The sequence below is a fragment of the Anomaloglossus baeobatrachus genome, chromosome 9, assembly GCF_048569485.1.
Source record: "Anomaloglossus baeobatrachus isolate aAnoBae1 chromosome 9, aAnoBae1.hap1, whole genome shotgun sequence".
In the NCBI taxonomy this organism is placed as follows: Eukaryota; Metazoa; Chordata; class Amphibia; order Anura; family Aromobatidae; genus Anomaloglossus; species Anomaloglossus baeobatrachus.
In genome coordinates this window covers 44081051-44219834 of record NC_134361.1, presented here as the reverse complement: position 1 = coordinate 44219834, position 138784 = coordinate 44081051, and the positions used below count along the sequence as shown (strand labels likewise).

The 138784-nt window shown below is 47.1% G+C and overlaps 1 protein-coding gene across 1 annotated transcript; it reads right to left on the bottom strand.

Annotated features, from left to right (window-relative positions):
* Positions 1 to 22274: 22274 nt before the first annotated feature.
* Positions 22275 to 105964, bottom strand: PPP1R14A (protein phosphatase 1 regulatory inhibitor subunit 14A). Its single transcript, XM_075323663.1, has 4 exons — positions 105354 to 105964; positions 57403 to 57483; positions 43135 to 43167; positions 22275 to 29053 (listed from the first exon to the last, which is right to left on the bottom strand). The coding sequence occupies exons 1-4, from the start codon at positions 105543 to 105545 to the stop codon at positions 28937 to 28939; spliced, it is 423 nt and encodes a 140-aa protein (XP_075179778.1). The 5' UTR covers positions 105546 to 105964; the 3' UTR covers positions 22275 to 28936.
* Positions 105965 to 138784: the final 32820 nt, after the last annotated feature.

Genomic DNA, 138784 nt, shown 5'->3' with positions numbered 1-138784 from the left:
TATATATAAGAGCCTAGGCCGCTGTGTAGAACGTAAAAATCACTTTATAACATTCACCTAAGGGGTGGCTGTGGAGCAAACTGGTCGGATGGGTGTCTCCGTTCTCCGGTGCCGACGCCTCCTCTTTCGGCCATCTTTGTCCTCCTTCTTCTGAAGCCTGTGTGCATGACGTGTCCTACATCATACACATTCGCCGGTCCCGTGCAGGCGCACTACAATACTTTGATCTGCCCTGCTCAGGGCTCATTCTAACATGTTGTATATAGGAGCCCAGGCCGCCGTGTAGAACATAAAAATCACTTATAATACTAATCTAAACGGTCGCTGCGGTGGAGTTGGGTCATATGAGCGTCACCGTTCTCCGGTGCCGGCGCCTCTTCTTTCGGACATCTTTGTCATCCTTCTTCTGAAGCCTGGGTGCATGACGCATCCTACGTCATCCACACTCGCCGGCATTGAGGTCCTGCGCAGCATCATGGACATACAGTGTATAAGGCTGGTGAGTTCGGGTTGGGAGAGCATGTATTGTGGTCCTTTCTTGGATAAAGTTTCACAGATATCTGCATGAGCCCTATGACTGATGAGAGCAGTCAAACTAAGGCGGCAGTCACTAACTCCAAATGTATAATATAAAGGAATAAATCTGACTCGGGCTCGTAGTTCATAGGCAGGCTAGCAAGAGTTAATTTTTGCTGGGCTGCTTGTTAGTCTCTTTTCATCACATGCTGTGGGTGGAGGAGCCAGTCACATTTGCTCCCCTCCTATATATGCTGGCTGGACAATTCCATTAATGCCAGCTATAGCTGGTCTATACTGGTCTGGTGAGGTGTTATGATCCAGACTTACTGGCTAGTGTAGTGCTTTATTGCTGTGTGCGTGGTTGTGATGTTAACCCATGTTGTCATTTTTGTTGCTGCCTTACTTTTCTTGCTTTTCTCCTTAATCTTTTACTGTTTCTTCCTGTGAATTAGCAGAGTGTCTGAGTTTTGCTTTTCCCTGTCTGTCTTTATCTGTGTTGCCATCACACTCATGCCCCTTTCTGCAATAGGGTGGGGTGAACAGATTAGTTCTGATCAGGAGACTATCCAAGCATGGGACTCCGGCATCTCCACTATTAGGGGTAACTCTGAGGTTAGAGTAGCCTAGGGTCCCCTAGCATGAGGGACAGTATAGGAGCTCCCTGTCTCTTTTTATCCTACAGTCACCTCACACAACAAAGTAGAAGGTGCTTCCCTTACGCTGCCCATGTAACCACGCTGCCCAGGTGAACCACTTTCTACTTTGTTGTATTCCAGCTTGGTGTCTCTTCATCCGTGGATCTGCAGAAGCCTTTATGCCTACATAGTGGTGGTGTCTTACACAACCACCCCAGGTGAGGATTGAATTCATTCCCTTTACCCTTGTTTCATCAGGTATCACCCCATTGCACTTTTATGCTTTCACCTTTAGTTCTCTTCTACAGTCACATCATGTCACACTGCCCCCATTGGGGCTCACAATCCAAATATCACATCACTATGTCTTTGGAGTGTGGGGGGTAAATCGGAGGAAACCCACACAGATGTTGTAGTCCTTGGCGCTGCAAAACCATAGTGGTAACCGCTAAGCTCCCGTGCTGCTCACATTCACTCGCCTGGGCTTCTTCTTTTTGCGCATGCGCCATTTATATGCAAGGCTAGACCCGGCCTATGTACTTGTCATCACTAATGGAGGCGAAAATAGACTATGGTAGATATGGTAGATGATATTTCTTCTCTAACAGGGATAAAAGTGATCTGGTCTGCCAAATAATGCTGGTCCCAGTACTCGAGCCCCGCGATCAATACAGTTAGGTCCAGAAATATTTGGACAGTGACACAAGTTTTGTTATTTTAGCTGTTTACAAAAACATGTTCAGAAATACAATTATATATATAATATGGGCTGAAAGTGCACACTCCCAGCTGCAATATGAGAGTTTTCACATCCAAATCGGAGAAAGGGTTTAGGAATCATAGCTCTGTAATGCATAGTCTCCTCTTTTTAAAGGGACCAAAAGTAATTGGACAAGGGACTCTAAGGGCTGCAATTAACTCTGAAGGCGTCTCCCTCGTTAACCTGTAATCAATGAAGTAGTTAAAAGGTCTGGGGTTGATTACAGGTGTGTGGTTTTGCATTTGGAAGCTGTTGCTGTGACCAGACAACATGCGGTCTAAGGAACTCTCAATTGAGGTGAAGCAGAACATCCTGAGGCTGAAAAAAAAGAAAAAATCCATCAGAGAGATAGCAGACATGCTTGGAGTAGCAAAATCAACAGTCGGGTACATTCTGAGAAAAAAGGAATTGACTGGTGAGCTTGGGAACTCAAAAAGGCCTGGGCGTCCACGGATGACAACAGTGGTGGATGATCGCCGCATACTTTCTTTGGTGAAGAAGAACCCGTTCACAACATCAACTGAAGTCCAGAACACTCTCAGTGAAGTAGGTGTATCTGTCTCTAAGTCAACAGTAAAGAGAAGACTCCATGAAAGTAAATACAAAGGGTTCACATCTAGATGCAAACCATTCATCAATTCCAAAAATAGACAGGCCAGAGTTAAATTTGCTGAAAAACACCTCATGAAGCCAGCTCAGTTCTGGAAAAGTATTCTATGGACAGATGAGACAAGGATCAACCTGTACCAGAATGATGGGAAGAAAAAAGTTTGGAGAAGAAAGGGAACGGCACATGATCCAAGGCACACCACATCCTCTGTAAAACATGGTGGAGGCAAGGTGATGGCATGGGCATGCATGGCTTTCAATGGCACTGGGTCACTTGTGTTTATTGATGACATAACAGCAGACAAGAGTAGCCGGATGAATTCTGAAGTGTACTGGGATATACTTTCAGCCCAGATTCAGCCAAATGCCGCAAAGTTGATCGGACGGCGCTTCATAGTACAGATGGACAATGACCCCAAGCATACAGCCAAAGCTACCCAGGAGTTCATGAGTGCAAAAAAGTGGAACATTCTGCAATGGCCAAGTCAATCACCAGATCTTAACCCAATTGAGCATGCATTTCACTTGCTCAAATCCAGACTTAAGACGGAAAGACCCACAAACAAGCAAGACCTGAAGGCTGCGGCTGTAAAGGCCTGGCAAAGCATTAAGAAGGAGGAAACCCAGCGTTTGGTGATGTCCATGGATTCCAGACTTAAGGCAGTGATTGCCTCCAAAGGATTCGCAACAAAATATTGAAAATAAAAATATTTTGTTTGGCTTTGGTTTATTTGTCCAATTACTTTTGACCTCCTAAAATGTGGAGTGTTTGTAAAGAAATGTGACAATTCCTACAATTTCTATCAGATATTTTTGTTCAAACCTTCAAATTAAACGTTACAATCTGCACTTGAATTCTGTTGTAGAGATTTCATTTCAAATCCAATGTGGTGACATGCAGAGCCCAACTCACGAAAATTGTGTCACTGTCCAAATATTTCTGGACCTAACTGTAAGTGATCACCAATTATGTGCATAGGCGATCATTTATTTCACTATACCCTTTACGGACTAAGCAAGCCTTTGATACAATGTTATTTTTTGCAAAAAGAAAGAAATGAGTAGGAACACATGTTGGTATAAGTGCAATGTGTTCATTCACACTGTGGCCATTAACAAACATAACCTAAAATAAAAACAAAATGAGCAAATACCCTGCACTAAGTAAATAGCAATAATACATATAAATGACAGTATTTTCATCAAAAAAGTGTAAAAGTCATCCCACTGCGACAAGGTGCACCTGTCGCGGCCGTCTCTCTGTATTTTGAGACTAGTCACAGGATCAGGACTAGAGTCTCTTATTGTCATCTGAGACTCTACATATTACACGTTTTCTTTCTGTGGGTGTGGCAAGGGTTAATGTCAGTTTTCCTTGCCAGCAGCTTCTGACTCCTGGTCAGGTATTTCTGGTTTGGGATCACTCCCAGTCCCGTTACATACCTTCTGCTTCCAGCAGAGGGGGCCAGTTGTTGTCTTTGTCATTTGGATTCTGGGCCTGGAGGTGGAAGGAGCTCCTAGAGTTCTTGCTGTTGGTAGTGGAGTGAGCTGCAGTACTGGGCCTGACCACAGCCTAATTGTTGGAGTTACTCTGTTGTTGTTTTCCCCCCTGTGTGTCTTACCTTCCCTTGGTGTGTTGTTTTGGTGCAGTGGTGGGACTGGTGATCCTTACCTTCCCACTCACTAGCCAGGGCTTACTGCAGGGTCCCTCAGGGCTTTAGGTTCCTGTTTGGTGACAGGTGAGGAACCTGTATAGGGACTTTAATATTGTGTTCACATGATGATGCTGTAGATATACATACATGAACCATATCTTTTAGGGTCTGCATTTCATGTTTCTTTATTATATACAGCAGAGGTGGTCAACCAAGTATGCAAGTGGGTCCTCTTATCAAGCCCTTGATGCCCAGAAATTTCAGTATATTGTGCACTCTTCTGCAAGTGAAGTCATTGTCATCTGAGACTCTACATATTAAATGTGTTTTCTTTCTTTGGGTGTGGCAAGGGTTAATGTCAGTTTTCCTTGCCAACAGCTTCTGACTCTTGCTCACGTGTTTCCGGTTTGGGACCATTCCCAGTTCTGTTATATACCCTCTGCTTCCTCCAGAGGGTGCCGGTTATTCTCTTTGCCATTTGGATTCTGGGTCTGGAGGTGGAAGGAGCTGCTGGAGTCCTTGCTGTTGGGTGTGGTGTAGGCTGCAGTACTGGTGCCTGATTATAGCTTAGTTGTTGGAGTTGTTCTATTGTTGTCTTCCCCCCTTTCTGTCTTACCTTCCCTTGGTGTGTCGTTTTAGTTCAGCGGTGGGACTAGTGATCCTCACCTTCCCACTCACTAGCTAGAGCTTACTGCAGGGTCCTTCAGAGCTTTAGGTTCCTGCTCGGCGACAGGTGAGGAACTTGTATAGAGACTAGCTAGTAGTGCAGGGTACAACGGCAGGCAAGTGGAGGAGGTGTCCATCTTCCCTCTTATTAGCATCAGGGCCCACTGTTGTCAATGTGTCCTCGGTGTACCCCTTGTTTATCTTGGTAAAACTCGTCTGTTGTTTTACTTCACTCCGGATCTTCCCTAAGTCCGTTTCGTGACAGTACCCCAATCAGTATAGTCACTATTTCTAGTATTAGACGTCTCTTCTCTATGTGTGAGCACATATCTATCTAATTTTATATTTTGTTGTCCTATTAATTGTAAGTTGATTTAGGGGGGTCCAGTTCTTGAGACTTTCTATCCAGTCTGTACTCCGCTATATGTGCACAGTGAGATAGTAGTTGTGCTCTCCTGTTTCCTGAGCTGTGCACTTTACAGACGTTTTTTGAGCAATCGGTGGCATTATCAGGACTCAGACTCCCATAGATCTGTTTGCAATTAAGAGTACAAAAAATATATAAAAATTAAGGTTTGGTCACTCTTTAAACAATTATCTCTAGAATAAATCCTACAACTAACCATTTGTTTTCAAGGGCTCACAATAAAAAAGTCTAAATATCACCTTATCAATCAATCCAATAACTTTTGAGCTTAGTATGTAATCAACTATACCCCATCCTTCCTCATAAATGATATATAACTATATGTGCAAACTATCTATATAATAATAATAATATTTAGTCTCTTATTTAGCGCCATTAATTCCACAGCGCTTTACATACATCAAACTATCTTCATATTCTTCTTCTTTATTCTTCCACTCCCATTTCCTCAATACATTTCATATTTATATTTTTATTTCCTTTTTTTTATTGTATAAAAATAAATCTAAAAATAAATCTAAATAAAGAATGTACTACTTGAAAAAAAAAATCACTGAAAATCTGCGTATGCTTTTTTAGTTGCAATATCACAAATATCCACTAGAGGGCAGGGTTACACTATTTACATAATAGCAGAGATGGGTGGATGACCCTAGTAGTAAATAAATCAAATGTGGGGTATGGTGATCAGACATATTAACTACTTATCATATCCTAGGACAAGCATAATATTGAGCTAAATAAAAGGTTTACTACATGTAATGTCATATAGGGCTACTTGGTCCGACAGGGACCCCAAAAAAAGTTTGCTCCAGAATTGTTATTCTTGAGGGTAAAAACAAATATTCATTAAAACAAGTATTTCAGGAGTGGTGATACTGTAATTGTATGCCTATATAATGTATATAATATATATATATATATATATATATATATATATATATACACTGTATATATATATATATATATATAGATATATATATATATATATATATATATATATAGACACAGTGCCTACAAGTAGTATTCAACCCCCTGCAGATTAAGCAGGTTTGATAAGATGCAAATAAGTTAGAGCCTGCAAACTTCAAACAAGAGGAGGATTTATGAACAGATGCATAAATCTTACAAACCAACAAATTATGTTGCTCAGTTAAATTTTAATAAATTTTCAACATAAAAGTGTGGGTCAATTATTATTCAACCCCTAGGTTTAATATTTTGTGGAATAACCCTTGTTTGCAATTACAGCTAATAATCGTCTTTTATAAGACCTGATCAGGCCGGCACAGGTCTCTGGAGTTATCTTGGCCCACTCCTCCATGCAGATCTTCTCCAAGTTATCTAGGTTCATTGAGTGTCTCATGTGAACTTTAATCTTGAGCTCCTTCCACAAGTTTTCAATTGGGTTAAGGTCAGGAGACTGACTAGGCCACTGCAACACCTTGATTTTTTCCTTCTTGAACCAGGCCTTGGTTTTCTTGGCTGTGTGCTTTGGGTCGTTGTCTTGTTGGAAGATGAAATGACGACCCATCTTAAGATCCTTGATGGAGGAGCGGAGGTTCTTGGCCAAAATCTCCAGGTAGGCCGTGCTATCCATCTTCCCATGGATGCGGACCAAATGGCCAGGCCCCTTGGCTGAGAAACAGTCCCACAGCATGATGCTGCCACCACCATGCTTGACTGTAGGGATGGTATTCTTGGGGTCCTATGCAGTGCCATCCAGTCTACAAACGTCACGTGTGTGGTTGGCACCAAAGATCTCGATCTTGGTCTCATCAGACCAGAGAACCTTGAACCAGTCTGTCTCAGAGTCCTCCAAGTGATCATGAGCAAACTGTAGACGAGCCTTGACATGACGCTTTGAAAGTAAAGGTACCTTACGGGCTCGTCTGGAACGGAGACCATTGCGGTGGAGTACGTTACTTATGGTATTGACTGAAACCAATGTCCCCACTGCCATGAGATCTTTCCGGAGCTACTTCCTTGTTGTCCTTGGGTTAGCCTTGACTCTTCGGACAAGCCTGGCCTCGGCACGGGTGGAAACTTTCAAAGGCTGTCCAGGCCGTGGAAGGCTAACAGTAGTTCCATAAGCCTTCCACTTCTGGATGATGCTCCCATCAGTGGAGACAGGTAGGCCCAACTCCTTGGAAAGGGTTTTGTACCCCTTGCCAGCCTTGTGACCCTCCACGATCTTGTCTCTGATGGCCTTGGAATGCTCCTTTGTCTTTCCCATGTTGACTAAGTATGAGTGCTGTTCACAAGTTTGGGGAGGGTCTTAATTAGTCAGAAAAGGCTGGAAAAAGAGATAATTAATCCAAACATGTGAAGCTCATTGTTCTTTGTGCCTGAAATACTTCTTAATACTTTAGGGGAACCAAACAGAATTCTTGTGGTTTGAGGGGTTGAATAATAAATGACCCTCTGAATAAACTTTTCACAATTTAAAAAAAAAAATAAAAAAAGAAATAACATTCTTTTTTGCTGCAGTGCATTTCACACTTCCAGGCTGATCTACAGTCCAAATGTCACAATGCCAAGTTAATTCCGAATGTGTAAACCTGCTAAATCTGCAGGGGGTTGAATACTACTTGTAGGCACTGTATGTCGGCATATATATATCTATATATATAGATATATACTTTATATATATATATATATATATATATATATATATATATATATATATATATAAAAATATATGTATATTTATAAATATATAGAAATATATGTAGCCCAAATAATATAACCCTATACTGGCTAGAAATCATATACACAATCTAAATAATAAAACCCAGATAATACCGCCATCAGTGCATTACACGTAATAACACCAGCTTACAGTGCCCCAGAAAATACTGCTCATACCTGCAGATATTGTCCAAACAACATCAGAAGTATCTAAATAATAACACAATACACTGCTAAAATAATACCACCATGCAGTGATGGTTGGACCATTGCTGATTCCCATTATGTATGTGTTTATAGCTATGGCAAGTTTATTATTTCAATGAAATGTCGTACATTCTGTATCTGGCCCTTTTATTAGATATTTGAAACATTTTCTTACACATTATAGATGGGAAACAGTTAAACAGTCACCGGGTCACGTACCATAGTTTAATGGGCAAATTCCAGCAGAACCAGTGCTACCAGTAAGAATTCCTGTCATACCAACATCTGAATGTTGTTAGGTTTTCTATAAATAGACAGTATAGTACATGGGAGGCAAACTCTAAAAAGATGAGACCTTGGTTTAGCCTCAAAAAATAAATACAGTCTAAAGTCTAAATTTTAATGGTAGGTGCCTTTCACAATTTCCTACCTCAAATACATACACCAAAGCCTTAAACAATCGCCAAAAATATATGTCCTCCTCTTCCCTTTGTGAGGATATTAAAACGATATTCAACTGCACTACAGTTTAATACCATCCATAGGGGTATCACCCAGCTTCCTTACACTGCTCAATGATAAAGATGGTAGATTTACATATTCCCGTTGGTCATTTCACTTGTGACTTCACTGAAATCTCATTCAATTTACAATAAAAGCATAAAAAGTAAAAATGAGGAAATATTGCATATAGAATATGGCATGTGGATCTATACAGAACATATCCAGCCACCTGAATATTTATATAAAGGAAATGTATCTCTCTCTAAAGACCACAAAGATTGTATGTCCAATATGAGACTGTTTTTTATCTGACAGATCGAAACTAGTCATCCAATAATTGTAGAATAAATAAAAAGGGGACCGTAATGGGGACAATCTTGACCCCAGAACTGGAAAATCATACACTAATCTTAATTAATCTTAATTAATGTCTGTTGCAACCCAACAACTAGAAAATCCTTTATTATAGAGACAGTTTTCCTTACAGTAAACTTATTTTGGGGATCTGGACACTAAGCAGTCAGCTTTGAAGCCATAGATTTAACTAGTAAATCCATATTTTACCTACACCATTGTATTGTGATATTTCATGATGCCGCTATATAGAGGACCTGCCTGCGATATATGCAAATTTTTCTTTGCAGAGAACAGAACGATATGTGGTTTTATAGGGAAACAAGAACAGATTTCTGTTTTTGAGGTGTGTCAAATCGTAAGAACTGACCCATGACCCAGTGGAGAGTCCTTGTTTTAGCTGCCGTGGGCCAATATTCCTCAAAACAAAAAAAAAAACAACCTTGTTTTTCCTCTTTGCTTTGTTTGCACAATATATATTGAGTCATATTCAGCAATTTAAAGAAAAGCCCAGATTATTTCCTTGTTTTCTTTATACACAAATAAAAGCCCCCCCAATCCCTTTTATGGTAATAATTACATGTCAGGGTTACGGACTGATACAAGCATCTGGACAATTATATACAAGCTTCCAAGTCAGAGCAGACAAATAAATACAGAAAGTGAGAACATGTGCCAGACAAGTCAGGAGCGCTCAGAACTAACACTCAATTCCCCTCCTTTCTCCCAATAACGGCCGCCAGCAGGAATATTTGGCTCCTATGGTCAGGGTCCCTGAAATTGTAATATGTCAATCAATACCATCTTGTGTCTTATTGCAAACATTCTTGTGGGGACCTATTAAATAAAGGGGAATAATGATCTTACAGTAACAGAGAAAGAGGAATTAGACACTAATTGGGAACCAAGCAACTCATGTGGAATGAAGGGCACCATGTTGCCAACAATGTACTCCCCATGTACAATTGGTGTGTAGTCGGAGGGTGATGGACCACAGAAGTCCCAAAGCAGACCCTGACCCAAATCCTGCAATATAACACAGGAATAAACATTTGCGTGTCCCCGATATTCTGACTGGCGCCTTGTTTTTAGGATAATACAAAACGCTCTTCTCCATAGGCGGTATTTGGTATTACAGCTCTTCTTCATTTAAACAGATTGTATGAGATAGGGGATGCTTTCCTGATCACTGAGGATCTCATCACTAGATCCCCGCCGATCCTAAAGACCCCTGTGTGAATGGAGCAGTGGTTGATCTACTAGTGGACGCATACAGGAAAAGGCCCCTGTGCAAGAACAATATATGGGCCCTTAGCAGTCCAAGAGCTCATCAATATGCACAATTCCACTTTCTTTGGAGGGAGAAATGGGCCCCCTAACCTCTTGGGGCCCTGTGCGGCCACACATGTTGCACCAATAATATGTATGCCAACATGTTGCACCAATAATATGAACACTATGCTTTGCTATCTCTGGCGGGTCCTATAGAGAATGAAGGGAGTGGAGGTACCCATGATTGACCACTGCTCCATCATCAACACTAGGCTCTCCAGAGCCTCCATTCTCTGGATCAGTGGGGGTCCGAGTGGTTGAATCCCGAGCGATTTGGAATTTACCCCTATTCTATTGATAATGTATAACTTACAAACCTGGTACAACCCATTTAAGCAAAGCCAATAGTCAAGAGTTGCGCTGTATAAGAGAGTGGCATCAAAGGACTAAAATTCCTTGAACATATGGGATTAATTATAACTGGGGAGTGGAGAAAGTAATTATAGCTGAGGAACAAAAAGAAAGCTTAACACTACATCTCGCTCCTGTTCAGCAGGGACCTCCTGGTGTGGACAGGTAATTCAAATGGGTATCTGCTGGGAACTGCCACAAGGTCTAGGGTCTGTATATTCCGAGGGGGAGAAGTACACTTTTAAAATAAACAGCTTCCTCTGATAAAACAATCGTAGGCTGTTTGGGGCCAGTGATCAGTGATTAATATTTGGGTTTGTATCCATCCGATATTTGTGAGAGACACATTTTCAGCTTTGTGATCCCGAGGGGAAGAAAAATACATATTTTTATATAATTGTGTAATCAGTGCATCAGCCCCAAATTAATATTTTTTTTCAATGGATGATGCTATTGATGCCATGTTTCATCTCTATAGAAAGGTAAAATTGTGATAAGAAACATGACCATGATATGATACGCCTGGGACCTCCAAGGGCAAAAATATAATAATACTAGAAGGTGGCTTGATTCTAATGCATCGGGTATTCTAGAATTTATTGTGTAGTTAATGTATGATTTTTGTTATATATATAGATGTTGTTGTCTGTAGTTGCCAAGTGTTTGTGTAGGGGCTGTAAATGTTCTGGGTGTTGTCTGGGTGGGGGGGTGTGAGAGCGGTGTTGTTTGTGTGTTGCGTTGTTTGTGGAGCGCTGTGTGTCTGCAGCGTTGTGTGTGTGTGTGTGTGTGGTGCTGTGTGTGTTGCGCGGTTTGTGTGTTTTGGGGGGAGTTATGTTTTGTGCAGTGTGTGTGGTTGGAGGAGTAGTCCTGGGGAGAGAGGAGTATAATAGGAGGAGTAGTCTTGGGGGGAGAGGTGTATAATAGGAGGAGTAGTCCTGGGGAGAGAGGAGTATAATAGAAGGAGTAGTCCTGGGGGAGAGGAGGATAATAGAAGGAGTACTCCTGGGGGGAAAGGAGTCTAATAGGAGGAGTAGTCCTGGGGGGAGAGGAGTATAATAGGAGGAGTAGTCCTGGGAGGAGAGGAGTATAATAGAAGGAGTACTCCTGGGGGGAAAGGAGTCTAATAGGAGGAGTAGTCCTGGGGGGAGAGGAGTATAATAGGAGGAGTAGTCCTGGGGTGAGAGGAGTATAATAGAAGCAGTAGTCCTGGTGGGAGAGGAGGATAATAGGAGGAGTAGTCCTGGGGGGAGAGGAGGATAATAGGAGGAGTAGTCCTGGGGGGAGAGGAGGATAACAGGAGGAGTAGTCCTGTAGGTGAGGAGTATAATAGGAGGAGTAGTCCTGGGGGGAGAGGAGGATAATAGGAGGAGTAGTCCTGGGGAGAGAGGAGTATAATAGGTGGAGTAGTCCTGGGGGGACGTGTCTAATAGGTGGAGTAGTCCTGGGGGGAGGTGTCTAATAGGTGGAGTAGTCCTGGGGGAGGAGTCTAATAGGAAAAGTAGTCCTGGGGAGAGAGGAGTATAATAGGAGGAGTAGTCCTGGGGGGAGAGGAGTCTAATAGGAGGAGTAGTCCTGGGGGGAGAGGAGTATAATAGGAGGAGTAGTCCTGGGGGGAGGTGTCTAATAGGTGGAGTAGTCCTGGGGAGAGAGGTGTCTAATAAGAGGCGTAGTCCTGGGGGGAGGTGTCTAATAGGTGGAGTAGTCCTGGGGGGAGGTGTCTAATAGGTGGAGTAGTCCTGCGGGGAGGTGTATAGGTGCCCAATGTGTGCGGGGGGCGTAGCCGAGCGGGCAAAGTTCGTGGGGGCGTGGCCAAGCCGCCAATGCATGTGGGGGGCGTGGCCGGGCCGAGCCAAGCGGCCAATGTGTGTGGGGGTCAGGGCCGGGCCGGGCCGAGCGGCCAATGTGACGGTTGTCACTGTAATGACGTCATTTTGGAGCAAGACAGACAGACAGAATAAGGCAATTATATATATAGATAATAATATTTATTCACTTATCACTTACATAGTGCCATTAATTCCACAGCACTTTACATGCCTCAGAAACACCGTCCCCATTGGGGCCCACAATCTAAATTCCCTACCAGTATGTCTTTAGCGTGTGAGACGAAACCGGAGGAAACCCACACGAACATGGGAAGAACATACAAACTCCTTGCAGATGTTGTCCTTGGTGGGATTTGAATCCAGGACCCCAGCGCTGCAAGACTGCAGTGATAACCACTGAGCCACCATACAGTGCTAACCACTGTGCTGCCCTATGATAACCTAAAACATGGGGATCTCTTAATTTTCCAGAGTCTGAGGCTACATCCAATGACCAGCCCTGTTATGAGTCACCAGAGGGGAGATATGTAGGTGTACCTCATGTTAATAAAAGCAAATGCCAAATTATGACCCATGTTCAATGCCAGAAAGATACATTGCTGTGTAGGATTGTTTCACTTTTCATTGGAGTTCTTCCCTTCATAAATCTGAGCTATTTCTGTGACGCAAGTTTAGTACTTTTCTTTTGTTTATCCTTTTTGATGTTATATAATTGTATATACTACTTGTTGGATAAATATATTTAACCCATTCACGACCGGCCAATTTTGCGCTTTCCGTTTTTTTTCACCAGCCTTCTTCTGAGAGCCATAACTTTTTTATTTTTTTGTTAATATAGGCATATGAGGCCTCTTGTGTTGTGGAACGAGTTGTACTTTTAAATGAAATCGTGCATTTTGCTATATAGTGTACTGGAAAATGCAAACAAAATCAAAATTGAGATATTTTATTCAATGTGTTCACTATATAGTAAAACTGATGAGTTGGAGTGATGCCTCAGGTTGGTGCGAGTTCGTAGACACCAAACATATATAGGCTTACTTTTATCTAAGGGGTTAAAAAAAATCTGAAGTTTGTCCAAAAAAAGTGTCATATGTTTTGTGCTACTTCCGTGACCCATAGTGCTCTCCTTTTTTAGGATCTGGGGCTCACTGATGGCTTATTTTTTGCGGCTTGAGCTGACGTTTTTAATGGTACCCTTTTTGCGCAGATGCTATGTTTTATTTGCCTGTTATTGCATTTTGCGTAAAATTTGTGGCAACCAAAAAATGTAATTTTGGCATTTGGAATTTTTTTGCTGCTACGCCGTTTACCGATCAAATTAATTGATTGATTATATTTTGATAGATTGGGCATTTCTGAATGCGGCAATACCAAATATGTGTATATTTTTTTAATTTTTTAACCCTTTAATCTTCAATGGGGCAAAAGGGGGGGGGTGATTTGAACTTTTAGTTTTGTTTTTTTTTTTTAATTTTTCAAAACGTTTTCTTTACTTTTTTTTTTCTCTAGTAGTCCCCTTAGGGGGCTATAAGGATCAGCAGTCTGATCGCTTGTTCCTTTCTCACAATCAGAGCAGTACCGCTCAGACCGGAAGAAATGATCATCTCTTGTAACCTGCAGTACTCGGCTGCTGGTTACAGAACCTTAGCCATGTGAGCTACAGGAGTCATCACTGGACCCTGTGCTACAATGACAATCATGGGATCCATGTGATCACGTCACGTGACTTCCGGTGTCGGCCTGTAAGTAATATTTTAGCGCAACCGCGTTTGTCACATATTGACTGCGCCATTTAAGGGGTTAAAAGGCACGGGCAGAATGTGATTCCACTAATGCCTGGCGGGCACACATGTCAGCTGCACAAATCAGCTGACGTACGCTGATCGCCACAGGCTGCAAGCGGGATTAACACTATGACTGCTAGGACATAATATTACCGCGCGTGGTCATTAAGGGGTTAATAGCTTTGTTCCTCTTAGTGTATAAACTGTATCCCCGAAGCCATACATTACCTGCAACAGGTGTCTACCTGTATAAACAATGGGTGGTGGCAGCAAGTAGTTTTTCTTCAGTTATTGTGAAGCTTGGCAGTGACCGTACCGAGGTATTGGTATATATAAGTACTAAAGATCTCTTCTCCCCCTTATGAAGTAAAAATGTTGTGAGTACCCCCTTAGAGAATAGTAATGGTCTGAATGCTACTTATAATGAAATAATGCCCCTTCAGTTTCCCTTTAAAAAGTAGTAATGGCTAGTGATGAGCGAACCCGAACTGTAAAGTTCAACGTCCGTACCGAACAGCTGGTGTACCCTCCACTATAAGCATGCAGACAGCAACTGTGATTCCAGTCAATCACAGCCACTGTTAGAGAGGGTGGTGGTGTGGTCTACCAGCAACCAATCAGAGACGCCGGTGGGCGGGGAAAGCAGTGAATATGTATGAGGACTGATGAGCAGACCCGGAAGTAGTGTTACAGCTGTGTGGGAGGCTCGGTAAGTATATTCTCCTGCTTTAACCCTTTTATTTTACAGGTAACGTTCAGGTCCCCATAGACTTATATGGGATTTGGCGTCTGGGCAGATTTTCAGGTTCAAGTCTGGGCCCAAACCGGACTTTTTTATTAAATCCGGCCAGACCCACCGGACATCTGCGGGTTCACTCATCTCTAGTAATGGCCATTAACAGAAAACGTGTCTCCCAGCTGCCGTTTGTTTTATAAAAAAGAAAACAGATTGTGCTTTTCTCAGTCTCACCAGGCCAATATTGAGTTTCTGCCACTTCTCCCAGTGTCTGTTATATTCTGCAGCACGGAGGTCACTGTAACAGCGCTGCAGCCAATCAGTGAGCTTAGTTATTAGCTGCAGCACTGTTAATGTTACATCAGCAATGCAAGCAACAACAAACACCAGGAACAGAGGTAGAGACTCAGCATCGGACCCGTGGAGGGTGAGTAAAGCACAGCTTGTATATTTAAACAAAGTGCAGTAGCAAATTAAAGGTATCCCAAAACTGGAAGACTCCTTTAAGTGCCACCATAACAATTTTATTAAGGCTGTGAGTCATGTAATATTGGGCATTAGTGTGTATATATGAAGATGAGCTCTGTAGTCACACCGAGATCTGCATCCACCGCTGGCGCGTGATGTTTGCCTCAAACAAACCCAAGATGTTTATGTTTATAAAGGAATGTTTCTTGTAGCTGAATAAAAGCAGATTCGTCCTGAGGTTTTCTAGGGCCGGCACGGGCTGTCACTGATCGAGGCCACATGTCTATGGCTGGATACAGAACAATGACACATTGACAATGGGCTCCAGAGTGGGATTTGTACAATGGGAACCATCCCCAAGCGGTACAGGAGAAGGGAGGAATAGGAAACTGGCTTCTGATCTCAAGCTCACAATTTATTCCTGGTAATAGCTTCCTAATGTGATTACTTGCACAATACTCTGTGACTGCTAATTATGGTGAGAAATATCAGTACAATCCAGATTATTCCATCATATGGCTTTAATAAAACTCACAAAAACTGATGATAAAAGAATAAAATGTTTGCTGCAATTTCAGACAATTTAATCTTATTTGATAGCTAATGTGATAAAGAGACAATTTGTAAATCATATTATGTATTAATTATGTTGTCTTACCCTCAAAAGAATCACTCCAAAGTAAAGTGGGACATGAAGGAATGAAAGCTCCAGCTCCTATAGTGCTGACAGAATGCTGCTAAAGAGAAGCCACCCATTCAAAAAGAGGGATTGACTTGTTGAATGGTAAAATTTAGAAGAGTTAATAGACATTTTAAACTGGTATATTAAAGAGCATCAATCACCAGGATTTTCCTATATAAACTAAAGCCAGTGCTATACTGGCACTATCATGCTTATTCTATACATACCTTTAGTGGTCAGCTCGGATGTATAGGTTTTGAAACACAAGCAAGTAAAGTTTGTAAAATGAGAAGCTTTTTGAAAGGCAGCAGCTGCCGATCATGTGATAGCTGTCGTGGGTGTTCATAGTGATTCCTGCCCCCTGCCTGTCCATCCTCCTTGTCATTTATGCTAATTCTATTATAGAAGCGTTTTACTAAGTGACTAGAAGGACCTGTGCTGATGTCATTCCCATGTGACCAGAAGGGGTGGGGGCTCAACCAATATAGCTGATACCAGGAAGCAACATTATTTTTCTGTTGGCTGAGGCCCCGCCCCTTCTGGTCACATGGGTATGTCATCAGCACAGGTCCTTCTAGTCACTTAGTAAAACGCTTCTATAATAGAATCAGCATAAATAGGTGACTAGAAGGACTGTGCTGATGTCATACCCATGTGACCAGAAGGGGCGGGGCCTCAACCAATATAGCTGATACCAGGAAGCAATATTATTTTTCTGTTGGCTGAGGCCCCGTCCCTTCTGGTCACATGGGTATGACATCAGCACAGGTCCTTCTAGCCACTTTGTAAAACGATTCTATTATATAATTAGCATAAATAACAGATAGGGGGAACTCAGACAGGCAGGAGGCGGGAATCACTATGAACACCCACCCCAGCTATCAGCTGATCGGCAGCTGCTGTCACTCAAAAAGCTGCTCATTTTCCAAACTTTACTTGCTTGTGTTTCAAAACCTATACATCCGTGCTGACCACTAAAGGTATGTATAGAATCACCCTGATAGTGCCAGTATAGCACTGGCTTTAGGTTATATAGGAAAATCCTGGTGATTGGTGCACTTTAAATGTAAACAGATTTAACTTGTTAGGGTGAGGACAGCAAGTTTATGTTAGGCTACAGGTTTTATGTGAAAAGAATGATATGCTCTGAGCCATCAATGCTAGAATACTTTTATGCCACGAGGCAATAAGTCCCTTAGATATATCAAGGCAGTTTTCCTTTTCCTAGGATGACACTTTCTCGAGGGGCTCATTGTAACCCTTTGTTCTCAGTATTATTTAGCATTAATTACACCCCATCTATTATTCACACCATAATTATATTACACTAGCTTGTGCAGGGGCTTCCTGACATTGAGAACACATCTCTATAGCTGAGGGGCCTGTGGATAATGAGGCTGCACAGACCCCATAAATAGCTGCCTTAAGAAACTACTTGAGATTCACATTAAAGGAAATGTTTTATCAGAACATAACGCATCGTATAAATCAGGATTGTGTGCGAAATGTATTTATATATACAGTATACATAACCTTTGCGTTTTCTCACTTGTCGCTGGGCCCAATATTAGGCCTCCTATTTTTCACATGGACATTAGCAGCTATAGACTGACTCAGAGCCTATTTGTTTATATAGTAGTATAAGCTAGGCAAGCAATAAGCAAAGGTCATTGTGAAGGGAGGCAGTGCAGAGGGAGCTTTAAAGGGAACCTTTCACCAGATTTTGGTCTTCTAAACTAAAACTAGCACCTTAAGCAGCGCCTGCGCTGCATCCCATTAAGGTGCACGTTACCCCGAGCCCCCTGTAGACCCCACAAATACCTTTATAAAATCTCCTGCCCTGTATGTAAATTGTCCGGTTCGGTATGATGGGCGTCCTAATCTGCGCCTCCTGTCCCTCCTTTCGTCCTCCTCCAGTGACTCGGACGCCATCCACGTAGGTGGGCAAAATCTTGCGCCTGCACAGACACATTCCCGGCTCACCTAGGCACACTTCGCTTTGCATTATTGCGGATAGAACCGAAAATATAGATGCAATTTTACCAGGCGATGTGTAAGATGCGGGTGACGTCATCCACATCCCAGGGCAAAATGTCGTGCCTGCGCAAAGAACTTGCCAGTTTGCGCAGGCGCACCTATGTTTTTAGCTCTGTCCGCAATAGGGTAGAGTGAAGTGCGCCTGCGCAAGCTGGGAATATGTTAGCACAAGTGCCCGCCTACGTGGATGGCACTGGAGGCATCATTCACGTCAATCAGAACAGGAGGCGGGTGAAAGGAGGGACAGGCAGCACAGATTAGGACGCCTATCGGACCGGACAATTTACATACCGGGTGAGAGATTTTATAAAGGTATCCGTAGGGTCTACAGGGGGATCGGGGGGTAACATGCACCTTTATAGAATGCAGTACGGGCAGCGTCGGACTGGCTACCGGAGGAAACTCCAGTAATGCAAGGCCTGGATTCAGGTACCTGCACTGCACTCCGGAGCTCTCACCTGAGCTCCGGCGTGCAGCCTAGACTGTACCGCGAGCACCAAGTGATTGATTCCCCGGTGCTTGCGGTTCAGTTAATGACAGCTGCAGACAGACCGGGCTGAACTCCGGAGTTCAGGTGAGAGCACCGGAGATCAGCCCGGCCTGTCTGCAGCTGACATGAACTGAACCGCAAGCGTCAGGGAATCAATCACTCGGTGCTCGCGGTACAGTCTAGGCTGCACTCCGGAGCTCAGGTGAGAGCTCCGGAGTGCAGGGCAGGTACCTGAATCCAGGCCTGGCACTACTGAAGTTTCCTGCGGTAGCCAGTCCGATGCTGAGCATGGGCACTGCTTAAGGTGCTAGTTTTAGTTTAGAAGGCCAAAATCTGGAGACAGGTTCCCTTTAAGACAAGTATGAGTATATACGTAGTGGCTATTGTGAAAATTGCAGGAGTTAGTGATACATTTACATACATCCAAACATGTTTTTTTTAATACATTTAACATAAAAACCTGATTTAAACAATAAGTCATTTTCCCTTTAAGGATTGAGCACGGCTTTTTTGGCTTTTTTTTTTCCTATCACCTCCTAGAATTGAAGCCTCCTCTTTCCGCTTGCTTAGTTTGTCTAACACTTTGTGTAGGAAGCTCCTGCCCTGCTCTTCGTTAATGCTACATTCATGTCATGTCATTGCCAAATATGGCCACCGCCAACCTATATACACCATCATTAATTACAGACCAGTCCTCAGGGAAGATCACCACCATCAATCTCTGGCTCATCCGTCTGATCTGTTCTGGAAATAGAATATACCCCTAACCAGCAGGTTTGAATAAACTTATAAAAGTTATCCATAATTTTCTTTGTATATACCCAACTAATGACTACACTTAGGTGACAGGGTATATGTATAAGTAGTATAAATGTGATGACTGCCACAAGGTGGCGCTAGACACTACTTGCATGCACTAAATGGAGAGGCTGTAAGGCAGGCGAAGATCATAAACAAGGAGAGCACAACAGGGGGCAGACAGAGACGAGGTCAGGATAAAAGCCGAAGGTCAGTGTTCCAGGAGACTACGTACAAAATACAGGTAGCAGCAAGCGAGGGCATGGTCAGGATGAAGGCCGAGGTCAGAAGCCGGGAAGTCACAACACAAACAGGCGAGGACAGGCAGAGACGGGTAAACAGCAGTCCGGAGTTGAGAGACCAAGATCTAAACATTGAGCACCACGGGAGCCAACAGCACAACTGTAAACAGGAAGTATGACTGGAGGCGTCCTGAGCTAACACGCTCCCTAATGAAGCAGAGCAATCACTGGAACAAAAAGCACCTCTCAGGACCAGCGTGAAACCCAGTGCTGTGAAACAACCAGCAGACCATTCATTCTGCAAAACACTCTGCACCATAGGCAACATATACTGGCTCTGCAGGAGAGCATGGCAGAACAATACAGAATGTTCTGCACAAAGGAATCGTGACAATGAGGCCAATTCTTTAGCTCCCCCTAGTGGTGGTTAAAATCAATGAAGATTTTAACACTTAACTCTTATTGTAGACGCCCTTGGGTGCATTTTATTTTTGTATTTTCAGGTACGAATCATTTTTGCAATCGGCTTTCATTATAAATTTTGCACAATCTGTTGCTGACTGCTGGATGGGCTGACTGAGAATCTGTCAGTGAGCTCATTATGGCAGGAGAGCTTATAATACTATTTTCTTTTCTTTTCAGCTGATTTATCACCACAAAGTTCAGCTCAACTTTATGTGATTATAAATCATCTTAAAGGAGCTCAGAAGAAGGAAGATAAAAGTTACATACTCGGCATGAGAACAGATTCTCAGTTAAAGGCAACCAATCATCAGGATTTTCCTATATAACCTAAAGCCAGTGCTATACTGGCACTATCAGACTGAGTCTATACATACCTGTAGTGGTCAGCTCGGATGTTTAGGTTTTGAAATCCAAAAAAGTAAAGTTTATAAAATCATCAGCTTCTTGAGTGACAGCAGCTGAGGATCAGATAATATCTGGGGGGTATTCATAGTTATCCCCTCCCCCTGTTAGAATTAGCATACGTATTATACAATCAATTTCATTTTTGACTTGCACGACCTGTGTGAGGTCATACCCAGGTGACCGGAAGGGGCGGGGCCTCAGCCAACAAAGATGATACCCGGAAGCAACATTTTTCTTTTGGCTGAGGCCCCGCCCCTTCTTGTCACATGGGTATGACCTCAGCACAGGTCCTGCATGTCAAAAATGAATATTTAAGGGGTATTCTCAGGTTTGAAAGTTTTTCCCCTATCTGTGGAATAGGAAATAACTTCTTGATCTAACTGCTGGGGTCCCCATGTCATGGGGTGTAATGGGGTATGTTATGATGGGCCACGGATCCCTAGGCTGGACGTCAGACTAGAATCCCTGTGCTGTCCCTTATCTTGGAAGTAGGTTTGATGGTAGCCAGGTCCAAGCCCCCAGTGTGACCCTAACTCCTGTTCGAGTCGTGATCTTACTCCCCCTCTCCCACATCCTCAGGGCAGGCCAGAAAACACAAAGACAAAACCCCACAAAATGACACGAACAAGGGAGAATGGAAACTCGTACACACAGCACTCAAATTACACAGGAGAGACAGTATATATACAGGGAAACAACGGAAAAAGGGGGGGAAGTAACGCACAACAGGGGAATGCTCACACCACTCAGAAGCTCAACACGGATCACCATAAACAGGAGAAACATCAAGACTGGGAATCACTGGAGCTAAAGCTGAAGCTATCATCAGAACATACAGGAAGGAAGCCATGCTTTAAATAGGGAGGAGACAGCTGTACGAGGCAATTAGCAACCTGAGCTCTTAGGTCCCCTTTCTGCAAAGCTGAAGATCAGTGAACCTGAACCAGCCGACGCCTGGCTCAGGCTGAACAATACAGAAGCCTCAGGTTGCTTGTCAGGCTCTGTGGTGTGAACAGAGGCCGACAACACCGTGCTCGCAGGTGTGTGCAAAGTCGAACATTGCATGACACCCCACTAATTTGAAGAACTGGGGGCTCTTCAGAATGGTGGTAAACCATGCATACTGCAATTCCATTCATTCTTAATGGGACCACCGGAGATAGCTGACGTTGGCTGATCTTAGGCATTCCTATTAGAATGAATGGAGCGCCAGTGTGCATGATCAACCACCACTCGGGAGAGCCTCAGGATCGGTGTAGACCCCAGTGTTCGAACCCCCAGCGATTGGGAAGTTATCTCCTATAGCACAAATAGGTGATAACTTTTGAGAATATCGCTTCAAAAAAAAAATTGCTGATCACCGCCCTAAAGCTTTGCCAGAAATGGTTAGGTTGGTTGTATAAAAAGTTTTTTTTAGAAGTAAAAAAAAAATCTTAAAACTGTGCCAAGAACTCCCCCATTGAACATATTAAGTAACTACAATTTTTGTTTTAAGCCTTGGGAGAAAATGTAGAAACCTCGTGAGTCCAGCCATGCCGCGCTCGTGTACGGATAGATTATCATAGGACAATTTCCCCATAATCTTACTGTAAACATTTCAAGATTTCCATTACAACGAAACACGAACATAAAGTAAAACCTTTTATTAACATTGAATTAACAGCACGGCATCCAAGGAAATGCTTATATTAAAAAGGATAACAAACGTGTATAAATAGGCTTGTGTATGCTCCATTATTACATCAGGTAACTAGCCAGCAGTAGAAAATCATGTGAGCTGAAAAACGGGTCAAAGAGCTTAGAACCTGCCAGATACTGGAAAACTTACATTTACTGGGGTCTATTGTCTCTATAAGAAATATTTATTGAAAAAAATATGATGACTGGTCCTATATGTACTTAAAGGAGTGTAGAAAACCCAGGGTCCCCCTATTAAGAATCTCATCTATTAGAGTGGAAAGTGGCGATAAAGAGCCTTTGTCACTTGGACAAGTGTAATACCTAAGGGTACCGTCTCACTAAACGACGTACCAGCGATTCCGACCACGATATGACCTGGTCAGGATCGCTGGTGCATCGCGACATGGTCGCTGGTGAGCTGTCAATCAGGCAGATCTCACCAGCGACCAGTGACCAGCCCCCAGCGACTTGTGGAAACGATGCTGCGCTTGGTAACCAAGGTAAATATTGAGTAACTAAGCAAAATGCTTTGCTTGGTTACCCGATATTTACCATGGTTACCAGCGCACACCGCTTAGCGCTGTTTCCCAGCACTCGTAGCTAGGGTACACGTCGGATTACTAAGCAAAGCATAGTTACCTGATGTGTACTCTGGCTGCGTCTGCAGGGAGCCAGCACTGGCAGCCTGAGAGCGGCGTATGCTGGTAACCAAGGTAAATATCGGGTAACCAAGCAAAGCGCTTCGCTTGGTTACCCGATGTGTACTCTGGCTACAATTGTAGGGAGCCAGCACTGGCAGCCTGAGAGCGGCGTACGCTGGTAACCAAGGTAAATATCGGGTAACCAAGCAAAGCGCTTCACTTGGTTACCCGATGTGTACCTTGGTTACCAGCGTCCGCAGCTTCCAGACGCCGGCTCCCTGCTCCCTGCACATTCAGATCGTTGCTCTCTCGCTGTCAAACACAGTGATGTGTGCTTTACAGCGGGAGAGCAACGAGCAAAAAATGAACCAGCACTGTGTGTAACGAGCAGCGATCTCACAGCAGGGGCCGGGTCGCTGCTTAGTGTCACACACAGCGAGATCGCCGATGAGGTCACTGCTGCGTCACAAAACCTGTGATTCAGCAGCGATCTCGCTATGTGAGAAGTACCCCTTACAGTGGAGGAAATAATGATTTGATCCCTTGCTGATTTTGTAAGTTTGCCCACTGACAAAGACATGAGCAGTCATTCATTTTAAGGGTAGGTTAATTTTAACAGTGAGAGATAGAATATCCAAAATAAAATCCAGAAAATCACATTGTATAAATTATATAAATTTATTTGCATTTTGCAGAGAGTAATAAGTATTTGATCCCCTACCAACCATAAGAGTTCTTGCTCCTACAGGCACTTAGATGTTCCTAATCAACTGATTACCTGCAGTAAGACAGCTGCCTTAAATGGTCACCTGTATAAAAGACTTCTGTCCACAGACTCCATTAATCCATCAGTCTCTAACCTCTACAACATGGGCAAGACCAAAGAGCTTTCTAAGGACGCTAGGTACAAGATCATAGATCTGCACAAGGCTGGAATGGGCTACAAAATCATAAGTAAGACGCTGGGTGAGGAGGAGACAACTGTTGGTGCAAAAGTAAGAAAATGTAAGAAATACAAAATTAGGTTCAATCGGCATTGATCTGGGGATCCATGCAGAATCTCACCTTGTGGGGTCTCCAGGATCATGTGGAAGGTGAGAGCTCAGCCTAAAACTACACAGGGGGAACTTGTTAATGACCTCAAGACAGCTGGGACCACTGTCACCAAGAAAACCATTGGTAACACATTACGCCTTAATGGCTTAAAATCTTGCAGAGCCCTCAAAGTCCCACTGGTCAAGAAGGCCCATGTGCAGCCGGCCCGTCTGTAGAAGGCCCATGTGCAGCTGGCCCGTCTGAAGTTTGCCAATGAACACCTGGATGATTCTGAGAGTGATTGGAAGAAGGTGTTGGGGTCAGAGGAGACAAAATTGAGCTCTTTGGCTTAACTCAACTCGCCGTGTTTGGAGGAAGAGAACTGCTGCCTGTGACCCAAAGAACACCATCCCCACTGTCAAGCATGGAGGTGGAAAAATTATGTTTTGGGGGTGTTTCTCTGCTAAGGGCACAGGACTGCTTCATCGCATCAATGGGACAATGGATGGAGCCATGTACCGTAAAATCCTGAGTGACAACCTCCTTCCCTCCGCCAGGACATTAAAAATGGGTCTTGGCTGGGTCCTCCAGCATGACAATGACCCAAAACATACAGCCAAGGCAACAAAGGAGTGGCTCAAAAAGAAGCACATTAAGGTCATGGATTGGCCTAGCCAGTCTTCAGACCTTAAGCCCATAGAAAACGTATGGAGGAGCTGAAGTTCTGAGTTGCCAAGTTTGCCAATAAACACCTGGATGATTCTGAGAGTGATTGGAAGAAGGTGTTGGGGTCAGAGGAGACAAAATTGAGCTCTTTGGCTTAACTCAACTCGCCGTGTTTGGAGGAAGAGAACTGCTGCCTGTGACCCAAAGAACACCATCCCAACTGTCAAGCATGGAGGTGGAAAATTTATGTTTTGGGGGTGTTTCTCTGCTAAGGGAACAGGACTGCTTCATCGCATCAATGGGACAATGGATGGAGCCATGTACCGTAAAATCCTGAGTGACAACCTCCTTCCCTCCGCCAGGACATTAAAAATGGGTCTTGGCTGGGTGTTCCAGCACGACAATGACCCAAAACATACAGCCAAGGCAACAAAGGAGTGGCTCAAAAAGAAGCACATTAAGGTCATGGATTGGCCTAGCCAGTCTTCAGACCTTAAGCCCATAGAAAACGTATGGAGGAGCTGAAGTTCTGAGTTGCCAAGCGACAGCCTCAAAATATTCATGATTTAGAGATGATCTGCAAAGAGGAGTGGAGCAAAATTCCTCCTGACATGTGCGTAAACCTCATCATCAACTACAAAAAATGTCTGACAGCTGTGCTGCCAACAAGGGTTTGGCCACCAAGTATTAAGTCTTGTTTGCCAAACGGATCAAATACTTATTTATCTCTGCAAAATGCAAATACATTTATATAATTTGTACAATGTGATTTTCTGGATTTTATTTTTGATATTCTGTCTCTCAATGTTAAAATTAACCTGCCCTTAAACTTATAGACTGTTCATGTCTTTGTCAATGGGCAAACTTACAAAATCAGGAAGGGATCAAATACTTATTTCCTTCACTGTATTTTCCCTGTGAGGGTACTGTAGAGGAATGTAACACTTGCTCTGAGGTTCCCATGCATTTCATGGGGGATGTTCCTGGATGCTAGCATTGAGTCACGTTGCGACCACCTTAGAATTGGGATTCATTGTGCATACATGACCTTGGCTGGTAATCTCTGGTCGATTTTCAGGGTTGCTGGTACAATTTTTTTTATTATTATTTATAAAAACCTCTTTTTAGTGATTTTCTACAGAACTATTCTGTAAATTCACAGCAATGGGTTCCCTCTATTCAAAACAGCTATGAAGTGGGTTCACTCCAAACTCTTAAGACCCTTCTTCAAATATTTAAGAAAAAACGGTTAAACACGCACCAAAATTTAAATTTAAAAAAGCAAGCGTGTTAACTGCCGCTTATCAGTACACCTGATGGTTCCTCCTCCAATGACGCGAGGAAGGAAATGATGGCTTAAAGCCCCTATACATATTATATAACTGTGTGCCGAAGGATCGTTCATCCGTCAGCTATCTTCCCCATGCACCGGAACGCTGAACTTGGCCAAGCACTTTTGGGTTCTCGATGAGAGATCCCCTACCAGCCTCATCTGTCCTCCTTCTCATCAAGACTCTTCTGGCACCACATCATCTTCTGGAGAACAAAAAGGTTGGCCACTGGATGTCCAACAGGCCAGATCTTATTTCCCCCCACGTTACCTGTTGGGGGAAGAGTAAAGGCCCCAATACACGCTATGATTTATCTGACGATCTGTCGTCGGGGTCCCAGTTTTCGTGACGCACTTCCGTCATCGTTAGCGACGTCGTTGCATGTGACACCTACAAGCGACTCTGAACGATCGCAAATAGAATGAAAATCGTTGATCGTTGACAAGTCGTTCAGTTTCAAAATATTGTTCGTCGTTTGGAACGCAGCAGACATATTGGTACGTTTGACACCCTGCCAACGACGAACAACATCCACACGACCGCCTTGGTCAAACAATATATCGCTGATCGATGTAGCGTCATTTGTGAGATGTGTACGTGTGACCACTACTAAACGACCTATGAGCGATCTTGGCAAATCGTAACTACGATCTGTCACATCGTTTAAGAGATGGTCAGATAAATCGTAGCGTGTAACGGGGCCTTAAGACTCACATACACATTATATTGTTGGTCAATCCCACTGACATCGGAGGGCTCAGCCAACTTTACTTCTATGCTTATGGTGCGTTTTGGATTATGTTCACACTGTCGGCAGTGCATGTTCTAGTGTAAGTGCCAAGAAAACGTCCAACTTCTTTGTCAAATGTAGCCATAGGTCCCGATTTACCCAATGGAGGCTAAAAAAAGTGTCCTTTTGGGCTCCATCAAGACTGTATTTATCAGTATTCCTTTTTTTACTGTAGAAATGAGCACAGTTGAATGCACTTTTCCATACAGAAGTTTCCCACAAAAGGAAAAATAATACCATCTATTTTAAGATATTTTTTTTTAATACCTCTGTGGAAGGTTTAAGGTCCTGTGCACACTGAGTTTTTTGAGATATCTGCACCAAAAAATCTGCATGACTATACTGAAGTCAGCAAAGACTATGAGATTTCTGATGTGCTGTGCGCAAGTTGCTTTTTTTTTCCATGCAGATTTTGGTGCACAAAAAAATCTGCAACGTGTCTATTGTAGGGGCATTTTTTTACTGCGTTTTTCAGCCCTTCCAGCCACTGACTTCACTAAAAAAGCACAAGGAAAAAAGCGCACCATGCGTTTTTTTGGTGCGCTTTGCTGCCAGAAGTTGCAGATTTCATGTAGACAATTTTTGCACCAAATCTTCAGCGTGTGCACATATCCTAAAGAGCACCAGTCACTTTCTGAAAAAATTGAGTTAAATATTTTTGCTAAACTCACTAAACTCTCCTGATTCTGACCCTGTTTTCCGTTTTCTGCTGCGTCCCTCCATTGCAGAGATATTAACATTTGTTGCTTTTGAAGCACACTATGTGAAATCTCTGCTATTAGTTCAACTAGACGTTTCTTCAGAGCGTTCTCCGGGGTGGTGCGCTTTTATCCCTCCTTCCGTATTGCTGCCAATCACACCTCAGCACCATCTGAGACTGAAATGCTAGATAAGCTTCTGAATTGTAATTGGGAGCAATTGGGAAAAAGAGGTGAAAAAACACACCCCTAGGGAAGACTATGAAGAAACGCCCAGTTGAACTACAGCAAGAGATTTCACATACTGTGCACCAAAAAAACCAAATGTGAATATCTCTGCAATTGAGCGACGTAGCGCAAAATGGAAAAGAACGGCAGAATCAGAAGAGCTCAGGGATTTATAAAAGGTATTTGCCTCAATTTTTTGAGCAAGTAACAGGTTCTCTTTAACCATTTGTGTGAGTGGAGCTTCATGTACACACATGGGAATTGTTGACCAATCCATCAGTATCAGTAATAGTAGAAGTGACTTATGATCACATGTGTTCAAGCAAATTATTCTCCTTTCCCCGGTGAAATATGGATGATTATGGTGGAATCGGCATCAGCAGCTGTCTGCCGAATAAGAGTTTGGCTGGCAACTATCTCAAATCTACGGTTACCTTTCGAAATGACCATGACCGATAATGTGGAGAAGCATGCATTAGGGCCTCTATGACATGTCCCGGTAGCACCGCACAAAATCCATTAATCAGTTGCCTAAATTGTCAATTCCGGTGACAACAGGGCCACCCTACCGTAGGTAAAACAGCGTGTCCCGCTCAGCAGATGGGCCAAGATGCATCACCTGAGTGGTTCAAGAAAAGCATCTGTGAGCCACGCTCGGTCAGGTCGTGGGGTTGTACCCGCTGGCACAGCCCAAATTGGGGAATTAAAAACTATCCTAAAATATAGGGTCTGGTTCCCATGAGCCAGAACCTATGTCCAAAATAATGAAACACAACTTTATCTCTACGAATGTTTCTAAGAAAGGAAGCCACCATCTAGAAACATGAGTAATGTCCTCAGACGTCTCGTGAAGTCTTCTGCACAGTCTGTAAATAGAAGTAACACTTTATAATTGAGAATATCGTGAACACTTCACACAGTCCTTCATCAGAACCGGGGTTCTGAGGAGCAATGTTTAGTTGTAGGCATATTGTGCTTTCTGGGACAATGGCTAATGCAGAAGAAGTTGTCATTGTATCAGAGGCATCAGGTCTGTGACATGCTGCGTTTTTAGAATAATGAGTGGTGAAGATGTGTGACACCAAGGTGGTCCTATGACCCAATGTCTCCGGATCATCACTTTCATAGTAATTTTGTTTTTTCATCCATCCATCTTGAGCTCGTTGGGTTTTCTTGTGCTTGTTGACCTCCTCCCCTCTATAGGTTTGGAATATTTGCCCGTCACGCATGTTCCAGAATCTGCTCCGGCTCCTCATTGCTGATCTCCAGACCGTTCTTTCTTATGAGAGTTTGTTTCTGAAGTCCCTTTAACTTGAACAGCAGATCTCGAATAAATGCCTAGAAAACAGTAAAGATTTATGCTCATGATCAGCAAGTCAGTGGTAAATCTCATAGCAAACAATATCATTGAGGAATCGATTCATCTCCTTAGGCTACATCCGCTCGTTGCGTTTTTTTGTCGCGTTTTTGGTGCAGTTTTGTTGTCAGAACTTTCTGACATTTGACTTCCCAGCAAAGTCTATGAGAAATCAGATTTGCTATGCGCACCTTGCAGTTTATTTGTCAGCGTTTTCTTTGACAAAAAAGATGCAGCATGTTCATTCTTCTAGCGTTTTTGTCAACATTTGTCACAAAAAAAGCATAAAAAACGCACCAAAAATGCACCTACATTACAAGCGGGTTTTTCTTTACTTTTCCAGGCTCTCTCTGGCAAGGTGCAGTTTTGGTTGCAGTTTGGGTGCAGAAAAAACTGCAGCGTGCGCATGTAGCCTTAGGATGCAACTCTCTGGGTCTGTGTTACAGCCATAGCTATGTTTTGTTGGCAATATTTTATTGCACATATGAAAAACGTGTATTATTTTTTTTATTCGGGGAGAGGGTAAAATGAAAAAGAAACAAACAAAATAATTCTGAAAATCATTTGCTTCTTTTTTTTACAGTGTTCACATTGGAGTAAAAAGTGACTTATTAATAGTGATGAGCGGGCACTACCATGTTCGGGTGCTCAGTACTCGTAACTAGTGATGAGTGGGCACTAACATGCTCAGGTGCTCTGTACTCGTAACTAGTGATGAGCGAGCACTACCATATTCAGGTGCTCTGTACTCGTAACTAGTGATGAGCGGGCACTACCATGTTCAGGTGCTCTGTACTTGTAACTAGTGATGAGCGGGCACTACCATGCTCAGGTGCTCTGTACTCGTAACTAGTGATGAGCAGGCACTACCATGTTCAGGTGCTCTGTACTCGTAACTAGTGATGAGCGGGCACTACCATGCTCGGGTGCTCAGTACTCGTAACTAGTGATGAGTGGGCACTACCATGTTCAGGTGCTCTGTACTCGTAACTAGTGATGAGCGGGCACTACCATGCTCGGGTGCTCAGTACTGGTAACTAGTGATGAGCGAGAACTACCATGTTCAGGTGCTCTGTACTCGTAACTAGTGATGAGCGGGCACTACCATGTTCAGGTGCTCTGTACTCGTAACTAGTGATGAGCGGGCACTACCATGCTCGGGTGTTCAGTACTGGTAACTAGTGATGAGCGGGCACTACCATGCTCAGGTGCTCTGTACTCGTAACTAGTGATGAGTGGGCACTAACATGCTCAGGTGCTCTGTACTCGTAACTAGTGATGAACGGGCACTACCATGCTCGGGTGCTCTGTACTCGTAACTAGTGATGAGCGGGCACTACCATGCTCGGGTGCTCAGTACTGGTAACTAGTGATGAGCGGGCACTACCATGCTCAGGTGCTCTGTACTCGTAACTAGTGATGAGTGGGCACTAACATGCTCAGGTGCTCTGTACTCGTAACTAGTGATGAGCGGGCACTACCATGCTCAGGTGTTCTGTACTTGTAACTAGTGATGAGCGGGCACTACCATGCTCAGGTGCTCAGTACTTGTAACTAGTGATGAGTGGGCACTACCATGCTCAGGTGCTCTGTACTCGTAACTATTGATGAGTGGGCACTAACATGCTCAGGTGTTCTGTACTTGTAACTAGTGATGAGCGGGCACTACCATGCTCTGGTGCTCTTGCTCTGTACTCGTAACTAGTGATGAGCGGGCACTACCATGCTCAGGTGCTCTGTACTCGTAACTAGTGATGAGTGGGCACTACCATGCTCAGGTGTTCTGTACTAGTAACTAGTGATGAGCGGGCACTACCATGCTCGGGTGCTCAGTACTCGAAACTAGTGATGAGTGGGCACTACCATGCTCAGGTGCTCTGTACTCGTAACTAGTGATGAGTGGGCACTACCATGCTCAGGTGTTCTGTACTAGTAACTAGTGATGAGCGGGCACTACCATGCTCGGGTGCTCTGTACTCGTAACTAGTGATGAGTGGACACTACCATGCTCAGGTGCTCAGTACTCGTAACTAGTGATGAGTGGGCACTACCATGCTCGGGTGCTCTGTACTCGTAACTAGTGATGAGCGGGCACTACCATGCTCAGGTGCTCGGTACTGGTAACTAGTGATGAGCGGGCACTACCATGCTCAGGTGCTCAGTACTCGAAACAAGCAGGTTGAACGCTTGTTCGGGCAATCAACTACTCGATTCCAGTACTGAGCACCTGAGCATGGTAGTGCTCGCTCCGCACTACTTATTAACTTAATTCAGTTCAATTAAGGAAATAATATCTTTACCCACTTTTTTGTTTTTATACTTTTGTGCAATCTAATTAATTTTTTTATACAGTAATTTGTTTTCGTGTTGCCAAATTCTGAAATCTGTAGCTTTTTTTATTTCCTTTTTGCTGGATGAGTTGATACTTTCATTGGTGCAGTTTTTGGGGTTTATGTGATTTTTTCATCACTATGCATTCCATGCTTTGAGGGTATTTTCGTTTATTTTTGCATGGTATTTATTGTATGGGTTAAATAATGAAACATTTTTATAGTTTGTCATTAGTGGTGGGAGAATAGTAATTATTGGTGTTCGGATTATTCGTAACGAATCCCAAGGTTCTATTCCGGTATTTGTCACCAATAATGAACCTAATGAAAGATTACGGGGAACCCGAGCATTTTTCCTTTTCTCTTATGTGTATGGGCACCTAAAGACAAGAAAAATGTCCATAGGAAGCAAATGATAACTTCTGTCTCATAAATGTAACAACATGAGCTATTTTTGTTGTGTCAGTTTTGTGACAAGTTACACAATCAATTTGCAGTGAAATCTTAGCCAAAAGCCTTATTGGAATAGTATTTGGAAAATCCCTCCATATGTGTCATGAACAACAATGCCCAAATGACTCCTATGAAGTTGGAGGTATAGGGAGGTGCAGTGAAGGGTCTGGCACCTCTGGGGAAGCCCCATTACCATTCTCTACAAAACATGACTCTAAAGTGTCTCTTCATCTATAAGAGCAAAACGTATAAACGTCAGCGTCAGTCACGTTTCTTCTGCTAAAGAATGTGGCCTTTTAATGGGAAATCACCATCATTTATATTTACCAACTTCCTCAATGTGAGCAATGTACATATGATGCCAAGAATGTGTCTGCTCACACTAGTTATGGGGGCACCCTGCTGACACAATAGAGGACACTCTGCTGGCATTGCTTATGGGGGCACCCTACTGACACTATAGAGGACACTCTGCTGGCATTGTTTATGGGGGCACCCTGCTGACACTATATAGGAGACTCTGCTGGCATTGCTTATGGGGGCACCCTGCTGACACTATATAGGGCACTCTGCTGGCATTGTTTATGGGGGCACCCTGCTGACACTATATAGGAGACTCTGCTGGCATTGCTTATGTGGGCACCCTGCTGACACTATATAGGACACTCTGCTGGCATTGCTTATGGGGGCACTCTGCTGACACTATAGAGGACACTCTGCTGGCATTGCTTATGGGGGCACTCTGCTGACACTATAGAGGACACTCTGCTGGCATTGCTTATGGGGGCACTTTGCTGACACTATAGAGGACACTCTGCTGGCATTGTTTATGGGGGCACCCTGCTGACACTATATAGGACACTCTGCTGGCATTGCTTATGGGGGCACTTTGCTGACACTATAGAGGACACTCTGCTGGTATTGTTTATGGGGGCACCGTTTTGACACCCCCAGGAAAGACTATGGCAAAGAAGATTTTAATAAAGGCGCTTAAGGGGAGCAGACATAGAGCCCCGGTGCCTGTGGGGTCACAGAATTCTTTCTGCCACATAAAAAACACCAGTATCATTAGGCCATGACCTAGATTTAGATTATTTGGGGCACTTAGGTTACTCCTCTGACATTGTGGTATTATCGGATCTCTTCTGCTTCTAAAGGGAGATTCTGCTAAGAATATTTTAATAGAAAATCCCTGATATCGCACTTTCCTACATGACATTTAGGCCCGTGTCACATCAAACAATGCATGATCCCAGGACTCCTACATAGATGTTGTAACAGGAATAGATGTGATTTCCTTTGGTGGCCCAAATTCTGCTGACGGGGTCGGGTAGTGATGTTCTGCTCCTACAAACACACCCTTAACAGGAAAAGGTTTATGCTCGGGGTACAGGGAGTCAATTTATCAGTGCCAGGCCGGAGGAAACCGCCTAGACAAATAACACAGCGCAGACGCATTTCACAGGCGAATGTTAAACCATTACTGTGGAATCTGACGAGCTGGTAATAATCTGTGCTGAAACCCAGTCTGAACAAGGAACAGACTGTACATTGCCCCCATGTAAACACCGGCCCGACATTTCTCATAACCTACAGCTCCGTCTGTAATAAGGATTGTCACTAAAGACAAATGTGTAATGTAAGAGCACAAAATAGCAAGAATATCGCCATAACATAATTTATACCTGCTGACAATATTTATGAACCCTACAAAGAATCAGACATGTTGAAAGCCGATATGCCTAATCATTTTTTTTTCTCCAACATCTGACATTGGGAGAGTAAGGACACCTACATACCCTATAATGATTGGCCAGTTCCACCAAAATGATAAGATCCTCCCAATTTTTTTTGGGCACCTTGAGGTGAGTGGGTATACTGAAAAAAAACATTAAACCTAATCCTGAATAATAAGATATCTCGATATTTGTTAGTCTGTAGGATTTTCTGCATTCCTGATGATTGGCTAAATATTCAGTCTACCAAGGGATAGGGTTTAGTTAATGCGGAGGGGATTACAAATCTTTTTGTTCTACAGCAGACAATGGAAAGGGGGGAGGATCCTGCTGCAGTCAGTTGTTTAATAAGCAGACACAGGATAGTAAAGAGGAGGAGAATTGGTTTCTTTTATATTTCTGTTTGATATCTGTATTTCGAATACCTTTCCAGAAAAATGCAATTTATGTGAAAATGAATGGAAGCAAACTAAACAGAAGAACCCCACTGACTATAATGGGGAATTTCAGGGCCCCATATTGGCAAGATTTTTGGGCTTCCTTGAGACTCCGCCCAGGCTCCACCCCAGTTCTGCCTCCGCCCCTCAAACCTTTCACAGTCTGACCGCCACCCATGGAAAAACCTGTGTGTGTATATATATATATATATATATATATATACATATATGCCGGTGGATATATATATATATATATATATATATATATATATGCACACATAGTCATGGCCAAAAGTATTAGCACCCTTAAAGTTGTTCAAGAAGTATTTCCCTTAGAAAATTAATCATACACCCCCTACACTGCCCCTCTACACAATACATCCTCTACATCGCCCCTCTTCATAACATCTCTCGCACACTGCCCCTATGTATAATATCTCCCACACACAATGCCTCTCTGTATGATATCCCCACACACCACCCCTCTGTATAATACCCCCCCACAAACTGCTTCTCTATATAATATCTCACACACACACTGCTCCTCTATATAATATCCCCCACACACTGCCCCTCTGTATAATATCCCCCAACAATGCTCCTCTATATAATATCCCCACACACACTGCTCCTCTAGATAATATCCCACACACACTGCCTCTCTGTATCATATCCCCCACACACCAGTCCTCTGTATAATATCCCCCACACATTGCTCCTCTATATAATATCCCCCACACACTGCCCCTCTGTATAATATTCCCCAACACTGCTCCTCTATATAATATCCCCACATACACTATTCCTCTATATAATATCCCCCACACACTACCTCTCTGTATCAAATCCCCCACACACTGCTCCTCTGTGTAATATCCCCCCACACATTGCTCCTCTATATAATATTCCCCCACACACTGCCCCTTTGTATAATATCCTTGGTTTCACTTTGTTTAGCAGAACAAAAAAGTTCATAACATCTCATGAATATTGCTGTTTAAGCTGCACTAAATAAACCTTCCATCAGCCATAGGAAAAGGTAAAGTATGTCGGAGTAGCCACATTAAAGCCCCCCCGTGTGCATTATATTAGATTTTTACTTGAGACTGATCATCCCTTTAATGTTTTTCGACATTCTCAGAAAAATGGTTCAAATCAGAGAAAAAAAATAGAAAACTATAAAGCAACATTGTCACAAACCACCGGGGGGGTCACTCAGAAATCCCCCGCGCTGGCTACCAGTACGTCACAATCGGGGGGTAACAAGTGGGGGTCACCCCTCCTTTATACCTCCCGACCGACAGACAGAGCACGTGACGCGCTCTCTAGCGCCCCTCTTATAGTCAGGCCAATTATGGAATTGCCCGACAATAAGCAAGGAGGCCGCTATACTACTTATGCCGATTATTGAAGGGTCCCCGGTGAGAGTAAGGTATATATTCCCCCGACCTCCGCGGGCGGAATATATAAAATCTCCCCGAATCTCACTGGCCTCCCCACAATAATCCTTGGCACAATTCGCTGCCACCAACCGATTTACGGTAACTATTAGCCGAACACACAGACGTGGGATTCAAGATCGAGATAACAGAACAGCCCAAGATTAATTATATAATTTAATCAGCCTAAAGCACACTAGAACTACAATATATACAATAGGGAATCTACAGAATATACATATGTCAGAGTACAGTTACAATCAAAGCATGGGTTACAAACAGGTATACACAGTTCCAGCAGTTACCTTGTTGCGTCTGGCCACAGGGGGGCGCTGTAGACCAGGTTTCCAGGAACTCCCACAGATGTTTCCTACACGTGACCCCCAGCGAAAGAACGCTGGAAAATGGCCGAAGTAGGGTTATCAACCTGGGCAAATCCAGGTCTCCTCCTACCTTCGTGACCTCACAGGGAGCACTGCTCCACCCCTGGCTTGAGTTATGGACAATATCCCAACATGGAATATGGGCCATAACTTTGCCTGGGAGCGTCGTAGGCGGACGCCAACGCCCTCATTGTGACAGTTATGAATTTAGCTACGGAACGAGGGGACTCATGACCTGTCTGCCAGTTCCCCATTGGCTGATATCACGCCTGGGGCATTTCCCAATGTCCTGCTCCCATAAAAAGGGTGTGCCGGCATCGTCCGCATGCAGAGACACCATTTTTATGGTTGCCATATTTATCGGAAATATGGCTTGCGAGATATGAACCATTTTTTACTGGAGTCGTTCTGTCTGGCTATTTCCATAGCCTTGCTAACTAGCTAGCAGCTCCTACTACAGGGTGACGGCAGGGAGTCATCCTGTGTCCATTGTTCCCACACCACCTAATTTCCATATCACAGGACATGGCCATGGAGGTGTAAGTGGAACACTGAGAACAAGAAGGGAGGGGGCACTGCCAGGGAGTGATGAGGGATTATGACTGGAGTCATAATTCATCTTCATATCCCGGGATTTGCCTCACACCTCCCCCCTTTTGAGGGCGCTAGGGGGCAGCACACTCCGGTGTTCCCCCGTGCGCCCGTCTGCGACCTCTCCTTGTCGGGACAGCCCGTCTGCGTTACCGTGGTCACGGCCCCTTTTGTGGCGAATGGTGAAGTTGTATTGCTGGAGCGCAAGGCTCCATCGCAACAATCGCCCATTCGTCCCAGAGACGGTGTGCAACCAGCTGAGGGGATTGTGGTCCGTCTCCACGATGAAGTGGCGCCCGTATAGATAGGGTTGCAGACGCTGCAGGGCCCACACTATGGCCAGGCACTCCTTCTCCATCGTGGAATAGGCAACTTCCCTTGGTAACAGCTTCCTGCTCAGGTACAAGACTGGGTGCTCTTGGCTCGCAGAGTCCACCTGGCTGAGCACCGCACCGAGGCCGAAGTCACTGGCGTCGGTCTGTACTACAAACGGCCGCGTGAAGTCGGCTGCCTGTAGCACGGGCGGGCTGGACAGGGCGTCCTTTAGGGCCCGGAAGGCTGTCTCGCAGTCCATTGTCCAATCGACTGCAGAGGGCAGCTTCTTCTTGGTGAGGTCCGTCAAGGGCTTTGCCAGGCTACTATAGCATGGAACAAACCTCCTATAGTACCCAGCGGTCCCCAAGAAGGACATCACCTGCTTCTTGGTCCTGGGGGTGGGCCAGGATGCGATGGCTTCCACTTTCTCAGGCTCGGGCTTCAGTGTTCTCCCACCTACCCGGTGACCGAGGTACTGGACCTCGCTCATGGCCAGCTGACACTTTCCCGGCTTGATGGTCAAACCTGCCCGGTGGATCCGCCTGAGCACCTGTGCTAGATGCTCTAGGTGGTCTTCCCAGGTGGGACTGAAGACGGCAATGTCATCCAGGTACGCGGCCGCGTACCCTTCAAGTCCCTTGAGCAGGGTGTTGACCATCCGCTGGAAAGTGGCAGGGGCATTCCTCATCCCGAATGGCATCACCGTGGACTCGTACAGTCCAAATGGGGTAATAAAGGCAGAGCGTTCCCTGGCCTTGCGAGTCAGGGGGATCTGCCAATATCCCCGGCTCAGATCCATGATGGTCAGGTACTGAGCCCCGGCCAACTGATCGAGCAGGTCATCGATGCGTGGCATTGGGTACGCATCGGCGACCGTGACAGCATTGAGCCCCCTGTAGTCCACGCAGAACCGAGTGGTTCGGTCCTTCTTAGGGACGAGGACTACAGGCGAGGCCCAAGCGCTGTTGGATGCCTGGATCACCCCCAGCTTCAGCATCTCGTCAATCTCCTGGCGCATGTGTTGCTGCACCTCCAGGGAGACCCGATATGCTGAACGCCGGATCGGGGGATGATCCCCAGTGTCCACGTGATGGACAGCCAAGTCAGTCCTTCCGGGCTGGTTGGTAAACAACCCCCGGAAGGGGAGGAGGGTGGCCCACAGCTGGGATCGTTGGTCTTCCAAGAGCTGGTGGCCAACCTCCACATCCTCAATGGATCCGCCTGCCCTAACCTGGGCTAGCATATCCAAGAGGGTTTCCGCTTCTCCCTCCTCGGGCAGGTTGCACACGGGGAGCGCACATGCCTCCCGCTCATGATGTGCCTTCATCATGTTCACATGGAAGGGCTTCCGCCTTCCACGGGCAGGGTCCAGGGTGACCAGGTACGTTACAGGGTTGAGCTGCTGGTACACGAGGTATGGGCCTTCCCAGGCTGCCTGAAGCTTGTCCTGTGGTACGGGGACCAGTACCCACACCTTTTGACCCACTTGGTAGGTCCTCTCACAAGCGTTCTGGTCGTACCAACGCTTCTGATCGGCCTGGGCTTGAGCCATATTGTCGTGTACCAGTTGCGTCAAGGCCTGCATTTTGTCCCGGAAGCGCATGACATACTCGATAACCGACACTCCAGGGGTGGCCAAATCCCCTTCCCAAGCCTCTTTCACCAGAGCCAGGGGGCCCCGCACACGTCGCCCGTACAGGAGCTCAAACGGTGAGAATCCTGTTGAGGCCTGTGGAACCTCCCGGTAAGCAAATAACAGGTGTGGGAGATACCGCTCCCAGTCACGCCCATGGGAGTCGACCAACATCTTAAGCATCTGCTTTAAGGTGCCATTGAACCGCTCGCACAGGCCATTAGTCTGTGGATGGTACGGGCTGGCCACCAGATGTCGCACCTGGACTTGCTTACAGAGGGCCTCCATCAGCTGGGACATGAATTGGGTCCCCCGGTCAGTGAGCATTTCCTGGGGAAAACCCACTCGGGAGAAAATCTCCAGCAATGCGGTGGCCACCTTGTCAGCCCGAATGGACGACAAGGCCACTGCTTCTGGGTACCGGGTGGCATAGTCCACTACCGTCAGTAGGAAGCGTTTCCCGGAGCTGCTGGGGATGGCCAGCGGGCCGACCAGATCCACAGCCACCCTCCTGAAAGGCTCATCGATGATTGGCAGAGATACTAGTGGGGCTTTGGGGCGTGGCCCCGCCTTCCCCACTCTCTGACAGGTTTCACACGAACGGCAGTAGGCAGCCACATCGGCCCCCATTTTTGGCCAGTAGAAATGCTGGTTTAACCTGGCCTTGGTCTTAGCGATCCCTAGGTGTCTGGCCATCGGAATCTCATGTGCGATCCGCAACAACTCCGTCCGGAACGGATAGGGTACCACCAACTGTCGGTCCCTGGGCCACGCCTCCGGTGAACCCTGCTGGACCGTGGCCCGGTACAGCCGTCCTTGGTCCCAGACCACTCGCTCCGGGTCCGAGTCCGAGGGAGGCTGTGCCGCCTGCTCCTTAAGAGCTTTCAGGCTGTCGTCAGCTTCTAACGCTGCCTGAAACCCCTGACTAGATGTGGCCAGAATCGACGAGACTGTCACATCTTCAGTCAGTACCCCGGGACCTGTGTCCTGGCCTCCACCTGACTCGGCTGCCACTTGGTCAGAAGGGGAAGAGCTATCGGACCTCCGGGAGGCCCCTTGGCTTCCAGCACTCCCACTGCGGGTGACAGCGGCCACAGCCGCTGCGACCGTGGGTCGTGCCTGCTCCTCCTCCGTTCCTGACCAAGTCGCCGGTTCAGGCAGACCTACCTGGCTTCCTGACACCCCGGTTGTGGGGGAACCATGCACCGAGATCTTACCTGGGAGCACTTCCGCTCCTGGACCGGCCCCAATCTCACCTGCCTGTTCCCCTCCTGCAGCAACAGAACCCCGCTGTGAAATCTCTGGGGACCCCACATTTGCTGTGGTAGCCCCCACCCCACACACTGGTCCTCCCCCTGCAGCACCCTGCTCTCTGCTTATCCCTGCAGAGGGCAACAGATCCCAGCTCACAGGCTGGTTACTTGTAGAGGCATTGTCACACCTTTCTCTGACCCCCTCCCCTGTCACAGCTGCAGCTGAGTGTGTGTCTATGGTGTCTATGCAAGCAGAAATATCAGAGTTCACTCCCTCCTCCCTTACATCATTCATAGATAACACATTAACATTGTCCGGAGGCATGTCAGTACTGGCTGAAGGTTCAGCCCTTGGTTGGGGCCCAAACTGGGAGGTTATCTGCCCCAAATCTGTCCCAAGTAGCACGTTTGCAGGGATCCGATCAGTTACCCCCACCTCCCTCACCCCTCGCCCTGCGCCCCAGTCCACATAAATGTCAGCAACAGGCAGCGCCGGGTCAGTGCCTCCAATCCCGGAGACAGCGAGGGTTTTTCCAGGGATCAAGTCTTGGGGGGACACCATCTCAGGCCGCACCAGAGTCACCTCCGAGGCGCTGTCTCGCAGTCCTATGGTCACAGACCGGCCGACGGTGACAGGTTGGAAGCTGTCCAGGGACCTACCACCACCCCCACCCACACAATACACCTTGGGCGGCCATTGGGACGGGGACGGAGCCGGGGCCTTGGGACGCTGAGGGCACATGGCCTTGAAGTGTCCAGGTAGGTTGCACTGGTGGCACCGTCTTGGCTCTGCCACGGGCCTGGAGAGGGGAGTTGAGGGGGACACCCCCTGCAGTCTAGGGGCAGGTGGGGCAGTCGCAGAATTCATCTTACCCCCTCTCCAGGTGCTGCTGGTGGCCGCTCTCCTGGCCTCAGGGGCCCGGTTGTTGGTGTAGTCATCGGCAAGGGCAGCTGTAGCCGTGGACCCCTTTGGCTTCTGGTCTCGGATGAACTGGCGGAGATCCTCAGGGCAGTTCCACAAGAGTTGCTCCGTGATGAACAAGTCCAGGATCTCCGGTCCGGTGGAAAGCTGCAGGCCTTGGGTCCAGTGGTCGGCAGCTCGGGCAAGTGCCCGCCGGTGGTCAGCCCAGGAGTCCTTTGGTCCCTTCTGTAGGCTCCGGAACTTCTTGCGGTAGGACTCCGGGGTGAGGTTGTACTGTTGGATCAGGGCCCGCTTGATGGTGTCGTAGCCCTGATCCGCCTCAGCAGGCAAGTCCCCAAGGATATCCAGGGCCTTACCCCTTAAACGGGGGGTCAGGTATTTGGCCCACTGGTCCTTGTCCAGATGGTGCTGCAAGCAAGTCCGTTCAAAAGCAGTCAAGAAAGAGTCCAAGTCTCCATCCTTCTCCAGCACTGGGAAGTCCTCAACACGGACCTTTGGAAGTTTGGTGTCTTGAAGGTCACGTGTGGCTGATGAGGGCCGGAGCTGGGCTAGCTGCAGCTGGTAGTCACGCTCTGCCTGGCGCTCTTCACGCGCTGCCTGCCGCTCCGCAGCCTCAGCCTCACGCGCTGCTTGCCGCTCTGCCCTGCGCTCTGCCAGGAGTCCCTTGTAGCCCTCCTGGTCTCCAGCCTGGAGAAGGGCCATAGCCATTTGAAGAAGGCTATCCGAGCCTCCCAGGCTCGGTGGAATGGCACGTGGTGATCTGCGGCCCGCTGCGGAGCCTGGTGATTCACTGTCCCTTGCAGAGCGGAGGGCTGGCATCTGGCTCGTTGAGGACCCTTGGGTGAGCTGCTCCTCATCTTGTCCAGCAGTGCCAGGTTGCGCAATGTCCTCGGCAGAACGGTTTTCTGGCGTCGAGCTCCTGGAGGACTCGTGGGCAACCTCCTCATTGCTGTCCACAGCACCGTCCTCCCTCTCTTCGGCTCCTGCCTTAGCATTGGCCAGTTGCATAGCTCTGCTCCTGGTGCCATCAGCCATTCTTGCAGACTTTTGGTCACTGACACAGAACTGACACCTGATGCCTCCACACACCTTACAGTATCTGCACTCTGACACTCTAGTGTTGAGCTAGTCTGAAGACCCCAGCAGCCACAGCTGCTGCAGGCAGTCTTTAGTGTCTGGGAGTATGGGTCTCACACTCACACACACTATTATCTCGATCCCACCGCTATGCCACCAATATGTCACAAACCACCGGGGGGGTCACTCAGAAATCCCCCGCGCTGGCTACCAGTACGTCACAATCGGGGGGTAACAAGTGGGGGTCACCCCTCCTTTATACCTCCCGACCGACAGACAGAGCACGTGACGCGCTCTCTAGCGCCCCTCTTATAGTCAGGCCAATTATGGAATTGCCCGACAATAAGCAAGGAGGCCGCTATACTACTTATGCCGATTATTGAAGGGTCCCCGGTGAGAGTAAGGTATATATTCCCCCGACCTCCGCGGGCGGAATATATAAAATCTCCCCGAATCTCACTGGCCTCCCCACAATAATCCTTGGCACAATTCGCTGCCACCAACCGATTTACGGTAACTATTAGCCGAACACACAGACGTGGGATTCAAGATCGAGATAACAGAACAGCCCAAGATTAATTATATAATTTAATCAGCCTAAAGCACACTAGAACTACAATATATACAATAGGGAATCTACAGAATATACATATGTCAGAGTACAGTTACAATCAAAGCATGGGTTACAAACAGGTATACACAGTTCCAGCAGTTACCTTGTTGCGTCTGGCCACAGGGGGGCGCTGTAGACCAGGTTTCCAGGAACTCCCACAGATGTTTCCTACACGTGACCCCCAGCGAAAGAACGCTGGAAAATGGCCGAAGTAGGGTTATCAACCTGGGCAAATCCAGGTCTCCTCCTACCTTCGTGACCTCACAGGGAGCACTGCTCCACCCCTGGCTTGAGTTATGGACAATATCCCAACATGGAATATGGGCCATAACTTTGCCTGGGAGCGTCGTAGGCGGACGCCAACGCCCTCATTGTGACAGTTATGAATTTAGCTACGGAACGAGGGGACTCATGACCTGTCTGCCAGTTCCCCATTGGCTGATATCACGCCTGGGGCATTTCCCAATGTCCTGCTCCCATAAAAAGGGTGTGCCGGCATCGTCCGCATGCAGAGACACCATTTTTATGGTTGCCATATTTATCGGAAATATGGCTTGCGAGATATGAACCATTTTTTACTGGAGTCGTTCTGTCTGGCTATTTCCATAGCCTTGCTAACTAGCTAGCAGCTCCTACTACAGGGTGACGGCAGGGAGTCATCCTGTGTCCATTGTTCCCACACCACCTAATTTCCATATCACAGGACATGGCCATGGAGGTGTAAGTGGAACACTGAGAACAAGAAGGGAGGGGGCACTGCCAGGGAGTGATGAGGGATTATGACTGGAGTCATAATTCATCTTCATATCCCGGGATTTGCCTCACAAACATAAAATACAACAATTCACTAACACACAATATAGCCTTATGCGATACATACCTCAGTATTATTAGTACAAGATCCAAGGATGACCTGGAAACAAACACATAAAGCCATTAGTTTGTTTTAGAGTAAATTTTAAAAACAAAACAGCAAATGTTTGACCACATGATGGATTAATCAAATCCCTTATTAAAATAATAATAATAATAATAATAATAATAATAAAACCCTCAAAGCATAAAATGTCAATTACGTAACATGATTTATAGAAGGAGTTTTGAAACTTGTGAAAACATGAGCCCTGTGTATATGTCGATTACCCCCGCGGCTCTTACCCCTCCTCCGATTTATCTGCCGTATGTGGGAAAGCATTTATTCTGGACCACATCAAACATGGGACTCTTTCACTGGAAGTCCCAGCACTGACAGTCACAGATTACATTTATTAGCGAAAAGTTAATCTACATCTCCCAGAAGTTTGAAGTGGTCGCGAATTCTCTACTGGAAACCACATAAAAGTCAGAGATAATATACACAATCTAAATATTAAGCTGTTGGCGTCTACGGAAAGGAAAAATCTTGGAAAACGAACAGAAGAAAAACAAGGACAAATATTTCCCTATCACCCAAATGACGGTATAGTGCAACTTATGGGAAGGGATAGTTTAAGGAGGTGGGAAATGGAATAATTGCCAAGGACTCCGATTTCCTCGGTATCCAAAAGAACCAGACCACTTTAGCAACCTGAGAATGGAGCTCGTAAATCTTTACTACCTTGGACTTAGAAGGAGTTGTCCGACTTAGAAGGAGTTGTCCCCAACTTTACAACGTTTACTTAATGGGTCCAGAGTGGGTAAATTAAAAAAATACTTCCACTTATTCTCCCACCGGATGATGTCAACAACCCACCATGATCACTGTAGCGAGTGCAAAGTAGTGGTGCCAGACCGGGGGGAGGGGTGAGTATCGGAGGCTTGTCATGCCTGGGTTACCGGGCTAGATGGAAATGGGTCTACTGGACCAAGGTGCCATTCACTGACCCAGGAGACCAGACTAGAGTGGCCACCGAGTCTTCACTACTACCACCGGAGGTGGCAGTAAGTACGTGTCCGCCCGGAGGTAGCCCCGGGGGATCCCGATACCTCAGCAGCTGGCGCCACAGGACGTAGACCAAGAACAGGGACAGATATTGGGACAATCTGAGACTGGCCAGAACTTGTGGTAACTGGCAGACGGTAGACACATGCAGGGACCAGAGAAACCAGACGGACAAGACAGGAATACGGGCACAACTGAGTGTGGACAGAGACGAGGTTAGGCAACAAAACGGAGTGCGGAATAGCACGGGGGACCTGACAACTAGTATGGGCAGACTAACTACAGGGACATGTTGAACCGGCACCTCCCAATCGGAGAGAATTCCTTATATACATTGGGCCTAGTGGCGGGGACCGAGAACCCCTTCTGGGTAAGGTCTACATGTAGACCTGTTGAAGTGCTTGTATAGCACGAAACGGCCGTCATCTGCTGTGCTGTGCATTTTCCCCCTCCCTCCTGACGTTTTATGTATCACCTTTTGTTATAATAAATGGTCTTCTTGGATACAGCTGCTCGGTCAGTGCCCTCCTCTTCTGTATGCTTTCTATGGATGGGACTGTTATCTGGAAGGAGCACCATTGTTTTTGAGCTCAGCTGTAATCCTGTCAGAGAAGGGTGTACCGGACTCTGAATGGCAAAGCTGCTTTACTGATAAGTTGGTCGACAGCTGATTAGTGCCCGGTGTTTGCTCTTTTTGTATATGATACTAAAGGGGTTGTCCACTACTTTCACATTGATGGCTTATGCTTAGGATAGATGTCACGCTTCAAGCATGATGAGAGTGTTCAGACCAAAAGGAGTCTAACGTACAACAAAAAAACCCCACCACAACCACACCACAAACAGAGGGGGACACCGAGGACGCAATAACGGTGGGCCCTGGGACTAGTGAGAGGGTAATGGACATCTCCTATCATCACCTGTAGCAGTCCCTATCCAGTCTCCGCAACTGTCACCGAGCAGCACACTGAGACACTGGTAAACTCTATAGATGCCCTGACTAGTGAGAGGCAGGTGAGGTTCACTAGACCCACCGCTGCACTAATAAGACAAGAAGGTAGGGGAGATAAATAGAGGAAAAACCGCAACAGAAAAGGATAAAGATCGGCTTCTATAATGCTCCAACTCAGCTCCTTCAGCCAAGGCGGCCAGTATACAAATGGCTTTGTATCTTCAGCAAGTATTACTGGGTAACACCACTATTTAAATCTGAAGGGCGTGACTACAAAGCTACTGCATCTGAAACACTCAGCTAACGACTGTTGAAAAAGTGGTGGACAACATCTTTAAGTGTTAGGCGGGCTTTGCACGTTGCAACATCGCAAGCCGATGCTGCGATGTCGCACGCGATAGTCCCCGCCCCCGTCGCAGGTACGATATCGTGTGATAGCTGGCGTAGCGAAAATTATCGCTACGCCAGCTTCACATGCACTCACCTGCCCTGCGACCGTCGCTCTGGCCGGTGACCCGCCTCCTTCCTAAGGGGGCGGGTCGTGCGGCGTCATAGCGACGTCACACGGCAGGCGGCCAATAGCGGCGGAGGGGCGGAGATGAGCAGGATGTAAACATCCCGCCCACCTCCGTCCTTCCGCATAGCCGCCGGCGGAAGGTAAGGTGAAGTTCCTAGCTCCTGCGGCGTAACACACAGCGATGTGTGCTGCCGCAGGAACAAGGAACAGCATCGTACCATCGCTGCAGCAAAATTATGGAAAAGTCGGAGCTTGCAACGATGATACGATAATGACGCTTTTGCGCTCGTTAATCGTATCATCTAGGATTTACACACTACGACATCGCAAGTGACGCCGGATGTGCATCACTTTCGATTTGACCCCACCGACATCGCACCTGCGATGTCATAGTGTGCAAAGCCGCCCTTATACTCGTCGCTTATCTTCTTGAGTGCACCACTCCTATGCCTTTTCCTCATTGTCATAGAACGGTGTGATTGGCGTGGTTGAGTCACTGTTCCAGACTGCACGCCTTCCATTACTGTCAGCAAAGGCAACTTTGATTTCTGAGCAGAGTATTGAAACTGTCAGGATCCAGCCAGTTTCAGAGCAGCGCTTACAAGCTCTATAGAAAAGATCTTGCAAGCAAGCTCTCCTTTTCTATGGGACCTGCCACCTCTGACAGACTGCTGTACCCTAGGCAGTAAACTATACAATTAAAAATCCCTCTGGTCATTGTAAAGTTGCTGTTTTTACAAGCACATTGCAATTTTACCCATTTGTGATCAGAAAAACACCTTTAGATGTATTTCAAATTGAATTTAGAGTAGATTTTGCAAAATTAATTTGAAAACCTGTTGGAGTAAAGTTTCATATTGATATAACTGAGAAAAAAAATACCTATTGTGCATATGATGCTTTTTTTTACTTGGCTTATTTTTCAGTCTGGAAAAAGAAATGTGTTCATTCTCGAAGAATTCATTATATTGGTACTGTATGGCGGTGATATTTGAGCACTATATGGCAATATTATGTGCCATCTGTGTGGTATTGTTTATTATACAGTATAGAAATTTTATAGCAGTAATTTGCCCAGGAAATAAAAGACAATTCCGTCCTCTCCGAGTCATAAAGAGAGGCGCATTTTATGGCAATCTTGTTTTACCGCATTACATTGTAGAGAATCCTTTCACCGCTCGATTAAAACATCAAGTTTTATTCATTATTGATTAACAGCATATACATAACGGCCACATCGCCTTATCTGCCGGCTATTATTCATTTTGTACGCTGTAATTTATTGCTACTTGTCATGGAATAATTAAAACGGCCAAGATAAGAGTAAGATCTCTCTGTGGTGCAAAATGCTGGCGCGCCATAACTATCACTTGTATGTATTTAATCGATAACAAATAAAACCTGAAGCTTTAATGGATCCATTCCCTTCACCTTTCTGCAATGTATTTTCCAGTTTTGCCGTCAAAGAATATTTTATTCACGTTTCCCAGTGATATAAAGGCATTGAAGGTCACTTCGGAGACTCCTGTAAGCGGTGAGCCGGATTTGATTCTTCCTCTTGTGAGTTAAATACCCTCCTTCTGTGCCATTGGAACTCCAAATTAGTAAGATTTATTTTACGAGCGCCCGGAAAATCATTGTAGCACACACGCTTTGTGGTGTACTGAAAATTTCTGCTTTATTACATCATGTGACCAGTTTATATAGTACCTCAAACAAAGAAATAACTCCTCAGAACTATGCACCAATAAGAGCTGCAGGGGTGTGTATAGAAATGTGAGACTTCTCCGGCCCATCAGTGTTAGCTGAGCCCTGTGACATCAATCAGATATAAGACAAGATGGTTTCTATAAGAACAAAATAATTAATACATTGATCAAATCGGGTTTTAGTGGTCTAAATAGTAGTGTATATTTAGTGTAATTGCTCAGACAGCAAAAGAAAATGTGTGAGCTCCTGCCCGACAATTCTCAAAGACTTAGCAGAGATCGCTATGTACCTTGTATCTGTAAGTTAAGTTAGTTTGAGTTGCCTCGTCAGTGCCAAGTTATATGCTAAAGGCCTGTAACCAGCAAGCATCTGTAACAATAGACTGCAACCAGCAAGTGTAGCGCCCCTGAAGCCATCAGGGAGCTACAAGGTACTGAATCCCCACCAGGATGCAAGGCCTACCCCCAGGGACTCAGAAGACCAGTGACGGTAACAACCAGACATTCCAGTTAATCCCTGTTTTTCCCCAAATTCCCCATAGACTGGTACCAGGCTAGAGTTTGACCTATGGATGGACACTTAGAGGTGGAGCCGATCCAGTCCACTAGACAACCAGGTGGGAGGGGCAGACAGTGGACAGTCAGTGAGAGAGAGGAGGTGAAGGAGGAAGCGAGTGTAAGCACTGACAGGAGTGTGACAGTGACCTGAGGGTCCAGGCGGTTGGTTGTCGGTGGAGTACGGTGGAGTACTCCCGGAACCACACACCAACGGGGTACAGAATCCTAGGTCAGGCAAATGCTCCAGGCAGACCTGATAAAATCTGCACAGTGAGGGGACCTTCAAGAACCGCACTGACCTTGAAGTTCGGGACACAGTAGCAACGGGAGAACCGGGGACAGGACCAGAGACTCCAACCCCACAGGGTTCACGCTACCGTCATACTGACTACCGTTAAGAGACTACCAGGAGGGGAACCCCAGCCGCTCCAAGCCATGGGGATCCACCAACCAAAGACAAGTGCAGGGGAAAGAAGCCACCAGGTCACTACACTGGCACTGGAACTAAGGTGACCTGCGGTTGAGACCAGCTGGCCTCGGGTGACCAGTACCAGCTTACTGTCAGTAAAGGAACCAGTTACACTGCAACCCCTTGTGTGGCCTACCTTCTTTCAACACCCATCTACATCACCTATCCTCTGGGGCCCGGCCCTGCTTGCGGAGAGCCTAACATCCAGCCTGCCACTAACATCAGCCCCAGTAGCGAGAACTGTGCAGTGGCGGCTCCATACACAGAGCCGCAAAACCGCAAGTGGCGTCACGTATAAACTTTCATTTAAACTCCCATGTAAATATACCTCTTTTAAAAAGCACCTAGGGTACAGAACCGGGCCACCAAGTGACATCTCCCAGTTATACACCGCCCGGGAGCGAGTACCCCATAACCCTGGGCGACACACAAGCATCTGTGACACCAGACTGTAACCAGCAAGACTATGAAATAGATTATAACCAGCAAGCATCTGTGAAGTGGACTATAACCAGCAAGACACTGAAATAGACTGTAACCAGCAAGAATCTGTTCCTTAGATTAAATAGAATAGAAAAGGGTAAGTGACTGTGCCGCCCCCGTAGAAGTAGCTCAGCTGCTCGGATCCGGGTTCTCAGTGGCTCGAGGGTCTCCGTACCCAGGGGTCGTGCGGCCACTCAAATGAAGGGGGTATTTACAAGGGATTATAGAGTTTGTGACGCCACCCGTGGTGTGCGGTAACTGGGGTGGATACCGCCGCTGCCGTTGGGGAGTACCCGGGGTGATAACGGGGGCAGCCAGGTATTGTGACCCTCCATGGGTAGGGGGGATGCCCCGGAACTCGGTGTGGGGATAAGGCCGTGGGATGCGGGGATCACTCTTGTACTCAGCCCATTAAGCAGACACCGACAACCGGGTAAACCAAGTCTCTGGACACCACTGCGGGGAGCTAGTTCGGGTCCCGTCCCCAATGGTGCTGCCTGGTGATCCGTGACCTGCCTCCTGGCGCTAAGTTTACTTCTCTGGTGGTCCCAGTAGTGTGCAACTTGCCGGGTCCCGCTCCCCACTGTGGCTAAGTGTGGGAGCTTGCTCTCAGGGTTCACGCTTGGGATTTTCTGGGCCGTTTTTGATGGAAAGTCCTATCCCCCGCGTTGCGCTAGTGCCCCGATTTTGGAGTGGTTGGGAACGAATCTTGAAGGCTCCGTTCTCCACGGGTAAATTATCGGGTTGCATGCAGCTACTCCCCGACCTAGGGTCCACGTACCCCGTCGTGTCTCGGTCCTGGACCGGTGATGGTGCAAGGCCGCCGGCTGTCCTGCTCGACAGATCCGAGCCCCTTGCCACGATCCCCTGCGACCGGGGGTCCGACTCCTCTAGGCCCAGACCACCGTCTGCAACCTAGACAGTTTCCTTATGGGAATCACCGCTCCCGACCTCCTCAGAGCTCCTCACAGCTCGAGGGCTACTCTCTCACCTCCTCAACTACTCACTCCTCAACTACTCTGACTACACTCCTCACCTCCCCTCCCTGACCCCCCAGGTGGGCGACTCTATTCCACTCAAGCCGTCCACTGGTGTGTCTGGTGGAGGGTGTATCTAGGATTTAATTTGCTGTTGTAGGCAACACCATTTGGTTAGGGACCCATAACCAAGAGGGAGGTGGATACTGCACGGGAGGGCAGATTGTGCAGTACCCTGTGACGACCTGATAGTCCAGGGGCTTTACATGACAAAACACACAACACCAACTGTCTTGCATGCATAAATAGCTAGGTAACATTGGCCTTGGCAGGAGAACGGAGATCCCCTAAAGCCCACTTTACACGTTGCAATTAGTTGTACAATCGCATTTGCGATGTGACACGCCCAGGTTGCATACGGGATCTTATGAGATTTCACGTTGGTCGTTCATTTGCTGTCACACGAGCGTTAGTAGTCTATGTTAAATTGGTCAATTTTGTGTGCGATCCTTTAGATCATGTGTTCTGTGACGTATGCATTGGGCACCTTTTTTTTTTTTTTTATTTATTGACTTGACAAGCGTGTGTAATGTGTAGGGATGTGTTTTTACTATGTCATCTGCCATTCAGCTCTGCTACATGGCCGCTAACAGCAGACACAGACAGCCATGTAGCAGAGCTGAATGGCAGATGACAGCAGACACAGACAGAGCCGCACTGTCAGAATGAACTCGGGTGAACTTCACCCGACTTCATGGTCATGCTGGGGCTCTGTCTGTGTCGCGCCCTGATTAGCGGTCACCAGTGAAGGACCCACCGGTGACCGCTAATCTCCTAAGTTACTGAAGTTAGCAGCCCTCTCTCATACTCACCGATCCCCGACACTGCACGGCGTTCACACTACTCCGGCGGCTTTTACTGTTTTGAAAAAGCCGGCCGCCCATTAAACAATTTCGTATTCCCTGCTTTACCCGCCCACCGGCGCCTATGATTGGTTACAGTGAGACACGCCCCCACTCTGAGTGACAGGTATCACACTGCACCCAATCACAGCAGCCGGTGGGCGTGTCTATACTGTGTAGTGAAATAAATAATTAAATAATTAAAAAAAACGGCGTGCGGTCCCCCCCAATTTTAAAACCAGCCAGATAAAGCCATACGGCTGAAGGCTGGTATTCTCAGGATGGGGAGCTCCACGTTATGGGGAGCCCCCCAGCCTAACAATATCAGCCAATGATTAATCTGTAAAATACAGTAAATAAGTACTCCAGGATGCTCCAGCGTCGCTTCCAGCGCTGCTGCATGGAGGTGACCGGAGCTGCAGCAGACACAGCCGCTCCGGTCACCTCCACGCAGGTAATGAAAACAGCCGCGCGATCAGCTGCTGTCACTGAGGTTACCCGCTGTCACTGGATCCAGCGGTGGCCGCGGGTAACCTCAGTGACAGCTCAGGTGACCGGAGCGGCTGTGTCTTCTGCAGCTCCGGTCACCTCCATGCAGCAGCGCTGGAAGCGACGCTGGAGCATCCTGGAGTACGCCGGACATGGAGGGCTTTTTGGGGCTGATTAAAGTGGTGAACCAGGGTATATGTTTGTGTTTTTTATTTCTAATAAAGGATTTTTTCGGGTGTGTGTTTATTTACTGTAATTTACAGATTAATCATGGAGGGTGTCTCATAGACGCCTGACATGATTAATCTAGGACTTATTGGCAGCTATGGGCTGCCAATAACTCCTTATTACCCCGATTTGCCAACGCACCAGGGCAAATCGGGAAGAGACGGGTAAAGTCCCAGAACTGTCGCATATAATGTATGCGGCAATTCTGGGCGGCTGTTGGCTGATTTTGTTAGGGTGGGGGGCTCCCCATAACGTGGAGCTCCCCATCCTGAGAATACCAGCCTTCAGCCGTATGGCTTTATCTGGCTGGTTTTAAAATTGGGGGGGACCGCACGCCGTTTTTTTAAATTATTTAATTATTTATTTCACTACACAGTGTAGACACGCCCACCGGCTGCTGTGATTGGGTGCAGTGTGACACCTGTCACTCAGCGTGGGGGCGTGTCTCACTGTAACCAATCATAGGCGCCGGTGGGCGGGAAAAGCAGGTAATACGAGATTGTTTAATGGGCGGCCGGCTTTTTCAAAACAGTAAAAGCCGCCGGAGCAGTGTGAACGCCGTGCAGCGCCGGGGATCGGGGATCGGTGAGTATATGAGAGAGGGGGATAGACTGACATGGACAGAGAGTGAGGGACAGAGATAGTGACCGACTGACAGAGATTAGTGAATGACAGACATTGTGAGGCGCTTCAGAACGCAGATTTTCAGCTGCGCTCTGAAGCAGACCTTTTTTAAGCTGCGGTGCAGAGCGCACACCTGCGCACATAGCATCAGACACCAAAATCGTATGAGGGATGTCACACGTTACAATTCACTAGGTTCGTGCAACAAAACGCTCAATTCTAGAGAATGATACGATGTGTTTGCGATCAACGGTTTTGCGTTCAATCCTGATCGCAAGTAGATGTCACACGCAGATACCTCACAAACGATGCCGGATGTGCGTCACTTACAACTTGACCCCAACGACGGATTGTGAGATATATTGAAGCGTGTGTAGCGGGCTTAAGATCCAAAAATGGTGACATGCCCTTTGGCAAATGTTTTCTTGTTGGCAGCGCATTATCAGCGATACTCTCCAAGCGTGTAACAGCAATGAATGGTTTATTCAGGAACGATCAGGAACAAATATGAAGCTTAGTAAATCAGCAAGTAATCATTTCTGTGTGTCTGTGTCTGGAGCTCTGCAGCAAGCATCCCTCACATAGAGCACAGGAAGGAAGAATACAGAATACAGTCACATGTCTTCCTGTCACCTCCTTTCTCTCCTTTTTTGTTCTATCTTTATTAACAGCACACAAACCTAGCAACTAATCACTGATAGACAGGAATGGAGTTATTGCACTAAACATATGCCAACATTTCTCTATGGTGTTTCCTACATACAAACACAATGAGAATGTGTGATGAGACTCCTATGCAAGAAAGTTACTGTGTGTTGCAATTTTGGGGGTATGTTCCCAAATATAAGATGTATACGTAGCTCCATTTTTTACATGGTTGGGTATGTATGATGTGACGCCCTGGGCAAGCCAGGGGTCACAGGTCACAACACCACACGCACCCCACATTCCCTGCAGGTACACACAAGGTCAAAACTAAAATCCTTGTTGCCTTCCTCCAGGGGCTGGTGTCCACACCAGGGGGTGGGCCAGGCGGTTGGCTCCGCCCACCGAGGAGTTCACAGCCCTGGAGGCGGGAGAACCAGGCAGTGCAGTTTAGGAAGAAGAGGTAGAAGGAAGTGAAGTGGTAGTGGAGCAAAGGAGAGGAGTTTGTAAGAGGAGTAAAGAAGTAAAAAGAAACAGTTAAGCAAGCCTGAAGTTGGTCCGGGTGTGTGCCCCGGACTGAGACAGCAAGGTTGGCAGACGGCGGTGACCGTCTGCAGGCGAGACTGATTGGAGGTTACCGAAAGGACCGTGGACGGGTGGTGACCCGGCGGTACCGGAGCGGTATACGAAGATTAGTCAGCACCAGGGCAGGGGCCTTTCGGATCCCGGCAAGGCTTGGAGTCGCCGAATTTGCCAAATCCGTCAGTAAAGGGGACGACTGTCTCCCAACAACCAAGTCCCGTTGAAGGCAACAGTCCAACCGTTAAGGGGAGACACCGCCACCGCCAAGGCACCAGTTTCCCAGGGCCAGCGCCTGCGGGCAAGAGTGGAGCTCCTCCGGCTCATATCCAAGCTGGGGAGTGGGTTACCGGTGGGGACCCATCGCTACCAAAGAGACTTTCATAGGTGCAGGGAAGAGACCGTCACCGCTAACTGCAGGGAACATCAGCACCGTGAACCGTCCGAGGGACCCGTCCAACCAGCCGTTTGTTTACTGAGAACTGTGTCGTGTTTACTGGCTGAGTGAGTACCTCCGTGCCGTGCAGCACAGCGCTGTCCCTGCGCCCCTGCACCTCCACAGGCCCCATCCCCGCCTGTCCACCATTCCAACCCCATCACCGGGCCCCGGGAGCACCAAGACCCCTACCCACGGAGGGGCAAATCAACAACTGGCTGCTCCGTACCATCACTCCCGGGCTCCCCCAAACAGAGCAGCGGTGGTGTACATTCACTCACCACAACCGTGGGTGGCGTCACGGACAATAAACTATCCCAAATCCCAATCCCCTTTCACTCACGGGCGAGGAGCGCCGCTCGAGTCCCCGGGATCCGGCCCATCGCTCGAGCCACCGAGCAGCAAAGGCCGCAGCAGCAGCGGCAGCCGGACCCGAGCAGTAGGGAGAGCGCGGCGTCCCCTCCTCCGCCCGCGACAACTTGGCGTCACGAACAGGATCTTACCGCTCTGCCGTTGGGTAGAGGTGCGCCTTGTGACCGCCGGAGGTATCCGGCTGAAAAATTTCAGAAGTCGCCATCTTTGGCGCGAAAGGTTCCCGCTCGAGCGTCTTCTCGAGTAGCAGAGGCGCGAAGGCAAAAAACCACGCCCCAATAGAGGAGGGGCCGAAAAGAAGCTAAGGGGGACGCGATGGCGGCTGGCTGCATGTGAGGTGGCTATAAAAGCAGGGACGCCAGGACCCTGTGGCCATCTTGTTGCTAGTTCCTGGAAAGCACGACTGCCGAGATGTCCGCTCCAATCAATAACAGCGAGACCCCCGCGCCCGGCATGGCGACGTGGTTGAGGGACCGGACCGTCCCGCTGAGTAATCGTCTGCAGGCCCATATGCAACTCCTCCTGGAGGAGTGGGAGACCGACATGGCGGACGTGGTGGCTGCTATGTGGAGACGCGAGGTAGAAGAGGATTTGGAGGAGCGGGTAAGCGACCCACGCCCCTGTATTCCTGAGGGATCGGCCATTGGAGCTGAGGGGCCCGGCCGGCTTCCGCTCACCCTGCCTCTCTCCCCGCTACCCGTGATAGCTGCTGCCGCCCCGCCATTAGGCCCGCTACCTGTCCACCCGGTAGCGATACCCTGCCAAGCCGCCTCGGCGGGCGAGCCGGCTGCAGACGTCCCTGAAGTGCACCAGGGGGAACCGCTAGGACCGCGGCCCCTTAACAGCATGGTGCCAGAAGTCCCGGCAGTGATTGTGCCCGACCCCGAGCCCGGGACTGTGGCCTGGATGAAAGCCCGGGTGATTCAATTCCACCAGCGTCAGGAGGATCAGATCTTCAGGATGATGGAGCAGTGGACCAACGAGGTGGAGATGCTGATTGCAACTGCCCCGATGTACGGAGGGGGAACAGATGTAGCAGAACCGACTGGTGACCCACGTCCCTATGTCCTACCAGGACCGGCCGCTGCGGCTGAGGGGCCCGGCCTAGTCTCGACCTATGCAATTATCCTTGCCGTTACTTCTGGGGCGCCTCAGTGTAAACTCGCCTGACCTGCTGCCCCATGCTGCTGCAGAGGGTTCTGATGTGCTGGATGCTGGAGGCCAGGAGGCTGCGGCAGCTGGCGGTAACCCGCCTGGCGCAGGAACAAGAGATGATGACTCCGGTCCCAGCCCCGGGTCCGCTACTGAGTTTGAAGAGGCGAGTGAGCGTTCCCGCTATGTGGGAGACCCCGTGGTTTTCCATACCCCACGTACCAGTGGAAATGGGTACCGGGTACCCCTGTCACAGCAGGCATGTCAGTGCATGTTTGATATGCTGGTGGCAGAGGATGGGTCCGCCTCAGCAGAGGAATCTGAGTAATGGCAGCGGAGCACCGTTGTCCAGTCCCCGTTGGGACCACCACTGAGTTTTGTTTGCAAGTTTGAAAAAGATGATGATAAGATGATAACCGAACAGTCACCTGATTTACCGTGATTTGAAACCGGCCGTTGCCGGCACCGTTGTCCCCGTGGGGACCGTTCAAAAGGTTGCATAAGGGACTCCTTATGGACAAGCCCGTGAACTTGCAGGGCAACCACAGACGCTAGTGGCTTGTAAATAAGTTGTGTTACCGTTACCGTTTCCGCATTTACCGCCTCCGGAGAGGCAGGTTGGAGGGAGGACCCACAGCAGAGCAGGCTGGGGCCCAGCCACCACAGGAACCGGTGGCTACCCTCTGGAGGGGAAGGACAGATCCCGCTCGGGTAACTTGTGCTGGACTGGGGTCAAGGGGTGCTGCCTGGGTTTTAGGGGCAGCATCAGGGCCAGGTTACTTGGGTGGGAGAGAGCGGAGACCGTAACCGTTAACCGTTTTAATGTTTGCAACGTTTAAGCACTGAACCTCCCGATGTGGGATGATGCCATAAACTGTAAATATGTTACCGTTTTTCTTATCTTTACAGAAAACAAAAAAAATCCTTGTTGCCTTCCTCCAGGGGCTGGTGTCCACACCAGGGGGTGGGCCAGGCGGTTGGCTCCGCCCACCAAGGAGTTCACAGCCCTGGAGGCGGGAGAACCAGGCAGTGCAGTTTAGGAAGAAGAGGTAGAAGGAAGTGAAGTGGTAGTGGAGCAAAGGAGAGGAGTTTGTAAGAGGAGTAAAGAAGTAAAAAGAAACAGTTAAGCAAGCCTGAAGTTGGTCCGGGTGTGTGCCCCGGACTGAGACAGCAAGGTTGGCAGACGGCGGTGACCGTCTGCAGGCGAGACTGATTGGAGGTTGCCGAAAGGACCGTGGATGGGTGGTGACCCGGCGGTACCGGAGCGGTATACGAAGATTAGTCAGCACCAGGGCAGGGGCCTTTCGGATCCCGGCAAGGCTTGGAGTCGCCGAATTTGCCAAATCCGTCAGTAAAGGGGACGACTGTCTCCCAACAACCAAGTCCCGTTGAAGGCAACAGTCCAACCGTTAAGGGGAGACACCGCCACCGCCAAGGCACCAGTTTCCCAGGGCCAGCGCCTGCGGGCAAGAGTGGAGCTCCTCCGGCTCATATCCAAGCTGGGGAGCGGGTTACCGGTGGGGACCCATCGCTACCAAAGAGACTTTCATAGGTGCAGGGAAGAGACCGTCACCGCTAACTGCAGGGAACATCAGCACTGTGAACCGTCCGAGGGACCCGTCCAACCAGCCGTTTGTTTACCGAGAACTGTGTCGTGTTTACTGGCTGAGTGAGTACCTCCGTGCCGTGCGGCACAGTGCTGCCCCTGCGCCCCTGCACCTCCACAGGCCCCATCCCCGCCTGTCCACCATTCCAACCCCATCACCGGGCCCCGGGAGCACCAAGACCCCTACCCACGGAGGGGCAAATCAACAACTGGCTGCTCCGTACCATCACTCCCGGGCTCCCCCAAACAGAGCAGCGGTGGTGTACATTCAATCACCACAACCGTGGGTGGCGTCACGGACAATAAACTATCCCAAATCCCAATCCCCTTTCACTCACGGGCGAGGAGCGCCGCTCGAGTCCCCGGGATCCAGCCCATCGCTCGAGCCACCGAGCAGCAGAGGCCGCAGCAGCGGCAGCCGGACCCGAGCAGTGGGAGAGCGCGGCGTCCCCTCCTCCGCCCGCGACAATGATATGAGTGAGAGAACAATCCATCCAGAAAACAAGAGATCGGCTGTAGTACTCCTCACCTGCAAGCTGCTTCTTCTCTGCTCATCTGTATCTAGCTCCAGAAGATCATCAATATTCACCTCATCGGGCATGTCCATTTCCTACAAGAAGGAGAAACATAAAATGTTAAGATATGGGTTAAAGGCCATCGTTCTGATATGGCTGCCAGCCAGGACCTCTTTGTTATCACATGTGAATGGAGGAAGCTATAGAGGAAATGGGAGGTGGAAATACTGTGTGTCTCCAGGACGGCTGCTGGGTCTCATAGGGGCCACTAAGACCCCTAATAGGGCTATTTTTCAACAATTACAGAACGACTGTGTTCATGAAAGAAGCCAGAAACCGAGAAGAGGAGGCTGAACAAAAGACTGAAGTATCTCCCAGCAGACACTGAGAGTCAGCAAAATTACCTCATAGGGAAGATGGAGAAACCTATATTGGAAGACATCGGCCACACATGAAGGGGTTGTACACCTTTGTAGATGTTTTTTTTTACTTAAATGCATGTATTTGGGGCTAAAAACATTTTTGCAGTTGAGTTTCTTTAAAAATGTTGAGTGGTTAGGTTCTTCCAGGATCTTGGTTTCTCTGCACCTTCAAATTGGTGGACTCTGTGAATAACCCAGCTCTGTTATATTGCTAGGCAGGGCCGGATTAAGGTTGGTGGGGGCCCCTGGGCAGAAAATCTGGTGGGGGCCCCATAAACGTTAACATTTTTAGCCATAACAGTAGAGCACGAACTGTAGCATTTAGATATAAATCCAATAAACATGTATCTTAAGGCCCCGTCACACTAAGCAACATCGCTAGCAACATCGCTGCTAACGAACAACTTTTGTGACGTTGCTAGTGATGTTGCTGTGTGGGACATCCAGCAACAACCTGGCCCCTGCTGTGAGGTCGTTGGTTGTTGCTGAATGTCCTGGGCCATTTTTTAGTTGTTGCTGTCCCGCTGTGAAGCACAGATCGCTGTGTGTGACAGCGAGACAGCAACAACTGAATGTGCAGGCAGCAGGAGCCGGCTTCTGTGGAGGCTGGTAACCAATGTAAACATCGGGTAACCAAGAAGCCCTGTCCTTGGTTACCCGATATTTACCTTTGATACCAGCCTCCGCCGCTCTCACTGTCAGTGCCGCCTCCTGCTCTGTGCACATGTAGCTGCAGCACACATCGGGTTAATTAACCCGATGTGTGCTGTAACTAGGAGAGCAAGGAGCCAGCGCTAAGCATTGTGCGCTGCTCCCTGCTCTGTGCACATTTAGCTGCAGCACACATCGGGTAATTAACCCCATGTGTGCTGTAACTAGGAGAGCAGGGAGCCAGCGCTCAGTGTGCGCTGCTTCCTGCTCTCTGCACGTGTAGCTGCGTGCGCTGGTAACCAAGGTAAATATCGGGTTGGTTACCCGATATTTACCTTAGTTACCAAGCGCAGCATCTTCCACGCGGCGCTGGGGGCTGGTCACTGGTTGCTGGTGAGCTCACCAGCAACTCGTGTAGCGACGCTCCAGCGATTCCTGCCAGGTCAGGTTGCTGGTGGGATCGCTGGAGCGTCGCAGTGTGACATCTCACCAGCAACCTCCTAGCAACTTACCAGCGATCCCCATCGTTGTTGGGATCGCTGGTAAGTTGCTTAGTGTGACTGGACCTTTACCCTGATCTGCCATATTCAGATTTACAGGACTACAATACAGATACAGTCCAGGATCACTCACAGCCGTCACTTATACACACAGTACAATACAGATACAGTCCAGGATCACTCACAGTCGTCACTTATACAAAGAAAGTAGAGTAAAGGGGGCTTTACATGCTACGACATCGCTAATGCGGAGTCGTTGGGGTCACGGAATTCGTGACGCACATTCGGCCGCATTAGCGATGCCGTTTCGTGTGACACCGATAAGCGATTTTGCATCGTTGCAATAACGTGCAAAATCGCTAATCGGCGATATGGGGGTCCATTCTCTAATATCGTTGCTGCAGTAGTAACGAAGTTGTTCCTCGTTCCTGCGGCAGCACACATCGCTCCGTGTGACACCGCAGGAACGAGGAAGCTCCCCTTACCTGCCTCCCGGCCGCTATGCAGAAGGAAGGAGGTGGGCGGGATGTTACATCCCGCTCATCTCCACCCCTCCGCTGCTATTGGGCGGCGGTTAAGTGACGCTTCAGTGGCGTCGCTGTGACGCCGCATGGACCGCCCCCTTAGAAAGGAGGCGGTTCGCCGGTCACAGCGACGTCGCCGGACAGGTAAGTATGTGTGACGGCTCTGGGCGATGTTGTGCGGCACGGGCAGCGATTTGCCCGTGTCGCGCAACAGATGGGGGCGGGTACGCACGCTAGCGATATCGGGACCGATATCGCAGCGTGTAAAGCGGCCTTTACTCACATATTTTTAATTGATCCCAATGTTAAGGCAGCCAGGGACGGCTCCAGGTTTTTGTGGTCCCCGGTTGAGTCTCAGTGGGCCCCATCCACACACAGACACACACATACACATACAGGCATACGTACATATACATATTTGAAGACAAATTCACAAAAATACATTTAAACAGACAAATATATGCACAGTCATATACACTGACATACATGCAGACACAGACGCATTACAGGTGTTAATATGGAGAAGTCACAAGCAGCCTCACTCACCTCTCCCGCTTGTTTCCAGCTCCTCCAGGACATATGGCTGTGTTGCATGATGGCCATCAATAACAGACATGACTGCACACCATGCACACTGACACAGCACTGATGTATATACATCACAGGAGGGGCTGGGGCCTACAATAAATACATTACAGGAGGGGCAGGGGGCATAGACATTACTGGGGGGGGCATAGACGTTACTGGTGGCAAACACATTACTGGGATGGGTGGCTTAGCACTCTGGGGGACCCATATAGTTCTGGGGTGCCGCATAGACTGCTCTGATTCATATATACACACACACAGCTCTGCTTCAAACACACAGCTCTGCTTCACACACACAGCTCTGCTTCACACACACAGCTCTGCTTCACACCACACATCTTTCTTCAGCTCTGCTTCACACACACACACAGCTCTGCTTCACACACACACACACACACACAGCTCTGCTTCACACCACAAATCTTTCTTCAGCTCTGCTTCACACACAGCTCTGCTTCACACCACACATCTTTCTTCAGCTCTGCTTCACACACACACACAGCTCTGCTTCACACACACACACAGCTCTGCTTCACACACACACACACACAGCTCTGCTTCACACCACAAATCTTTCTTCAGCTCTGCTTCACACATAGCTCTGCTTCACACCACACATCTTTCTTCAGCTCTGCTTCACACACAGCTCTGCTTCACACCACACATCTTTCTTCAGCTCTGCTTCACACACACACACACAGCTCTGCTTCACACCACACATCTTTCTTCAGCTCTGCTTCACACACACACACACACACACACACAGCTCTGCTTCACACCACACATCTTTCTTCAGCTCTGCTTCACACACACACACACAGCTCTGCTTCACACCACACATCTTTCTTCAGCTCTGCTTCACACACACACACACAGCTCTGCTTCACACCACAAATCTTTCTTCAGCTCTGCTTCACACATAGCTCTGCTTCACACCACACATCTTTCTTCAGCTCTGCTTCACACACAGCTCTGCTTCACACCACACATCTTTCTTCAGCTCTGCTTCACACACACACAGCTCTGCTTCACACACACACAGCTCTGCTTCACACCACACATCTTTCTTCAGCTCTGCTTCACACACACACAGCTCTGCTTCACACACACACAGCTCTGCTTCACACCACACATCTTTCTTCAGCTCTGCTTCACACACACACAGCTCTGCTTCACACCACACATCTTTCTTCAGCTCTGCTTCACACACACACACACACACACAGCTCTGCTTCACACCACACATCTTTCTTCAGCTCTGCTTCACACACACACACACACACACACAGCTCTGCTTCACACCACACATCTTTCTTCAGCTCTGCTTCTCTCACACACACACAGCTCTGCTTCACACCACACATCTTTCTTCAGCTCTGCTTCTCACACACACACAGCTCTGCTTCACACACAGACACACACACAGCTCTGCTTCACACCACACATTTCTTCAGCTCTGCTTCACACACACACAGCTCTCTTTCACACACAGACACACACACACAGCTCTGCTTCACACCACACATATTTCTTCAGCTCTGCTTCACACACAGCTCTGCTTCACACACACAGCTCTCTTTCACACACACACACACAGCTCTGCTTCACACCACACATATTTCTTCAGCTCTGCTTCACACACAGCTCTGCTTCACACACACAGCTCTCTTTCACACACTCACACACAGCTCTGCTTCACACACAGACACACACACAGCTCTGCTTCACACCACGCATATTTCTTCAGCTCTGCTTCACACACAGCTCTGCTTCACACACACAGCTCTCTTTCACACACACAGCTCTGCTTCACACACAGACACACACACAGCTCTGCTTCACACCACACATTTCTTCAGCTCTGCTTCACACACACACACAGCTCTCTTTCACACACACTCTCACACAGCTCTGCTTCACACACAGACACACACACAGCTCTGCTTCACACCACACATTTCTTCAGCTCTGCTTCACACACAGCTCTGCTTCACACACACACAGCTCTGCTTCACACACAGACACACACACAGCTCTGCTTCACACCACACATTTCTTCAGCTCTGCTTCACACACAGCTCTGCTTCACACACAGCTCTGCTTCACACCACACATCTTTCTTCAGCTCTGCTTCACACACACACAGCTCTGCTTCACACACACACAGCTCTGCTTCACACCACACATCTTTCTTCAGCTCTGCTTCACACACACACAGCTCTGCTTCACACACACACAGCTCTGCTTCACACCACACATCTTTCTTCAGCTCTGCTTCACACACACACAGCTCTGCTTCACACCACACATCTTTCTTCAGCTCTGCTTCACACACACACACACACACAGCTCTGCTTCACACCACACATCTTTCTTCAGCACTGCTTCACACACACACACACACACACACACACAGCTCTGCTTCACACCACACATCTTTCTTCAGCTCTGCTTCTCTCACACACACACAGCTCTGCTTCACACCACACATCTTTCTTCAGCTCTGCTTCTCACACACACACAGCTCTGCTTCACACACAGACACACACACAGCTCTGCTTCACACCACACATTTCTTCAGCTCTGCTTCACACACACACAGCTCTCTTTCACACACAGACACACACACACAGCTCTGCTTCACACCACACATATTTCTTCAGCTCTGCTTCACACACAGCTCTGCTTCACACACACAGCTCTCTTTCACACACACACACACACAGCTCTGCTTCACACACAGACACACACACAAAGCTCTGCTTCACACCACACATATTTCTTCAGCTCTGCTTCACACACAGCTCTGCTTCACACACACAGCTCTCTTTCACACACTCACACACAGCTCTGCTTCACACACAGACACACACACAGCTCTGCTTCACACCACACATATTTCTTCAGCTCTGCTTCACACACAGCTCTGCTTCACACACACAGCTCTCTTTCACACACACACACACAGCTCTGCTTCACACACAGACACACACACAGCTCTGCTTCACACCACACATTTCTTCAGCTCTGCTTCACACACACACTCTCACACAGCTCTGCTTCACACACAGACACACACACAGCTCTGCTTCACACCACACATTTCTTCAGCTCTGCTTCACACACAGCTCTGCTTCACACACACACAGCTCTGCTTCACACACAGACACACACACAGCTCTGCTTCACACCACACATTTCTTCAGCTCTGCTTCACACACAGCTCTGCTTCACACACACACAGCTCTCTTTCACACACACACTCACACACACAGCTCTGCTTCACACACACAGCTCTACATCACACCACACAGCTCTGCATCACACCACACATCTTTCTTCAGCTCTGTCCCTACCTGCTCTGATGCCATCCTCCTGCTGCTCCGGTATAGGCCGCCATCGTCCTGCTGCTGTTCCGGTGCCGCGGCCATTCTCCTGCTCCGGTTAGTCTCCTCTCCTGGCCGCGGCGTGGGTCTTCTCCGCGGCCGGCCGCGCGCGTGGGTCCTCTCCTCCGCGGCCGGCCGCGCGCGTGGGTCCTCTCCTCCGCGGCCGGCCGGCCAGCCAGCCGGCCGCCCGCGTGGGTCCTCTCCTCCGCGGCTGGCCAGCCGGCCGCGCGCGTGGGTCTTCTCCGCGGCGGCGTCCTGCTGTGACGTCCGCGGCGTCCTGCTGTGACGTCCGCAGCATTGGACGCCGCAGCAGAGCAGGGAGCAGGCACACCTCTGACCCCGGAAGTACAAACGATGGTACTTCCGAGGTCAATCAGCGTCCTGTGCCCGCAGCTTGTTTTTGCGTCTTAGAGACGCAGATACAAATAAATGTAGGTGACCCCCCCCCGAAAACACAGCTGATTTAGACTGTCTTAACGGAGGGGGAGCGGGTGTGAAGAAAAGAAAAAAAAAATTGCTGACGGGTGGCAAGTATGGCCCTGGTGGTGGGGGCCCCCTTGGAAGCTCTTTTGGTGGGGGCCCCGGGGCTGAAGCCCCGCCTGCCCCGCCTATAATCCGGCCCAATGCTGCCTTGCTGCTCGCCAACTCTGCATTGGACTCTGTGAATAACCCAGCTCTGTTATATTGCTAGGTAATGCTGCCTTGCTGCTCGCCAACTCTGCCTTGGACTCTGTAGCTAACCCAGCTTTGTTATATTGCTAGGTAATGCTGCCTTGCTGCTCGCCAACTCTGCATTGGACTCTGTGGCTAACCCAGCTCTGTTATATTGCTAGCAAATGCTGCCTTCCTGCTTGCCAACTCTGCATTGAACTCTGTGGCTAACCCAGCTCTAATATATTGCTAGGAAATGCTGCCTTACTGCTGGCCAGCTCTGCCTTGGGCTCTGTAACTAACCCAGCTCTGTTATATTGCTAGGTAATGCTGCCTTACTGCTTGCCAGCTAAACCTTGGACTCTGTGGCTCACCCAGCTTTGTTATATCGCTAGGTAATGCTGCCTTGCTGCTCACCAACTCTGCCTTGGACTCTGTGGCTAACCCAGCTCTGTTATATTGCTAGGTAATGCTGCCTTGCTGCTTGCCAAATCTGCATGGGACTCTGTGCCTAACCCAGCTCTGTTATATTGCTAGGTAATGCAGCCTTACTGTTCGCCAGCTAAACCTTGGACTCTGTGGCTCACCCAGCTCTGTTATATTGCTAGGTAATGCTGCCTTACTGCTCGGCAGCTCTACCTAGGACTCTGTGGCTCACCCAGCTCTGTTATATTGCTAGGTAATGCTGCCTTACTGTTCGCCAGCTAAACCTTGCACTCTGTGGCTCACCCAGCTCTGTTATATTGCTAGGTAATGCTGCCTTACTGCTCGGCAGCTCTACCTAGGACTCTGTGGCTCACCCAGCTCTGTTATATTGCTAGATAATGCTGCCTTACTGCTCGCCAGCTAAACCTTGGACTCTGTGGCTCACCCAGCTTTGTTAAATCGCTAGGTAATGCTGCCTTGCTGCTCACCAACTCTGCCTTGGACTCTGTGGCTAACCCAGCTCTGTTATATTGCTAGGTAATGCTGCCTTGCTGCTTGCCAACTCTGCATGGGACTCTGTGGCTAACCCAGCTCTGTTATATTGCTAGGTAATGCTGCCTTACTGCTCGCCAGCTAAACCTTGGACTCTGTGGCTCACCCAGCTCTGTTATATTGCTAGGTAATGCTGCCTTACTGCTTGGCAGCTCTACCTAGGACTCTGTGGCTCACGCAGCTCTGTTATATTGCTAGGTAATGCTGCCTTACTGCTACCCAGCTAAACCTAGGACTCTGTGGCTCACCCAGCTCTGTTATATTGCTAGGTAATGCTGCCTTACTGCTTGCCAGCTAAACCTTGGACTCTGTGGCTCACCCAGCTCTGTTATATTGCTAGGTAATGCTGCCTTACTGCTCGGCAGCTCTACCTAGGACTCTGTGGCTCACCCAGCTCTGTTATATTGCTAGGTAATGCTGCCTTACTGCTCGCCAGCTAAACCTTGGACTCTGTGGCTCACCCAGCTCTGTTATATTGCTAGGTAATGCTGCCTTACTGCTCGGCAGCTCTACCTAGGACTCTGTGGCTCACCCAGCTCTGTTATATTGCTAGGTAATGCTGCCTTACTGCTCGCCAGCTAAACCTTGGACTCTGTGGCTCACCCAGCTTTGTTATATCGCTAGGTAATGCTGCCTTGCTGCTCACCAACTCTGCCTTGGACTCTGTGGCTAACCCAGCTCTGTTATATTGCTAGGTAATGCTGCCTTGCTGCTTCCAACTCTGCATGGGACTCTGTGGCTAACCCAGCTCTGTTATATTGCTAGGTAATGCTGCCTTACTGCTCGCCAGCTAAACCTTGGACTCTGTGGCTCACCCAGATCTGTTATATTGCTAGGTAATGCTGCCTGACTACTCGGCAGCTCTACCTAGGACTCTGTGGCTCACCCAGCTCTGTTATATTGCTAGGTAATGCTGCCTTACTGCTACCCAGCTAAACCTAGGACTCTGTGGCTCACCCAGCTCTGTTATATTGCTAGGTAATGCTGCCTTACTGCTCGCCAGCTAAACCTTGGACTCTGTGGCTCACCCAGCTCTGTTATATTGCTAGGTAATGCTGCCTTACTGCTCGGCAGCTCTACCTAGGACTCTGTGGCTCACCCAGCTCTGTTATATTGCTAGGTAATGCTGCCTTACTGCTCGCCAGCTAAACCTTGGACTCTGTGGCTCACCCAGCTCTGTTATATTGCTAGGTAATGCTGCCTTACTGCTCGGCAGCTCTACCTAGGACTCTGTGGCTCACCCAGCTCTGTTATATTGCTAGGTAATGCTGCCTTACTGCTCGCCAGCTAAACCTTGGACTCTGTGGCTCACCCAGCTTTGTTATATCGCTAGGTAATGCTGCCTTGCTGCTCACCAACTCTGCCTTGGACTCTGTGGCTAACCCAGCTCTATTATATTGCTAGGTAATGCTGCCTTGCTGCTTGCCAACTCTGCATGGGACTCTGTGGCTAACCCAGCTCTGTCATATTGCTAGGTAATGCTGCCTTACTGCTGGTCAGCTCTACCTAGGACTCTGTGGCTCACCCAGCTCTGTTATATTGCTAGGTAATGCTGCCTTACTGCTTGGTCGCCTCTATTTTGGACTTTGTTACAAACATAGCTCTGCTATACCAGTTTTATGACTGTACTTTCTTTGTCACTCAGCTCTACTTTACCACTGGGGTTGATACATTTGGACAATTGCCTCTATCATAATGGAAGTTTGATGCAGTCCTGCCCCCATACATCTGTCCACACAACTGGTGTAACGTAAACCATAAAATACGGTTATAAACTATTAAGGAATACAATTGCAGCCGTCGCCATATATCAAGCAGGGCACAGATCAATGAAGTCAAGCAGACACTACGACGATATCAGACCCCCAGTATGAATTTATTACATTACCAACTGGTTTTGTAACACAACCCTAGTGATTCAGCACCGGATAAAAAAAATCATCAAAATAACACATATTTAATAATAAAAAAATAATAAAAAAATGATAAAATAATAAAAAAGTAATTAAAGGCTATGTGCACACGCTGCGGTTTTTTTTATGCCGTTTTTGATGCATTTTTTTAATAAATCTGCACCAAAATCCGCATGCCTAATCTGAAGCCAGCAAAGTCTGAGATTTGTGAAGTGCTGTGCACTTACACTTGTACACGTTGCTTTTTTTTTCCTTGCAGAAATAATCTGCAGCATATCAATTGTTAGGGTGTTTTTTTCCGAGTTTTTTTAGCTCTTCCACCCATTGACTTAATTAAAAAACGCATGGCAAAAAACGCATGTGTTTTTTGGTGCGTTTTTCTGTCAGATGGTGCAGATTTAATGCAGAAAATTTCTGCAGCGTGTGCACATACCCTAAAAGGCACAAAATAATACTCTGTGCTCAAAAAAGTCATAAAATAATATTTTGTCAAAAATGTATTTTGTGTCATAAAAAAAGATTTGTAGAATTTCCCCAGTATGAGATTATAAATCTTGAATGTTTAGGATCAGCCAAAAGAAGAACTAACCAGACACGGCGCCTCACATTTACTTGTGGTTGTCAGTGGTACTGCACCTCAGTCTCATTTAGAAGAAGTGGACTGGGATGCTTTGAGCAACAGTACTGAAATCAAATGCATGTTGTTTATCTAGTGAACAATGAAAGCATTAACGTCTGTGATATCTAAGTGATCAGCCCCCTCCCCTGCCCCACTCCTCCTTCATCCCCCTCCCCCGCCCCCCTCTCTTTAATCTCACCCCCTCCCGCAACCCCATCACTCCCACAATATGAGATTGCTAAAATGCCAAAACATCTCGGTACAGAAGTATTTTAGGGTATTGCACCTGCAATCACAAAATCAAGTCCCCAAAGGCGGCTAAAAATAATCTAAAAGAAAAATGTAAAAATAAAACTTCTAGAATTGAAAACTGCTGTTTATAAGCCAGGTCATCTTAAAAAAAAATAGATATCGAAAAGTCACAATTATTACAAAATCGTACAAAAAAAATGCAAAAGTTGTATTAATAATAAAATGGTACCAATAAAATGCAAAAAGTTGTATTTATTCCAAAATGGTACTAATAAAATGCAAAAAGTTGGATTTATTCCAAAATGGTACTAATAAAATGCAAAAAGTTGGATTTATTCCAAAATGGTACTAATAAAATGCAAAAAGTTGGATTTATCCTGAAATGGTTCCAACAAAATACAGAAAGTTGTATTTATCCCAAAATGGTTCCAATAAAATGCAAAAAGTAGTATTTATCCTAAAATGGTACCAATAAAAAGCAAAAAATTGGATTTATCCTAAAATGATATCAATAACATGCAAAAAGTTGTATTTATCCTAAAATGGTACCAATAAAATGCAAAAAGATGGATTTAACCAAAAATGGTATCAATAACATGCAAAAAGTTGGATTTTTCCTAAAATGGTACCAATAAAATGCAAAAAGTTGTATTTATTCCAAAATGGTATTAATACAATGCAAAAAGTTAGATATATCCCGAAATGGTACCAATAAAATGCAAAAAGTTAGATTTATCCCAAAATGGTATCAATAAAATGCAAAAAGTTGTATTTATTCCAAAATGGTAATAATAAAATGCAAAAAGTTGGATTGAACCTAAAATGGTACCAATAAAATGTCAAAAGATGGATTTATCCTAAAATGGTACCAATAAAATGCAAAACGTTGGAGTTATCTAAAAATGGTATCGAAAAAATGCAAAAAGTTGTATGTTAGATTTATCCTAAAATGGTACCAATAAAATGCAAAAAGTTGGATTTATCCTAAAATGGTACCAATAAAATGCATAAAGTTGGATTTATCTAAAAATGGTATCAATAAAATGCAAAAAGTTGGATTTATCCTAAAATGGTACCAATAAAATGCATAAAGTTGGATTTATCCTAAAATGGTACCAATAAAATGCAAAAAGTTGGAGTTATCTAAAAATGGTATCAATAAAATGCAAAACGTTGTATGTTAGATTTATCCTAAAATGGTACCAATAAAATGAAAAAAGTTGTATTTATTCTAAAATGGTACAAATAAAATGCAAAAAGTTGTATTTATCCTAAAATAGTAACAATAAAATGCAAAAAGTTGGATTTATCCCAAAATGGTACCAATAAAATGCAGAAAGTTGGATTTATCCCAAAATGGTACCAATAAAATGCTGTGAAGCAGCTTTATAGGTAGAAATATATAAAAATAAATGTATGGGTTTCAGAATAGGGGTACAGAAAAAATACAAATGTTCTTTTTTTTCAAGTTCTTTTATTTTTTAAAAAATTGGAATAAACCCCCCCCCAAACAATTGTATAACATTTGTGGCATTAAATATACAACTCATACTGGAAAAGAAAGAGCTATGGCTCTGGGGATAAGGAGAAACTAAAGTGAAAAAAAAATAAATATTAAAACAAAATAAAACAGGCAGTGGAAAGGGAGTTAATATTAATGACATATGTGTAGGCTGTATTCTCGAGACTGTCGCCTTAGCCTATAATACTGCTGATGTTTGCATAGTATATATAATCCAATGTCAATAACACATATTATGCTGAAGGAATGGGTGAAGACTGAGGGTGAATGGATTAAGCACAGAATCGCCCTACGTGTGTGACTTTGCCAGACCGTAGATAACAAAGATGGACGCAGCTGCCCAATTAGCAGAAAATGAGACGATGCCCCCAGAGAATGGAGGTGACACTCAGAGAGGGGGATGTGCTCCACCGGGGACACTGATTAATGTCACATACATAGAATGTCCATCCATGCTCATGGGAAGATGAATGATAGACGTCCCCGAGACGCTGTTCAGTGCCGGGGACCGCATGAATTATTTATACATGTGCGTGAATATGTTATACCGAAGGAAAGGAGAGTCTATACCCACGAGGTACACACACTATGGAATGGTCTTTTAGGTTGTAAGATCTCCCCCGTCAGCTCCTGCCGGGCAACATTGTTCCTAAAAGAGTTTTCTTACTTAACAAAGGGTGGAGAAATCCAACAATGTTCAGTTTTAAAGTGATTATTTTGGGCAAAACCATTAAAAACTAGGGGTTTTTTGCTTTGTACAATCCCTACTTGTCTGAACGATCGTGTGACATTTCGCAGATCACAAAGCAACGGCAAAAAGGTTCCAGCAATCAGTTGGCGTCCGACCGTGGTAAAAGCTGTAAGGGGTACTTTGCACACTACGACATTGCAAGCCGATGCTGCGATGCAGAGTACGATAGTCCCCGCCCCCGACACAGATGCGATGTCATGGTGATAGCTGGCGTAGCGAACATTATCGCTACGCCAGCTTTACATGCACTCACCTGTCCTGCGACGTCGCTCTGGCCGGCGACCCGCCTCCTTATTAAGGGGGCGGGTCGTGCGGCGTCATAGCGACGTCACACGACAGGTGGCCAATAGCAGCGGAGGGGCGGAGATGAGCAGGATGTAAACATCCCGCCCACCTCCTTCCTTCCGCATTGCAGCCGGGACGCAGGTAGGAGATGTTCCTCGCTCCTACGACTTCACACACAGCGATGTGTGCTGCCGCAGGAACGAGGAACAACATCGGACCGTCGCAGGAAGGTAATTATGGTTTTCGCCGACGCTACACCGATGATACGATTACGACGCTTTTGCGCTCGTTAATCGTATCATCTAGGCTTTACACACTACAATGTCGAGAGCGGCACCGGATGTGCGTCAGTTTCGACATGACCCCATCGACATCGCACCTGCGATGTCGCAACGTGCAAAGCACCCCTAAGTCTTTAATTTCCCTCCACCATAGGAGAAATTACACATTACATAATGCCCATAAGTGTCAATGGGTCGTCTGTGTAATGCAGGACAGGACAGGTCCTCCTGAGTGACACGGTCCTTGTTCTCCTAATTGTTTTTTATAACTGATCCAAAAATAAGACAGGGTCTTATATTATTTTTTGCTTGGAAAGATGGGCCAGGGCTTATTTTCAGAAGATGCCTTATTCTTCTTATATATAACCAACAATCCACATTTAATTTTCAACAAAAAAAACCCCCAACATTTATTCAAATATAATCATATCACATTCTGGAACATCAACATAACTCTCCAAACTCTGTGTGTAACACATGAGTGTATATATATATATATATATATATATATATATATACATACACACTGCAAATTCACATCTATACACACACATACACACCAGCCTGTCTCCTCTTCAGCTCTAGACTCCTGCAGTTGAGAGACCTTTGGTCACATAAAGGTCCTTAAGCAGTATTAATCTCGGAATAGAAACGCTGGGGGCCCCCAGGAGAATTTGCACAGTTTGACTTCCCTGAATGCTGACTGATTGTAACTAAGGCTTAGGCTGAGCACACACGGTGAGTAACACCGAGCGAGTGGAATGCGATTAAAAAAAAAAAAATCGCATTCCATCCAGACCCATGTTACTTTATGGGGTCGATTTTTGCCTCAGCCCTAATAGATCCGAGAAAAAATCGCATCATGCTGCGGGTGGAATCCGATTTGTTTTCCCTCCTACCCATAAAAGTCTATGGGTGCGAGAGAAACCGCATTGCACTCGCATTACACAAGTGTAATGCGAGTGCAGTTTGAGAATCACATCAGCTGATAATGGAGGAGATAGGGTGTAAGGCCTGCCTGGAACCACAGACTCAGACTGGCTGTCATAGACAGGCTAGAGGAAAGCCGCTTACAAAGCAGGACCCCGAGAACCCCGAAACCCTCTAACCCCTATAGAAGGATCTGGAATTACTGCAGATTGCTACCTGTAAAAGACTGCAGTCCAGTGGAGAGTAGTGATCAGGCAGGGTCAAACCAGGAGATACAGAACAGGGACAAAATCAGCAGACAAGGACATAGTCAGGAAGCCAGGCAGAGGTCAAATCCGGATCTGGCAACGAGGTACAAAAAGGACAGGCAGAAGGATAGTCAGAAAACAAGCAGAGGTCAAAACACAGGGATCACTATTCAGAACAGAGTGGGAACCAGAAAGCAGGAATAGAAAACTGTCTCTGGCAGTGACCAGCAGACAGGAGGGGGAATTAGAAGGTGTGGTGTCTTCCCATTGACTGTAGCTGTATGGTGGTAACTTCAGCTGGAAGACACACGCCGCCTACAGTCAGCCAGTGGTACTGCAGGTCCCAGGAAAACCCAGCTTAGTGGATGAGCGGAGCCTGCACCCACCAGAGCTACTGGCATTGACTCCTTTCCTATCACCAGCACAGTCCGCGGCGGGAACATGGCGGCGCCTGGTGACCAAAGCAGAAGTCGCAGGAGCGGACTCTGCTGGGGACATGACATAGGTTGATTATTCCCTCCCTCTCCTCTGCAGAGCCCGCCCACTCCTCTGCGGCTGTGCTCCGAACACAGGATCACATCACCGTGGCTTGACAGTCGCATGACACTCGGCTTACACTCCAGCAGAGCTGTAACCGAGTGTCATGCAATTCACCCGTATTATTGACTGTGTGGCCCCAGCCTTATTTTTGGAGTAGGGCTTATATTTCAAGCATCCCCAAAAATCCTGTAAAATCATGCTAGGGCTTATTTTCAGGGAAGGTCATATTATCGGTTGTCCCTCTTGGTTTTAAAAAAAAATATGAAAATTCTAAATAGGGAATTTCGAGTAAATAACTGGGATTCCCTGTTCAGGACCAGTGCGAAGAGAAACAAAAAAAATGTTCTATTCTTGGAGGACCCAGTATATCTAATTCTTCATATCTCATCCTGTCCCACTCCTGATTAATATGTGATTTTTCTGTAGGAATAATCTTCCACAAGTCGTCTCTAGACAGAAACATTTCCAGTTTCCCACATTTTCCACAAGTTCCCATGGAGGGAAAAACACAGCAATTATACCCTTGCATGTTCTTTTGCGAAAAATCTGTGTTTTACAATGACAGCGCATTGCATAAAATTTTAAGAACTTGCATTCACAAGCTGCAAAAATATCTGCAATATACATTGATAAGAGCTGCGGGTTTAGGTGTAAGATCCGCAGGATTTGAATTTTTGGTATCAATATAAGAAAATACCATATTCGCAAAAGTAAATGCTGCTGCAGGTATCACTGCGGGATCTTTGTTGCTGGAGGTCTGCAGTAAGTACGGTACGTCCCGAGGGAACGTAGACATAAACTTCCATAGCTGGTAATTGTCATTATTCTGTTTCACCACTATTAGTTTAAGCTCTGAGCCGCAGTCATTTTCCTTCTCTCCTTTGTGGGTTTCTTATTTATATACAGTAGGTAAGACCCTCTTGAAGATTCCTTGCATGGGTTTGTTCACTAAGCATCCCTGTGCTTTTTCTGTGTGTATCTAGACCCCATAACATTGCAGATTTTAGCTTTCAGCAGAATCACCAGCGCCCAGACATTGGACAGATGAACTGTGTCCCTTGGGCATACACTGTTATATTCACAATGGGATAGGTCATACATGACAATCTAGTGTAACTACATCTAGAGGCCTAACTAACAAGCCACACATCCAAGAATTCTTCACCTACTGTCGCCTCCAACTCAAAAATATTTCCCGGATTCGTACATTCCTTTCCCAAGAAGCAGCAAAAACCCTAGTGCATGCCCTTATTATCTCCCGCCTAGACTATTGCAACCTCCTGCTCTGTGGCCTCCCTGCTAACAGTCTCGCACCCCTACAATCTAATCTACACTATGCTGCCCGACTGATCCACCTGTCCCCTCACTACTTCCTGACCTCTCCTCTCTGCCAATCCCTTCACTGGCTTCCCATTGCCGATCGGCTCCAGTTCAAAACCCTATGACCTACAAAGCCATCCACAACCTGTCTCCTCCGTACATCTGTGACCTAGTCTCCCGGTACTTACCTGCATGGAACCTTCGATCCTCACAAGATCTCCTTCTCTGCTCCCCTCTCATCTCCTCTTCCCACCACCACATACAAGACTTCTCTCTTGCCTCCACCATACTCTGGAATTCTCTACCACAACATATCAGACTCTCGCCCACCCTGACAAGCTTCAAAAGGAACCTGAAGACCCACCTCTTCCAACAAGCCTACAGCCTGCCGTAACCCTCAGTACGCTATGACACCGCACGACCATCTCTACCCTCACCTACTGTATCCTCACCCATCACTTGTAGACTGTGAGCCCTCGAGGGCAGGGTCCTCTCTCCTCCTGTACCTGTCTGTGCCTTGTTTTGATAATGATTATTGTACTTGTCCCTACTATGTGCACCCCTTTTCACATGTAAAGCGCCATGGAATAAATGGCGCTATGATAATATCATAGGTGCAGTGGTTGAAATTGCACCAGGGCCCTGGAGGCTAGGGGGCCCCAAAAGTCCTTTTGGCCTATATGAAAGACGAATGCTATTAAAGACTTGCAATAATTTGTGGGCCCTGTTAGAGCTTTTGCATTGGGGCCCATGAGCTTCAAGTTACAGCACCGACTACATACAAACCATAACAGTTAATACAGTGCCATCTGTTATCTACTCAAGATAGTTCCTCCTAAGTATAAGCCTGCAGCTGTTCTATACTCCATATAGTGTTCATACAAAAGAGATAACAGCTGACCAAACAATTAATTGGCTGAAATCTCTAAAGGCCCTGTCACACACACAGATAGATCTGTGGCAGATCTGTGGCAGATCTGTGGCAGATCTGTGGCAGATCTGTGGCAGATCTGTGGCAGATCTGTGGCAGATCTGTGGGCCAAAGATTTATCTGTGTGTGTGACAGGGCCTTTAATCCTGATGTCCTTAAGGTTGGCCAAACACATTGGATAACTGAAGGCTAAACAAAAGGATTTTGGGGGGAACTGTTGACCACTGTTGACGCAGAATTCAGTTGGTGCCCATTCTCGTGGCGGACATATCACTGTGCAATCTGTGCAGCCGCACAGTGCCAAAGAGGTTGGGTGGCCCATTTGTACCTCAAAGCAGGTGGAATTGTGTATTTTGCATGAGCTCTTGAACCTTTTCTGTCTGTGTCCGCCAGTAGCTCATTCACAAAGGGATGTGTTGATAAAGGCATGTGGTGAGGAGGAACTTAAGTGTCTATGTACCGCCCCCGTGCTCTGCTGCCGAGCCGCTGCTCGAATCCGGACCTTCAGTGGGTGGCTCGAGGGTCTCCGGACCCGGGGGGTCTCGCGGTCGCTCCAACTGAAAAGGTTGGTTTTGTGGATTGGGGACGTAGATGTACGGCCGGAGCCGTGTTTGAGTTCGTGACACCACCCACGGGGTGTGGTGAAGGTGGACACCACCGCTGCAGTTACGGGGCACCCTGGGGAGATGTTAGGCAGAACGTTGTTAACCCCTCCGTGGGCAGGGATGGTGGCCCCGAGACCCGTTGGGGGTTGTTTGGGCGGTGCAGGGAGATGGGCGACCGGAGGGTGCTGATGTACTCTCTATTAGTAAACACACACGAGTCTCTGGTAAACCAAGGTGATGGTGGTCTGCAGTCTGGTCCCCCACCCGGCTGGTGGTCTCTAACTTTCTACCGCACCTGTGTTGAATGGTGGACTGCCTGTGCTTGCAACTTCAGGAGTCCGCTCTCTGGCTGGATGTGGCCGAAGGAGCCCTTTGCCCGCAGACGCTGGCCCGTGGGATCTCTGAGCCGTGGTGGTGGCGTTCTATCCCCCTCGTTGGGCTGTTGCCTTCAGTTGGGACTTTGGGTGGGACAGGACCTCTAGTCCTGGCCTCAATCAGTTAATTAGCTAGCCCCCAGTAGCTTCTGGACCTAGCTTCAGGGTCTGAGTACCCCCCTTTGTGCTCCGGTTTCCGAGTCGGTTCCCCGGGTCGGTACCGGCGGGCTACAACCCTGTCCCGGTCCACCTCGGTTCCACCGAACCGTCTTCCCGACTCCTGCAGACGGATACCACCGTCTGCCTCCTAGCCAGAGGGACCAGGGCTCCTACCCCGGCACCTGCTCAAATTGGGTTCTCTCCTCTGCTGGAGCTGCACCCAGCTCCAGCCCACACACCTCTACAACTTGAACTCCAGACTAATCTGTTTACTTTCCCGCCTCAGGCTGTCTGAGACTCCTCGGTGGGCGTCTTCCAACTGCCTGGTTCTGCCCCCTGGTGTGTCCATCAAGCCCTGAGGGGGGTCACTAGGGTCTTAATGTTTGGCTGTGTGTTACCTATGAGGGACAGGTGTAATGCGGGGCCCTATCTGTGACTACCTGGCCCGGCCAGGGCGTCACATCTACCTAAAGCCCTGACGTCAGCCCCATGGAACACTTTTAGGATAATTTGGTGTTACAATTATGACCCAGATCATCCACTATATTGTTGGTCCCTGATTACAGAAAAACTCTTTTGGCCACAAGAGCACAAAATCTCATAGAAACGTTCCAAAATATCGTAGAAAGGCTTTCCCTGATGAGAGGAGGCATTCATACCTGCAGAATCGCTAATTTTATATTAACCCCCATGGTTGTAAAATCGATTGACCACCCTGCTTATCCAGGTGTACTGGTCATGTACTTTGGCCATGTTGTATATAGGGAATATGCAGCATCCACAAAACGTGGCATTTTATTGGCATATACAGGGCATAACGTGGCAGACTTTAATCTTTATAAATCAGATTTTCTTCATTGCTTTTGCCTTGAAGGAGAATGTGCAGATAACACACTTTCTTTGTTCTTGCAGAACTCTGTTTGAAGTGTGACATGGAGACTTTCCAGACATGTAGGATCCCCTTATAAAGACACAGAGCTATAGACCTGCACACGTGTGACACTTACAGAGATTCACAGTCATAAACCACAAGACGTGCTACATATATACTATCCATATACATGTGTATGGCTCACGCCACCAAACAAATCCACTGCAATGCTTAAGTGCAGAGGAGCAAGTCTTTTCTAAACCCTGGGCAAAGATTCACATTATTGCCCCAGCCCTCTAGGTCAGAGTTCCCCAACTCCAGTCCTCAAGGCCCACCATCAGCGCATGTTTTCAGGATATTCTTAGCATTGCTCAAGTGTTGGAATCATTACCTGTGCAGGTGATTAAATTATCACCTGTGCAATACTAAGGAAATCCTGAAAACATGCACTGATGGTGGCTCTTGAGGACTGGAGTTGGGGAACACTGCTCTAGGTAAAAACCCCGGGCACTGCAAAGGGACTTGCTGCCTCGCCCAGCAGTCAGAACCTATACTGGACTGGTGAACCCTTTCTACTCCCCTTTCATCTCCCTGTATATCTATGTGCTCTAAAGTGGCCACGGATCTGTCAAAAATTATGATTTATCCATAATCCATGATTTTTTTTCTATGAGATCCATTATGACCATAGCACTAAATCTACAGGTTCAAGCCAAAGGAAGATCATAAGTCTAGAATCTGCACTCATCAAAGGGCATGTCTAGGGTGTATGGACTTCATCGATGGCAGATTTTGGGACCCTCTTCTATAAATAGGTAGGCTTTCTCACTTTACAAGTGGCTATTGTTCCTACCGTCGAACCTATATGAATAGTGGCCATCAGAATCGGACTGGCTACCGGAAGAACAATACCAGGCCTGGCTGCGGTTACCTGCACTGAACTCTGAAGACCTCACTTGAGCTCCGGAGTGCAGCATGGGCTGAACTCAGGATTGGCAGGACTGAACCGCGAGTGCCGACTGATTCCCCGGCGATTGCGGTTCAGTTCATGTTACAGCTGCGGAGAGGCCGGGCTGAACTCCGGAGTTCAGCTGAGCTTCAGAGTTCAGTGGAGGTAACCGCGGCCAGGCCTGATATTACTGGAGATTCCTCCGGTAATGAGTCCGACACTGGTGGCCATGGCTATCATATAATTCTAGTTCTTTCCTACAAGGATCAATTGAGAGAAAACGTGCGGGCTGGCCGTGACTTCCCCTGGCTGAAGGGTGCCTGAAACTGGACCTAGTGTAATCAGATTGTTACTTTAGGGCTGTATTTCTTATACAAACAGTTTACTCTGCAGATATTATTCCTTTAAAGGGAATACTTTGTGCTGCTGTGGTATATAACAATGATATATCTGTTATGGAGCAGCCTCGGATGCTAATCAGGGCCCCTTCTTCTACACAACAGAGCAGTGCTAGGCCATCAATGTTATAACATTACATATATAATGTATATACGGTAGATCCTACATAGTATGAGGCCATCGCACTGTGGCACACAGTATAGATTTTGCTCCAGGGCGCAGAAGCTTTTCACAGCAGATACAAATATATATTGTATGTTCATTGACATAGAAGATCAATCCAGAATGTTTGCTCTGTCGCTGGTTGTGCCGGATGTGGTATTCTCCTCCTGCCCCTCCACCCTCCACACCAGATCAATACATGACACGAGATTCCTTTTAAAAAATCCCATCTGCTGAAAATCTACCCAAAATCTATGCCTCTTATTCCCTGACACCTGAACTCGGCTGTAATCCTTCCAGAATCTCAAGTGACAAATGGAGACCTGGCATCACAATGAAAATCATGTGAAGGACAAATATATATGAAAAAAACATAAGAAACCCAGCAAAAACACAGCCATGCTCTTATATCATTTATAAGACATGAAAACACTTTTCTATTGCCCAAAAAAAATGTGAAAAATTTTGATTGCAAATTTCACATCATTTGCATCTTAGGTCTTTATGCAGATCTGTGTCTTCATAGCAACAGACTACAAACAAACCATGTGTAGTTGTGGCGCCCCTGACCTGGTCAGGCACCACAGAGTATTGCACCCATGCGGGAACAATGCTTCCAGGTAATCTCCAAAGGCCAGGATGAGGTGCACACACAAACATATAGTGACCAGGCCTCCCACATCACCAGAGGGGACCCTTGAGTAGCCAGAAGGAGTTAACTTTCAATTCCCAGCTGGGGGTGTGTTCAGGGGCTGGTTGCTAGGAAGCAGGGCAGAGAGGAAGTGAGAGAGGTAGAAGGAGTCTGGAGGAAGAAGTTGAAGTGTGAGGAAGCAGGGCAGAGGAGCTCTAGAGTGTGAGACAGGTCCTGAGGAGTGCAGTAGCTGAAAGCGGGGGAGAAAGGAGTACCGTGGGTCGGCCTGAAAATCATCCAGAGAGAAGGGTGGCTGAGTACGGAGATCCCGGTATCCGAGCACACAAGGGGAACTAGGTCCCCAGTACAGGCAGCAGATCATCCAGAGCTGCTTAACCTACAGGTGGGGGGGGGTACTTCATGCCCTCACCACGACTACACAGAGCTTGAGCCAAGCAGCAATCACCAGGCCCATAAGGGGACAGGGCCAGAAGCCATCCCACCAAGGCCACGCTGCCGGCAGACGAGCCAGAGAGAGGGGAGCAGGGTGGTAACAGCTTCCCTGGAGGGGTCCTACCACGCTTCAAGCAAAGGATCCTCCTAAAACAGAAAGAGTGCAAGGAAGGCGAGGGGACAGCTACCCTCAGAACGGCCTCCTGGAATTCCTGGTTCAACCTGGTTATCACAGTGTCGCCCGGGCATCTCACCGTGACCTCCAAACAGTGAGTAAACACGTTGAAAGACTTCTTGGACTGTGTTTGAGTCATTCTGCGACCTGTGGTCCCACACACATACACCGGGGCCTGGGGCTTGCCTCACTCTCAGGGGGCTAATATACTGACTGCACCCACCATCAGCCCCAGGCATCCCTTAATCTGCAGTGGCGGTCCCCGCTGACCGCAATACTGAGAGTGGCGTCACGACAATCCTAAAAGAAGGTTCCCTACCTGTGACCAGACTGTTCCATCCACGTGGAGTCCCTGAAGGTACTGCACCGACACATACTAGCGGGGCTTCACATCTTTTGGCGTCACGAACAGGATAAGGACTAGACCTGTTCAGACAGGTGACCGTGTGCCTCAGAGGTCCGACCGCAAAAATTGAACCGCCGCCATATTGCCATCTTCAAAAGCGCGCGCTGCAGCCCGCGCGAGGGAGAAGAGCACCGCCCACGAAGAGGTGTGGCCGCCCCAGAATCCCCACAATTCAGAGAGCGTACTGACCCCGGAAGTGGAAAGGGGGCGCGCAGATTTTTGAAGAAAAATGGACGCTGCAGGAGGTAATGCCCCTGGTCAGGGCGACGCAGCCCAAGCGATGCCAGCCCCCGTCGCGCTGGACGCAGCAGCGCCTGGTGCCGGTGCCGCGGTCGCAGCCGCGCCGGCTGAAATCTCCCCCATAATGCCAGTTTCCTTGCTGTATGTCCCAGGAGCGCAATGGCTGCCCCAATACGCCGGTAAAATAGACACGCTGACCGGGTTTAAGAAGAAGATCAACACCCTGCTAGACATGCACGCGATGACTGGTAAGCAGAGGGCCGCTGTGGTGCTGGGACAATTGACTGAGGCAGCAGAATTGGAAGCTGAGTCCTGGACCAATGATGACCGGGGCTCTGTTGAGACCATCTTTGCCAAACTAGCAGCTGCTTTTGAACACCGCACCGAGGGAGAGCTGAGGACGGACTTCTATAACTGCCGGCAGAAGCCCCAAGATAGCATAAGAGCCTATGCCCTCAGGCTGCAGGCTGCACTACGGGCTCTCAAGCTGGTGGACCCTGTCAGTGATCAGGAAGGAAACCGGATGATGAAGGAACAATTCTTGCGGGGCCTGCGCTCTCCTGAGGATGGGAAGCAGATGAAGCTGTGGTCCCTGGAACACCCTGACGTGGACTTTGCCATTCTGAAAGACAGGGCAGTGAAAGCACTCCAACCTCCTGTGGACACAGACCCCGTCGCACCAGCATGGCCTGCCAGTTCCACGGCTGCAGGAGCGGAATCCTCCTCGCAGGTCCTGGTAACTGCAAAAGGACTCAACGCGCCAGCAGAGACCATAAATACACTATCCTCCCAGGTGCAACAGCTCACTAAGGACGTCGCACAAATCCTGAAAGCAATGCAGTTGCCCTCAGAGACCAAAGTCCCTCATCGGATCCTGCTAGCTGACCACCCAGAGGACGTCCCTTGGATGCGGAGGAGAAGAGGTCCCCCAACCCGAGGCAGGAGCAGTGATCGCTATGACTCATCTGGACAACCCATCTGTCGTCGTTGCCAGGAGGCAGGACACTATGCAAGGGCCTGTCCTTTAAACGAGCCAAACCTGGGGCCGGGGGCCAGTCCTCAGGATTAAGAAGATCAGGCCCAAGTCGCTGCTGTGATCAGTACGTGGGTGGACGTCCTGTCCTGTCCATCGTCCTGGACGGGATCCCTACCCCGGCGTTATTGGACACCGGCTCTCAGGTCACCACGATCCCGTATGTCCTTTATCGGAGGTTTTGGTCGGACGACGATCTCCGACCACCGGACCCCTCCCTCACCATCTATGCTGCCAACGGACAACCTATAGACCAGATCGGGGTCAAAGAGGTAACCATAAAGGTGGGAAGGCAGGAAATGAAGGGACAAGGACTGATTGTTGTGGACACTGATATTAGAGAAAGGAACCCGCAAATGATTTTAGGCACTAATGTCATAGAAAATTGCCTAGGGGAAGTGTTGTTGTTGCTTCACCAGATTGTTGAAGGTGCTGAGGGCAGGTCGCAAAGAGCCTTGCAAAAGGAGATCCGAATCATTCTGAGGAAGCAACAGGTAAAACAGACAGGCGGTGAGATTGGTAGTGTACGGGTGATGGATGCAAACCCCATTGTGATACCCCCACGGAGTGAAATGATGATGTGGTGTAGAGCAGCGGTAGGTCTCAGAGGACAAGATTACCAGGCTGTACTAGAGCCCACTCATTCAGACCACTGGCCCACGATTCTGACAGCCAGGGGGGTAGTTGATGTACACAAGGGACGAGTGCCTGTACGAGTGTTGAACTGTGGGGAGGAGGAAGCCAGACTACCAAGGTACGCTACCATAGCCAAACTGTTTACATGCTCAGATGACGCCATAACACCTGTAGGTCTCCTGACACAAGCTGACTCGAAAGAGGGCGAGACCTCCCAAAAGCAGTTAGAGGATTGGTGCCAGAAACTACACGTGGGGACTGACTCTACACCCGACTACCAGAAACATGGGGTTTACAGGGTCGTGCAGGAATACGAGCAGGTCTTTAGTAAGAACCCACTAGACTTTGGTAGGATCAAAGGGGTGCAACATCACATACCCACAGGCAGTCATCCTCCCATTAAGGAAAGACATAGGCCTATTCCACCAGCCCATTACCAGCGCACAAAGGACATGCTGAAGGACATGAAGGAGGCAGGAGTCATAAGGGACAGTTGCAGCCCCTGGGCAGCTCCCCTAGTCCTGGTAAGAAAGAAGGATGGCACGATGAGGATGTGTGTGGATTACAGACGGATAAATCAGATAACACACAAGGATGCCTACCCTTTGCCAAGGATAGAGGAATCCCTCGCTGCCTTGAAAGCCTCTAACTACTTTTCTACCCTAGATCTTACTAGTGGCTACTGGCAAGTATCTGTAGCAGAAGAAGATCGGGAGAAGACGGCCTTCACCACCCCAATGGGCCTCTGTGAGTTCAACAGCATGCCATTTGGACTCTGCAATGCCCCCGGGACCTTCCAGAGGCTTATGGAATGCTGCCTAGGGCACCTCAACTTTGAAACCGTCCTGCTCTACCTGGATGATGTCATCGTGTACTCCAAGACCTACGAGGACCACCTGAAACACCTGGCTGAAGTCTTTGAAGCACTATCCCGATATGGAATGAAGCTGAAACCATCCAAGTGCCATTTACTGAAGCCAAAGGTCCAGTACCTAGGTCACGTGGTCAGTGCAGAAGGAGTAGCACCGGACCCAGAGAAGGTCACAGTCATCCAGGAATGGCCCACACCTACTACCGTCCGGGAGGTACGTCAGTTCCTTGGCTTGGTAGGCTACTACAGAAGGTTCATCAAGGGCTACACGAAAATGGCAGCGCCTTTGCAAGAGCTCCTGGTAGGCCACCCAAAGAAGAAAGGAAAGATCTTCGGCCCGCCATTTCACTGGGGAGAAGCAGAAGAACACTCCTTCAGACAAATGAAAGGGGCCTTGACGGGTGAAGAGATCCTAGCCTACCCTGACTACGGTCTGCCATTCGTACTGTACACAGATGCCAGTAATGTGGGACTGGGAGCAGTGCTTTCACAGGTGCAGGGAGGCAAAGAGCGTGTGATTGCTTACGCCAGCAGGAAGCTCAGGCCTACTGAAAGAAACCCGGAGAATTATAGCTCATTCAAGCTAGAGTTCCTGGCCATGGTATGGGCTATCACAGAGCGGTTCAAGCACTACTTGGCAGCCACCAAATTCACTGTCTTCACGGACAACAACCCCCTGACCCACTTGGATACTGCTAAGTTGGGTGCCATGGAGCAGCGTTGGGTAGCCCGACTGGCGAATTATGACTTTACTGTCAAGTATCGAGCTGGCCGCAAGAACGGCAACGCAGATGCTCTGTCCAGGATGCCTCACCTAGCAGACGAGGGTGAAGATGTAGATGATCTTGAAGAGATTGAGCTGCCAGCGTTCCATCGCCATGGAGCAAAACAGTGTCGGCAGTCGCGTGCCAACCGCCAAGAGGTGACCCTGAACCCACTACCTCATTACAACTGGAAGGAGACCCAGGAAAATGATCCAGCGGTAGGCTTGGTAAAGAAACTGATCAGCCAGCCTGGCGCCAGCCTTGACAAAGGAGCCCCACCTGAGGCACAGTACCTATGGAAGGAGAGGGGTCGATTATTCATCTATCAAGACAAACTTTACAGGAGCATCATTGACCCGAGGACGCATGAGAAGGTGTGGCAAGTGATTGTACCACAGAAGGATACGAGGATGGTGCTAGAAGCCTATCACAATGGTGCAGGCCACTTTGGTTGGAAGAAACTGGAGGCCCTACTTAAAGTAAGATTCTACTGGGTGGGCATGAGATCTGCCCTAGAGAAGTGGTGTCGAAACTGCGGGCCTTGCAATCTTAGAAGAAAAGACCAGCACCGCCAGAGAGCACCACTCCAGCCCATCCAAACTAAACGGCCCCTGGAGATCGTGGCCCTGGACCATGTAAAGTTGGCACCCAGCAGACAAGGCTACAACTACGCTCTCACTATGGTTGACCACTACTCCAGATTCCTGGTGGTAGTACCAGTCAAGGACTTGACAGGTCAAACTGCAGCCAAAGCTTTCCAGACACACTTCTGTCGACCACATGGCTATCCAGATCAAGTGCTCACTGACCAAGGACCAGCCTTTGAAGCTGAAGTGTTTAAGGAGTTTTGTAACCTATACGGCTGCCAGAAGATCCGTACTACGCCTTACCATCCTCAGACCAATGGCATGTGTGAGAAGATGAACCACATCATTCTCGATCTTCTGAAGACGCTCCCATTGGAGGAACGAAGTCAGTGGCCAGAAAAACTACCCGATCTAGTGGACATGTATAACAACATCCCTGTGAGTTCCACGAACTGCACACCGGCATACCTGATGAGGGCCAGACCAGGGAGATTGCCAGTAGATCTGGAAATGGGAGTTGAGACCCCTGAAGACCATCTACAAGGTGCTGATTGGGATTCCAACCGCCAAGCCCAATACAAGAAAGTACAAGAGTGTGTGGAGCGAAGCCTGACTCAGCAGCGTGAGAAACAAGAAAAGGCCTACAATCGAAAAGCACCTGCTGTTCCTTTGATGCCAGGAGATATAGTTCTCAAGGGAAAGAGAAGGCGTCATAAACTTGACAATCACTGGGAAGAAGAACCCTATACTGTGTTACCATCAACGCTTAGCAATGAAAAGACATGCCTTATCAGCAAAGATGGAGGAAAAACAACAGCTGTCGTTTCTAGAGATCGCTTAAAGAAATGTCCTGAACAACTAAGAATCCCTGAAGAAATTCCCAACCCTTTGCCAGTTCAGGAACCAAAAGAAAGGATGATCCATACTGCGCTTGGAGATTTTCCAGCAAGTTGGCCTCAATACAATGGAGCAGTTGTTATTCCAGTCATTACATTCACTCAATCTAGAGAAGTAGGAGACCTAGAAGCACCTGTTCAGAACCTAGAAGTGCCAAATGTAGCTGAAGCAGAAAACCACGCATTGGTATCAGTACCCAGTACACCCAGAATTCACATTGAGACACATACATCGGGTGGGAGGACACAACCTCAGACAGATGACAGTATAGTACTGCGTAGATCAACCCGCAGCAACTTTGGTCAGCTCCCATTACGCTATAGACAAAGTACAGTTTAGTTGAAAGTGACGGTATAAAGTGTAATGTTTAACCTGTTATAGTTAAGCAACGTTTAAGCGAAATGTGCCCACAAGGACTATTGTGAGACTTCCTTAAAATGTTAGACCACTGGTTATGAACTGGCTTTAACCACAAACTTTTGCATTGTAAAAAAGTTACCTCCTTGGTATCAACCACAGAGTCTGCCTGTTGAGGGGCATGGCTCTGCACCAACAAGGGGGCACGCCTGTTTATGGGGCCTGCCCTCCAACACTCGGAAGCGGGTACGCCTGTTTATGGGGCCTACCTTACACCACTCTCCTCAGGAGAGGAAGATTGGAGGAAAGGTCTGGGGAATGTGATGGCCCAGCCCTGGTCACCAAAAGGACCGGCGACCTACCTCCTGGAGGTTTTTGGGTGGGGTTCGGACATGTGGGTGGTTGGTGGTGGAATGGTACCTGGTATGTTTAAATGTAAACAATTGCCCCTGCGTGGGAAAAGTTTGTATTTACCTTTTTCTCTTGTCTTTGCAGCCCGAGGACGTGCTGATGATAACTAAGGGGGAATGTGGCGCCCCTGACCTGGTCAGGCACCACAGAGTATTGCACCCATGCGGGAACAATGCTTCCAGGTAATCTCCAAAGGCCAGGATGAGGTGCACACACAAACATATAGTGACCAGGCCTCCCACATCACCAGAGGGGACCCTTGAGTAGCCAGAAGGAGTTAACTTTCAATTCCCAGCTGGGGGTGTGTTCAGGGGCTGGTTGCTAGGAAGCAGGGCAGAGAGGAAGTGAGAGAGGTAGAAGGAGTCTGGAGGAAGAAGTTGAAGTGTGAGGAAGCAGGGCAGAGGAGCTCTAGAGTGTGAGACAGGTCCTGAGGAGTGCAGTAGCTGAAAGCGGGGGAGAAAGGAGTACCGTGGGTCGGCCTGAAAATCATCCAGAGAGAAGGGTGGCTGAGTACGGAGATCCCGGTATCCGAGCACACAAGGGGAACTAGGTCCCCAGTACAGGCAGCAGATCATCCAGAGCTGCTTAACCTACAGGTGGGGGGGGGGGTACTTCATGCCCTCACCACGACTACACAGAGCTTGAGCCAAGCAGCAATCACCAGGCCCATAAGGGGACAGGGCCAGAAGCCATCCCACCAAGGCCACGCTGCCGGCAGACGAGCCAGAGAGAGGGGAGCAGGGTGGTAACAGCTTCCCTGGAGGGGTCCTACCACGCTTCAAGCAAAGGATCCTCCTAAAACAGAAAGAGTGCAAGGAAGGCGAGGGGACAGCTACCCTCAGAACGGCCTCCTGGAATTCCTGGTTCAACCTGGTTATCACAGTGTCGCCCGGGCATCTCACCGTGACCTCCAAACAGTGAGTAAACACGTTGAAAGACTTCTTGGACTGTGTTTGAGTCATTCTGCGACCTGTGGTCCCACACACATACACCGGGGCCTGGGGCTTGCCTCACTCTCAGGGGGCTAATATACTGACTGCACCCACCATCAGCCCCAGGCATCCCTTAATCTGCAGTGGCGGTCCCCGCTGACCGCAATACTGAGAGTGGCGTCACGACAATCCTAAAAGAAGGTTCCCTACCTGTGACCAGACTGTTCCATCCACGTGGAGTCCCTGAAGGTACTGCACCGACACATACTAGCGGGGCTTCACATAGTCAGATCCTGCAGTCATACATCCTTCGCTCAGTCTCTGCCTTCTTCCTACCATATATTCAATAGGAATATATACGTCAACCTTCTGGTTGGGATTTTGTTTATTTATTTACCTTGCTTATATATAGTTCATCCCAATCCTTCTGCTTTGTGTATATATTAGCTTTATATTGTATACCATAAGTATAAGGCTTTGTATCCAAAGAGGAATCATGTTGAAACTCTTGAATACAATTTGTGACACAAGACCAGAGGTAGATCCTAAGTTGAGCAAACAAAAAAAAGTTTTGAGCCTCAGCCAAAAGATAAATCGATTGTCACACGAAGTTTTGCACAAACTTCGCCAACTGTCATGGTGGCACTGGGCTTCGTTAAAATGTCAGATTCAGATTACTCCGCCCAATGGTTTCTCTGGTGTGTAGGATCAACACAGGCAGACTCTGGTGTCGTCTTGCTGCCTATCCCATCTGCTCCCCTCCTATTTATGCTGGTGGAATCCTTCTACCCATGCCAGCTAAAGTTTATTGTATGCTGGTCTGTGAGGTGTGGTGTTGTGCTTACTGCAGTTGTGTGAGTTTACCGCTGTTGTTTTGTAGCTTCCGTCCTGCTCTTGTTTTTCTGCCTAAATCTTTTATTGTCTTTTACTTTGTATGTGAGTGCTGTGTGACAAAGTTTGGTTTTCCTTTGTATGCCTTTATCTGTGGGTTTCTACACACTGCTGTCCCATCCCTCCCTGGGGGGAAGGAAAGGAGGAATTAGATCACGGGTGATCAGGATCAGGGCCAGGAAGAAGACTGAAGCATCTCCACTATTAGGAGTATTTCTGAGATTAGGGATAGAATAGGGTCCCCTAGTTGAGGGTCAGCCTAGAAGCCCTTGTTCCCTGCTATCCCAAAGTCATTGTGACATTTATACATCGATCTGCATTTAATCGAGCCAATGATCATTTTTACATATCCCTTCCAGTTGACTATTGGCTCAAATTACATCCCCCTTAGGGCCGCTTTACATGCTACGACATTGCTAGCGATGTCGCTAGCAATCGCACCCGCCCCCGTCGTTTGTGCGTCTTGTCAAATTGCTGCCCGTGTCAAACAATATCGCTAGCATAGGAAATAAGGGGGCACCTTTCCCCTATTGGGATCACCACCAGCAACAATAGACCATATCAAGAGAGAAAGAAAGAATTGCTGTATATGGGGATCAACCAATAAGATTTTGTTCAAATCATCAAAAATGTATTTTATTGGCACAAATTTTATACATACAAAAATATCCACATAGAACAGTGAAAAATAACAAATAAAAACATCTAAAAACAGTCAACGGACACCCCAAAACATAGTTCCATGTTAGGAACCCAGCACCATGATCCTGAATGAAATTCCACTAGCTGTACAAATCAATAATATTCACAGGCATAAATGCAGGACCTGTGATCCCTATATACAGCAATTCTTTCTTTCTCTCTTGAAACAATATCGCTAGGACGCGTAAAACGGACTTACCTTCCTAGCAACGTCGCTGTGGCCGGCGAACAACCTCTTTTTTAAGGGGGCGGTTAGTGCGGCGTCACAGCGACGTCAATCAGCGGGCCACCAATATAAGCGGAGGGGCGGAGAGTAGCCGCATTCACGTCACTCCTACCTCGTTGCCGGAGGATGCAGGAACGCTGTTGTTCGTCGTTCCCGGGGTGTCACACGTAGCGATGTGTGCTGCCTCAGGAACGACTAACAACCTACGTCCAGCACGAGCAATGATATTTTTAAAATGAACGACGTGTCAACGATCAACGATTTGGTGAGTATTTCTGATCGTTAGCGGTCGCTCATAGGTGTCACACGCAACGAAGCCGCTAACGAGGCCGGATGTGCGTCACGAATTGCATGACCCCAGCAATATCTCGTTAGCGATGTCGCTGCGTGTAATGAGGCCTTTATACTTTTATTGTCATCTTCTGAGACCCCTTAGGTGTTATTTAAGGTCTATGACAAGCCAAGCAATGTCACTGAGGCTCATTTATGTAAGTGTTACCATCCAACAGAAACGCAACAATTTTTTTTCTCAGGTGTTAATTAAGGCCCGTTTCACACGTCAGTGAAAAACACTGACGTTTTTCACTGGCATGTAAAACACGCACATGTCCCTCCGTGTGCCGTGAATTACGGCACACGTGGGTTGTCTAAGTGCAATCCGGGCTCCGTTCTCCGTGGCCCGTGATTGCACTTAGAGATTAACTCACCTGTGCGTGCTCCCGCTCTCCATGGTGCTGATCGCTCCCGCGGTGCAGCATCCGGCCGGCGCTGACCCCTGCAGCAGCTGCTTCCGGGTTGGCTGTGTCGTGCATCATGAATATGCGCGACAGTAATGAGCCGGCTCAGAAGCAGCAGGCTGCACGGGCTGCAGAGGACATCGCTGGAGCTGGGTGAGTAAAAATGATTTTTATTTTAAATGCACGTTTTTTTCTGGCACGTGTTTCACGGACCACACCACTGCGTGGTCCGTGGGACATCAGTGATGCCAGAAAAAAATGGACATGTCTCCGTGCGGCAATCACGCACACGCGGGTATGCCGCACGGAGACACGTGCAGTGAAAAATCACTGATGTGTGAGCAGACCCATTCATTATAATGGGTCTGCGTATGTCAGTGATTCTGGTACGTTTAAAAAAAAGCACAAACGTACCAGAATCACTGACGTGTGAAAGGGGCCTACTGTTTTTAAAACTGATGTTCGTATGGATCTCTGAAACTCCATGGGTCAGTGTGATGTCCAAGAGAAAAATGGACAGAACTAATACGTGTCACTCGGAGATGTGAATGTAACCTTATTACTAGTTGTCATTCTTAAATCCAGACCAGAAATGGTTAAATAGAATCCTGCTATTTTTAATTTCTACCATGACCCCCTACATTTGGTACAAAACTCTCAGCCCCCTAAGTAATCACTGTAATTACTACTTCTGCCATCAGCACTGCAGGATCACAGAGACTCAGGAAAAGAACGTTTTGCAGCAGAGAATAAAAGGGCTGAATGAACTTTACTAAGGCCAGTTTCACACATCCTTCTTTTTGCCGGTTTCGCGGATCCGGCACGCTCCCGTACATTGAATACAGTACAATGACAGCGCTGTAACTTCCGGGTCACATGTGCCGGTCACATGACAGCACGTGACCGGCGTTTGTTGCACTGTCATTCTACTGTATTCACTGTACGGGAGCGTGCCGGATCCTCGAAACTGGCAAAAAGAAGGATGTGTGAAACTGGCCGAAGAAACACAAACTAAGCTAGGTGCAGACAACCATATCTTTGATCCGAGTGTGATCTGACAAAACACCGGATAGTACTCGGACCAATATTCCGTGGGGCCGGGTACAAGTCTTATAGGTGCAGGCCGAGGAAAGAAAATGCAGCATGCACAATTTTTCAAATATGATTGTACTCGGCCATGCAAGTTGATGGGTCGGTGGAAAAATCGGACTGAACTCCAATGACATCTGAGTGCAGTTCGGCTTTTACGAACTGACAGAATAGAGAAGATAGAGAATTCTTTTTCTATCTTCTCCACATCTGAGAAAATCAGATCAAACTCAGATCAGAGTGTGCTTAGCATAATCGGACTGACTTTCTTGGATGAGAGCAAATACAGTCGCCTGCACTTAGCCTAAGTCCACATGCGCACTTTCAATATTAGTTGAGGTTTTTACATCAGTATTCGTAAGTTAAAACCAGAGGCAAAAATGTAATAGAAACATGGACTCAATGTCTGCATTCATCACCCACTCCTGGTTTTGGCTACAAATACTGAGGTAAAAAACTCACCAAATACTCAACGTGTGCACGTGGCCTTAAGACACTTGCACATATAGAGTATTTGGTGAGGTTTTTACCTCAGGATTTGTAGCCAAAACCCGGAGCAGGACAATCAGAGGAAATGTATAATAGAAACATGGGCACCACTTCTGTATTTATCACCCACTCCTGGTTTTGGCTACAAATACTGAGGTAAAAAACTCACCAAATATTCAACGTATGCATAGTCTTAGGACGGAGTCACACTTGCAAGTGACTCGTGCGTGTCTCGCATCGCATCACTCGGCACAGCCACACACTCACCTGGCAGTAGCGGTTCAGCTGAGATGCTCCTGTCAGGAGAGAGCCAGGCCGTGCCGGGTGATGTGATGCAAGAGTCGCGCGAGTCACTCACAAGCGTGACTCCAGCTTTAGAAAAGATCAGACCTGGTATTTTTAGTATAACACTCAGAATCACAGTAAGGCCACGTGCACACGTTGAGTATTTGGTGAGTTTTTTACCTCAATATTTGTAAGACAAAATCAGGAGTGGAACAATCAGAGGAAAATGTATAATAGAAACACGGGCACCACTTCTGCATTTATCACCTACTCCTGATTTTGGCTACAAATACTGAGGAAAAAACCTCACCAAATACTGAACATTCGAACGGGGCCTATATATGAGGTAAAATTCAAACCTAGATTTAAAACAAAAAAAAATAAAAAATCCCATCTATTGAAAGTCTATCCAAAAATATAGGTCTCTTAGAAATCATTCAGACATCAGAAATTTTTCTGTCATGTGGAAAAAAAGGACTGATTTTCATAAGTGTTTTGGATCAGATTTTCATCAGTATTTTATTCCATTTTTTCCAATAATTATTTTCTCATATGTCCCCCCTCCCCTCCAAAAACAACTGAATTGTTTTCCGAACTGCACATAAATGACGTCCTTGTACTGTCTTTTAAGGTCTTTGATTTTTCACTGACTTATAGACTTGTATGGGTAATTGTGATCCACAATTCAGATAAAAAACAAACTTGTCTCTTTGATTTTAACACAAAAAAACATGGACATGTGAATTACGATTTGATTTACTCCACTCACATCTGAATGAATATATATATACTGTGTATGTATATATATATATATATATATATATATATATATATATAAATATATATATATATATATATATATATATATATATATATATATATATATATATACACCGCTAAAAATCAAAAAAATAGCCAATACAATATATATAATGATCAAGGTTTATTAAAGAAAAATTAAAAAACAAGATAAAAAGCAATGAAAGTAGTTCGAGATGCACCACAAAACATCACGGCAAGGAACAATAGACAAAATATATAAAAAATTATCTAATAAAAACACTCAAAAAATAATACTATGCACGCCAATAAATTAATCACTATATATCAAAGCAAGTATATAATATTATGCAGGATCAATAAAAACCTCGTTAAAAAGCGCAATTCCACCTAGTTTGGAGTTAGAAATAGGCCCGCAACTTCTTGGGCTCCTATGTGATTACAGTACACAGGCTGCACCATTATGTCCATCAGAAGACCAGAAGCAGATTCCCATTGGTGACAGCAAGCAGAGATGTTGAAAACAATAAGTAATTAATGCGCAGTATATTTCTAGTTCCGATTTATTATACATGGTATTTCCATCACAGAGACTATAGGAGTCATTGACGTCTCCTGTTATGCTACTTATATTTCAATGGCCTCTGGAATGGAGAACATCCTTGGATTAGGTTATTTGCTGAGTGTTGGGCTGGGTTCACACCACCATATTTCCCATTACCATGTGTGCCGGATATTTCGGAACCTTATTTCCTGCAGCTCTGTAGCTCATTAAGGATCTCAACAGCAAATTAAATAACTAGCAACTGCATGTAATATTGTAATTACTGCAAAACACGCTACAGACAGATGTCATTAACCCCTTCTGCTCGGGGACCATTTCCGTTTTTGTAAGGGGTTCCCCCCTTCTTCCCGGAGCTATAACTTTTCTTATTTTTCTGTACACATAGATATTTCAGGGTTTGGGGTTTTTTTTCTCTACGAGTTGTAGTTTTGATTTGCACCATTCATAGTGTACTGAAAAACTGGGAAAAAATTGCAAATGGGGAAAAATTGTGAAAAAACACACAATTCTGACATCTTTTTGGGGAATTATTTCTACGGTGTACATTTTGTGGTAAAAATGACCTTGCAATGTGTTTCTGCTAATCGTTACGATTACGTTGATACCAAACATGTCCAGTTTTTTTATTATTTTAGTGGTGGGAAAAAAAAATAAGAAGTTTTAAAAAATAAAATAAATAAAAAATAAAAATTGGGGGTTGTGTCGCCATTTTCCAAGACCCGTAATGTTTTCATTTTTCTGTTGATGAGGCTGTGTCATGGCTTATTTTTTGCGGGATGAGACGACGTTTTTATTAGTACCATTCTGGGATAGATATGAATTTTTAATCACTTGTTACAGCATCTTTTGTGGTGTTGCAGAGATAAAAAAAAACATAATTTTGACATTATTGAATTTTTTTTGTTTACAGTGTTTACCGATTGGGTTAATTATTTTTATATTTTGATAGATCGGACCTTTCTAAATGTGGCGATACCACATATGTTTTTATTTTCTTTGTTTTTAATGGGGCAAAAGGGGGCATTTGAACTTTTAAGTATTTTTTTATTTTGTTAATTTTTTTAAAAAAAATTTGTTTACTTTTTATTGTTCTTAATATTAGGGGACTATAACCTGCAATCGTCTGATCACTTGTGCTATATACAACAATGCCACAGCATTGCTGAATATAGTAAAAATGACAGTCTCCTTTGAAGCCCGGCCGCAGGCAGGTTTCAATAGAGCCCTGCTTTGACAAGAATGGGAGTCTTCAGCAGACCCTCTGCTGTCATAGGAATCCATTGGCGACCCGCAGTCACGTCACGGGTGCAACGATGGAAGCTTAAAATAGCCCACCCCCAAGGGGCGCGTGTTATATCCCGCTGACAGCCATTACCTGCAGGGTATGGGATGAGTTCTATACGTCTGCTTCCAACTTGCAACGTTATCGTGAAGGGGTTAAGGAAATAAGATATACAGAAAAGATAGTGCAGTCTTTTCTGTTGAGTTTTTTTCCCCAACGTATTTATAGATTTTTTTGCATTGTGTTTCCCAATCGATAGTTGCTAGAATAAAAATGCATGAAAAAAAACAACAAAAAACGAGTTTGTGTGAATGCCATAATAGAGTAATTTGTACAAAATATTTGAAACTTTTTTTTTACAAGTGTCATAAGGAAGCTTATATGATCAGTTTATGGCAGCCTGAATTCATTCCACCGCCTGTATATGGAGAACATAGAAATCTATCAATGTTGTAATAGATCTTACAGAGCAATGATGGGGGAAGGAAAGGCCCTGCGGGGTCATTATTGGATTGCTTCTAAAGAAACCGATTTGGATACTTCCATTAAAGGCTCACTTGTTCTACAATTACCTTATGTAACTAATTAAAGCAGCCAATTCTCATCCAGATTTCCATGCCCACTAACGACTGGATAGCACAAGTGGCCCTGGGCCGCAGCCAAGAAACTTGCAATTGTTGATACTTAGTAGTTAAAACAAACATAAGTATCTTTATTATATATATTTATATCATTTATTCCTTTGGCATATATATATTTATTATAACTAGTGGATGAGAGGGCACTACCATGATCAGGTGCTCAGTACTTGTAACTAGTGATGAGCGGGCACTACCATGCTCGGGTGCTCAGTACTCGTAACTAGTGATGAGCGGGCACTACCATGCTCGGGTGCTCAGTACTTGTACCTAGTGATGAGTGAGCACTATCATGCTCGGGTGCTTGATACTCGTAACTAGTGATGAGCGGGCAATACCATGCTCGGGTGCTCTGTACTCGTAACTAGTGATGAGCGGGCACTACCATGCTCGGGTGCTTGATACTCGTAACTAGTGATGAGTGAGCACTATCATGCTCGGGTGCTTGATACTCGTAACTAGTGATGAGCGGGCAATACCATGCTCGGGTGCTCTGTACTCGTAACTAGTGATGAGCGGGCACTACCATGCTCGGGTGCTCAGTACTCGTAACTAGTGATGAGCGGGCACTACCATGCTCAGGTGCTTGATACTCGTAACTAGTGATGAGCGGGCACTACCATGCTCAGGTGCTTGATACTCGTAACTAGTGATGAGCGAGCACTACTATGCTCATGTGCTCAGTGTTACGAGGGGGACCCGGGGAAGCGTGCCAAGATGGGAAATGGACTGCTTCCGCCGGTCAAGGTCCACTGTGCGGTGTAAGGGACCGCCGCTATGGTGGGTGAAGAGTGAGCGGGTTGCTGCTAGCGATCGTCTGGAATGTCACAGACGATCTATGTACACCGATCTGCCCTAACCCCTGAGGGTTGTATGGCACAGATCTCACGGCTCGGTGTACCTGTTGCACGGGGAAGCACAGAGGTGCCCACGCACGTGTGCCAGTGGAAGTCACGAGAATATGGCACGAGGGTAGCACAGAGGTGCCCACGCACGTGTGCTTTCAATAACCAGGTGAGTCCAATGGAGACTTGAGGAGCTCACCTGGGACAGGAACACGGCCTGTTGACGGGGGTACTGCCGGAGCAGCAAGGCAGGAACACGGCCTGCAAACGAGGTACTGCCGGAGCAGCAAGGGCCAAGCCCACAAGAGACAGTAATGCCTGAGCAGTGGCGTGGCAGCACGCTGCCAGACATCCAAACATAGAAGGAAGGTCGCGCGCCGCCATGATGGCAGGGGGAGCTTTTAAGGAGGTGCAGCTCCACCCGAGGGCGGGCGCGAGGCGGAGATGACGGACTTGACCCAATCAGGGTCCACGACGTCCCAGCCTGGCCAGTCAGGATTCACCACGTCACCAGCCTTGTCATCAAGCCGTGTGACGTCAGTGAGCGAATCAGGACCCACCACGCATTGCACATGCTCACCCTCCTGCCTCTGGGAAATAGAGGCGGGATCCTCGGTCTCACAATGTGCAGAGATAACGGGAATCTCACTGCTTCCCTGAGCAGTAAACCTCTGCACATTGCGCAGCCTCGCAGACCTTCGGGGCCGCTGAGCAGGAGAGTCTGCGGCAGGCCAGGAATGGGAGACCGCTTCACTCCTTGTAACAGGAGAACCACTAGGTGTCACCCTTCTGCTGCCTCTCTGAGAAGGTATCTCCTGCACACTGCGCAGTCTGGCAGACCTTCGGCGCTGCTGAGCAGGAGTGCTCGTGGCAGGCAAGGAATGGGAGACTGCCTCAGTCCTTGCCTCAGGAGAGCCACGAGATGTAACATTACCCCCCCGTCTAGGCCCCCCCCCCTGTCCGTGCTCGAAGGCCGCTATCAAACCCGGGGCGCGGATATGATCCTCCAACTCCCAGGATCTATGCTCCGGACCACGGCCGGCCCACTCCACGAGGTAGTACCTCTTGCCCTGTATGACTTTTGTCTCCACAAGTTTTGCCACCTCAGGGTCGTCGGACGGGGAGTCGGTTTGAGCCGGCAGGGACCCCGAGAATTTATTAAGTCGTACGGGTTTCAGGAGGGACACGTGAAAGGTGTTGGCTATAGCCCAGCGTGGAGGGAGCTGGAGTCGATATGCCACTGGGTTTACCTGCTGTAGTACTTTAAACGGACCCAGATACCTAGGGGCGAATTTGGCTGCCTGTACCCGTAGGTTAACATTCTTAGAGGACAGCCATACTAGGTCACCAGGGGCGAAGGATGGTGCAGGGCGGCGGCGAACATCAGCCGTTGTCACCATCCGGTCTTTGGCCCTTTTAAGAGCCTCTTGGGTGTCATCCCAGATCTCCCGGGCCTTGGTCGCCCAATCCTCCACTCTAGTATCGGGTGACGTAATGGGCATCGGAACCGGGATTCTGGGATGTTGTCCGTTATTGAGTAGGAACGGAGTCTGGCCAGAGGATTCATGGACCGAATTGTTAATGGCAAATTCGGCCCAAGGAAGGAGGTTAGCCCAGTTGTCGTGGTGCGCGGATATAAAACGGCGGAGGTAAGTTACCAAGGTCTGATTAGTCCTCTCCACTAGTCCATTGGTCTCGGGATGGTATGCGGAGGAGATGTTCAGCTCTATCTGCAGGAGCTTACAGAGCTCTCTCCAGAAGCGAGACGCGAACTGGGGACCCCGGTCGCTCACCACCTTGTCAGGCATGCCATGCAACCTAAATACATGCCGAATGAACAAGGTGGCGAGAGCACGTGACGTCGGGAGTCGTGGGAGAGGCACCAAGTGGACCATTTTAGAGAAGTGGTCCGTGATGACCCATACGACCCTGTGCCCTGCTGACTTGGGCAGATCTCCCAGGAAGTCCATCCCTACCACTTCCCAGGGACGATCCGGCACTGGCAGTGGGTGAAGAAGACCTGCCGGTCTCTGCCGGGACGGCTTATTCCGAGCACACGACATACAGGCTCCCACATATTCCTGTATGTCCTGGGGTAGTCTCGGCCACCAATAATGCCTGGTCACCAGGTCTCTGGTCCTTTTGACCCCGAAGTGACCCCCGACCTTGGAGGCATGGGCCCACGATAGCACCTCGTTCCGTAGTTCAGGGGGAACGAGGGTTTTGCCAGGTGGCACCTGGTCCAAAGAAGTGGGAGTGACCATCCTCAAGCTGTCCGGGGGTAGTATAAGACGAGGCTCCTCCTCGTCCTCCTCCAACACAACCATACAACATGACAAGGCATCGGCCCGTACGTTCTTCTCACCGGCCAGGTGGCGGATAATAAAGCGGAACCGGGAGAAGAATAAAGACCAACGGGCCTGCCTTGGGTTCAGGCGTTGTGCTGTCTGGAGGTATGTGAGGTTTTTGTGGTCAGAAAAAACCTCAAATGGATGCTTCGCACCCTCCAGGAGATGCCGCCATTCCTGGAATGCTAGTTTCATCGCCAGTAACTCCCTATCCCCTATGGAGTAGTTCCTCTCGGCCGGAGAAAAGGTCTTGGAGAAAAAGAAACACGGATGTTTCCTTCCTCGTTCGTTTTTCTGGTACAGGACTGCACCTGCACCGACCGAAGAGGCGTCTACCTCCAGTAGGAAGGGTTTGGAGATGTCTGGACGATGAAGGATGGGAGCTCTGGAGAAGTGAGTTTTGAGAGTGTGAAACGCCTCTACCGTTTCCCGTGTCCATGCTTTGGGATTAGCGCCCTTGCGGGTAAGGGCAATGATGGGTGCTGCCACCGTCGAGAAGTTGGGAATGAACTGGCGATAATAATTGATAAACCCCAAGAATCGCTGGATCGCCTTCAGCGAGCGGGGCTCAGGCCAGTTCATCACTGTCTCCAACTTCCCCGGATCCATTGCTAACCCCTGACTGGACACTATGTACCCCAGGAACGGCAAGGATTCCTGTTCAAAAACGCACTTTTCCAGCTTAGCATATAACGAATGGGTGCGGAGCCTCTTAAGTACTCGGATGACATCCCTCCGATGGGTGGTAAGATCGGGGGAGAAGATAAGAATGTCATCCAGGTATGCAACCACGGAAAGATACAAATCCCGGAAAATGTCATTCACAAAGTCTTGAAATACGGCGGGGGCATTGCAGAGTCCGAAGGGCATTACTAGATACTCGTAGTGACCGTCCCTGGTGTTAAAGGCAGTCTTCCACTCATCGCCCTTTCGGACTCGCACTAGATTATACGCCCCGCGTAGATCCAGCTTTGTGAAGACCTTTGCCCCGCGGAATCGATCAAATAGCTCAGTAATGAGGGGCAAAGTGTATTTGTTCTTGATTGTGATTGCATTTAATCCCCTGTAATCGATACAGGGGCGCAGATCCCCTTCCTTCTTCTGCACAAAAAAGAACCCTGCACCAGCCGGTGAAATAGACTTGCGAATGAACCCCTTCGCCAGGCTGTCCTGAATATATTTGGACATAGCCTCCGTCTCTGGAGCAGAGAGTGGATACACTCTGCCCCTAGGGGGCTCGGAGCCTGGCTTCAGGTCTATTCGGCAATCATATGGCCGGTGGGGAGGAAGAGTATCTGCGGCCCTTTTGGAAAAGACATCCCTGTAGGCCTCATAAGGTGTCGGTAAACCCGGCCCCTCAGTATTCCCTGAGGACCCAACCGACCTAATGGTAGCGGGTGGTTCGGTAGTCACGAGATGCTCTCTACAGGATCCTGCCCAGGATGAGATCTCCCCTGTTGCCCAGTTGAGTATAGGAGCATGCTGTCTCAACCAGGGAAGACCCAGTAGGATCTCATCCGTCCCCCCTGGAAGCACCAGGAAGGACACCTGCTCATGGTGTCCCGGTGGTACATCCATCCTGAGAGGGATGGTGATCTGGGTGATAGGATCGAGTAGTATGGACCCGTCGACTACCCGGACCCTGAGTGGCTTGGGCAACAGAACCAGGGGAACTGAGTATCGGGTTGCCAGGGAGGTCGAGATGAAATTGCCTTCAGCGCCTGAGTCCAAGCAAGCCAGGGCAGAGAAGAGAGTAGTGCCGAACTGCAACTGGGCGCTGATAGTCAACCTAGAGGGAGAAGTAGCGTCTAGAGTCCCCCCTCTGATAGAAACTAGACGCTGTCTTTTCCCGACGGTTTGGGACATAGGGTAGCTATGTGTCCCCTCTGCCCACAGGAAAAGCAGATGACACAAGACCGAGAACCTGGGGCAGAGGAGACCACCTTGGACACTTCCATTGACTCCACGGAGTCGCCTACAGGACTGGCTGGGGGACCTGTCTGATGGAAGACGGGAGTCAGACGCTTTTTAGGCCGAGAAGACGTGGGTGCTGAAGAGACCTCGAGCCTTCGCTCCGCCTGGCGGATGTCTATGCGAGAGGCAACCTGAATCAAGGACTCTAAAGTGGCAGGCACCTCACGTGTGGCCAGTGCGTCTTTGACAAACCCTGCCAGGCCCTCCCAAAACACAGGGACAAGGACATTATCCGGCCAGTCCAGCTCTGCGGCCAGTGTCCTAAAGTGTACAGCAAAGTCCCCGACTGAAGCAGACCCTTGCCGAAGTCGTAGGAGGCGCAGCGCGGAATCGTGGGTGACTTGAGGCCCGAGGAACACCAGTCTCATGGCCCCAAGATAAGCTGCTAAGTTATTCACCACACGATCTCCGCGCTCCCACAACGGCGTGGACCACTTCAGCGCTCTCCCTGTGAGCAGGGACTGGACGAAGGCTACCTTCGCCTTCTCGGTAGCGTAAAGAGTCGCGGACAGCTCTAAGTAGGTGGTAACCTGGTTTATAAACCCACGGCACTCAGAGCTGTTGCCGCTAAAGCGCTCTGGAAGCGCAAGGCGAGGAGACCTTCCGCCCAATAGCACAGCCTGGGTAGCCGCCTGGGTGGCGACTGTCGTCAGAGTAGTCTTATCGGAGGAAGACTGCTCCACTGCTGCCAATCGTGACTCCAACTGCTGCACATAACGCAGCAACTGCTGCTGCTCTTCAGCCATAGCCAGACCTTTGGCGCGACCGTAATGTTACGAGGGGGACCCGGGGAAGCGTGCCAAGATGGGAAATGGACTGCTTCCGCCGGTCAAGGTCCACTGTGCGGTGTAAGGGACCGCCGCTATGGTGGGTGAAGAGTGAGCGGGTTGCTGCTAGCGATCGTCTGGAATGTCACAGACGATCTATGTACACCGATCTGCCCTAACCCCTGAGGGTTGTATGGCACAGATCTCACGGCTCGGTGTACCTGTTGCACGGGGAAGCACAGAGGTGCCCACGCACGTGTGCCAGTGGAAGTCACGAGAATATGGCACGAGGGTAGCACAGAGGTGCCCACGCACGTGTGCTTTCAATAACCAGGTGAGTCCAATGGAGACTTGAGGAGCTCACCTGGGACAGGAACACGGCCTGTTGACGGGGGTACTGCCGGAGCAGCAAGGCAGGAACACGGCCTGCAAACGAGGTACTGCCGGAGCAGCAAGGGCCAAGCCCACAAGAGACAGTAATGCCTGAGCAGTGGCGTGGCAGCACGCTGCCAGACATCCAAACATAGAAGGAAGGTCACGCGCTGCCATGATGGCAGGGGGAGCTTTTAAGGAGGTGCAGCTCCACCCGAGGGCGGGCGCGAGGCGGAGATGACGGACTTGACCCAATCAGGGTCCACGACGTCCCAGCCTGGCCAGTCAGGATTCACCACGTCACCAGCCTTATCATCAAGCCGTGTGACGTCAGTGAGCGAATCAGGACCCACCACGCATTGCACATGCTCACCCTCCTGCCTCTGGGAAATAGAGGCGGGATCCTCGGTCTCACAATGTGCAGAGATAACGGGAATCTCACTGCTTCCCTGAGCAGTAAACCTCTGCACATTGCGCAGCCTCGCAGACCTTCGGGGCCGCTGAGCAGGAGAGTCTGCGGCAGGCCAGGAATGGGAGACCGCTTCACTCCTTGTAACAGGAGAACCACTAGGTGTCACCCTTCTGCTGCCTCTCTGAGAAGGTATCTCCTGCACACTGCGCAGTCTGGCAGACCTTCGGCGCTGCTGAGCAGGAGTGCTCGTGGCAGGCAAGGAATGGGAGACTGCCTCAGTCCTTGCCTCAGGAGAGCCACGAGATGTAACAGCTCAGTACTCGTAACTAGTGATGAGCGGGCACTACTGTGCTCGAGTGCACGGTGCTCGTAAGTAGTGATGAGAGAGCACTATCATATTCGGGGGCTCGGTACACATAACGAGTAGTTGGATGCTCAGATGGGTGTGACTTGAGTACCGGGGTATAATACAAGTCAATGGGGAACTCGACCATTTTTCTGGAAGATTTCCCAAAAAAATGCTTGAGTTTCCCATTGACACTCTGGTTGCGCCCATACGAGTGTCCGACTGCTCTTAACAAGTACCAAGCACCCGAGCATGGTAGTGCCCACTCATTACTAGTTACGAGCACCCGAGCATGGTAGTGCTCGCTCATCACTAGTTATAACATCTCATTAAAAGTATCTCTTACGCCCATTGTAGTAGAGAGCGTCAATGAAATATATCCATACGCATTACATAGCAACTGTTCATAATGCGGCCTATTACACTGACGTCGGGTTTCATAGTTTTAAGGCTGAAGGTAGACTTAAGTCCATCGAGTTCAATTTATGGCCTAACATGTTGTTCCTAAAATGATCCGTCTAGCCTCAAGCCAATAAAAGCAACCAAAGAAAAAAAGAAGGGTGATCTAAATCCGTATGTGATGAGAAATTAGCATTTTCAACTGATTTTTACTTTAGAAAGTTGCGAGAATTGTTACAAGCTTTATCTGCAAAGAAAAATATTTTTACACTGCTCTCAACAGTTTTTAAGGCCCCCTTCACATGTCAGTGATTCTGGGACGTTTGTGCTTTTTTTTTCTACGTACCAGAATCACTGACATACGCAGACCCATTCTAATCAATGGGTCTGCTCACACATCAGTGATTTTTCACTGACCGTGTCTCCGTGCAGCGTACACGCGTGTCCGTGTTTCTGCACGGTGACAAGTCAGTTTTTTTCTGGCATCACTGATGACCCACGGACCACACTATGGTGTGATCCGTGTATGATCCATGAAACACGTACCAGAAAATCACGGACATATTAAATAATAAACATTTTCAACTCACCTTTCCAGCGATTCGCTGTGCAGCCTCCGCTCTCTGGAGCTCCTGCCCGGCTCATGAATATTCATGAAAGGAGGAACAGCCGACCCGAAAGTAGCTGCAGAGAGCGGTGGGCGGATGTTGCAGAGCCGAGGAGTTCAGCACCATGGACAGCAGGAGCGAAGGCAGGTGAGTAATGTCCATTTGCAATCACGGACTGCACATGGACAACCCACGTGTGCCGTGAATCACGGAACACGGAGGGACGTGTGTGTGTTTTACATGTCAGTGAGGAACGTCAGTGTTTTTCACTGACGTGTGAAGGGGGCCTAAAAGTGGGGGGAAAGTGGCTTAGGTAAACAAGCCAGATATATGATCACACCTGTAAAGTGCTGTGGAATTAAAGGGAAACTGTCACCACTTTTTTGCCCTATAAGCTGCGGCCACCACCAGTGGGCTCTTATATACAGCATTCTAATATGCTGTATATAAGAGCCCAGGCCGCTGTGTAGAACGTAAAAAACACTTTATAGTCCTCACCTAAACGGTCACTGTGGTGGATGTGACTCAAATGGGCGTCTTCGTCCTCCAGTGCCGGCGCCTCCTCTTTTGGCAATCTTCATCCTCCATCTTGTGAAGCCTGTGTGCATGACGTGTCTACGTCATACACAGTGACCGGTCCTGCGCATGTGCACTACAATACTTTGATCTGCCCTGCTCAGGACCTCAATGCTGGCGAGTGTGTATGATGTCGGATGCGTCATGCACCGCGGCTTCAGAAGATGGAGGACAAAGATGGCCGAAAGAGGAGGCGCCGGCACCGGAGAACGAAGACGCCCATTTGAGCCACATCCACCGCAGTAACCGGTTTAGGTGAGTATTATAAAGTGTTTTTTATGTTCTACACAGCGGTCTGGGCTTTTATATACAGCATGTTAGAATGCTGTATATAAGAGCCCACTGGTGGTGGCCATAGCTTATAGGGCAAAAAAGTGGTGACAGGTTCCCTTTAAGTAAAATTAATAAATATAAGTTAATTTATCAATTGTGACTTTTTAAAAACTCTCACTCCATTTGGAAAAGAACAGTAAACATTCAAGTTATATTACAAGGAGCGCCGTTATGCGACATTTTGTTGCAAATAACATCATGTGGCCATAAGCAAAACGCGCTTTAAATTTTCTTCTCCTGAAAAACTTTGTCCTATCCAGTTGAGCCAATGATTGTTGAGCAAATAATGTAACTAATTTTTTGGTCAGTAATTGGTCAAGAGTTGGTCGAAATAATCAAACTTGGTAATGTCTTCGTGCTCTAGCTTAGGGTTTCGCCAGTGCTGCGTTCTTCAGGAGATGAGTGGCACAGTTGACCTGCCAGGACGTCTGCCCTGCCAGCAGATATCGCCCACACGTTCTATTCTAATATATTCCTGCACATTCCGGAAGTCACTGGCGGACACAAAATCATTGGTGCCTATCAGACCCCAATAGGGAAGTGGCCCAAGCCACACAGCAGATATGGGTATCATAGAGAAATCTGACCTCAGTGTCAATGGTGATGACTTTCTATAATCACCATCTCCTTATGGGAACCATTACCGTATGATATCTAACTAATAAAATCATGCTGCATACACATAATACCGTACTGTAGTTGCCATAATAGTACATGCAAATGAATACTATTAGGTAAAGTCCACAGATATTGGCAAAAAATGTGGGATCGAAGGTGTGAGCTTCAAAAACAAAAGGTGATCATTTTGCAAACTCTCAAGAGCAGCCCTGATGATAGCCACCCTATACATTTATCATAATACGGACACCGCGAGAAGAGGAACCCTGTCAAACCAATATTTGGGCCCTTTGCAGTGCAATACTGCACCCTTTTATGCATCTGCTACTTTAGAGGTGGTAGTGGCCCTCTTACTTCTTGGGCCCCTGTGCAAGACCAGAATATGGGCTCTTTGCAGTCCAATATTCAACCCCTTTATGCATCTCTAGCAGAAGCTTCTTGCTGCTTTGGAGGCATTAGTGGCCCCCTTACCTCTTCGGCCCCTGAGCAAGTCCAGTATATGAGCCCTTTGCTGTCCAATATTGCACCCCTATATGTATCTGCAACTTTGGGGGTGGTAGTGGCCCCCTTACCTCTTGGGCCCCTGTGCCAGACCAGAATATGGGCCCTTTGTAGTCCAATAGTGCACCCCTTTATGCATCTGCTACTTTAGCGGTGGTAGTGGCCTCCTTACCTCTTGGGCCCCTGTGCAAGACCAGAATATGGGCCCTTTGCAGTCCCATAGTGCACCCTTTTATGCATCTCTATCGGAAGCTGCTTTCTACTTTGGGGTTGGTAGTGGCCCCCTTACCTCTTGGGCCCTTGTGCAAGACCAGAATATGGGCCCTTTGCAGTCCAATATTGCACCCTTTTACGCATCTGCTACTTTAGAGGTGGCAGTAGTGGCCCACTTACATCTTGGGTCTCTGTGCAAGACAAGAATATGGGCCCTGGGCAGTCCAATAGTGCACCCCTTTACGCATCTGCTACTTTAGAGGTGGTAGTGGCCCCCTTACCTCTTGGGCCCCTGTGCAAGACCAGAATATGGGCTCTTTGCAGTCCAAGAGTGCACCCCTATATGCATTTCTATCAGAAGCTTCTTGCTGTTTTGGAGGCGTTAGTGGCCCCTTTACTTCTTGGGCCCCTGGTTGCACCAATGGCATGTCCGCCCCTGAAATTTCTGTGCACAATAGATTTGCACACGAGTTTATGATTCCGTATCACGCACTGTGTGACTTTGTATATTGCGGTTGGACACAACATTATTTGCCAAGTCCAATCCCAGCGCAGTCAGTCGTATTTTTATTGAAGATAATTAAAACTGACTGTAACTGCGGCAGTCACATTAGATTAGATTCAAAATGTGGGTAAAAAGTTATTCAATGTGAACGTATTTCCAACCTAAAAGTTGGAGATATTATTCCGGTAAAACACAGAGTGAAGTATAATTATGACCCCCCCCACCTCCGCCATATGGCCGTATGGCCCCCCTGCACTCACCCTGCCCTGGTACAGCTGCTCCATGCTCTCATCTATCCACTTCTCCACATCCAGCCTCTTCTGCAGCTCCTTGCGGTCATACTTGACGGTCACCCGGGCTTGTCTCCTTTGTATGGCTTGTCCCGAATCTCTGCCCCTGGATGGGGAATGGTTTTTATTTATCAGTCTTTTTCCAACCTTATTTGCAGCCATAATTGAAAGTCCTGATCTTTGAGGGTTGGTGGTCCCTCTTGGTCGGTACAGCCAAGTCACTTGGACTAGACCCAAATTGTCAGCACTAGGTTCTAAAGATATAAGCCTCAATAATAAAATTGGTCAATAGAGATTCCGAAATTAGAAAATTCCCAGTTCTTGCTGTATATGTTCTCCAGATCTGGGGTCTCCACACGTGCAAATAAAGGATTCTGGATAATACAAAGGGCTTATTGGATGGAAGTCCAGGGCTGAAGACTCAGTGTTGGGGGGCTCTTATATGGGGGTCACTTACATGCATCTCCTCCACATGGTCTATAGCTGCAGAGTGACTGTAGCAGCGCTCATCTCAACAGCACCTCTGTGGACTGACACAGCACAATCCTGCGCCAACCCCTCCAGCCAGAGAGAAGGGAGGGAGGGACGCTAGTAAAACTCACAGTATTGTACCTCAAAGCCTCTCAGCTATTCAACCATGTGCAAATCAGGCACAGACCTCCCATGTACAGAGACCCTCACATATAAACCTCTCCCACCCTGCGCCACTGCCATTCACTGCTGCTGGCGGACATTCTGTCTATATAGGCATAAAAAATGTAAAAATATATATATATATATAATTATTTATGCATATACATATATAGTAGATTGTTTTCTTTTTTTTCCCTTTGAATCCCTGCTGACCAATTCATCAGTACCCTGGCCTTGCAGTGACACGTGGGACAAATGCTCCATTATCTTCAACCTAGTTCTACCCCTGGTTAATGGTAAATGCAAAAATAATACACCATGACGTTGCTGATGGGACATCAGCATAAAAATTGGAGCCAAGGTATATATAATATGTAATGAGGGTGCTACGTCAGTAAAGACGCCTGACCTGATAGAAAAAAAAAGAGAAAAGTAATATATAAACAATGTGCATAATTATAAAGAGGGTGCTATATCAGTAAAGACGCCTGATCTGATAGGAAAAAAAGAGAAAAATAATACAGAAACAATGTCCACAAAAAAAGAGGGTGCTACTTCAGTAAAGACGCCTGATCCAATAGGAAAAAAAGAAAAAAGTAATATATAAACAATGTGCATAATTATAAAGAGGGTTCTACATCAGTAAAGACGCCTGATTCGATAGGAAAAAAAGAGAAAAGTAATATATAAACAATGTGCATAATTATAAAGAGGGTGCTATATCAGTAAAGGCGCCTGATCCGATAGGAAAAAAAGAGAAAAATAATACAGAAACAATGTGCACAAAAAAAGAGGGTGCTACTTCAGTAAAGACGCCTGATCCAATAGGAAAAAAAGAAAAAAGTAATATATAAACAATGTGCACAAAAAAAGAGGGTGCTACATCAGTAAAGACGCCTGATCCAATAGAAAAAAAGAGAAAAGTAATATATAAACAATGTGCACAAAAAAAGAGGGTGCTACATCAGTAAAGACGCCTGATCCGATAGGAAAAAAAGAGAAAAGTAATATATAAACAATGTGCATAATTATAAAGAGGGAGCTACATCAGTAAAGACGCCTGATCCGATAGGAAAAAAAGAGAAAAGTAATATATAAACAATGTGCATAATTATAAAGAGGGTGCTACATCAGTAAAGGCGCCTGATCCAATAGAAAAAAAGAGAAAAGTAATATATAAACAATGTGCACAAAAAAAAGAGGGTGCTACATCAGTAAAGACGCCTGATCCGATAGGAAAAAAAGAGAAAAGTAAGATATAAACAATGTGCATAATTATAAAGAGGGTGCTACATCAGTAAAGGCGCCTGATCCAATAGAAAAAAAGAGAAAAGTAATATATAAACAATGTGCACAAAAAAAAGATGGTGCTACATCAGTAAAGACGCCTGATCCGATAGGAAAAAAAGAGAAAAGTAAGATATAAACAATGTGCATAATTATAAAGAGGGTGCTACATCAGTAAAGACGCCTGATCCAATAGGAAAAAAAGAGAAAAATAATGCAGAAACAATGTGCACAAAAAAAGAGGGTGCTATATCAGTAAAGACGCCTGATCCGATAGGAAAAAACAGAGAAAAACAATAGATAAACAAAGTGTAATAATAAAAAGAGGGTGCTACATCAGTAAATATGTGTAACCCAGTAGGGAAAAAAAAAATAAAAATAATATATAACCAATGTGCACAAATAAAATGAGGGTGCTATATCAGTAAAGACGCCTGATCCGATCGGAAAAAAAGAGAAAAACAATATATAAACAACGTGCACAAATAAAAAGAGGGTGCTTCATCAGTAAAGATGTCTGACCCGATAAAAAAAACAAAACAAAAAAAACCCAGAAAAACAATAAATAAACAATGTGCACAATTATAAACAGGGTGCTGCATCAGTAAAGATGTCTGACCCAATAGAAAAAAGAGTAAAAAGTAATATATAAACAATGTGCACAAATAAAAAGAGGGCGCTTCATCAGTAAAGACGTCTGACCCAAGAGAAAAGAAGCGTAAAAAGCAATATATAAACAATGTGCACAATTATAAACAGGGTGCTGCATCAGTAAAGACACCTGATCCAATAGGAAAAAAAGAGAAAAGCGACGCTGTACATAATTTGTACACCTATATAAAAATATGTTTAGATATGTTTTTAGGAACAAAACTTCATAAAAAAAACAATTCAAATCAGAAACAATCCCTAGCACTGACATCCAGAAATACAAATATCAACATATAAATATAACAAGATATGGAAGACACAAGAACGGAAACACCCATCCAACCAGTCTGCACCGCACCGCCCATTAGGTGAGTATTATAAAGTGATTTTTACGTTCTACACAGCGGCCTGGGCTCTTATATACACTACAGCATGTTAGAATACTGTATATAAGAGCCCACTGGTGGTGGCCGTAGCTTATAGTCACCAAATCTGGTGACAGGTTCCCTTTAATAAGTGAAGTGATGGTGACTCGCCCACCCCAGGGCTTTGGGACCACCCGGTGTCGGGCCGGACTAGTCCGGGGGTAGTCAGTGGTGGCGGGTCCCGACTCCATGACCCTGGCGGGGTCAACTAATATGGCTGCTGTGTTGGGGGTGATTATTAAAGTTTGTATTCGTGACGCCACCTGTGGTTTGCGGCTATTAAGCCGCCGCTGCTGTATGGGGCCTCTGGGGCTGGTGGAATGGCAGCTTGGATGGTTCTGCTCCCCACAGGTGGAGCGGTGCCCCGGGGCAACAGTTGGTGCTTGTAAGAGTCTATGAGGGTGTTGTAGATGGTGCAATGCAGGCGAAATAATGGAGGCAACACCAGGGGATGCAGTTTCAAGATGTTTACTCACAGTTCCTGGGCTGCAGCACACTGGTGCCTTTGGACTGCTGGGCCCCACTGTCAGGGACCTCCGCCAATCCCGGGTAGATCTGGGAATAAATGTCGGTGCACCCCTCTGTTGTGTCTCTTTCCCTCAGCTGTCTTCAAAGCCTTGACTTTTCTGGATAAACCTGTCTTGGCCTCCACTATAGGTTCTGGACAAGAAGGCTTGCCTGGATGGTACTCTGCCCTCTTCCTAGGGGTTCTACAGTGGGATGTGGCCCGGGGCGCTTGCAACCAACCTGGGCCTCGGTGTTCACTTTTGGAAAATGACTTCTCTTCCTCCAGTTTCTAGGGACCGTTCCCTTTATGCAGCCTGATCCCTCCACCCGATGACTTAGTGGAACAGGCCATAAGCTTGAAAGCCTTGCAGTGGCCCTGGAATCCTTTCTGTAGTTCACTGCTGTGGTGCCACCTGGGCCTAGCCGGGCCCCAGGATCCTCACCAGGAAGCTTCACTTTCTCTTGCTGTTCTGAGGTTTCAACCTCTCTCTCCTTCTCTCTCCAACTTCTCACTCCCTCCTCTCAGCTCTCCTCTCTCAATCTGACTCAACTTGACCTTCCTGTCTCTGCTCTACCTTCTGCTGGCTCCTCCCACCTTCCCAGTTGCTAGACCCCACCCTATGGGAGAAGGGATGGGTCTTACGGCCCCCCCAGCATGCAGCATGGGGTGGTAGCTGCCACTATCCCCGGTCCCTGTGTGTGCCTAACAATGGGTGTAGTGTGAATTTGCCTATGGACCGGCGTTTACCCCCCTCCTTACCCAGGATGGGACATCACACCTCTGGCTGAGGTGCAATGTCTCTGTGGCGACGGAAGCCTCAGGGGCGCCACAATGGTAATGGGAACTGATTTCCATAAAGGTTGTATGTTCAACAAGTCGCCCAAAAATATCTAACTGCGTTGTAGCCCACCCACATAGGATAAGTGAATGAGGCCATTGAATAATTGACATTTTAGGACGTACATCAGGAATGCCTACCAATATCTAGAACAAAGGATCCCACAATTGGTTTTTCATTGAGAAATGATGGTCTAATTGAAGAAGAATCTTCAAGGAGTGCTCCAAATGATAGGGCGTAAATTTCCAATTACTGGTGTGACGCCCCTGACCTTATCAGGGTGTCACAGGGAACTGCACTCCTTTCTCTTATGGTGCAGAACTCACCCTCCATGGTTCTGGGATCCTAACTGTTGGTATTGCTTCCATCAGCATTCAAATCCTAGCCACACCTCACACCACACCCTGTCAGGCACACCAGTGGGTGGTCTAGTTGGAAAAGGGCCACCTGCCTCGAGGTCAGGAAGACTGGTGGGTGGGACATAGTGAATCTTAGAGGAGCCCTCAGAGAGTGAGGAGCGGAGGGAGTTGGAGCTCCCTGGGTGACTTTGGCTAGGTCGCAGACGGTGGTCTGGTACTGGATTAGTCGGGGACCCGGTTGCAGGGTATTGCAGAAGGGTTCCCAGACTTAGTTTTGGAGAACAGTCGTCATCGGAAAATCTAGTAACCGGACCGGTACCAAGCACGGCAGGGTACTGGACCCTAGATCAGGAAGTAGCTTCACGCAACCTGATAATTAACCTGTGGAGGATAGTCTCTTTATGAACGTTCCCCTAGAGCTCAGAGATCGAAGGTATCAACACAACGAGGGTGATAGGGCTTTCCAGCTTATGCGGCCCACTGAAATCCCAAGTGTCAGCCATTGAGAGCACAGCTCCTCTATTTAATTATAGGGAGCGGGACCCTGAAAGCTTCAGGCCGAGAGGTCACTCAGAAACGTCTAAACACAAGTGCATGGAGGCAGGCTCCAGACTGCCAGCAATACCAACGGGGACGGATTCCCGGACGAGCTCCCCAGAGAGGCAGCGGCACCCAGAGAATTGGTTTACTCCTGTGTCAGAGTCTGCTTATAGGTCGCACAACACCCACACGGCCTGAGTGAGTACGCTGAATTTCCCTGAGTATGCCCGCCTGGCCTGCACCACACTTCCCTACACCTCCACCATCCAGAGTCCCGGGGCCTCCCCTACTCGTGGAGGGAATGTCATCTGGCTGCCCCACTCCATCTCCCCCAGGTACTCCCATCGGCAGCGGCGGTACTCCCCTTACCGCGAACCACGGGTGGTGTCACGAACACTTATCTCCTGTAAATAACCCCCTTTCGGAGACACTCGAGCCACAGCAACACCGGATCCGAGCAGTCTGACTGCTGCAGGGGCGGTATATTGGGGATCCAATATTAATTATTATTAATTATTATTATTATAATTATTATCCAACCTCTGAGGCCCTCACCAATCCCGAACTCTGTGTGCTGCGCTCGGCAATCTCCAGAGCTCCCATTTAGAATGAATGGAGTGGCAGTGTGCATGATTGCTGTCCACCTAATTCAGCTGGGATTTTGGGATTGATGGAGCAATAGCAGTTGGATCCCCAGTGATTGGTATGTTATTTACTATCCCATGGATAGGGGATAACTTGAGAACAGCCCTTAAAAGGGTTTTTGCACACAGGGCAGATATGCTGTGGATTTTCCATCTAGATTTCCCGTGCAGAAAATCTGCTGCTTATTACAATACCAGTATAGTTGATGAGATTTTCTGCAATCTGCAGCCAAAATTAGATTGTTCTGTGCATTTAAAAACTACAGCAAAACCATTTATGTTGCACATTTTCACTGAGAAGCGAATCTGCAGCATTTCTACAACAAAATCGACACAATTAGGTGCAGATGTTGCTGCAGAGGATAAGTTCGCTTAGGATGCCTACACAAATAAAAGGAAAGTCGATCAAACTGGCCAATTCAAAGAAGTGACCAACAGCTTTCAGGCATCAGTTATCGTTCTAGTCTCCTCTTATGGGGCAGAAGATCCTTTTAATTTTCCCCCTCCTAGACATGACTGTGATTTCTGCAGCCCCTAGTTATGCTTCTTTCTAAAAGTTTGCAGCATATATTTGCAGTATATTACAAAAGTCATGAGTTTGCATGCTATATCCGGCTGATAGAAGTGGGCAAAAAAAATCACCTGCTGTCTGGAACAGTTCAAGGACACTAAACAATTGTATATATAGAAATTCAATAAATGACTCTCGGCACAGGTTATATGACTGGTCGCGCGTTCATATCTACCAACGTCTCCCCAGTCATAAATACTTGGATGGCTACAGTGCTGCCACTTGGTGCGTTTCTCACCATTTATACGCTTATCTCTGTCGCCATCTTGTGGTGAAACAATAGTATGAAAAAACACTTTATCATGGCAGAATATATGGTAGATCTGCAGCTAATTCATAAATTATAAAGACCTCCTAATGGTTCCAATGAATAAAACTGCTCGTCCTGCATAAGAAAATGCTCATATAGCTATGATCAAGGGAAACGCAAAGTAAAACTATCACTTTTGGAGGGCAAAAATGTTAAATTGCTTGGTCATTAAAAGAGTTTTCCACTTTAAATGTTTTTATTTTATTTTATTTTATTAAATCAGCCTTTCCTTACCTCCTTCCTCTCTGCTGCTGCCGCCGGTCTGCAGCGGTGACGTTATGAATACAGGACGTGATTATTGGAGCCAATTACTGGGCTCAGCAATCATGCCGATTCAGACAGCACAGTGATTATCTGCAGTGGTCAATTAGCAATATGCAACGACTTACTGAGACAAAAGAAAAAAAAAGGGTTTCCGTGCCGTGTTAGCTTTTAGTTTTAAAGACAATCTCTCAGCAGGTTTTTGATATGTAATCTGAGAGCAGCATGATGTAGGGGCAGAGACCATGATTCCAGTGATGTATTGCTTACTCAGCTGTGTTTTGCTGTTTTAATACAATCAGAGTTTTATCAGCAGGAGATTATCACTACAGGACAACTAGCCTCATGCCTCCTAGTCCAACCTTATCCCCAGCACTGATGAGCAGCTTTTAATTACTATGCAGTGTACACAGAAAGCTATTAATCAGTGGTGTGAGCAGGTTATACATACAGCGCCTTGCGAAAGTATTCGGCCCCTTTGAGTTTTTCAACCTTTTCCCACATTTCAGGCTTCAAAGATAAAGATAAAAATGTTAATGTTCTGGTGAAGAATCAACAACAAGTGGACACAATTGTGAAGTTGAACGATATTTATTGCTTATTTTAAACTTTAATAAAAAATAATAAACTGAAAATTGGGACATGCAGTATTATTCATCCCCTGTAAGTGAATACTTTGTAGCGCCCCCTTTTCCTGCGATTACAGCTGCAGTCGCTTGGGGTATGTGTCTATCAGTTTTGCACATGGAGAGGCTGAAATTCTTGCCCATTCTTCCTTTGCAAACAGCTGGAGCTGAGTGAGGTTGGATGGAGAGCGTTTGTGGACAGCAGTTTTCAGCGCTTTCCACAGATTCTCGATTGTGTTCAGGTCTGGACTGTGACTTGGCCATTCTAACACCTGGATACGTTTATTTGTGAACCATTCCATTGTAGATTTTGCTTTATGTTTGGGATCATTGTCTTGTTGGAAGACAAATCTCCGTCCCAGTCTCAGGTCTTTTGCAGACTCCAACAGGTTTTCTTCAAGAATGGTCCTGTATTTGGCTCCATTCATCTTCACATCAATTTTAAACATCTTCCCTGTACCTGCTGAAGCAAAGCAGGCCAAACCATGATGCTGCCACCACCGTTTGACAGTGGGGATGGTGTGTTCAGGGTGATGAGCTGTGTAGCTTTTACGCCAAACATATTGTTTGGCATTGTGCCCAAAAAGTTCAATTTTGGTTTCATCTGACCAGAGCACCTTCTTCCACATGTTTGGTGTCTCCCAGGTGGCTTGTGGGAAACTTTAAATTACTCTTTTTATGGATATCTTTGAGAAATGGCTTTCTTCTTGCCACTCTTCCATAAAGGCCAGATTTGTGCAGTGTACGACTGATTGTTGTCCTATGGACAGACTCTCCCACCTCAGCTGTAGATCTCTGCAGTTCATCCTGAGTGATCATGGGCCTATTGGCTGCATCTCTGATCAGTCTTCTCCTTGTTTGAGATGAAAGTATTGAGGGATGGCCGGGTCTTGGTAGATTTGCAGTGGTATGATACTCCTTCCATTTCAATATGATCGCTTGCACAGTGCTTCTTGGGATGTTTAAAGTTGTGGAAATCTTTTGGAACCAAATCCAGCTTTAAACTTCCCCACAACAGTATCACAGACCTGCCTGTTGTGTTCCTTGGTCTTCATGATGCTATCTACGCTTTAAACAGAACACTGAGACTATCACAGAGCAGGTGCATTTATACAGAGACTTGATTACACACAGGGGATTATATTTATCATTATCAGTCATTTAGGACAACATTGGATCATTCAGAGATCCTCAATGAACTTCTGGAGTGAGTTTGCTGCACTGAAAGTAAAGGGGATGAATAATATTGCACGCCCCAATTTTCAGTTTATTATTTTTTACAAAAGTTTCAATAAGCAAAAAATATCATTCAACTTCACAATTGTATCCACTTGTTGATGCTTCACCATAAAATTTACATTTTTATCTTTATTTTTGAAGCCTGAAATGTGGGAAAAGATTGAAAAATTCAAGGGGGCCGAATACTTTCACAAGGCACTGTAGCTAAAGAACTAAGCTCTGCTAGATTTGTAGCTGAGAAAACTGTGATTGTATCACAACTAGGCCTGAGCATGTTCGGATGGACATTAGCTAAAAGTTCGGTTTGGGACTCGGACTTGACCCCGGACCCTGAACCCCATATAAGTCAATCAGAACCTGAACTTTGGTGCTGTAAAATGGTTGTAATAATGGCTAGGAGGCTGCAAAATGGAGCAACTACCCTACAAATATGTGGATATTGAATAAATAAAAAAGAAATAAAAGACATTGGCTCCAGCCTATTTTTGATAATCAGCGCAGGTAAAGCAGACAAATGCAGGCTGCAACCCTCAGCTGTTTGCTTTACCTTAGTTGGTTCTTAAACAGAGGGGATCCCAAGCCATATATATATTTATTTAAATATTTTTTTATAAAAAAAACCTGCTTGGGGTCCCCCCTGTTTTTCATAACCAGCCAACGTAAAGCAGACAGCCGCAGACTGGTATTATCAGGTTGAGAAGACCCATGGTTATTGGGCCCTTTCCAGCCTAAAAATAGCAGCCTGCAGCTGTCTCAGAATTGGGTGTGTGAAATTCCGTACCTGCTGCTGATCGGCAGTGAGCTCTAAAACCTCGTTCTTAGAACAAAGCTCCATAGGAATCGATGGGCATTGAGGGACATAACACTTTGCATTGAACTTCCAGGATTTGTTTTGATTGAATAACTGTTGAACAAGGGAGTGTGGGACAGTCTTTATTCAAATTAATGTTTTTTTTTCTAGTGTCTGCATTTTTAAAATTTAAATTGTTGTAAACCGTGAGTGCGGATCCGGGCAGCGCATGACAGTAACACAGACTGCAAAGAGACCCCATTACTGGTGGATAGTATATCTTCATGTGGGATATTAGGCCGGCTTTGCACATTACGACATCGCATGCCGATGCTGCGATGTCGAGTGCGATAGTCCCCGCCCCCGTCGTACGTGCGATATCTTGTGATAGCTGCCGTAGCAAACATTATCGCTACGGCAGCTTCACATGCACTCACCTGTCCTGCTTCCTAAGGGGGCGGTCCGTGCGGCATCACGGCGACGTCACACGGCAGGCGGCCAATAGAAGCGGAGGGGCGGAGATGAGCAGGACGTAAACATCCCGCCCACCTCCTTCCTTCTCATAGCAGGCGGGACGCAGGTAAGGTGATGTTCCTCGCTCCTGCGGCTTCATACACAGCGATATGTGATGCCGCAGGAACGAGGAACAACATCGTACCTGTCGCTGCACCGGCATTATGGAAATGTCGGAGACTACACTGATGATACGATAACGACGCTTTTGCGCTCGTTAATCGTATCAAAAAGGTTTTACACACTACGACATCGCAAGTGACGCCGGATGTGCGTTACTTTCGATTTGACCCCACCGACATCGCACCTGCGATGTCGTAGTGTGCAAAGCCGGCCTTAGAATTCAAAGACTTCATATCCATGGTGGCTGGGATCTATGGTAGATGCTTTGTTCAATAGGTCTGTGGTTTGCTGATACAGGAATACATCTTTAAACACATCCTGAATTAATGTGACTATTGGTCCCACTACTTGTCTCAGACTTGAAAAAGAGAAAACGCAAACACTCAATGTTCCCCGTAAAAGTATTTATTAATAAAAGCGATAAAAACAACAACTTTCTGACCTAATATGAGGCATAGCCCAAAGTGAAACATTCATTTACCTTTTTTTAGGTCAAGGTAATTAAAAAACAACAAATGAGATAAAAGTAAGAGAATATTACTAATTTGGCAAATCACAAATATTTATATACCAAACAATAAAAAGGAAAACAAGTTCAGAGGGTCATAGAATCAGAGAATGGTAGAGTTGGAAGGGGCCTCAAGAGCCATCGGGTCCAACTCCTTGTGAGTCCTCCTTGGTCCAGTCAGTCTCAGGCAAGTTTCTTGCATCCATGAAACATGTACTGGGCTCAAATCACAATAACTGACCTAAACTAATGGCCTCATAGGCCTATATTGGGTATACAGTATATCCACCCATATCCTGTCCACCGCCATTAACTTGAGATCGGTGGCAGCTATAGGCATAGAAGTGGTGTCTAGGTATAGTAAAGTAGCCATGCGCTACGCAATAAAACCACCTATAGCGCCACCTGGTGGAAAACAACGGAGTTAGCATTTTTATCTCAAAAACGGAACAAAATAGAGAAAAAAACGTGAATTACAAAGTTGTAGGGCATCATCAATTCAATACGAATCGACACCGTGCATACAGAAATGTTATGATTAGAACGTATAAAACTCACAAGGCTGCGGACGTGAAGCGATACCTCATGGAGACCCTCCTACAAGTCATTGGGTATGGTGGCTGCATGGAGTGGCCTCCACGCTCACCTAACCTGACCCCATGGGACTTCTTTCTGTGAGGTCACATCAAACAGCAGGTGCATGCGACCCCTCCACCAACATTGCAGGACCTACGACGACGTATCACAGATGCTTGTGCAAACGTGTCACCTACTATATTGCACAACGTGCAGCAAGATACAGTATGCTGTCCAGAGTCCAGATGTGCATTGCAGCTGACGGGGGCCACTTTGAACAAAGTTAAATGAGCCCCATATGCGTGACCAGCATTCAATGTTTTGGGGGGTCATGGGTTTCATATCATAGCATTTCTGTATGCAAGGTGTCGATTCGTATTGAATTGATGATGCCCTACAACTTTGTAATTCACTTTTTTCCTCTATCTCGTTCCGATTTCAAGCTAAAAATGCTAATTCTGTTGATTTCCACCAGGTGGCGCTATAGGTGGTTTCATTGCGTAGCGCATGGCTACTTTACTACACCTAGACCAGGGGCGTATCCAGGGGCTGGCGAGGCATCTGCCCCGGGCGCAACTGTGCGGGGGGCGCTGTCGGGCTGCCAGATGCTGCGCTGTGAAAGTCTCCCCAGGGGCTGCGGTTGCCGCTCTGCAGTGGGAGCCGCTATTCTCTGAGCGCAGCTGTCATGCTGATAGCCGCACTCATAGAATCTGCAGCGCGCGGCTCCAACTGCTCAATTGTCCTCATATCTGTCAGACGTGAGGACAATTGGAGCCGTGATGCCGGCGCTGACTTCCGGGTGAGAGCGACGGCTGTCATGTGATCAGTCAGCTGATCACACTGCTGACCCAGAAGTCAGGCCCGCAACGCAGAGGCGGCAGAGAGCGCTGATAAGTGCTCCACTGTGGAGCTGAACACATGGACGGAGGAACATTATGGGGTCAGGGGGGAGGTATCTATGCACATGGAATGGGGGAACAGATGGTGGGGAGAGGGAACTATCAGTGGACATATTATGAGGGGATAGAGGTTGGGGAGGGGGCAGAATCTAAAGACAGTATGGAGGAGAGAGGATGGGAAGGGAGCAGTATCTATAGACACAGTAGGGGTGAGGGGGAACGATCTTTTGACAGTATGGTGGAAAGAGAGGTTGGGGAGGGGGAAGCATCTTTGGGCACAGTATGGGGAGAGAAATGATGAGGGATGATGTATGAGGAGAGAAATGATGAGAGGTGATGTATGGGGAGAGAAATGATGAGGGGTGATGTATGGGGAGAGAAATGATGAGGGGTGATGTATGGGGAGAGAAATGATGAGGGGTGATGTATGGGGAGAGAAATGATGAGGGGTGATGTATGGGGAGAGAAATGAGGAGGGGTGAAGTATGGGGAGAGAAATGATGAGGGGTGATGTATGGGGAGAGAAATGATGAGGGGTGATGTATGGGGAGAGAAATGATGAGGGGTGATGTATGGGGAGAGAAATGAGGAGGGGTGATGTATGGGGAGAGAAATGATGAGGGGTGATGTATGGGGAGAGAAATGATGAGGGGTGATGTATGGGGAGAGAAATGATGAGGGGTGATGTATGGGGAGAGAAATGATGAGGGGTGATGTATGGGGAGAGAAATGATGAGGGGTGATGTATGGGGAGAGAAATGAGGAGGGGTGAAGTATGGGGAGAGAAATGAGGAGGGGTGATGTATGAGGAGAGAAATGAGGAGGGGTGATGTATTGAGAGAGAAATGAGAAGGGGTGATGTATGGGGAGAGAAAAGAGGAGGGGTGATGTATGGGGAGAGAAATGAGGAGGGGTGATGTATGGGGAGAGAAATCAGGAAGGGTAATGTATGGGGAGAGAAATGAGGAGGGGTGACATATGGGGAGAGAAATGAGGAGGGGTGATGTATGGGGAGAGAAATGAGGAAGGGTGATGTATGGAGAGAGAAATGAGAAGGGGTGATGTATGGGGAGAGAAATGAGGAGAGGTGATGTATGGGGAGAGGGAGGATGCGGGGGGATGTATGGGGAGAGGGAGGATGCGGGGGGATGTATGGGGAGAGGGAGGATGCGGGGGGATGTATGGGGAGAGGGAGGATGCAGGGGGATGTATGGGGAGAGGGAGGATGCGGGGTGATGTATGGGGAGAGGGAGGATGCGGGGGGATGTATGCGGAGAGGGAGGATGCGGGGGGATGTATGGAGAGAGGGAAGATGCAGGGGGATGTATGGGGAGAGTGAGGATGCGGGGGGATGTATGGGGAGAGGGAAGATGCGGGGGGATGTATGGGGAGAGGGAGCATGCGGGGGGATGTATGGGGAGAGGGAGGATGCGGGGGGATGTATGGGGAGAGGGAGCATGCGGGGGGAGGTACGGGGAGAGGGAGGATGCGGGGGGATGTATGGGGAGAGGGAGGATGCAAGGGGATGTATGGGGAGAGGGAGGATGCGGGGGGATGTATGGGGAGAGGGAGGATGCGGAGGGATGTATGGGGAAAGGGAGGATGTATGGGGAGAGGGAGGATGCGGGGGGATGTATGGAGAGAGGGAGGATGCGGGGGGATGTATGGGGAGAGGGAGGGGTGACGTATACAGACATGGTATGGGGAGCAAATGGGAAAGAAATTTTGAGGACACAGAATAAAGAGTGACATGGTATGAGGAGCAAGTGGGCAGGATGGGGAGTGAGGTGGAAAAGTATATGGACACGCAGGAGGTAGTGAGGAAAACAGTAAGGGATGAGAAAAATGTGAGGGGGCACAGAATAGAGACTGGGTAGTGGAGGGACGTGGTATGGAGTGGGGCAAAAAAAGCAGGCGGAAAAAAAATGCTGCTTTATACCGGGGGTTATAACTTTGGAACGGAAGGGCACAGAAGAAAAAGGAAAACTGTTTCACAATCTGGGAAACTGTGTCAATTAGATTAGGCACTCAGTCTCAATGTAAAAGATCTTTTTTAAACATATAAAAATATAGCAAAATAAAAAACTACACACCTGCAAAAAAAAAAAATATATGTACAGTATACCATATATATTATGATTTTTTTTTCACATATTAGCAAGGCTCCAAGCAGTACATTTGTAACATCCACATCAATAGGATCCAAATTGCCATCACCATATATTAAGGACCTAGTAAGGTGTTTATAACAAATCAGAAGCTTTCTTACGTCTTTCCAAAATACAAGTGCATCTCAATAAATTAGAATATCATCAAAAAATGTAATTTATTTCAGTAATTCAATACAAAAAGGGAAACAGATTATATAAAGTCATCATACACAGAGGGATCTATACCTATATATTATAGAGTCATTACACACAGAGTGATCTATTCCTATAGATTATATAGAGTCATTACACACAGCGGGATCTATTTCAACTGTTTATTTCTGTTAATGTTGATGATTGTGGCTTACAGCCAATGAAACCCCAAAAGTCATTATCTTAGAAAACTAGACTAATTACCGCAAAACTCTTGCAAAGTCTTCCTAAGCATTTAAAATGGTTCCTTAGTCTGGTTCAGTAGGCTACACAATTATGGGCAAGACTGCGGACTTGACAGATGTCCAGAAGGCAGTCATTGAAACACTCCACAAGGAGGGTAAGCCACAAAAGGTCATTGCTAAAGTAGTTGGTTGTTCACAGAGTGCTGTATCCAAGAGTAATAATGGAGGGTTCAATGGAAGGAAAAAGTGTGGTAGAAAAAGGTGCACAAGCAACCGGGATAACTGCAGCCTTGATAGGTATGTTAAGAAAAGTTCATTCAAACATTTTGGTGATATTCACAAGGAGTGGACGCTGCTGGAGTCCGTGCTTCAAGAGCCACCACACACAGACGTATCCAGGACATGGGCTACAAGTGTCACATTCCTTGTGTCAGGCCACCCATGACCAATAGACAATGCCAGAAGCGTCTTTCCTGGGCCAAGGAGAAAAAGAGCTGGACTGTTCTCAGTGTCCAAGGTGTTATTTTCATATGAAGGTAAATTTTGCATTTCATTTGGAAATCGCGGTCCCAGAGTCTGGAGGAAGAGTGGAGGCCACAATCCAAGCTGCTGAGGCCTGGTGTGAAGCCTCTACAATCAGTGATGGTTTGGGGGGCCATGTCATCTGCTGGTGTAGCTCCACTGTGTTTTATCAAGACCCAAGTCAGCGCAGCCATCTACCTGGAAAGTTTAGAGCACTTCATACTTCCCTCTGCCAACAAGCTTTTTGAGATGGAAATTTCATTTTCCAGCAGGACTTGGCCCCTGTCCACACTGCCAAAAGCACCAATACCTGGTTTACTAACCACAGTATCACTGTGCTTGATTGGCCAGCACATTCACCTGACCTAAACCCCAGAGAGAATCTATGCAGTATTGTCAAGAGGAAAATGAGAGACACCAGACCCAACAATGCAGACAAGCTGAAGGCTGCTATCAAAGCAACCTGGGCTTCCATAACACCTCAGCAGTGCACAGGCTGATCGCCTCCATTCCACTCCGCGTTGATGCAGTAATTCATGCGAAGGAGCCCCAACCAAGTATTGAGGCATTTACTGTACATACTTTTCAGTAGGCTCCAACATTTCTGAGAATACAATCATTTTTTCAGTTGGTCTTATATAATATTCTCATTTTCTGAGATAATGTCTTTTGGGTTTACATTGGCTGTAAGCCATAATCATCAACATTAACAGAAATAAACACCTGAAATAGATCCCTATGTAACCCATAGGAATAGATCCCTCTGTGTGTAATGACTCTATATGATATATAGGAATAGATCCTTGTGTGTGTAATGACTCTATATGATATATAGGAATAGATCCCTCTGTGTGTAATGACTCTATATAATATATGCGTTTCCTTTTTGTATGCATTACTGAAATAAATTAAGTTTTTGATGATATCCTCATTTATTGAGATGCACCTGTACATAAGTAACCAAAAGGAAAAGTGGTATAATCTTGATCTTGTGGGAAATATCTTTTAGTGTACACACACTTTTGGGTCTTGTGTAACTGTCTTGTCTCAATTTCCCAACATTTCTTTCTTCTAACAATCCCAGGCTGCTCTACGAGTAAGGTCTTTTGAGACTCACCACCTGGATTTGTTGGATAATCCAACACTAGCTCCTTGAGGCTGTCAAAGTTAATGTCCTTTCTGGCGGTACAGTTTAAAGTAATACCCTTTACTTTTATGGTTGTCTCCCCGTTAGACAGTTTGTACCCGTACGTTTTGGGGCCAGCCGAGACAAACTCAGTAATGTAGGTATTATCTGGGATTTCACTAGTCAAGTCTCCTAAATAATCACCGAGCGGGGGCATGTAATCTCCTTCTTTGCTCACAAAAATGATTGAATCCGTGTCGTGATAGAGGCATCTCTCCTGCAACGCATCTAAAAGCTTAAACAATTCTAGCCTGGCGTAAGCCGTAGTAAAACAAGCTATGAATATATTTGTGTTTTTATTGACTTTTGCATAACTCTCTTTGGAGTATTTCCAACCCACCATGGCGGTCTCCTCGTCTATAAAGTCCAAGGAAGACACATTGTAGGTGGAGTGGAAAAAATATTTGAGAAATTCGTGTGATTCCGTCACAATTCTTGTGTTGGGTAAATTGGTTCTCTGTCCAAATTTCCCCCACAAAGAATTTAAAAAAAGTTTTGAGATTTGGCGTTTTGCAGGATTTACAGAGATCTGATCGGGGCGTAAGGATATCCCTTCTCTTTCTTTGTAGTACTCTATGTACTGCTTTTTCTTCTTCTCATCGGTACACCAACCAGGAAACCCAGAAGCTTCTTGCTTATCTCGAAGATGTAATTCAATGTATTCTGCAAATAAACTATCAGATGTTTTTGGGAAATGCCAAACTTCAAAGATTTTATCAATTTTATACCCCTTCTCCACCGCTAACTGGATTTCTATGGTGCACCAGGTCCCTGTGATAGATCGTTCTTCATCGCTATGATTACACTGTGCCCCAGCTACATTTGTAGCACACGTCAGGCATAGAGGGAACATAAGTTTGCTGTTGACTTTCACGGGCAACACAGGAAAAAATAATTTTTGGGGTGGACACACCTTAACTTTAGCAATGCCAAAGTATTGTTCTATGTCTTTAAAATCCTGGTAAATTATTTCTGGGTGTTGTACGGGATATACCTTAGTCTTGTTCACAAAAGGGTATAGACTTGTAAAATCATAGTAACTTATGGTTTCCCCAGGCGCAACTTTATGGTATAACGTAATAACATTAGTTCGACCCCCATATAAAGCATCACGAGGCTCAAGTGGTTGAAGATTTGGCGTTGCAGAGAGAAAAGCTTTAAGATCTTGGTCATTTTTAACCATTTCTAGCCATTCATGTTCCCACAGACTCCGTACTTGAAAATTGCATTTTTCGAGATAACATTTTTTCCTTTCAAATTTGTCACGCAATTCTGAATTTTTGGATTTGGTAATGGGATTGATAATTACATTCTTAAAACAAGTTGGACAGCCATGGTAAATGCAGCCCAAAAACTCAAAAGCTGTGGGACAATTATTAATGATAGCATAGCCGTCCAGAAAGTATTTCCCTACTTTCTTCTCACCCCTTTGTAATGCATGCTGTATTTTAATTCCTTCCTTGTAAGAAACATACATGAGCCATTGTATGGCCGGAGTAGAAAAACGTTTTTGTGTTCTATGATATTTGTCATGAGGCAAAATAGCTATGGTCTTTTTGGGTAAAAACTTAAATCTATACATAGCCATACAGAGAGAGGCTAAGGTGGTGAATTGGAAGGGGTCAATAGCGTTACTATTACTTGTCATCTCCATCACTCTTTCTTTAAAGCAAAGGCAAGCTTGTCTTAAGATTTCCACATCTTGTTTGCAATACTTTTCAAGTTCTACCTTAAAGTTAAAAACCTCATCGTTGCCCTTTTGCTTGTTATACCAATTCAAAAACTCTTCTTTCTCCTGTGGCATCATGTAATCCGCCCCGTACTTCTCTATTGGAGGCAAACTTCCTACATAATTTTGGTTATCATCGGTATTGAAAAAATGAGGAAAGAAACCTTTAACTTCGGCAAACCCTAAAGCTTGGGGCAATTTGCTAAGTTTCATGGGAAGGAAATTTATAGAGTCAATGAATCGGATTTTGAGATCTACGACCGTTACACAAAGCAGTTTCCCGCCCTGTGATAGCAATTGTACTTTTAGTTTCTCTCGAATCAGTTGCCGCAAGATAAAATAGGAATCGTATTTCCCGGCGTTATGAGCTATAAATGTGTATTTTTCAAATCTTGAGTCTACGAAATAACGTACAAACTCAGCTATACATGAGGAGTCCTTGAACTCCCAAATTTTGGCACCATCTAAAGTTTTCGCGAAGATATAATTGGGGATGTGTTTCTGGTTGTCCTGTGTGCATTCAATATCATACACAATGTAATTATTCTCTACATCTTCAGCGTAAAAAGGGGTCATATAGCAAAAGTGATCTTTGAATTCAACTAAGTCATCTCCGCACACGTGACACGTTTTATTTCGGCACTTGTGACGACTACCTTCCTTATAGTATTTGTGACAGTGTTCACAACAGACCTTAGGGTTGCATTCCACTTTGCCTATCTTCGCCTGACCTTTGTGATTAGTAAGACATTCTTCAGAACGACAAAACAGTCGGCAAGTTGGGCATAAGACTTCCTGAATTTGGCAACAATTCTTTCCAAGGCAGGCTTTACAAAAATCCTTGCAAGAGTGTTGGTTTTTATGATAAAAAATGGATTGGCAATACTTGCAAAAGTAGTCGGCGCCAAGAAATGACTTAATGCCTTTAATCCCATAATAGTGCTTATTGTGGAGCAGAACATAGAGAATTTTCTCTTTACATGGCTCCTCACCATTAAAAAATTGAAAGCGTTCCTGACCAAAGTAGAGAACATTTATGGTCACATTCAGGTGCTTCTCAAACGAGCCAACATCGCTGAAGCTCACCAGATGATTCTCAGGTAGACCCAACTGTTTATGGAGGACTTTGGCTTCCTCTAGAACCTCTTGGTCTGTTAATTGCTCATTTAATAAAGCGATTAAACTGGCTGCAAAACATAACTTATTGTTCTGAAAATCAAAAAGCCACCGTCTTTTTTTTTCTACGATTTTACTGAAACAAATCGACTTCAGAGGTCTACGTTTTTTTCCACCGCCACATTGATTATTAATAATAGTGGCTGTCAACGTGAAAGAGCTGCTCCCCTGACAGTCGCTGTTACTTTGCAGCACACTGGCCACATGGCTTAAAAACTTTTCTGCGTCTACTCCTTCCCTGTTTTTTTGCAAGGCATTGATTGGTTTGGTGAAACTATCGCCTTCCATTCTCAACTGGACGTAATCCTGAAGGCCAACTTCATGCATAATCCCATCCAGGAGACTTTGTATTGCACTATGTACAGCCTCCAAAACTTCTTGAAATGATGGAAGGCAATCTACATTGGTAAATCTGAATTTTTTGTAATATTCTATGGCACTAAATTTAATTATGTGTCTGCGATATTCGTGGATAGTTTCCAATATTACCGGGGAGGTTTCTCCTTGGATAGATACACCTAGCTGAGAAGGTCTATAGTCAGAACTATTAAGAGGAACATCTAGATGACAAGCAGCAGACTCCTTTGGAACATGTGAAGATCGAATTATAACCTGTAAAGACTCCTCTGTGGTAGGATTATTGTCATCTGACCCATCGGGCAGAGTAGCATATGAACGGTCAACTGGCATGAGCCCTTCTTCTATCTTCTCCATAGTCATTCTGTTATCTAGAGTTATATTATCACTGTTTGGACGTTTTTGTCTCTTACAATCAATGGCATTTTGAGGAGTTCCACACTCTCTCTTTTTTCGACCATGATTTGCATCGGGAAGGTTGGTAGACGAGTCCATTTCACATTTATTTACTGTTCCTGTACCTGTAACTGTAGACAAGGGCAAGTAAATTTGTAAGTTTGATGATATTCAAAACTAATTTTGGACAACATAGATGTATAGCGAAAACTGCAATAATGTATAATCCATTGCATCTGGTATTATATATACAGTACTTTGCAAAAGTTGTAGGAAAGTTTGGAAAAAAGAAGAATAGAAGTGTTAATAGTTTTATTGTTTTCAATTAACAAAATTCAAAGCAAATAAAAGAGAAAACTAAATTAAGTCATCAATTCTTCTAGGTCACTTGTATACAGTTTTTGAAGAAAATCAGCAGGAAAGTTGTTCCAAACATCTTGGACAACTAACCACAGATCTTCTGTGTATGAGACTTGTGCAAATCCTTCTGTCTCTTCCTGTAATCCCACATAAGCTTGATGATGGTGGGATCAGGGTTCTGAGGAGCTGTCATTTCCCGTCTAGGGCTGCTCGTTCTTCTTAACACTTAATGACATTGGTTTTATGTTTGGGGTCATTCTCCTGCTGCAGACTAAACTTGGAACCAATCAAATGCCTCCCTGATGGTGTTGCATGATGGATAAGTTTCTACTTGTATTTAACAGTATTATGCACACTGAAAAATAGGCAATGTTGAGGACCGCAGTGGTCGGCCAAAAAATATATTAATTCAGAAGGTGAAAGACACGCCATGTTTACTTCCCTTTGAAATCAGAAGATATCCAGCAGTTCCATCAACTCAGAAGTGGCAGCAACCAGTGGGATCCAGAGACTCTCATCTATTGTTCGGAAAAGTCTGGCCAGAAGAGGTCTTCATGGAAGACTTGCTGCCTGACCATACCTTTGACATGGAAACAAGGTGTAAGGGGTACTTTGCACGCTGCGACATCGCTAGCCGATGCTAGCGATGCCGAGCGCGATAGTACCCGCCCCCGTCGCACATGTGATATCTTGTGATAGCTGCCGTAGCGAACATTATCACTACGGCAGCTTCACACGCACTTACCTGCCCTGCGACATCGCTCTGGCCGGCGACCTGCCTCCTTCCAAAGGGGGCAGGTTGTGCGGCGTCACAGCGACGTCACACGGCAGGCGGCCAATAGAAGCGGAGGGGCGGAGATGAGCGGGACGTAAACATCCCGCCCACCTCCTTCCTTATGCATTGGCGGTGGAGGCAGGTAAGGAGATGTTCCTTGCTCCTGCGGCTTCACACACAGCGATGTGTGCTGCCACAGGAACGAGGAACAACATCGTAACAGTGGTCATACCGAAATTATGGAAATGACCGACGCTACACAGATCGCCGATTTACGACTCTTTTGCGATCGTAAATCGGCGCATCTAGGCTTTACACGTTGCGACATCGTTACTGGCGCCGGATGTGCGTCACTTTCGATTTGACCCGACGATATCACAGTAGCGATGTCGCAACGTGCAAAGTACCCCTAACTCCCATGCCGGTGTCCTCGCATTCTCCTGCTCCCCTTCCCCAGCGAGAATGCTGCTTCTCTCACCTGTCTGGGCATCCTGCTGTGGTGGCCTCGCCTCTGTCCCATGCTGCAGCTCCACAGAGCATCTGTACTCCTGACAGGCTCCAGGCCTCTGCCCCTAGGACACGCCTGCAGCCACACACCCTTTCTTAAAGGACCAGCGTCCTTTTAACCCGAAAGTGCTTCCCAGATCAGCTGGGAGGCTGCATGTATTTAAGACATTTTAGTCCTATTGTAAGGTGCCTGGGCAATGACTTAGACTTAGACTCATGTAATACCATCAAGGAGGCGTCAGATTGGCTTCAAATTAATTCTGCATGAGAACAACCACAAACATACAGCCAATGTCATTAGGAACTAAAGAAGCGCAAGGAGTCTTAGAAGTGATGATCGGGCCCCAGAGAACCCTGATCTTACATCATCCCGTCTGTCTGGGATCGCATGAAGAGACAGAGGGATTCGCACAAGCCTCATACTCAGATTTGCAGTTAGTTTTCCAAGATGTTTGGCACAACTTCCTTGTAGAGAAGACGTAATGAAGGCAAAGGTTTATAAAGGGATATTGATTTGATCTAGATTTTTATTTTGTTCATTCACTTTGCATTTTGTTAATTGATAAAAATAAACTATTAGCAGAGAGGAAAGACAAGAGGGAGCGCAAAAGGGTTTTATCTTAGGTAAATAAATGGTATAATCAGAGGAAAGGCTCACCTTGTAGGGTTGGGAAGAGTCACAACCACTCAAACACATATAACATACGACTGCAGCATCCTCACGTGGAAAGACGAATGTATCAGTGGAGAATGGGTTAAATGCCACCCTGTCGTATAGATGAATCCGGATGAAGTTCAAGTGATTTCTTTTTCAAAGTGTTTCGTTGAGCATTTTCTCCTTCTACAGAAAAAAAGTATAAGATCCCATCAAAGAAAGGTCACCTTGTCGCGGTTGATAAGCATACATGAATTGACCCATTCTTGCGCTAAGAACCTTAATTTTTACAGGTATATTTTACTGTACTGTATATACCATTATGCAGTTTTTCATATATTCTATGTTTCCATATGTCTTGGCGCTTACAGAGTGCTGCTATACCATTTTTTTGTTTGTTTCATGTAGTTTTAGCAGCTAGCACCTGTTCACACTTGCAATATTTGAAGATGCAGTTTTTTGTTTTATATATGTAAATAGCCTTTTCAGAGAAGAGGACTGTAATTTTTGTGACTATGTCTCCGTATGCCCACGTGGCACTCTGTACAAGGAGAAGGTTTACTCCTTAGATCTTGCAAGCAAAAGTGAATAGAAACAGCCGGGCACTGCGGCCACAGGTAGGTACTCACAGATCGCAGCTCTGCTGATTAACGGACTTCCAGCAGTCCCCGGTGGTGCTCAGCCAATGTGGCAGAAGAAGTCGGGTGAATCCAAGAAAGAAAGGAAGGCAATCGTAAGTAGGTTACAACATGGGTGGGGAGGGGGGAGTGCAGGTACTCCGGACAACAGCCGTTTCGCACTGAGGCAAAGTGCTTACACGGGTCTTGGACCCGTGGAAGCACTTTGCCTCAGTGCGAAACGGCTGTTGTCCGGCGTACCTGCACTCCCCACCAATGTTGTAACCTACTTACGATTGCACATTAAAGCTGCAGAACCCCATCGTGAAGTGCCGCCTTCCTTTCTTTCATGGATTTACCCCTTAGATCTCCTTAGTACCTCCTGCATTTTTACAGGCATTATAATAATGATGATAAGTTAGGTTTCCTAGGAAAGGAGCTTGCGAAGGATACAATAAAGCTGGTTGGATTGCTGGTTCTGACCAGCTTTAGTGACCCTGTGCTTCTCTGATGCTGCAGAGACAAAGTTGCCTGTACTACCTAGCAGCATCGGAGAGGGTTCACCGCCCCCCGACAAGCAGGAAGGCCGGGGAGCTGTGTACTCCTGAAGGCAGAATTAGAGAATAACACTTTACACTTGTTTCCAACTTCTATAATTTTTGTCACATGAATGTGCAGCCTAGAAATGATGTAATACCTCACTACAATCGCTATTAACAAAACCACATCCTTCATCTGTCTAGTCACCGTCCAAAATATTGTCCAAAAAAGCCCCGTTGCTTCATATTTCTTTGGCCAGCGTTAATGCTGGTCCATTTTTTAGGATAAGACCCCTGTTATGAAGATCATACTGTACCTACCTCAACTTCGCCCTGTAGGTTCACGGCACCTGTCAGTCTCTCTCTTCCGGGAGGTAAGCACGGTGTCCAGATTATTCACGAATACAGATCCACCCACGAATGGGAGGATTCTTTTGGGCCGAAGCCTGGAGGCTCAGGTTGAGTCAAATCAAGGAAATAAATAACAATACAAACATTGTCAGGATTTTTCTAATGATCAAATCTTGGCTGCTGTTTCGATAAAACTAAAGATATTAATATAAAGGGGTTATTTATCATTGACCACACGCCAATTTTCCAGTGTGGAGTGCGGAGAAGTAGTAAATTTTTTACACACCAGAATTGCAGATTTTTATTATTTGCCTTGGTCTTGCTACTTTTAAAAAAAATATGTGAAAAAAAATATTAAATGGCCGCATCCTTTACTATTTACAGAATATTGATGAGCAGGATTAGATCACCGTGATCTGATTGTCTGCAGCGGTCATGAAACATAACAATCACATCCTCTGGGAACAGAAGCACCAGCAACTGTCCAACAGCTCTGCAGCAGTCGGTGAACATACATAGGCGGATGTTTGCTCTGATGGAACATTGATGAGCAGGAAAAGCTCACAGAGCGCTGATTGTCTGCAGCGGTAATGAAATGTGACAATCTCATGTCATCCTCTGGGAACAGTAGCACCAGCATCAGTCCAAGGGCTCAGCAGCTGTCAGTGAATACACATAGGCGGACATTTGGTCTGATGGAACATTGATGAGCAGGAAAAGATCACCGGGTGCTGATTGTCTGCAGCGGTCATGAAACATAACAATGTCATCCTCTAGGAACAGCAGCACCAACATAAGATCAATGGCTCTGCATCAGTCAGTGAATACACATAGGCGGACATTTCCTCTGATGAAGCATTGATCAGCAGGAGAAAATCACTGGGTGCTGATTGTCTGCAGCAGTCATGAAACATAACAATATCATCCTCTGGGAACAGCAGCATCGGCATCAGTCCAACGGATCTGCCGCAGTCAGTGAATACACATAGGCGGACATTTGCTCTGATGGAACATTGAAGAGCAGGAGAAGATCACCGAGAACTGATTGTCTGCAGCGGTCATGAAACATAACAATGTCATCCTCTGGGAACAGCATCAGATCAACAGCCTAGCAGCAGTCGGTGAATATACATACTGTATATACTGTCAGGACCGGGAGGACTGGTGGACCCAGGAGGTGGATCCTCTGGACCGAGTACCCCACCGGGGGGCAGGGTACACGGCAGCCGGAGCACTGGCGTGGCCGGGACGGGTATGACCAGGTCACCAGGGTCACAGAGTTCTTGAGGATAATACAGGAAACAGGCAAAGGTACCCGGTAGCAAAAGACAAACAGTAACAGGGCACAGCACAAGGGACCTGAGCACCTAGCTCAGAAGACAAGCTTCAGGACACGTTGATCAGGCCCCGCCCACATGGAAAGGCAAGTCTTATATACCCAGCACAGCCCTATGTCATTTCCTGCTTCAGGTGTGCTGGGCCTATAAGACCAGGAGAGTGGGCGCGGCCTGGTCCTATACAGAACCATGAGGCCAATACTCAGAGTCAGACTCCTGAGACCAGGAGCAGGACTCAGGGGAGCAGGAGCGGGAGCGGCAGCCATGACTGGTGGACACATGGAGTGGATCAGTGGGTAAGGAGTGGTGCTGGGACACGGGGAGCGTGACAGTACCCCCCCCCTCTAAGCCCCCCCCCTCCGAGCACAGAACCCCAGGGGCACCCCGGATCGAGACACCAGACCGGGACCTAACGCAAAGGCGGGGAAGGACCGCTGACCCCGTACCGCCTTCTTAGCCGTACGGCGCTTAGCCGATCTACCAGCAGTGGCAACGGGGGCAACGGGAAGAGGAGGATCGACAGAAACAGGACTGGCATCGTGGAGGACCGGCCCGGGCGTCTCGGACCGGGCACAGGACAGTGACTCATCCCCGGTAGCCGGTGGCATCAGAGTCTCAACCGTCAGGGACGGTGGAACGACGCTGGAGTGCGTCGTCACTTCGGGTTCTGGTGGCACCACAGGCATAAGTGCCAGGAGCTGTGGTACAACGCTGGACTGCGTCCTTTCCTCTCCTTCTTGCGAGAGGACATGGTCAGGTGCCAGGGGCTGAGGAACGGGCTGTAGACAGTTATCATGGCACGAGGGACTCCAGCGAGTGATTGCGCCAGAGCGCCAACTGATGTCAGGGTCATGAAGATGTAGCCAGGGCAGACCCAGCAGGAGCGCGGGAGCCATTCTCGGGATGACATATAAAGCGATAGTCTCAGTGTGCAGGGCACCAATACAAAGTCTCACGGGTTCGGTGGTGTACCGGACAGGTTCGTATAGTGGTTTTCCGTCCACGGAGGCGAACCAGAGGGGTTTTGCAAGCGGGATGACCGGTATCCGATAACGGTCCACGGTAGCTTGTAGGATGAAATTACCCGCTGCTCCCGAATCAATGTGAGCCTCTGCCGTGAACTGGGTTTTCTCGGTCGTGACCTGGACAGTCTGTGTAACCGGGACTGAAGGGATTCCGGTACCAAGGGTGGCGGTTCCCACCATCCCTTGGACTTGGGGTCTATCTGGTCTCTCCGGGCAAGAACGAAGCAGATGTGTACCGCTTCCACAGTAGAAACACAGGCCCCGGGCGAGTCGCTCTGCACGGCGTTGCTCGGCTTGGCTCAGCCGGTCTATTTGCATAGGTTCAGGAGTAGAAACGCAGAACGGCAGTGGCGGGGGAACGGTAGACCTCTGCGGAACGGAGATGTGACGGATTGGTCGCTTCTCCCGGGATACTTCCTTGGTTCGCTCTTGGAAACGGAGGTCAATCCGGGTGGCTAGGGATACCAAAGCATCCAAGGTACGGGGAACGTCACGACCGGCTAATTCATCCTTGATGCGACCGGAGAGTCCCTCCCAGAAGGCTGCCGTCAATGCCTCGTTGTTCCAGCCAAGCTCGGAGGCAAGCGTGCGAAACTGGATGGCGTACTGGCCCACCGTCAGGGTTCCTTGGCGTAGCCGGAGGAGCGAGGAGGTAACCGCGGTACTGCGTCCCGGTTCATCAAAGGTACTTCGAAAAGCCTGAAGGAATTCCCGGATGTCAGTCGTCACCGGATCCTCGTTCTCCCACAACGGATTTATCCAGGACAACGCCTCGCCTTCCAGGTGGGACATCACAAAGGCTATCTTGGCTTGATCGGAAGCGAAGAGGTGCGGGAGTAATTTGAAGTGCAGCGAGCACTGGTTCAAAAACCCCCGGCAGTTCTTGGGGTCCCCAGCATAGCGAGGCGGTGCCGCGAGGCGGAGTTGCGAGGCCGCAGAGACAACGGATTCGGACGTAGAGACTGGTTGCTGCGTGGACTCAGACGAGGCGGCGGTCTGCAGCGTATATAACCGGTGGTCCACGGACGCCAGGAATTTCAGCATCCGGGTCAGGGTTTCACGCTGTTGTGCCAGCTCCTGGCGCAGCTCAGCCAGCTCGGATGTTTGCGCTCCAGCGGGATCCATGGCCTGATCAATCTGTCAGGACCGGGAGGACTGGTGGACCCAGGAGGTGGATCCTCTGGACCGAGTACCCCACCGGGGGGCAGAGTACACGGCAGCCGGAGCACTGGCGTGGCCGGGACGGGTATGACCAGGTCACCAGGGTCACAGAGTTCTTGAGGATAATACAGGAAACAGGCACAGGTACCCGGTAGCAAAAGACAAACAGTAACAGGGCACAGCACAAGGGACCTGAGCACCTAGCTCAGAAGACAAGCTTCAGGACACGTTGATCAGGCCCCGCCCACATGGAAAGGCAAGTCTTATATACCCAGCACAGCCCTATGTCATTTCCTGCTTCAGGTGTGCTGGGCCTATAAGACCAGGAGAGTGGGCGCGGCCTGGTCCTATACAGAACCATGAGGCCAATACTCAGAGTCAGACTCCTGAGACCAGGAGCAGGACTCAGGGGAGCAGGAGCGGGAGCGGCAGCCATGACTGGTGGACACATGGAGTGGATCAGTGGGTAAGGAGTGGTGCTGGGACACGGGGAGCGTGACATATACATTCTAGAGGGCACTGAATTGATTATAGGTGGCGTCACATGAGACGATTTATCGTGCGATCGCATGAGCGATCGCACCCGCCCCCGTCGTTTGTTCGTCACGGGCAATTCATTGCCCGTGGTGCACAAAGTCGTTAACCCCCGTCACACGTACTTACCTCCCGAATGACCTCGCTGTGGGCGGCGAACATCCCGCCCATCTCCTTCCTCATTGCCGGCGGGACGCAGGTAAGCTGTGTTCGTCGCTCCCGGGGTGTCACACGGAGCGATGTGTGCTGCCACGGGAATGATGAACAACCGGCACGCAGAAGGAGGAACGACATTATGAAAATGAACAATGTGTCAACGAGCAACGATAAGGTGAGTATTTTTGCTCATTAACAGTCATCCGGAGGTGTCACACGTTACAATATCTCTAACGATACCGGATGTGCGTCACTAACGACGTGACCCCGACGACATATCGTTAGATATATCGTCTCGTGTGACGGCGCCTTAAGTAATGGTTGTCCAGTTGTGGACAACTGTTACGTCACTGCCGGAGTCTGCTCCAGCGACTTCTGCTCCGATCGTCAGGCGACGCCGTGTTCCTGACGTGGATGGTGCTGGTGATGGGAGAAGAGTCCATGCCAGCGGGGGGCGCAGGCTCCGATCATCCACTGGGCTGGGTTAGCTTGGGATCTGCAGTACCGCTGGCTGACTGTGGGTGGCATGTGTCTTCCAGCTGAAGTTGCCAGCGTTCAGCTACAGCCAATGGGAAGACACCACACCCTTCTTATTCCCCCCTCCTGTCACATGACCACTGCCAGAGATAGTTCTGATTTTCCTGGCTCCTGTTACGTCCTATTCTGTTTGGTGATTCCTGTGTGTTGACTTCTGCGTGTATTCTGACTACCCTCCTGCCTACTGTTTTTGTACCTCACTGCCCGATCCGGATTTGACCGCTGCTACGTTTGCTGACTACGTCATTGCCTGCCGGTTCTGTCCCTGTTCCGCAATTCCTGGTTTGACCCTGCCTGACGACTACTTTCATCGGACTGCAGCCTTCCACAGGTAGTGATCTCCAGTTCCCTGTGTAATTCCAAATCCCTGTAGAGGGGTTAAAGGGTTTCAGGGTTCTGGGGGTCCTACTTAGTGAGTGGCTTCCCTCTAGCCTCCCCTTTACAGCCCATCTGAGTCTGTGGATCCAGGCAGGCGTTACAACAACTCGTTTAAGAGGTAAAGAAAAAAAATGGCCACGAAGCTGTGCATATCCTAATTATTAGTATTTATGGAGCACCTTTGATTCTATGATGCTGTACATGAGAAGGGGGTTACATACAAAATATGGATATAAATTACAGCAGACAAATTAACAATGACAGACTGGTACAGAGAAAGGAGAGGTCCCTGCCCTTGCGGGCTTACATTGTACAGGATAATGGGGAGAAGACAGTGGGTTGGTGGGTTTTCGGCAGCTCGGGCGGTGGGGAGGTGGCCACGGGATCATTGTAGGCTGTAAGTCTTCTTGAAGAGATGGGTTTTCAAGTTCCGTGTGAAGCTCCGAATGTAGCGGATAATAATCAGATGTGGATGTGTGGTGGCACAGAATTACAGACGATGGGGGATGTTCTGGAGAGGTCTTGGAAGCGATTGGATGAGGAATGAATAAGTGTGAAGGAGAGAAGGAGGTCTTGGGAGGACTAGAGATTAGATGTTGGAAGATATCGGGTTTAGAGATATGCAGAGGAGAAAAAGTTTGGACAGCTTTTTAGGGGAATTTGGAGCCAATAAGGGAAGAAATTGAAGAATAGCAAGGAGATTTGGATTTGTCAGGCAGTAAAGTTAATGAAGGACTAGAGAGGAGAAAGAGTGTTAGCAGGAAGGCCACAGAGGAGGATGTTGCAGTAGTCTAGGCGGTAGATGAAAAGGTCATGCACTAACATTTTTATAGATTGAGAGTTGAGGAAAGGATGGATTCTGGAACTATTGTTGAGTTGGAGGCAGCAGATGGTGGCGAGAGCTTGGATGTGCGGTTTGAAGGACAAGACAGAGTCGAGGGTAACTCTTGACTCTGACTTTGGAAACTGGGAAGAACGTGATGTTATTTATTGTAACAGATAGATCAGGAAGGGGAGATAAGTCAGATGGGGGAAAGATGATACTTTTGGTTTTGTCCACATTGAGCTTTAGGAAGAGAGAGGATATGGCCGATAGACACTACAGGATTCTGGACAGAGGTGATGTCTGGGCCAGATAGGTAGATCTGATAGTCATCAGCATATAGGTGGCACCAGAAGACTTGGGACTTTGAGTTGCCCGAGGTCAAAGGTATAGATGGAGAAGAGTAGGAGTCCCAGGACAGAGCTTTGAGGGACATCAACTGAGAGTGGGTGGGATGAGGAGGTGGTGTAGGATTGGGAGACACTAAAAGTGCAGTTGGAAAGGCATGAGAAGATCCAGGAGAGGGCAAAGTCCCTTGACATCAAGGGAAGAAAGTATCTCTAGTAGGGGGGAGTGGTCGACAGTGTCGAAGAGCAGAGGACAAATCTAAAAGATTGCATTAGAGACTGGCCATCACTCTATGACATGCGAATACCCTTTTACGTCTATGCAGGGGATTTGAAAGTGTATACCAAAAAAGAAATACTTTTACAGTTACAAATATAACCAAAGAGTTTTTCATTATATATATTTTTTAGTCTACAGTCTTGGTCAACAACTTCGGCATCACCACTGAACATAGTGATTGTTGATTTTGTTCCCAATGTTGCCATTATATGAGCAAATTTGATTTCCCATTTAATTTTTACATTGGCGTTTATTTTTTTTTTCTACATTTTAACAATGGGAAAGAAATTAATCAGACTCAGAACCTCCCAAACCCTCTAATAAGTCATCACTAGTACAGATGGTGTAGGGTAATGTATCGTACTTTATTTTTATGTGCTTCTTATGTGTTACTTGTAAATGTTCTACTATGTGAAGAGCAGTGAAATAAAATATTAATATTATAATAATAATAATAATAATAATCTAGCACTTTTGGATTTTCTAGCTCCAACTGTTGGAAACAATTGATGATATGTAAAGAATGTTTCAACCTAAAGTCACAAAAATACAACTTGATGAAATCTCCTTTCAAGTGAAGAATATACTAATTGGATGTTTCTGACTGATTAACAATTTTCATTGATCGCAGCCATTACAACTATTATCAATTTACTCAATATACCTCCATCAGCCTATATAGCACCGAGATCAGTGTGTAATGGAGAAAAGGTGATCTAATAAGTGCTATTATAGACGAGCAATAACAGAGATGGCCTCACGGTGGCTCCGATACCTTTTCAGTTCCTAGAATATTTAGTGTAAGCTGATGAAATCTTGAGATAGTGAAAGGGGCTTTCCACTACTTTTACATTGATGGTCTAGCCTTAAGGTCCCATTACACACTACGATTTATCTGACGATATGTCGTCGGGGTCACGGTTTTGGTGACGCACTTCCGTCATCGTTAGCGACGTCGTTGCGTGTGACACCTACGTGCGACTCCGAACGATCGCAAATAGGATGAAAATCGTTGATCGTTGACACGTCGTTCGGTTTCAAAATATTGTTCGTCGTTTGGAACGCAGCCGACATATTGCTACGTTTGACACCCTGCCAACGACGGACAACATCCACATTACCGCCTTGGTCAAACAATATATCGCTGAACAATGTTGCGTCGTTTGTGAGATGTGTACGTGTGACCGCTACTGAACGACCTATGTGCGATCTCGGCAAATCGTACCTACGATCTGGGCGTGTCACATCGCTAATGAGATCGTCAGATAAATCGTAGCGTGTAACAGGGCCTTTAGGATAGGTCATCAATGTCTGATTGGCCGTGGCCTGACACCCGGCACCACCGCAGATCAGCTGTTTTTTGGCTTGGCAGCAGTCACCTGGAAATGCTCACTTCCGGAGCTGCCCCATTAACTGATAGCGGCCACTTCAGGGTTCTGCATATCCGCCTCCTATTGATTTAAATGGGAAGCAGATGTACAGTACCCGGCCGTGGCCGCTATCAGTTGACGGAGCAGCTCCGGAACTGAGCATTTCCGGCCATCTGCTGCCACCATCGAGATCGGGACGCGTCAAAACTGATACTGATATATATTTCAATATGTCTTCCATTAGGAAGAATGGAGAAAAATATGTAGACCTCTTTCATATGTGTTCTTTTTTTACTACGAATTGCCCATTTTAGTATATGGATACAGTAAATACATCTTAATACAGTTGTTTTGTTTGCAGTTCAGTATACATCCAGCGGAGTGTACTGTATAAACATACAGTATATATGGCCATCAAACACTTTGTAATGGGGGCAGCTTCCATTACACACCTATCAGCTGCTTATCTCCCCTGAGCACAGTGAGATCAAACTTGTTGAGAGTAGAGAACAGTGTTTTTTTTGCCATTATTTGAGCTTTATAGGAAAAACTTTTTTAATACTTTTGTAATACTTTCCCTTTTGTTATTTCCCCTGTGATGGCGCTGCAATCAATTGAACACTTGTACTTGATCAGATGAGCATATCATAAGTGTACACCACGGACCGGACACAGAGAGCACCGGGACCCATTGTAGCCAATGCATATGGCCAATTTTCCACGCAGATCAGTGGTGGAAATAATCACACAATGCACTATATTGGTCAATTATATGAATCAGAATAATGCAGGCAATAAAAAACAGCTCTGGCCCCTGTGCCCGATATAGACGAGCACACAGAGTAAAACTCAGTGCTAGTCCAAAACTAAAGGCTGCTTTACACGCAGCGACATCGGTAGCGATGTCGCTCGTGAAAGCACCCACCCCCGTCGTTTGTGCGTCACCGACAAATCGCTGCCCGTGCCCACAATATCGCTAGGCCTCGTCACGCGCAACTTACCTTCCTAGCGACGTCGCTGTGGCCGGCGAACAGCCTCTTTCCTAAGGGGGCAGTTCATGCGGCGTCACAGCGACGTCACACAGCAGGCATCCAATAGAAGCGGAGGGGCGGAGAGCAGCCGCATGAAAGACATGCCCACCTCGTTGCCGGAGGACGCAGGTACGGTGTTGTTCGTCGTTCCTGGGGTGTCACACGTAGCGATGTGTGCTGCCTCAGGAACGACGAACAACCTGCGTCCACAACGACCAACGAGATTTTGAAAATGAACGATTAGGTGAGTATTTTTGATCGATAACACTCGCTTGTAGGTGTTACACGCAACGACGTCGCTAACGATACCGGATGTGCGTCACAAATTCCGTGACCCCAACGACATCTCGTTAGCGATGTCGTTGCGTGTAAATGGGCCTTTAGGGTATGCTCACACGAGCAT

Excerpts from the sequence above, each read along its gene's own strand:
- PPP1R14A (XM_075323663.1), bottom strand. The coding sequence starts at position 105,545 with ATGGCTGCAAATAAGGTTGGAAAAAGACTGATAAATAAAAACCATTCC. Across the intron at positions 57,484-105,353 it reads AGCAGCTGTACCAGGGCAGG|GAAATGGACATGCCCGATGA; the intron begins GTGAGTGCAGGG and ends TCCTTCTTGTAG. Across the intron at positions 43,168-57,402 it reads AGAGAAGAAGCAGCTTGCAG|GTCATCCTTGGATCTTGTAC; the intron begins GTGAGGAGTACT and ends GTTTGTTTCCAG.